Source organism: Talpa occidentalis, unplaced genomic scaffold (genome assembly GCF_014898055.3).
Source record: "Talpa occidentalis isolate TD23 unplaced genomic scaffold, MPIMG_talOcc4v2.1 talOcc4.8, whole genome shotgun sequence".
Lineage (NCBI taxonomy): Eukaryota > Metazoa > Chordata > Mammalia > Eulipotyphla > Talpidae > Talpa > Talpa occidentalis.
In genome coordinates this window covers 13,950,172-14,077,742 of record NW_023605194.1, presented here as the reverse complement: position 1 = coordinate 14,077,742, position 127,571 = coordinate 13,950,172, and the positions used below count along the sequence as shown (strand labels likewise).

Here is a 127,571-nt window from a genome sequence, read left to right as displayed (position 1 = left end):
ACTGCTGAGGGGAGCAGCGGGCGGCAGGAGAGGTCTGCGCGCCATGTGGGACCCTCCTCTGGTGGCCGGGGAGCAGCCAGGGATCAAACCTGCCGCTGCAGAGGCTGCGGGCAGCTTTGCAACCCAGCGCTCAACCACTGCACCACTGCGGGGGGGGGGGGGGGGGGGGGGCTAAGTTTTCTTATTAAGGTTGTCAGAGAAAATATAGGACGTCCAGTTAAAATCTGAATTTCAGATGGACAGTAAATAATTTTTAGCAAAAGTCTGTCCCAAATATTGTATGGGTAATACTGATACAAAAACATTACTCCTTGTTTATTTGAATTTCAAATTGAAGGGCATTTACTATATCTGGGGATCCTGGTGGTTCTAATGCAGAACCCCCTGTGATCAACAGTCCAGCAAATGCACTTACATGCTGCTCTTCATTTCACAATCGCTGGCTGGTGCAGTGAATATGTGTTTTCTTAAGGACTTTGTGGCGTGGTGTCAGTCCTCTATCTCGGCAGTGGGACTCATTATGTAAACTGGAGGACAAATATATGAGAAGTGAGCGTGAGCTCCAGTGGGGGATTGGTGATATCCTGATAAACAACACTGAAGGTGCTACCAATTCCCTGACTTGGTACCCTTCCTAGTAATGGAACAATGTGAATTGCGCTGTTATTCTACTAGGGCACAGGAGATGCCTTGGAAGCTCTGGAAGACCTCACAGACTAGGAAAGGAGAATCCAGGTGTCCTCAACTGGAGAAATGTTCAGTCTATAATCTGATGAAAATTTGGAGCAAGCACCCTTGTAATGGACATACACCCAGTTAGCAAGACTCATAAAGTCACACCTGACCCTGCTTTATGTGGCTGCACAAAAGTGGGTCCTAATCAGGAACAGGGAATGTCCTTCTGGATCCAGGGTGCACCCCAGCTCTGCCACTTGCTAGCTGTGCTGCATTTGGACATGATTCTTATGTTTCTTCAATCTCCATTCCTGTGAAATGAGGGTGATGATGATAACTCATCGAGTGACTATGAGGATGAAATAAAATCGTGCTTGGAGAACAAGGCCTGGAACAGGATTAGCGTTCTACGGATACAAGCTATTATACTTAGAGTATCTGCAAGGCAATATGGGACCACATTACACATATATATGATGCATGCAAACATGTTCAGATCCCAAAGAGGTAAAATTAAAACCAATAAGATGAGAAGACATTTTTCTTAACTTAAGTTCAGACTAAGATTTGCTAGAGCCCAGTTCTTCCAAGATTTTGAAGAGTGAACCAGCAAAGAGAGGTGAATTTCCCATTTAGAATCTGTGCTCAGGATTTCTCATCCAATTCTACTTTAACAATGATGCAATTAAATATCAAAAGTTTAAGGCACATGCTCTCAGCTGTATGCCAGGATGTCATTCTCATGTGCCTGCCTGTCTGGGATGGCTGCTTTTAGGGTATAGTTACAGGGGAATAGGCTCTGATTACCTTTCGGACTCTTTCAGGTAGGTTATAATTTCAGACAGTTGTTTTGACGTGACTCTTTGGCAGGCCACATCTATCTATGAGAGCTTCACAACTCTTGAATTAGAGTGGCATATGAATTTTTTTTTTTAAAATTCACTGTTCTGACATATTCTGCAATATGTCTCGCTACTGTGGAAACATGCAAAGGGTCAGTTGTAGGAAAACAAAAATTAATTTCCATGTAAGCAAGAGGAGAGAAAGGAAAACACAAAGGAAAAGCCCTCCCTACCTTTCTTTTTTTTTTTTTTTTAAGATTTATTTATTTATTTATTTATTTATTTATTTATTTATTTATTTATTTATACAAGCACTGGGTACAGTCAGAAGTGCGGGAGGGTGAGAGAATTCACCAGAGCCAGAGTGGGGAACAGAACAGACAGATTGACGAAATACACTGCTGAGGGGAGCAGCGGGCGGCAGGAGAGGTCTGTGCGCCATGTGGGACCCTCCTCTGGTGGCCGGGGAGCAGCCGGGGATCGAACTGAACAGGCGCTACAGAGGCTGCGGGCAGCTTCGCAACCCAGCGCTCAACCGCTGCGCCCCTACCTTTCTTTTATGGACTATTTCTATGACGTGTAAGAGGACTTCACAGGCCCTCCATATGAATCCTGATTACTCTGGCTCCAATTTGGAGTTTATATTTCATTTTCTGAAACTCAGAGGCATACAGAGGCCCACCTTTGTATGCACCTGTGTGTCTGTACTTGTCCCTCCAGTCTTATGCCTGTATGCATACCTGGGGAAGAGCTAAGCTCTGCGAAGGTGGGGGAGCTGGCCCTTTGCCACCGCTGTGTCCCTCTACCTAGAACAAACTTGACACATGGAAAAGCATGTTTTCTGATGGAATAAATAAATATATGAGTCAAGGATGTGTCTGTTATCCCTGATAAATGTACCCATGTCAGTGCTCATGAATCTTTTCACCATAAGACCTGAGCTCTGAGTCAGGAAAAGAGAGGGCAGCTTACAGGCCTCGAGCAGGGGAGATGGAATGAGGGTTAAGAGGGAACAGGCTGCAGCGAGGAGCACAGGGTGGTGGTAGCAGTAGCAGGGCAGTGCAGGATAGGAGCAGCCCCATTCATGTGCTGAATGGTTTTCAATCCCCCAGAGTGGAGGCTGCCTCCCAGATGACTGAGTCCAAAAGTTCACACAAGGGATTCCTGGACCCAAAGATATCCTTGAATCCAGCAGTGGGAGGTTCCCCCCCACCCCCCTTTCTTCCCCCTAAAATGAATCAATGGGAAATAGGAATTTCCCAGAAATAAAGCATTTCTTTATATGGGACTATTATCTGACCAGCTCGTTGTGGTCATGCTGGTTCTCCCAGCCGATGCTAAAATCCCAACGGACAGTGACATCCCAGGGCTTGATTTATGAACACGGGGGATGAGAATTGATGGTGCCCTTTGGAGTGGAGAAGAGAGGTGGCCTGTGAGCCATGGAATGCTCCCTTCACAAGTAAAGACACGGATGCTGCAGATGGCAAGATCATTGACCCAGAATTTCATAATGGCGAAGTGCAACAGGGTCCCCAAATGCTGGGCTTTTAACTCTTGTTCCCATTTGTTAGTCATTGCTTTTATTTTCCCAGAAAATCTTTCGGATTCTCCTAGCCTCATATATCCTGACATAGGCACACCACCAGACAGGCTCCCATGTCCCTCTCGGCATACCCCTTCAGCATGGCAAGCTTTGCTCTTCCCACTTTATAGATGAAAAAACTAAGAGTCCCAGAGATTAAGTGACTCACACAAGTTCAGCCACCAATAATCAGGAGGGAAGATCCTTTGCAACCTACATACTACCTTTCCCTTCCAATGCCTGACACCTTACCAGTAGAAACTCATTCCTTTAACTTAAAACACTGGCCCTCTTTAATTCCAAATGCTTCTGGGAAGGCTCATATTTAAGCTGGTGTCAATCCATGGTACCTTAACATATATGGATTTAGAATTTTTGCTGGATTCATTAAAAAAATATTGGAGATATGGAAAAAACTAGGGGTCTAAGGGATGCCCCCACACCCCAAGACATCCTAGAATGAGAAAATGTGAAGAGGAAGAAAAAATAAAACTCTGTGTGATTTCCAATTTGGTCTCAGGATGATGCCTTCATTGCCCGGTGATTTTTTAAAATTCTCCATCAGAGGCATCTTATTACACAGGAGACCCATCTTGTTACTAGATCTGCAGGCCAGTAAGGACAGGGGGAGGGACAGCTGAGTCTCTGCACTTTTTGGGAAGGGAACCTCAACCATCTGGCTCAATGGATTTCTGGCATCTCCACAGAGACAGCATTTCAATATTTAAACTTTAATGTGAGTGACTCAGGAATAGTTTTGCAGATAGTGTCAAATGCCTCTTCATGTCGTGCTGGAGTGAGAGAGTCATGAAGGGCCAGCGCCGAGGACCCAGCCAGATGGGAAAGGGTGTTTGTTCCTTCTCACCTCATGGCCTAAGGCCCTATTTTGTGCTATGCATGTGTTGCACTGGGTGGCAGGGGCTGGAGATGCCAGGAAGAGTGAGGTTTGCCCACAGTCTAAAGTTATGGGCGGTGCATAGGAGAAGCCCAGGAATTGGCTGAGACTGGAAGGACCTGCCAGCCTCAGGAGTGCAGGAGAAGTGGGGGCCAGAGTCCAGAGGAGCAGAGATAATGCCCCAGGAGCAGGTGACACCCGGGCGTGCTCCAGTGTAGGGTGGAGGCTATTTATCCTCTGCCCTTGTCTACACTCGCTGATGATTGTGTGGGTGGAGGAGGGGCATGGGGAGTGGCTGAAGGAGGCCTGGTCAGCACTTTCAACGCTGTGCCAGAAGCCAGTGGGAGAGGCAGATCCCACTGTTCTCCAGGTTCCTGCCATTCTGCTGGTGTCTTACAAGAATGTCCAAACCCTCTACCCCTGGCTCTTTTCTAATCGATGAAAGCTCCCCAAGAGAAGTAGCTCTGAGCCAGCTCTTCAGCTCATTGCTAGGTGATCTCTCTCCAAAGGGAAAGATGCCCAGGAACAGCTTGACTAGGGAAGTCTGGAGATTAGGGTTCAAGTGGCAAGGCAGGAGATCTCCTGGTGGTGTTTACCAAGCCTGGGTGCAAAGACCACAGGTCAAAAAGCAGGGAAGAACCTGACCCAGCTGTGCTGGCAAGGTCCAAGGAAAAGCTAGAAGCTGGACTTAAGCAGGAAGAGCTAGAGAGGGAAGAATGTGTAAGGAGAAGAGAGGGCTAAGGAAGGAGCACAGGAGAGTGGTGACAGCTCAGGACAGGGAAGGGCGCCCTATCTGAACACAGCGTGAAGAGGTCTGGGGGCAACACTCTCATCCCCTTCTCAGTAATTAACCAGCCTCTGTGTACCTGAAGACATAATTACAGGCAAAACAACTCCTTTGATCTAAGAGTATAGAATGTCTGAGGGAAGAGAGGGACAAATAAAAGAGAGAGTGATCTTGTTTTAATATGCAAACAAGATTGATGGAAAAATATCACCAAACAAACAAATAGGCCAAACAAAGAAACAGAAGGTTGGGAAAGTAAGACCCAGGCTGAGTGGGTACCCAAAGTATCTTGGGCCCTTGGAAGCATCACGGCTGCCTTCCTGGGCACGGTTTTCAAAGAGTTTATATGCTCTCATCAGGCCGGCTGCGTTCTCATTCCTTACCTGTTCTCTGCAGAATGTCTCAGCAAGTTTCCAGAGGTCTGTTTATTTATGGAGTTAAAACCCTGGACAAAGTGAGGTGCAAAAGCTCCTCCTGGGAAGCAAAGCTAATTGGGAATGGAACCGAGCTTGTAACTCAGTATCCTGGATGCCTGGCCCATGATACAAGGCTGAAACACCACTCTTTCTGATGGGGCCAACTTTACTAGAGAAATCTGTTAATTGGGGTATGGGGTGGAGGGGTCAGTGAGAGAGCACTATGATGTTCACATGTTTTAACACTTGATGGGGGTTGAACCTTAGCTTGGCACATCCATGGTTCCACATACATGTTACCAAAATGAATATATGCAAACTAGACTGTAAGTGGGCCTCGAGCACAATAGCACAGACGTTGTCGAACAAAATGGCAGTTCTCCTGTCTCCACTGTATCTCTTGTGGTGCCATAGTGTGATGCTAAGAACTCACATAATAACAAAAAACAATGCCCCTATGATGGGGGGGGAACTTGATTTGGCACCAACAGTGGTGTTTTCCATGGGAATAACGGTGGAGGCTGTGGTTCACTGTGGGAATAGTGCAAATCAGCACTTTTTGTAGATTTTCTTCAAGCCATTGTTTATTTTGGCTTTGGTCAGATCTGTGGCCCAGCTTGAAGATTCCCACTGGGCTTTCTGAAGCTCTCAGATCTATGAGAGATGAAATAGGGAAGGGCAAACAAATAATGACAAAGCACCCCACCACAGATCCAATACTCGTGTGCAGGTGTGTCTGTCCGGGTGGGTGTTTATGTACATACATGTAGGTTAGAGTACTGCATGTGTGTACATTTGGCCCATGTCCCCACCAGGGACCTCAATAGGCACCAAGGTTTCCTCTGGACTTAGGTGGGTCATCATCTCACTTGCTGTCATCTTTCATTGAGGGCCAGGGAGATCAGGGCTGTTTCACATAAATGCCAGTTTTTGCAAAATGGCATTGGATAAAACCTGTTGGAAACTTGGAAACTGTACTTTCCTAAAGGCTTTCCATGTTTATAGACTTTTAAATATTTAAAGCACCAACAACTCAGGTTGTGGTTGAGACAGGAACAGAAAGTCAGTGATTGTTCTGATAATAGAAGGTGAACTTATATCTCAAGGCTCTTAGAGGCCTCTACCCCAACCAAAGGATGCAGAGATCAGCCATGCAAACTCTGTCACAAGATGGAAAATGAACAGAGTATGTGTAGTCTGACTATATTATGGGCCCAGATGTGGCTACATTGGCTTTTAAGTGCCGATTACTGGCTGCTCCTTCGTATCAGTAGCAGGTTATTATATTCTAAGAGTGCATAGGACTTTCTTGAAGGTGCTCGAGTTCTACGCAGTGTTTTACAAAGAAATGTGCTTAACTTTTTTTTTTTTTTTAAAGGTTTCTATTTCCAGTAAGAGTCTTCCTGACTAATGTGCATGGAACCGCCTCTGAGCAGAGACTGGGCTGCACAAATATGGGGGGGGGGGCGCCTTTATCCTGTTATGTAAATAGTCCCCCTGGTAAAAACTCCAGGCAGCCTTGCAAGGTGACAATATTTAGATGGACTTGTTGCAAGGATGTATTCCAAGCGAGTGCAGAATCTTGTTTTCTGCAGCTGTTTCCCCCTTAGATGCAAGTAGAGGGGATCCAGGCTCTTGTCTGGATCTGTACTGGTAGAAAAAGATCTTAGGGGCCAGGCAGTGTGCTAAGTGCAGATATGATTTTATCAGCACAAAAATCTTATCAGAGTTTTCATGGATGGGAACATTTAGGCCAATGGAGGCTGGGCTCAAGCCCACAGTCTGTATACAGCAGAGCTGGGAGTTAACCCTTCTCCACCTCACTCCCCTGCTGCCCTCAACTATCCCACAACCATCTGCCTGGTTTGGAGCTCACCCACAGCTCCTGCGGGCCTGACTGGGTGTTAGCAGCATCGAGAACAATGTTAACTGGGGTAGGGATCTTAAAGGCCAAAAGGCGGAATTCAGCTGGGGTGGGGGTGGGGTTCCTGGGTTGTCACTTCTGTCTCTCTGTCAAATAAAAGGGAGCCAGGTGTGGAGGCACCCCAGTGTGAGCTTTGCACAGCTGGACTAAGGCTATGAAGAAGAGTATGGAGAGATGCTTACATCTCCTCCCCTTCCTGGAAAATAACTTTGCATTTGAAGGGAGAAAGAATGAGTGAGTAAATCTATAATGTGCCGACTGGTGGCCTGGGGATTTCTTTTAGTTGTGTGAAGGTACACACCAGTGCCTGTGTGTGTGTGCATATGCGTGCGTGTGTAGGAGTGTGTGTGTATGTGTGTGTGAGTGTGTGTGTGTTTGGGAGAACTTCCAGTTACATTCGATAGTTTTCCTGGATTGGGCTTTCATTAAAAAAAAGTGAAAGCAGCCACCTTTATGGGGGGAGGGGGGCTATACTACATACGTGCCAGACATTGGCGCCACTGGATGCTTGGCGAGGTTATTATTTTTAAGCGAAGAAAAAAAATAGCTCAGCAGTTTGTTTTCGTGCAGGTGCATTCAGAGGCACCGAGTGTTTTTTCCATTACGGTTCAACACCGTGCACCACACCGGTAAGGTTTGGGGAGCGGTGGGGGGGGGAGGGAGAGGCGGCGGGCAGGGGGCGGTCCCTGCCTGGTTTGTCTCCACCTTTTATTTTGACCGGTCCGATGGCGACAGGCTCGCGCTAGGACCCAGGCGCCAGAGCGCCTCCGTCTGTCCTGTAGGTTCATTCAATCTCCCACACACACAGACCGACACAGCGAGACCCACACACTCACACACACGCCAACACACAACTGCACGCAGCGAGGCTCGGGAAGTCAGGTCGCCTCCTCGCCCCGGCGCCGCCTCTGCTCCAGCCCAGCCGGTCTCCCCAGGGGCCCGGAGCTCGACCCGGCCTCGCGGCCCCAGCAGAGGACGAGCTCGGCGGACCCCGGCCGCTCCATGGGCAAACGCGGGCGGCCGCGCAAGGAGGCGCGCTGCGAGGGCGCGGGGCTGGCCCCCGCCGCGCCCCCGGCCGTGGCCGCGCCCCAGCCCCCGGCCCCGGCCGAGGAGCCCGCGGGGGCCAAGCTCAGGTGCCCCTTTTCGGACATTTTCAACACCAGCGAGAACTCGATGGAGAAGCACATCAACACTTTTCTGCAGAACGTGCAGATTCTGCTCGAGGCCGCCAGCTACCTGGAGCAGATCGAGAAAGAAAACAAAAGTAAGTTTGGGGGCCCGGCTCCTGCGCGGCGCCCTGCTCGCTCCTCCTCGCCCAGCGGGGCGATCCGGGGCGACGGCCCGGCCCGCGCCCCTTCCCCCAACACCCACATCCAGCCCTCGGCGGGGAAGCCGGTGACACCGAGGAAGGACACGCACGCACAAAGCTGCTAAAGATGTAACAAAGACGCGCGGGGGGAGCGGGGGCCTGGCGCGCGTCGGTCTGTCGGTCGCCCGAGGCTGGGGGAGCGCCCCGCGGAGGCGCAGGGCCGGGAGGGAGTGTTGTTGTTTGCTGACAACTGAGCCGAGAGCTCCTCTCTGGAGGTCGCCTTTCTTCCCTTTTTTTTTTTAATTTTTTTTTTTTTTTTCCGGAGCCTTCGCGGCCAGACAAGTGTTGTTTTTCTGTCGCTCGTTCTTGGGTGGGGTGGAGATGAGAAGCCGAAAGTTCGAAATCGTAGGCAGAGCTGAGCGGATTCAGAAGGAAAACACACACACACGCACACGCGCACACACACGCGCGCACACACGCGCGCGCACACACAACAATAACAACTACCCCCCAACAGCCCTCGGCGGCGTGGGCTCGCGCTGGCCGGGCTGGGCTGCTCCCTCCTGTCCGCTGCGCTTTTCTCTCGCCTTTCGTGGCAGGCTGGGCTCCTGCCAGCGCGCCCGCGGCCCCCTGCGCCCCGCGCCCCGCGCCCCGGGGTGCCCCGCCCCCCCAAAGCAGCAGGCCGGCTGGGCCGAGAGCGCCCGCAGCCCGCCCGGGACCGCCGTCCTGCGCCCGGGGAAACTTGGCGAGGGGACGCGGCTCGAAGGAAACTTTGGGATCTCGCAGGAAACAATAGTTGGGGAGAAGGTGTGGGCTGCTGCGTGCGGTTTCTTTATTTTCCGGGAAGCAGCTCCCGGGCGAGCGCGCAGGGCGAGGGAGGCGAGCGCCTGCCCGGCGGCTTTCTGCTGCCCCCCACCCGCCCCAGCCACCCCGCCCCCACCCCGCCTCCCGGGGTTCAGGTGGAGAGGGGTGCGAGGTGGGGAGGGGGTGCCGTGAGCCCCACCCCGTTCCGTCCTCTTTCTTGTATTTGTTTGTTTCATTTTTGTTCCTGCCAGCCGGGTCCCCCGAAGCCTCCCCGGCGGGCGGCGGGGCACCCCAACCCCCGGGGCACGCGGGTGCGGTGTCTCCAGCACGGTCCTCGCCAATAATAGCTGCGGGCAGAGAAAGGGGCCGCGGCGAATGGACCGACAGAGCAGAGCCAACCGCGCTGCTTAATCTGTCCGAACAAGTAGGAAGATCAACGAGACGAGAGGGAGAGAGAGAAAATAATAATGGTCCACTTGCAACGTGTCAGATCTTGCAACCCCCCCAAATAAAAAAACCCACCACCACAGCAGCCCTCAAAGACAAAAACACCTTCGCTGACCGACACCCCGGGCCTCCAGGGCCGGAGCCGCCGCGCGTCGGCTGCGCGATGGTGCAGAAGCCGCGGAGCAAAACCCGCGCCGGGGCCGGGGCCGGCGGCGCGTCCTTTCTCTCTCCCCGCCCGCCCCGAGCGCCGGGGCTGCGTGAACGGCGCATCGCGGGCCGCGCCGCCGACCGGGGCGCGATGATTCCCGGGGGCGGGGGGCGCTGGGGAGGGCAGTTTCTGAGCACCCGAGCTGGGGGGAGCCGGGTGCAGACGTGGTTTTGTTTGGTGTGTTTGCTTTTGTTGGAGGGGGAGGGGCGCGATTTCTTCCGCTCCCCCCGCCGGGGTCCCGGGTTCTCCGGAGTCCGTGCGCCCCGCGGCTCGGGCTCAAGCCGGGGGTGCACCCCAGAGGGCACCTTGGCACGGTGAGGCGCTTTGCCCCTTCGCCGAGGGAGGCAGCGGGAGCCTCCCCGCGTCCCGCCCCCCGCACCCGCAGACAATCGGGGCCCTCCGCGGCCCGGCCTCCCCCGCCCCCGGCCGCCGGGCCGCGCCACCTCCTTGTTTACCCCGCGCCGGCTCCGGCGTGGCCGCCAGTCACGTAAGCAGAGGGCCGGGCTGCGGCGGGCGGGCCCGCGGCGGGCGGCCGGGCTCCGGGCTGCGGGCGCCGGGGCTGCCTCCCGGCCCCGCTCCCGGGGCGCGCCGCGGGCCTGCCCGCCCCCTCGGGGGGCGCGGGCACCTCCGCGCCCCGGCAAAGTCAACTTCGCGCGCGTAACCGGCCCCGCGGCCGCGCGCCCCCCGCCCGGGCCGGCTCCCCGCGGGAGTATTTTTAGCTCTTGCCTCTTTGCACCGCCGCCGCCGGGCTCTGCATGACGTGATGCCAGCGCCCCCAGATTTCCCCGAGAGCGTGGGGCGCTGCGCCGGGCCCGCCGCGGGGACGCCGCTCCAGGCCCCCGCCCCGGAGCAGACGCCGGCGCGGGCGACCCCCAGCCAAGTCCCGGCGGCCCTCCGCGGGGCCCCCCATTCTTCCCGCGGCGGGGAGCAGAGGCCCCCGGGGGCCACTCTCCCCTCCCCCTGCACCCCCCGCCCCGGCTGGGTCTGCCATACGGAGAACGGCGGGCCCCACATCTGCCTGGGTTATTGGGGGGCTCCTCCGCGCCGGGCCCCCGGGGCGCCCCCGCGCCGCACACAATGCGCGCCGCGCCCCCGCGTGGGCTCCGCCGCGAGCCGGGGGGCCGGGGTGCGCCGGCTCCGGCACTGCGGGTCGCGCCGCGCGCGCGGGGCTTGTTTGCTCCCGAGCCCCGCTTTCCGAAACGCTGACATCATTCGGCGGCTGGGGGAGGGGGGGGACTCGGGGCGTTCCGATAGGATCCCAGCGTTTCCCAGGCCCCCGGCTTGCGCCCGGAGCAGAGACCCCGGCTGTCCGATGAGCAGCATCGTCCTCGTCCTGTGAAGTTTTGTTTTAACAAGTTTGGGGGGGTTGGGGGGTCACTACAGTAAAGGGCACCGCCGGGCAGCTCAGGTGCACGGCCCCCCCGCCTGCCTTCAGCCGGAGCCCCTGTAATCACTTGATCTCGGTCTCCCCGCCCCCTCGCCTCCCCCGCCCGCCGCAGACACATGGTTTCCACATGGAGACAAACTTCTTGCCTCTGACTGGACTTGACCTAGCTGCGTCGTTCAGCCAATCGGCAGCTTCGGCTTCCTCTGACGTCACGCGTTGCTGAGGGCCGAGCGCGGGGGCCGGGGGTGGGACCAGGAGGCCAGCCAGGAAATCTCTGGGAGCTGTAGGGCGGCCAGCTGGTCCCGTCCCCTCTTAAAGGGACGCTCTTCTCCCGTGGGACAGGCGCTGCACCGAGGCGCGCCTTTCGGGGCCCGGTGAGGTTGTCCCGAAAGGTACCGATGCAATCTGGTCACGCGTTCGCACGTTCCGTTTTTACTGTTGTTTGCAAAGTACTTGCTCGGCAGGCAGGCAGGAAGGCGCTTGCTTGCCTTTTTTCCATTGTCGCCCGAGTTGCTTTTCATTGCCTCGCTGAGGCTTCCTCACTCGGAGAGCTCACCAAGCTGTGGTCACAGTGCTGAATTATTCCCAGTAGGTGCTGTGAGTTTTCTTGGGGGTCAGGGTTTCCACATTAAGTGACCCACTATTGAGAGCTGGCTCTGTGCAAGACCAAGATTCCTAGGCTACGCAGGTACATTCTCCTGAAGTGAAACCCTAGCAGTCTCAAATTGAAGGCCTCTAGAAATATTCGTTATGGAGACTCTGACCCTATGAGCATAAATTCAGAAATTATAACAACCTCTGGGATTTCACCTCTGGCATACTGGAACCTTTGGGTTCCAATAGCAGGGTGTTGTTTCAGGACTGAGAATTCGAAAAATATTTCCTTCCTGTTTTGAAACTGAAAAGGAAAAAGTTTCCCGAAGGGTGTTATGTGTATAAAAGATGTTTGACAGGCCAAGTGGAGGCAGCCACCATCACAGGTGAGGTCTAGAGGACAGACATGGGCCTTCCAGTCTCAGGATGGTGAGGTGGGGAGCAATGCCTAGGATGGGAGAGAATGCTTAATGGCATAGGAGCCATGGGTTGCTCTCTGGATGGATTTCCTGGGCTTGAGTGTGAGATGCTTTCTCAGGGAATGGACAGGCCAAGGAGAAGCCTCTTCCTTCTGATGGAGGAAGCTGCTCCTGTGTGGTGTCATCTGGCCCCACCCTGCCTTCCTGACTCAATCTCCTCAGCTCCTGTCAAGCAGGTCCACCAGCAAGCAGGCTTACAGGCATGCCTCTGTGCTGCACTCAGACTCTCCCCTTTGTGTAGAATGCCCTCATTCTCTTATTCCCTTAAGGTTATCTGCATTCCCACCTCCTCCAGAAAGCCTTCCCTGACTATTTCTTAAGTCAGAGTAGTTGAGAGAATGAACACTTTAACAGTCACCAACAGTAGGCCCCAAATTCCTACTCCACTGCTTAATTTCTTTGTGACCTTATGCATAAGTTACCTAACCTGAGGTTTCCTTTCTTTTTTTGTAAAATGGGAATAATAATAGCACAAGCCTCATATCATTGCTGGATTAAATAAGGTGTTCCATTTAAAGTACCTGAAATACAGTAGGTGCTCAATAAAGTTAATTCTCTGAACTTCAATAATTAGTACCATGCAACTCTCTATTTGCTTCCTGTGCATTATTAACAATCCTCACAGAGAGATGATAAGCATGTTAAGGGAAAAAAATCACCTACTGTATTTCAGTATATGTCATTGTATACTGTTGGGTATAGTATACTACTGGGTATATGGTAGACGTTTAATATACATTCTTTGAATTGTCCACTAGTGGCTATGGCACAGTGATTGAGTTTGAAGGCCGGGAGACACATGACAGACTTTCTGAAGATTCGGCGGAAGAGTCAGAAGTATCGATCTATTCCAAGGAGGGAGGATGTTTTTTATAATCAACAGACTGACTTGGAGCTATAAGACCAGGACTGGAAGGAGAAGGTAGATGAGGCCCAGGAAGCTGAAGCTGTGTACTGTCATCAGCTGTAACCATGAACATGAAATGTTACTGGCTTAAAAAGCAGGGGACAAGAGCAACCTATGCTAAATTTGAGGGCTTTGCTGGTAGTGAATGTTCAAGCAGGTCACATTGCTGCACAGCAGGCATCTTATGATTCCATTCATTCCAAATATATGTATTGAACATCAAATATGTGCAATTGCTTTTTTTCTGAAAACTTTGTGAGTTGATTTATGGCGGGGTATTTGTTTTTGGTGGAGTTGTGTAAAGAGCATTCTTAAACCAGTCTCCTATTTCCTATGTGGCCTAAATTCAACTTTTCCAGTTTTAAATATGATCTCTGCCAGCAGAAGACTTCTGAGACATTGCTGTAGCTGTCAGAGAGGTCCTAGAGACCAAGTATCCTGCAGAGGAGACCAGGGAAAGTGGGCAGGGCCTTAGAAAGTTGGAGAAGATGACTTGAGCCATTCTCGGCTTGGGGGAGGAAAGGAGGCTCCATCAGCACCAGGACAAAACTGCAGCTGCTTCCTTGTTTTCCCTCCCTAACCAAAACACTACCCTGGGTGTACCCAGACCCGGGGATTTGTATCTGGGGATGGTTGGGCAAATGTCTTAAGCTAAATCTGAGGGAAATGAAGAGGGTGACAGCAGGCAGCAGCAGCAACTAGTTGCACTGCATACTATGACTACTGGCTACCATTTGTTGGGCGATGACTAATATACCAAGTAGGGGGCTAAACATGCATTGTCTCCTCCAGTCTTCACAACAAACCCATGTGGTAGGCAATTTTTTTACTCCTCTTTTACAGAGGGGGTAACTGAGGAGTAGGAAGTCTGGGTAATTGCTCAAAGGTCACATGGTTAGTAAATGGCAGAGCTGTTTTGAGCTGAGGCATCTGATTCCAGCATGAGCTTGCTGTCCTCACCATCTATGCATGTATGCATTTTCCAGCCAAGGCATGAAGTTCAGAGAGCTGAAATGACTCGCTCAAGGTCACCCAGCAACCTGAAGCAAAGCTGGTATTTAAAAAACCCTGTTGATCGTCCAAGGTCTTCCTGCACACACCCTGTCTAGAAAAGGTTTAGAAGTGAGACTGAAGACAGAATAGCCAATCAGAGAGTTTTTTTTGTTTTTGTTTTTCAGAGTTGTTCAACTCTCCTGGCCCTAACTCAAGTTTAGGCTCCTAGGAAACACCACCCCCCTCCTGCTGCCTTTCCCAAGTCTGTCCTCTGGGCATATTAGAGGACGTGGGGCTGTTGCTATGGTACTGAGGCCAACAGCAGGTTCATCAAAAGCCGGGTCTTTTGCCTTTTAAAAACAAAAAACAAAAAAACTCAGGCCCTGCAGAAACGAATTGGCCACAAAGATTTGCATCAGTCATTGTGGCTTGTTCTGTTTTAGATCCCCCCCTGCCTCCCCACCCCACCCCCTCTCCCTACCACCACCACTTTCTATAAATACAGTTGGATAAATATTGATTTAAACTGGGTTTCTGGAGGAGAAACACATGGTTACCCTGGCCTGGTCTTCACTTAGATACCACCAGTTTGCCAGACCTGACACACCTAACCCCTGACAGCTCTGGCTTCCAAATGACCCATTTTGGGGAGGTGAGTTGTGGTTTTGTGGCTTTTGAGTTAAAAAAAAAAAGAAGGGGGGAGGAGAAAGAAAGAGAAGTAAAAAAGCAGCACCATAGCAAGGAATGGGACTCTTCTTGCAGAATGAAGAAAGCAATTTTCCAGCAAGCAGAAATGGGGGGTTCATTGCTGAATGGCTTTGAATCATTCTTTTCCCTTTCCCATCCTTCCTTCCTTTGGACTTTGTTGTTTGTTTTTTTTTTAAGATTTAGGTTTTGTTTCTTTATGCATACAAGAAGTGGGGTGTAAACCACATGAACGTGGCTTTGTTTTCAAAGGAGGAAGGTGATAAGACAGCGTGAGGGCCAGAGGAACCTGGAGGTCACAGAGCATCCACCAGGCTCACTCTACAGATGGGGAGGCTGAGGCCCCAGAGAGACACAGAGGCTTGCCCAAGTTATCTCAGCAAAGGCAGAACCCCTCTGGGTCATAGGCAGAGCCCCAAATTGGGCTTTTGTTTTACAGGTCAGGTGCTCATAGTCAGCAATTCTCCAACCTGGTTTACTGATCTAGGGTGTGTCCAGTTACTGCAAAGGTCATTGCAACATTCTCAATAGTCTTTCAAAATGAAGCTAATTTGAATTTACCATTTAGGAAAAACATTTTCTTAGACCCAGGGTGGGGGTAGTGGGAGGAGCCTGAAGGCAGAGACAGTGACAATGGGATGACAGCCCAAGCCTTAACTGAGGAGGAGGAATTCAAATCTTCCTAGAGGGGCCTCCTTGTGGGGGTGGAGGGTGGAGCTTTGGGCTCATGATAGAAACAGAGAGACAGAGAGACAGACAGACTTACTTTAATTCCCCAGGGACAGACACCTGCTCTTTGGCTCTTCTGCTAAACTAAAGGGACCTAATTGTCTCTGGTATTACTGTCCCTGAGTGGCCTGGCTGGAGGTATTAAAGCTGTCAACAGCTTAACTTGATCTCTCTAGTCCAAAATAATGGGCACTTGCCACCATTCTCCTGAACTTGGGGCTCCTTTTTTGCTTCCTCATCTTGGTAGAATGTTGGGCTGGGCCCCTTGCTTGTGAAACATTTTGAAAGTTCAGGTGACCCTTGCTTTGAGCAATCAGCCTTGAGGAAATATATGTAAATAAGATCCTTTAAAAAATACATTAGAGAAACTCTCTTTAAAAGGCTATTGTAAAAGATACTTTTTTAAAATGTGAATTGTATGGCATGCCAAGAACTCGCCTTAGCTTTGTTCAGTGAATGTGTTCATGCATTTACTCATTAAACTGGTCTGTAAGGAAGCACATGCTGCTTTCTGTCAAGCTCTGCATTAGGTCCCTGTCCCTGCCCTCATGGGGCATAGGCTCTTCCAGTGCCAGGGTGCAGAACTTCAATTGTCTTCAAGTGAAACCCGACAGTATCGGATTGCCTCTGACGTGGGCTTCATGTTTTTGCTTGTAGCCATCATTACAGATGCAAAAGAAAACTTACCTTGGATGAGCACCCCTGCCATGTGTAAAATCCTTTTTGTCTCTAGTTTATTCTTGTCATTTTCACAGATTTGATGCTCTCTTAAAAAAACAAAAACAAAAACAAAAACAAAAAAACTGCCTGAGCTTAAGAAATCAAGTACCGTGTGAGCAGCCTGGGAAATAGACACATTCCAGTCTCAGTTCTTTATACATCAGGGCCCCTGTTCATGTAGGATCACCTATGCCAGTGTTCCTACCAAACCCGCTCTCCCGTGCAACCTGCCTTTGGCCACATACCTCTAATATCCAACTCCAGTGTCTGCTAAGGAAAATTTAAACACAGCAAAATTAGAAAGATAAACACCATGTCCTGAGGGAGAGAGAGATTGGGAAATTCAAACTAAAGCCAATAAAAGGGGATTTGGATTGCCTACTATTTTACGCTGTCTTTATTGCCATTAGCCAGGATACTTGAATAAAGATGATTTGGGTAGGTAAGCTGTTGTATTGAAATGGAGCGCATTTGCTCGATTCCTGGCCATGGGTGGTAAGTGGGAGCCTTGTGCAGCTTTTGCTTTCCTTTCCACAGGGTCCAGAACTATCTCCCCATACACCTGTCTTAGCTGCCTCTTACATGCCCCTTCACCCCCCACTATAGCCTGATCATCCCTACACCATACTTCACTCCCAGGGTTCTGAATCCCTTGCACATGACTTTCATGTTTTCCACCAGCTGTACAGTTTAGTTCAATCAATTTAAGAAATTATTTATGAAACCTGTCAGGAGCCAAGCACTGTGCTGGGTGCTTCCAAAGAGCAGTATATTTGGTCTCCAGTTCCAACTCTATATTCCAGTGTGAATCATAGACAAATGGGGACCAATAATGTTATTCTTGTCTGTATCCTGGGAAACTGATAACCCATCCCTAAGAGGGCTGCTGACAAGTGCGATGTTTTCTCTATTTTCCAAAGGAATATTGATAGTTTTTACTGAGCAGTTACTATGTGCCAGCACAATGCTTTATATTAAGTGCTCACTACCATCCAAAGAAGAAGGTGGCGTAATTTTCCTTATTTATAGATAAGGAAACCCTTAGCCTTTGCAAGACTGGCTAACTCTCTCAGGGCCACATGCTAAAAAAAAGAAGAGCATTGAGACTCAAACCCAGGTTTTTCTTTCTTCCTGGGGAGATGTTAGGGTTTTGGAAGAAGCCTCAGAGAGAAAGAGGCAGGAAGTGGAATGTGGAATGTTTAAGTGCAGGCTGAGGGTCCCCTTGGGGATGCCTCCCAGGAGCAGCTTCCTTTACTGCTCACTCAAACTAGCTCACAGAGAGGGCAGACAAAACCTTCCCGGGCTCTTTAGGTTGTTACTAAAGCCAGACGACAGGTCCTTTTTCTGGAGGGTGACGGTCTGGAGTGTTGCTGCTTGCATGTGCAGTCCCACCTTGTCCAGCCCCCCTGGGGAACTCACCCAACCAGTAGGCCTCCTGTGACTGTGTAGGCTAGAGTGTCAGGGCTGTGAATCCACACCCTGGCAGGCTGTACTAGGCTTCCCAAAGGCGCCCAAGCTTGTAGGGCAACTGTCGGTCCCTGCTTGGAGCCAAGGGTTTCTGCCAGAGAAGCCAGAGGCACGCGTGAGCTGTAGAGATGAGTTCTAGGCTCTGGCTGCAACGGAGACAGTGTGGGCCAGCTGCTTCCGGTCAAAGGCATGGGTCCAACCTCTTCTTCAACTTGATGGAGATCTAGGAAACAAGAGAGATCTTACATATAACTGGGTTCAGGTCACTTACTTGTTTAAAAGTTTTTCAATAGTTTCTTTCCTGTCTCAAAATAAAATCCAAATTCTTTGCATGGCCTTTACCCTTAGTGTTTAGAGTGAGTGTGATCAGAAGACGAACAGCCCTTTTGTGTCTGGAAGCTTTTCGGAGATGAGATGCCTGGCCGTACCCCAGACCTGCTGAATCCAAACCTGCATTTTATCACCATTCTCAGCTGATTATAGTTCAGTGAAGCTGACAGTCCTGGTGATCATCTCTGATCCCTCAACCCCCATGGAGCGCCCCCCATTTGTCTCCTATCCCTTACCCACCTTGTCACAACTCACAATGATATTCCGTGTTCCTCTTCAGTCTGTCAGGCTAGAATACAAGCACCTTGAGGACAGCAGTCTCTTCAACTGGTGCCAGCACATCAGAGATGCTGGAGGAGTATTTGTTGAATTTGAATTATGAGTTCTTGGCCTCTAACCGTCTGACCTAGTGTTTCAATACAAGAGAGCTATTGGTGGCAGTTCTTCTCAGGCAGATCAGAACCCTGCAAGAATTAACATCCTTGCTTCCCACTCTCTAAACATCAGGGAACCCCCTAATCATTGTGACACTCCTATACATTTCCAAAGCCTTCAAGGGAGGGTGTTATTACCTCTGATTGAGGTCATTGTCCTAACCAATTTTGTTTGACTTTGCCCTGCCTACCGAACATAATAATCCTGACGTATGCTGTGGGGTCCATGAGCTAGAAAATCCAGATTTGAATCCATTCACTACCTGTGTTACCTTAGGCAAGTTGCTCAATCTTTCTGGGCCTCATCTGTAAAACAGGAATCTCAGAGGTGTGCTTAGGACTAAGTGAACTATCTGTCTGAGCAGCATGGACATAGAGTTGGCTCTCACTAGTTGACACAGCAGCTAGTAGATAAAGGGGAATTTTGTTCCAGGACTTCTGGAGTATCCCAGAATCCTAGAATCAGAATGTTGGAGCTGGTTGAAACGTTGAGATCTCCAGTGTCTTTGAGCAGGAAAGGGTCTGGCGTTTTTATTCTAAATAGTGCACCTCAGGCTGAGAATTCAGCCGCAAGACAGCAGGGCTGGATGTATGATTTAGTGTGCAGGGCCTGGCAGGGACTAAGAATGACCTCCACAAGTTTTTGCCACTTGGAAAGGAGTGGTCACGCCAAGGAGTGGGGGTTGGGTAACTCTAGGCCAGCTCCTCACAGGGCAGGGAGGGTACACAAGATTGTGGCAAGAATGTGAATGTCCTCTTAGTAGCAAGGGAAAGTCTTTGGTGATCTTTTATATATTTTTTAAGGTTTTAAAATCAAATTACATCTAACTTTGAGAGACCAGGGCATTGTATCTAAAATCTGATCAATGCAACAGCAACAAAAACATGGAGTGTTGTTGCTTTTTGAATAATGATGCAAAAATTCAAAACAAAAATGAACTCATGGAATGAGTGACCACCTTATAGTCCAGGGAAGGCTGAAAGTCACTCAATCCACTGGTCGAAATGATTATAACCACAGATAAAAGGAGAATAATATGTGGCTGCAACAACAGATGATGAAATGTCATTTGAAAAAAGCATTCGGGAGGCATTCCCAATGAAGGAAACTGCTTCCATACAATAACTATGATTTACCTGTGGTGATCTTTTTAATTAAGGTGGTGTAGTGAGGTTGGCCCAGGTCTGTGGTCATCACCAACAACAGAGTTAATTCTGAGGCCAGCCTTTCCTTGGGGAAGAGTGAACCTTGAACAGAAAACAAAAGCTGTCTTTGGCTCTCTTAAGAATGTAACTTGATATTTAAATGACTGAGGCACGGCAAATTTAAAAGGCCAGAAAACTCACCCCTTTCAGTGTATTAAAAAAATTAAAACCACAAATCAACCAAAAAAAGAATTAAGGAGCTGGAGGGAGATGAACTAGAGTCTCTAGACCAGAGTTCTGAGTTCTAACCCTTGCTCCCTCAGTTTGATCCATAGCTGTGTGGCCTTGGGTAAGTTACTGTGCTTGTCTGAGCCTCAGTTTTCTATCTGAAAAATCGAGATTGGAGTGAGGAATAAGCTTAATGATATAATCTTCCATATGAAATGTTATTTGGGGAAACACTCACTTGACTGGGTCCTCTCAATCTCCCCAATACCTTACCAGTTGCCTCCTAAAATCCCCCCAAGTTGGCTGCACCAGAGTAAACAGGCCTCTTAGATATGCATGTTAATTGAGTCCTGCAATGCAGATTTCGTCTCCAATCCTTAGTGTGCAAAAAAGAAGGAAAAGGACTTTGGGGATATTAACACCCCCATTATAATCACCGAAATAGGCTGCTGCATCAAGGGCCATTTAATAAAATGTTAAGAAGCCCTTTTTTAAGGGGGAAGAGATAGGCCAGGATGGAAGTCAAGTGCAGCTGTTTGAGCCTCTGCCAGTGGCCTGATCTCACCAGAAAACTGAAGTTAAAAAAAAAAAAAAAAAACTTCCAGATTCAGCGATCTGAGATTAACATTGCCCCCCCCACCCCCCGCCCCCCGCCCCCGCCCCAGTTCCTCCCCCCAACTTGTCCTTTCGTCGCCTTTCTCCCTGCTTCTGGCACCTGGGTGCTTGGTGCTTTTCCGTGAGGTTGGGATGTTAGCCGGCAGCCCTGGCGACTGGAGCCCTGGGAGGCGCAGCTACCTCTCGGGTTTAGCATTACGTCATCCCTTCTAGACCCAAATTTATCTCGGCTGCACGCAGACCCGCAGCCCGGAGCCGCCGCCGACTTGAGGAGCGCTTACGCATGAAGTTAGCGAGGCTGACTCACTGGGCAGAGAGAAAGGTTTTCTGCTGTTCTTCACATTTCTGGGCTCTGAGGGGAGTCGTGGGGACGTAACTGCGGTTGTCACTTTGGGGTGGGGGATGGAAAGATGGAGCATCCTTAGAATTCTCACTCAGGAGCTCAGGACTCGTCCGCCCCTGTTCCCAACCTTGGTTATTTGAAAATCTCCATCTTTTAACACAATTGCAGAAAACCGCTCGCTGCCCAGCAAGATCTTTGCAGGGAAGTTGTCTTCAGTGCAGGTGTCACCCACACGGTGACCCTGGACTTGCAGTTAACCCTGTGATCCTGTCCCCTCTTTCCCTCCTTGCGGAAAAGACAACCCAGACCCGTCTCCTCCATGGCACTAACGTGAATCTGCAATAACGCGTTTGGAAATGAGTGCTTCGGAAGCTGGGGCTGGGGCTGGGGCTGGGGCTGGGGCTGGGGCTGGCGTGGGGAAAGAGAGACCCCTCGGCTTAAATTTAGCTCTTTGCTGGCTTCCCCCAGAAGGCAGCTTGTCCCCTTCAGGCTGTGTTTGTTACAGGCCTGCAAGACCCTGGGGGACTTTTTCCATCTTCCAGTGACACTCCCCTGAGAGAGATACATTAGGGACAGAACAGAGCCAGAGACTATGGTAAGACTATGGGTTCTTCTGTCAGTAGCCTTTGGAATCTTTGCTTTTCCTCAGTTTTCCCATCTGCATCTATCATGCAAACTGCATTCATCTCAGCAAAGGAAAGACTATGGCTGCTTCTGCATTCCTACAGGCTGGGACTGGGGCTGAGGGATCGCCTGTGGGTCACTCTCTTGAAGCTAGAACCCCTGGCTTTGTGCTTGAGAGGCCCTCTTGGGGACAATGCCTGGGAAAGAACTCTGGGAGCCAACCAGAGCAGGGAGAAGGAAGTGGCACCTTGAGTTGCTGTTAGAAAAGACTGGGTATTTCTGTACCTCAACCAGGCTTTACCACCCCTATCTGCCCACCATCACCGGTATGCTTCTCTTCTTCAACATATATAGGTGGGCTTTTGGTGACTCTTGCTCTCCTTTCCATCCTCATTTCCCTCCTGGCCATGGCTCTAAAGAAAGGGCTGGTTAATTCATCTGGCGGTCAACTGTGAAAGACCAGGCATGTGCATTAAGCCTGGAGCTTTTTCTTAACATGCTAGATCTTGTGATGTATGGATTTAAACCCACCTTGAATCCACTTATATTTTCAGTTTGTACTATTTTTCTTGATTGCTTGCCAGATGTGTTTACCTCCCATTAGATAAAGTGGGCTTTTCTTTGTCATAAAACTACCTCTTTTAAGGTCCAGGGGTAGCCTTCAACATTCTGGGATCTAAAGCTTAAAGGGGGTTCTGCAAGTGGTAGAAACTAACTTCCAGCCTTCTAATGCCCATCCTCAAATAACAGAGGTTCTAAGTGAACAGGTTTTTCCTTTAAACTATTTCCATTTTATTCCTACTTAACATGTCTCTTGTTGAAGGTAGAAGGTGGTTGTTACCAACACCCAGTGGGAAAACCCAGATCTGAAGCAACCTTGTCAACAGCTGAAAAAGCACACTTCCCTGCTTCAAAACCTTTGCAATCAATCAATCAATCAATCAATCAATCAGTTTTCCTGTGGTTGTGAACACCTCTCATTTTGGGTCTCTCTGCATTGATGGAATATCTATTTGGTCCTTAAATATGGTGCTAAGTGTAATATTTAAAAGACTGGCAGAATTTTGCAGCTTTTGACCTGATTGGAAATGTTGTTCCCTTTGAGAAAAAAAAAATATACAAGGGAGAGGGGATTAAGATGCAACATGAAGTTCACGACATTTATTCAAGTAAGATTTCCACCCTGAGGTGGTATTTACTGCAGTAGCCATTGAGATGACCACAGGGGAAAGGAAATTCTCCCCTCACCAAGAGCTTCCTGTTATTTTGGATGTCCAGTGCAGGTTAAAATAATCAGGGTGGGAAAAAGTTATGGCTGTTTACACAATTTCTAGCATGTTCCTAGAACATGCAAAAGTTATGACCCTCTTATCCTTCCTCTCTCTAGACTAGTAGTTCTCATCTTAAGAGGGTGAGGGGTTGGTGCCCCAGGAAATATTTGGCAATATCTGGAGACTTCTTTGGTTGTCACACCTCAGGGGTGGTAGCTGGCTCCTGGCATCTAGAGGATAGAGGCCTGGCATGCTGCTAGACATGCTAGAGTTCAGCAGAGTAGAGACAGTTCCCTATACCCCAGAAGGAATTATTTGGCCCCAAATGTCAATGCTATGATTGAGAAACTTTGGTCTAGACTGAGGTTTTGTCAGATCAAGGACTTGGAAAGAGAGTGGCAGTGAGGGCAGCTATTGGTAGTCTTTTAATGTGGTCCCTGCTCTCTTTAGTCATTGTTTTCAGTTCCTTCTCTATGCAGAACCTGTAAGGAAACGATCCTTATGGCTTCCTTTTACTGAGTGTCATGCGCTAACTGCTGGAACTGTTTCACTGAGTCTTCATAAGCCCGAGTGACCACAGGCTCCTTGAGAGGAGGATCCATGTGAAGTTCAGAGGCTAGACAACCTCTCTGGTACAGTGCCTGGCATATGGCAGACCCTCAATGTTAGGATTAATGGAATAATTTATATACAGTTTATACATGAAGAAAATGAGACCTTGTGTGACCCCAGCACCAAATCACTTACTTATTCACTGATTAATTATATCCTTTACCTGAGGTGGCAGAGAGGTTTTCTAGCCTCTAAAATCACTACGTCAGGCAGAAGAAAGTAGTTTTTAAACATAAGATTAAGAAACTACCTGTGTGGAAACAGGTGGGAGAAGGGATAATATGAACCTTTTCTGGCTCTGATGGGATGCAGCGATCATCCTTTGCTTTTGAAAGTGATTTTGGCTTTTCAAGTGTTTCTGTGCGTGCTGTCCCAGCACTGCATTTTACAGATGGGGAAACTGAGGCAACAGAAGTTACAGGAGAAAGCAGGACCAGAACCTGGCGCCTCAGATAAAGACTGCCTCAGCTCTTCGGCACCCGCCGCCTCTTAGAAAAGGGCTTCCGGGAGTAGACTCACAGTTAGCTCGAATTCTTCCTTCCCAGATGCTGTTAACATCTTAGTCTTTGCACCCGTCGAGCGGGACTACAACTCCCAGCGGCCGTTGCAGAATCGGGCAGCGCGCAGGCGCACTGAAGCGGCGGGAGTACTACGACTCCCGTCGGGCCGTGGGCGGGGGTGGGACTACATTTCCCAGGAGGCCGAGAAAGGGGCGGGAGGGGGCGGGGCGCGGCGCTGCTCCCGCCCCTCCCCGTGCTCGCGCCGAGAGGTAAACAAACCGCGCGCGGGCTGCGGGCGGCGCGGCGGGGGCGGCAGCGCGGCGGGGGCGGCCGTGAGCGCGCCGAGGCGCGGCGGGGCTGGCCCGGCGGCCGCCGCACATGTCCCGGGGCGGCGCCGGACTGTAGTCGCCGGTGGCGCCTCCTGTCGGCGGGGGAAGGCGGCGCCGAGAGGCCCCGGCCGGCGCCCGCCGTGCCCATGGAGCGGGTGCGGATGATCAACGTGCAGCGCCTGCTGGAGGCGGCCGAGTTTTTGGAGCGCCGGGACCGAGGTAACGGCCGGGCGCCGCGGGAGCCCCGCTCTCCTGCCCGCGCGGGGCGTGCGGGGCGCGCGGGGCGCGCGGGCGGTGCATGTGGGGGGCGCGCGCGGAGGGGAGATGCTCGCGGGCTGGGGGTGCGCGTGTGAGGACAGGTGCTCGCGGGACGAGGGGTGCGCGGGTTCGGGGGTGCGTGTGAGGGGAGGTGCTTGTGTGGGGAGGGGATGTGTGAGAGGAGGGGCGCGTGTGAGGGAGATGCGCGTGTGAGGGGAGGTGCTTGGGAGCCACACGTGAGTGAGGGGAGGGCGTCCGTGGCTCCTCGTGTGTGTGTGTGAGTGTGTGTGTGTGAGTGTGAGTGAGGTGTGTGTGTGTGCGCGCGCGCGCATGGAGAAGGGGCCGTGAGGACTGTGAGGGGAGCGGAGGAGAGAGAGGGTCAGGCTGGGGACAGGTGAAGTGGGGGGGCGCGGGGCGCGCGGGGTGTGGAGCGTGGAGGTGAATCTGAGGACTTGGGAGCAAAGAGGAAAGGGAGCTGCGGGGGGTGCGCGGGCCGCGACTGGGGAAAGGAGGCTGGAGAGCGGAAGGATGAGTACTTCTGGGGAAAAAGGGCTTTTTGTGAGTTTCCAGATCCCTTCAGGGGCAGAGGCACGAGAAGTGAAGAAATTGGGTGTGTAAAGTAGGAACTCTGGTGATTGTGGTGGCAGGAGAGAAAATGTTCTAGGATTGGGTGGTTGGATTAGTTGTAGTACGTGGAAATAGGGGCATTAGAGAGACTCCTAGAATGAGGAGAGTTCAAGGAAAATGGGAATTTTGAGGCAGGTGAAGTTAATTGAGTTGAATGGACACTGATCTCAGAAATTAGGGTGTTTGAGTCAAGAAGTCTTGGAGAAAAGGACTTGAGTGAGGAGGAAGAACTCACCTGGCTTAGGGAAGGTAATTGCCCAACTTCCAGGTGGTAGTTGTCATCTGTATATAATGTCACAGGAGTGATGTTGAGAGGAAGCGCAGGGATTTTTTGTTGCAACCAAAGAGAGTGGAAAATTTTTACCTCTTCCTTCTGTTTTCAGCAACTGTTACTGCAAAGACTTTCACATCTGTGGATCCATGGATTTGGGTAAACTTACTTTTTTCTTCTTGCTCTCTCTTTAGAGTGTGAACATGGCTACGCCTCAACCTTCCCCTCCATGCCGAGCCCCCGACTGCAGCATTCAAAATCCCCAAGAAGATTGAGCCGGGCACAGAAACACAGCAGCGGAAGCAGCAACACCAGCACTGCCAACAGGTAGTAAGCAGGAGGTTTAGAAATGGCAGCTGGAGGGAGGGAGAAGCACACACTGGCTCAGGCAGAGGTGCAGGCCCTACCAACCTTAGTTCTCAAGTAGCAAGTCAGGAATAGCATTGAACAGCCAAATGGATTCCTTTTACCACTACCCCTGGGGATTTGGCCCTTTTAGATAATGAAGTCAAAAGAATCATAATCAGACTTGTGTGCAAGGAAAGGAATAGAACCTGGAAAGACAACCAAATAACTCCTCACTGGGATTATTAAAATGGGGGGGTCTGCGACTGAGGGGACAGTGCATTGAGAGACTTGGCAATACGTGTCAATGCACATAGCGACATAGTAAAGGTAAGCTTGGGCCAACTTTAAACTTGAAGAGTCCAAGAATTTTTTTTTTTTTTTAAGTTTTTTTTTTATTTATTTATTTTTTTTTCTTTTAAGGATTTATTTATTTATTTATTTAAGCACTGGGTACAGTCAGAGACATGGGAGGGTGAGAGAATTCACAAGAGCCAGAGTGGAGAGTAGAATAGGCAGAGTGATGAAGTACACTGCTGAGGGGAGCAGCGGGTGGCAGGAAAGGTCTGCATGCCATGTGGGACCCTCACCCGGCGGCCGGGGATGGAACAGGTACTGCAGAGGCCGCGAGCAGCTTCGCAACCCAGCACTCAACCGCTGTGCCACCAGGGAGGCCCAAGTCCAAGAATTTGTAAAAATTAGAAATAGCTCAGGCAGGATGTAAAAAAAAAAAACAACAATAAAAAAACAGAACCAAGGATTTTGTTAAAGGGATAAAAATATTTAAGTAGAGTAGTACAAAGTTAGTAGACATTGTTTGTTTATAAGGATGAAGGACAGACCATGCTGCGAAATTTTTGACTGTTATTTCCAGATTTAATGTTAAGATTGAATTGATTGGGGATATTTTAAAGCAAAAGATGAAAAAGAAAGAAGATGCTTACTCTTCAGTCAGAACAGGTCTCTAGGGAATACTTGTCTGGATGTACTCAGACATAGTTTCTTCCATTTTTGAAGATTTTTGGTTGTGTCTAATTTCTTCAGTGTTTTTGTTCCAGGAAGGAAGTGAGAGGCCTTCTTAAAAGATCAACAGATGCTGCCTTTTCCATTGATAAGAGAAATTAGTGCTTTTTCCTGATTCCCAAAGGTTTGTCTAGAGAATATAAACATTCATTTTAGAGAGGCACAGAGCAATTTTCTGGTAACTAAGTTTGCCTGAAGACTTTGGGGAAGCCTTAGGACTTTGCGGAATTCCACACAGAGATAGCTGGGAAGTCACTTGGGGACCTGGGTTAGGGAGTAGGAATTGGGGCTTTCATTAACTGATGCAGAAAATCTTGTGGCTTCTGTAAGTAATAGCTCAAGAGCTGAGTTTTTCCACTGTGCGTATTTGACATCCCTAAAATAAAGTTTAATTCTTCCTTCAATTAATCATTGAAGTTGTATGTTTCCCTTTTTTTTGGCTTTGACTTTCTTCATTAAGACTATTCTGTATCTTTTAAACTTAATTTTTTAATTATAAAAATAACTAGCCATAAACTTACTATGCTATGTTTATGTTTAAGTGTAGATCTAGAGGTAGGGTAGGTTTGGGATGAAAATATGTAGCGTGACATATAGCATTTACAAGAATAAATAGAAATTTCTTTGTTCTTCACATTTCTCTGGTTAAGGCATCAGTAATTAAAACCTAGGTATATTATGTTAAAGCTAAACATTTAGAATTATTTCTCCTACCATTTACTTAAAATTTCTGCTTCTTGGGGTAGGGGGAGGCAAAGATAAAATTCTAATACTGGGGTACTTGAGAAATAGTGTTGTTAGTGCAATTACAAGGGGACGCTGTAGATTTCATATTGGCTTTAAACCAACTATTAGGTTTAATAGAGATTTCACTATCTGGCTACGTAAGGTAGAAAGAAAATAAAAAATTTTCATTTATTAGTCATCTAAAACAAGGGAAATACAGAGTTGATGAGTATATGTATCTTAATTTCCTGATCAAAAGGTTACCTATGTGGAAGTTGCTGTTCCTCTTATGCATCTGGTAATATCTTCTATGTCATAATGATATTTTATGTACTACTTGTATGTAAAATCCTTTAACATATATTATTATCTCACTTGAATTTCAGAAGAATTTTGTGAGGCAAAGTGAAATTATTTTCTCTATTTTTTTGATGGAGAAACTGGCTTGGTATGCACAGTAAATCCCACAGGTAGAATAGGAAAGGAGACAAATTCCTGGGATTTGCTTCTCTGGAATCAACAAACAGTCCTTAGTAATAATTTACTTAAAAACTAAGACTCAGTGACTGTAACTTGAAATTTATGTGTTAGTGCTCCACTTCTCTGCTCTGCCAAAGGCTTGAAATGTGTAGTCTGCACCTGCTGCTTTAATGCCTTCTGCCAGGGCTCTTTTTCCCTCTTTGCAATTTACTTTTTTTTTTTTTTGCTAGCTATTGAAACTGCTTTTTTGAAGGTAATTAATAACCAGATTTATTGAACTTACACTATTTATAGAGATCTATTGCTATACCTGCTTCCCTACCATAGGGAAGTTTATGGAATACTTGGAAAGATATGATACCTATATAATAAAGTGGTGAATAGTACAAATCAATAAGATGTTAGGAACAGGGCTATTTTTATTTGGTGACAGAGAGTAAATTGTCTAAATTTATAGGAAAGGATTATAGAAGTTTACTATAAAATACTATAGATTCATAGTGTTGCTTGAGGAGTAGTGTTATTCAAGGAGCTAAAGGGATTCCATAACTTAGTATTAGAGTAAACTTATTTATGTTTTAATTTAAGTAACTAATTCTTAATAAGAGACAATACTTGGTTTAGTAGATGAACAGACAATTCACCAAAGAGGATATCTAGAAGGCCAATAGATACATGAAAAAAATGTTCGTCATCACTTCCAGTAAAAGTGCTGCAGGTTAAAATTACAATGAGAAACCATCCCACACCTGTGGAATGGCACATACTGAAAAGGCTCCCAACAGCAAGTGCTGGAGAGGATGTGAAGAAGAGGAACCCTATCATAACACTCTTTTTTTTTTTTTTTTAAAGATTTATTTATTTATTTATAGAAGTACTGGGTACAGTCAGAAGCGCGGGAGGGTGAGGAATTCACCAGAGCCAGAGCGGGGAGCAGAACAGGCAGACTGGCGAAGTACACTGCGAGGGGAGCAGCGGGTGCTGCAGGAGAGGTCTGTCATACCATGTGGGACCGTCACTGGCAGCTGCAGCTGGGGATCTAACTGGCATTGCTGCAGAGGCTGTGGGCAGCTTCACAGCCCAGCTCTCAACCGCTGCGCCACCAGGGGAGGCCCTCATTACACTCTTGATGGGAATGTAAATTGCTGCAGCCATTATGGAAATGACCAGGATTTTCCTTAAAAACTAGAAATGGAAATACCATATGACCAAGCAGCCCTGCTCTTGATCATCTACCCAAAGAACATGAAACTATCAGTGTAAAAACTTACCTTCTATGCAGTATTTATTTACAAGAGCTGAGACAGAGAAGCAAACTAAATGCCCATTGATAGATCCACAAGATGTGATACATTTGTACTATGGAGTACTATTTAGTAATAAGGAAAGATGAAATCCTGCCATTTACTGCAAAATAAAGGGAGTTCAAGGGAATTATGTGTAGCAAAGCAAGTTAGAATGACAAAGACAAATACTAGACATTTACATAGTGAACAATTTGACAAAGTAAAATGTTTATAAAAACTAGTGGACATTAATAAATGAAGTGAGGGTGCTGAGGTTAAGAGAAAGGGAAGGAGAAAGAGACAAGTAGATACAAGGGGTGGTGGAGGAGAAAATGAAAATAAAAGTACAAAGTTTGACTTGAACTGTGGAAACCAATAATTCTGGTACAATTTTTTAAGAAAATAATGGCTGAAAACTTTGTGAGCATGATTTTGTAGATTTGCCGTTTTCAGTGTGAAAGTAACTTGGATGTTAATGGTAAGAGAGTAGCAAGTGTGAGTCACTGTCCTTTAAGGTGAAGCTCTCCTATTCTACATGTCTGCTGAGAATTTGAATGTGAACGGTTAGTTATAGCATAATTCAGAATAATCAGAAGCTGGAAACAATCAAATTGTGAGCTGGTGAAAATATAACAAAATGTAGTAATTCATACAATGGAATGCTACCCAGCACTAGAAAGAAAGAAACTACTCATGTATACATCAACATGTATAGGCCACAAAACAGTATGTAAGATTATATATTTTATGATTACAGTATATGAAATTCATAAAAAAAATAAAGCTATAGGGCCTCCCCGGTGGCGCAGTGGTTGAGCGCTGGGTTGGGAAGCTGCCCGCAGCCTCTGCAGCGCTGGTTGGATCCCTGGCTGCAATCTGGCCACCGGAGGAGGGTCCTGCATGGTGTGCAGACCTCTCCTGCAGCCCGCTGTTTCCCTCAGCAGTGTACTTCTGTCCTTCTGCCTGCTCTGCTCCCCGCTCTGGCTCTGGTGAATTCTCTCACCCTCCCACGCTTCTGACTATCCAGGGCTTGTATAAATAAATTAATTAAATTTAAAAAATAAATAAATAAAGCTATAGCAATAGATAGCAGTTTAGTGGTGATGTAGGGGTGGCAGTGCAGATTGACTGCAAATGGACCTGAGCGAACTTTTGGGGTTATGGAAGTGTTCTAAAACTAGATTGTGGTTACACAGCTGTATAAATTTACTGAAACTCATTGAAGCTCATTGAACTGTTAAAGTAGTTGAATTTTATAGAATGTAAATTATACCTCAGTAAGACTTAAAAGAATGATTCCCTGTTATTTATTGCAGTAACTTAAAGAAGAGTCTTGAACTTATGACAAAAGCTAAAAATAACTAAAGGTAGGGTAAAGGGATGAATATGCAGCAATGATTTCTTTAAAACTTGAAGTAAAGCTGTAAGAGGTGCAGAGTGGGGAGTGTAGCCACTTGGAAGAAGCAAGGCGAGTCAGCTATCCTGCCAACTTCTCCCCATTTCCTTTGAGAATCATTTTTCCATGTGTGGTGCTTCTCTTAGACAACATTCTTTGAAATAGATGTATAACATCAGTGTCTGCTTCTAGTGCTATAAGGAAGAATAGAATATATTAATAATAAAAATTAAGATCAATGTCCTAGTATTTATACATTTTTATTATAGGTAATGCAATTAATTATGGGGTACCAGTTGTTTTTCCCCCAACGAGTTATTTCATTCCTGATTCTTTCCTAAAATATTAAAGTACAATTTGGAAGTCAAGTGATTTAGAAAATCATTGATATTTTCTCCATTTTTTAAAATTTAAATTTAAAAAAATTTTTAAAATATTTTTTAGTTTTTTACATCAGTGTTCATTTTTAAACAATATTTGCTTCCCCCCAGCCCCTCAGGTGTAGTCCCCATAGAGTTTCCTTCACCAGTGTACCCGTGCACCATCTCCTCTTCTTTAATGAAATACCACTGATTTATAACACTATATAAGATTCAGAAATATAGGAAGAGCACACCTGTTTAGGTGTGTTATCATGTCACACTCACAATCAAGAATGTTGCTCTGTATTAGAATGTGTTCTCAATGAGTAGTCTAATTGGTTTATCTTCTTACATATCCCATTTTAACTATTGAAAATATGCTAAGAGCAATAATTTTAATCTTCAAAATTCTAGTTTCCAATCTTGTACTCTCACCTAAAAAATGATTGTTTCATAAATACCGTCTTCTCTTAGTGTCCACAATGCATTTTTTCCAGGACTCCCATGAATATGAAAATCCATGGGCCCTCAAGTCCCTTATATGAGCTGATGTAATTTGCATCCAACCTGTCCATATCCTCCTGTATAATTTAAGCCATCTTTAGGTTACTCATAATAATATAATGTAAATGCTATTTAAATAGTCATTATACTGTATTCTAAGAAATAATGACAAGAAATTTGTACACATTTAGCACAGACACAACCACTATTGGTCAAACTACATAGCACACATTTTCGATCTGAGGTTGATTGAATCTGCAGATGCAAATTATGAAGAGTATATGAAGGGCCTAATGTAATGTGTGACTTTTTTATATGCTTCTTAATTCTGGCCCTGCTAAGAATAGAAACTGACCTAGTTAACTTTTATTTCAAATTTATAACATTTTAAAAAAAAGTAATAGATTTATGTATATAGTTTTAAAAGTCAATACTGACTTGTAAAGTAAAATAAAATTTCTTTGCCCTATATAATAATTTCCTATATAATGTGTGTGTTACCTCATCCAATTTCTGCTGTTTGCTTGCATATTTCTAAATGAGTTTATCCTGTTTATTATATATTGACTTCTGTTGTAGAAGATGAACATTTAAATATCTATACTCTTGACTAACAGCAGATTAATCATATGCCAGAAATGAAAAGAATTTTTAAAGTATATAAAAGTATGAATGTTCCCCAAAGAAATGTTTTTAAATTACTCACTTTCTATTAATTTATATTATTAGTCTCCTACAATAATGAATGCTATTTTACTCTCATCCCTGAATGCTGTGGTAGATTGGGTTCTTACCTTATTTCAGGATTAGATTTATTACATTTTTACAGAGTGGGTTTTATTGTGCAATAATTTCCTTACAATAAAATTCCCAGATTTTGAGTATACAGTTCAGTGACTTGACATGTGTATAGTTATACAACCCCCGCCCCCAAATTAGAATATAGAACATCCTTGCCTCCAAACATTTCCTTTTGCCTCCTTACAGTTTCCTATCTCCATCTCAGGTCATGGTTAATTGTGATTTTTTTTTCTGTCACTTTAGTTTTGCCATTTCTAGAATTTCTTTTCAGTGGAATCATATAGCATATACTTTAACTTAGCATAATTTTTTTGAGAGTCATTCATGTTCTGTATCAGTCGTGTAATCCTTTATCTTGCTGCATATAGGCTCTAACAATTTATCTCTTAACCAGTTGGTAGACATTGAGGGTTGTGTGTATTTTTTAGTTATTAAGTAAGGATGCTATATACTTTATTTTTTTTTTTTGTTTTTTTTTTTAAAGATTTATTGATTGATTGATTGATACATACAAACACTGGGTACAGTCAGAAGAGCGGGAGGGTGATAGTATTCACCAGAGCCAGAGCGGGGAGCAGAGCAGGCAGAAGGACCGAAGTACACTGCTGAGGGGAGCAGCGGGCGGCAGGGGGGGTCTGCAAGCCATGCGGGACCCTCCTCCGGTGGCCGGGGAGCAGCCGGGGATCGAACCGGCACTGCAGAGGCCCAGCGCTCAACCGCTGCGCCACCTGGGAGGCCCGATGCTATATACTTTAATGAGCAGTTTTGTTTCTGGGCATTTGTTTTTGTCTTTCTTAGGTAAATACCCGGAAGTGGATTAGTATAATAAGTATATATTGAACTTTATAAAGAAACTGCCAAACTCTTCTCCAAAGTGCACCATTATACATTCCAACTTAGCAGTGGGTGAGACTTCTATGGCTCTGCATCCTGGATAGCACTTGATGTGGTCATAAGCACATGGTCAGTTTTTTTAGTCACTCTACTAACTAAAATTTTTTAATTTTAGTTTTGTGTTTTCATGGTCATTTTTCTTAAAACTAATGATCTTGAGCACCTGCTTATGTGCTGTTTGCCATTGCTGTATCTTCTTTGGTGAAGTCTCCGTATCTTTTGCTTTTTCTTTCTAATAAGTTGTTATCTTAGTAGGCTGTGAGAGTTCTTTGTAAATTCGGCTACAAGTTCTTTATTACATATGTGTTTTTTTACAAATGTTTTCCCTTGGTGGTAAGTGCTATTTCCTTAATAATGTCTTTTGAAGAATAAAAGTTGTATATTTTGATAAGGTTCAGCTTATCATATATTTTTCATGGTTCGTGCTTACGTCCTAAAAAATCTTTGCATAGTACAGGATCACAAAAATTTTTTCATATGTGTTCTAGCCATTTTATAGTATTAGGTTTTACATTTAGAGCTAACATTCATTTAGAATTAATTTTTGTAGAAGGTGTAAAGTAAGGATTGAGGTTCATTTTTTGGCAAATGGACATCTTTTCATTTATTGAAAAGATCTTGGCATCTTTGTAAAAAATCATTTGGCTCCATCTGAGTGATCCAGTTTCTGAACTCTGTTCTGTTCCATTGATCTAAGTATTTATACTTACTACAACACCACACTCTTAATTATTGTAGTTTGCCTGATAAGTCATGAAATCAGGTAGTAATATGTCTACTCAGTTCTTTTTCAAAAGTTCCTTTGACTGTCTAGGCCTTTGGCAATTTCACATATGTTATAGAATCTGCTTGTCACTTTCTACAGTAAAACTTACTAGAATTTTGATGGAGATTGCATTTAATTTATTGATTGAATTTTGGGGAACTTGACACTATCTGAAACATTGAACTTTTTGATTTATAAAATCTATTGTTTCCATCTATGTAGTTATATAGATGTCTTAAAAGTTCAGTATTTTTAGCATTTTAGAGTATAGGTCGAGCACATAATAAAGTATTAAAAATATTAAATTATTTAATATTTAATTATTTGGTGTTACTTTAAATGGCAGTTGAACCTGATCTATTGATCTTGTTAACTGGCTTTATTAAACTGACATGTTAGTTCTAGTAATATTTTTTGGATTGTCTAAATAGACAATAAATAATGTTTGCAATAAAGATTTTCTTTTCCATTCTGTCTGCACTTTTTTCTTGACTTCTTTCATTGGCTAGAACCTCTAGTACAGTGCTGAGTAGAAGTGGTGAGAGTGAACTTCTTTGCCTTATTCCTAACCTGGGGAAAACAGACATTCTTTCACTATTGAGCATGATAATGGTAGATATTTTATAGATGCCTTTTCACAGACTAAGGAAGCTCTTTTTTTTTAATCTCATTTACTCAGAGTCTTACGACTGGATATTGAATTTTGTCACATACTTTTTATACATCTATTGAGATAATACTGTGGTTTTTCTCTTTTTTGTTCTGCTAGCATGGTAGAGTACATTCATTTGTGTGTGTGTGTGTGTGTGTGTGTGTGTGTGCGCGCGCATGTGTGTCCACTCTGTCATCCTGGAATAAACCCTGTTTGGTGATGGTGTATTTTGCAGTTCTGATGCTAACCACTTGTTTCTAGCACAGACTCCACAAGTGTAAGGTTACCAGTCCCCAACAAGGCTCTCCTCATTACAGATGCCAGTTACAAGTGTAGGAATTCCCAGGACACCGGCACTAATTATAACTGACTACAAATTTGGGGGTTCCCATAATCTCCTCAGGTACTATCATCCATTAGAATTACTCACAGAATTCAGGAAAGTGTTACATTTATGATTAAAAGTTATACTATAAAGATCATAAATCAGGACCAACCAAATGAAGACACATATAGGGCAGGATTTGGGAGAATCCAGGACAGGAACTTCTGTGACCTCTCCCTGTGGACTTGGGATGCCTTACTCTCCCAGCATATGGATGTGGTCACCAACACATCCCCAGGAAGCTCACCTGAGCCTCAGATGCCAAGGTTTTTATTTCATTGTGTAGTCACAATTGAGTGAATCACTGTTCACATGTTTTAACTCAGTGTCTAGCAACTCTCCTGTCCCAGGAGGTTTGAGTTTGACTGATTATCATGGGCTCAGAGCCCCAGCCTTGAAAAGATATGGTTGGTCTTTCTGACACGCAGGTCCTTATGCCATAAATTAGCTTTGCCAGTTTTGAACTTCATATGAATGGAGTTATATTTTTTGTGTGTCTTCCTTTTTAAACTCAACATTGTATCTAAATTGTGAAGATTCATCCTTGTTATTGTATAATCATTCTGCATTTTCAGTGCTCGGTAGTATTACATTGTGTGAATATGTCACAATTTATTTATCCACTCTACTGCTGGATTTTTGAGTTGTTTCCCGCTTTTGGATAGTATGAAAAGGATGATCATTCTTTTGTATGTTCTTTGGCGAACATATCTATGTATATTATATAGTTTGGTATCTTCCTGTATCTTCATTCGGTATGCTTACATTTAGCTTTGATATGTAAATTTCAAGGAAAAAAATGTTGATTTTGTTGTTATGCATCTTTTTTAGACACCTGCATTTTGGTGGCCTTGGTTATGGTGGTTATGTTTTTGTCATTGTTAAGGGAGACATAGATTTGCTATGAGGCATTTTTTTCTGAACGTGCAGTATTCAAGTTTTACTATCTTTAATGGTTTTTTAATGTGCTTTTGATAGAAGCAAATGTGCAGCACTACTTTTCTGAAAGAATTACTTCATTGTCAGTTGATTATGGTGTATGTTAAACTTCATTGATACTTTATACCAGCAGCAGCAAAAAAATTCTGTCCCCATTGTATGTATTTATAATTGTATACATTTGTTACTGTGGTAATGTTTTATAGAGTAAAATATGATTGGAAGAATAATAAATATGAATAGAAGTTTTACTGTTTCACTAATTCTAGATTTTCTTTTTCATCCCCCTTCAAGTGTTTACTTTAGAGATCCCCGCTCTAATGTAGCTAAACTTTTCTGTTCTTATTACCCTTTAAATATGTGTATATGAGTATAAGCTTTAGGATGCACTTAGAATATAATTTAGCTTCATAGAATGTGTTCTATTCATTGTAATGAGGGCAACATCTATTAGGTACTTAAGAATTAGAAAGTAATTGAATGAAAATTTTAACAAATTGAGGGTTTTTTCATTAATTCAGCAAATTAGAGGTGTTTTCTTTTGCTTGAAGAGAATATTCTTGGAATGGGGGCTTTCATTTTTTTCTTCCATGGGGGCACAACACTTGAACCAAACTAACATTTTGTTTAGTTTCAATTCTATGCTTCATTTCATTGACTGCCACCAAACTATACCCTAAAGAATTAAAAGTTATGTATTAGAGCTGTGTTATAGTCAATGAAAAGTTACAGCTCTGGTTGAGATAATGAAGCCCATTCAAATACAAAATGCAGTATGTTGTCACTCGTAAAGGGATATTTGTGGAAAAGATTACCTGTGATTCAATGATAAAATGACAGAAATGTCTTTCTGTCCTTGGAGGTTGTTAAAGTGTTTAGATTAAGGGTGTCTGAAAAGAAGATAGTTCATTTGTGTTGGCTGTCAGAGGTGCATTTTATTTGGAGGAGAAAAATGAGCTAACCATATGGATTATTCAGAACATCTCAAACTTAGAGGGAATTTATCATAATTGACTATTTCAGTGACATGTTATTGGAAGGGCTTGGGTTGATCACATAGGCTCAGAGAAGCAAAGCAGTTATTTTTGGGTGTGCTGGTATATGATATGTCCAATTACTCATTTAATGCTTGTGCTGTTTGGATCATTATTTTCTCTGTGTACATGTAATTAGCGTCTTTCTCTCTGCCATACCCTAAACCTGTACTGTCCTCATAGCTGAGTAATTGATCAAAATAGCTATCTTTCATTTTCTCTTTTCATCATTATGGTTGTTTACTTCCAGACTAATTTCAGGTGTTACTGAGAACCTATCAATTTATTGTCCCATGTAATATATTTAACATTGTTTTGGGTTGGGTATTTTTATCTTGTTAATATTTTCAGTGACAAAACATGCGTGTAACAACATTTATTGAATACTTGTTACACGCAAGATGCTTTTGCATATGTTTCTCTAATCCTCACATTAAGCTAGGCAAGATATTATTCTAATTTTACAAATGAGTAAACTGAATCAGAGAGGTTACATAATTTGTCGAAAGTTACACAGCTAGTGTGAGTGACAGAGTTAATATTTAAATGTAGGACTTTTTCAGTGGGTCCTTTTGACCTGTTCATTATTTGTCTCTGGTTTTGTTTAGGACTTCACAACTCTACTTGTATCTTTATGTTATCCTTTCCACATGGAATGGCCTCTCCCTACCATAACCAGCTGCTACAAGTAGCAAATATACTCGTTATTTAAACCCTACGCCACCTGTCACCTTTGAAAAAAGTTTTCTCTGATAACCCCATTTGGAAGTCAACATCCCCCTATAAACTCCCATTATCTTTTGTACCTTTCTCTATATATTTATTTTGCTTTGCGTTATAATTATTTCTGTATGTGTTTTAATTTACCAATCAGAGACTGTCTTTGATTTCCCACAGCCTAAGATAGTCTTGAACGTTGAAGATGCTATTTGTGACTTGATATTATAGGCAAAATAAACTATGGAAATAGGAGTAAACACTACTGATGCATTTTGTTTTAATGGAGGAACATGGTGATAGGGTAAAGACTGATACATATATAATCATTTTTGCTTCTTGGTATTTGGAAATCTGATTAAATTTTACTGGCATTATACCTAGATATGGCATGCACTTTCTTGTTTGGTGAGAAATTCATAATTTTAGCTAACATTTTTAAATACATATTTTAAATAGAAGATAAATAATACAGAAAAGTTTGAAAGAGATGGAAAGAACCTGCTGTTTTAATTTTGTCCACAGCAGTAGGTCAGACTATTCTTTTGGTGCTAGCTTTGATAATAGGCTCAGTATGATATTTGAATTCAACAATTGGTTATCTTTGGGTATATTATGTTTTATATTTACCGCTATAGGTGGGATTGTCAGGCTGTTTAGATTGAGTTAATGGTAAATAACTTACTTCCCTCTAAATGGTTTATTCCAGTCATCACTTACTCTAGTATTTCATTGCCTTTGTTTTACTTGTTCTAAATTTACTTCTTAGAAAAAGGCAAATTAAACCAACACGTGCTCTCTGAAAGGAGATGGGAGATTTCACTGATTACCTATTGAAAATTTGAACAATATATATATATTTTTAAACCTCTCAAAATAGGCCTTTTCCATATTTTGACATATTGATTTTCTTTGGTGTTTCATTGAAACACAAAGAACTTAATCAAAACTTTAAATTTTCATTTTATTTGGGTTTTGAGCTCTGAGTGTCTATGAGACTAAAAGTTTTATGTTTTTATTGTTTCTTCTATCTGAGGTGTACACATGCCATTACTTTGCCTGAACTCTTGAAGCAGTTTAGAACTTTTTTTAAAACTTCCTATGAGGGATAAGTCCTTTTCTTAAGATAATATCTTGAAAAGGAACATCACTGTCACTTGGACCTTATGAAACTGCTAAGAAAACAAAAAGTGAGCAGAAGACAGTAACCTTTTCTTGTTCATGTTTCACATAAAAGGCAGAAGACTTTGACTGTGTATCACTTTATTAGTAAGGCAAACCTGTATATAGTTTCTATGCTAGGCACAATTTTCTTCTTCCTGTGCTTAGGAGTAGGTAAATAAAATGGAGAAGGACATAGAAGTACATCCGCCTTTTAAATAATTTGTGAACAAATGGAATTATGTTTGAATTAAAATTTGATATATCTATGGTCCCCAAAATGTAGAATTCTGGCAACAGAACATGTGCCTATATTAATTTTATTAAAATAAAAATGAAATATTGGTATCAGAATATCTAAAACTATTAACTGAAAACACTATCTGAATGAACAGTGCTAATGAATGGACTATTTCTTGAGGAGTGAGATTGTAGAAATCTAATCATCCACTGCATTGTCAAATAAATTCTGGGTATGTTATAGCAGTAACTAAACGATTCCCTTTTCTGTAGCGTTAGCAACAAACATGACTAATACTCTCTTTCCCCCCTTTTAGGTCTACACACAATGAGCTGGAAAAGAATCGGTAAGTCTTTGATGAGGTATAGCTTCATTTATGTTAAAAAACAAATAACATTTTACCTGTGAAAATTATAGTGCTTATGTAGTTATAATCTTAACTTTTAAATGTATCATGATTCTGACATGTGTGTTTTCACTCCAAAATATAAGTTACATATTCAGCTTATCCTAGTAAAGGAGAAGATGCAAATACATTTTAAAGCTCATTTGATTTTTGAGTCTATGGGATAGTCTTCTTTATTTCTGTCTCTATAAAAGCAGGTTATTTGTGATGTCTCATGACTTAAATATGATCTTGCTAAAGGATGAGGCTTCTGTAGTATGGGTAGTAAATATGACAAGTTGTAGAACATTAAATTTCTTTGCAGTTTGTTCATTCATTCACTTATGCTTTCAACAAATGGTTATCAAACGTGAATTTTGTATAATGATCTACATAGGAAATCCAAGAAGGTATAAAATAATTTCTGTCCTTAAAAAACTTAACAGTATCCTGGGATTTATAGACGGGCAATGAAAACACTGTGTATGGTTAACTATGGTAATGAAGCAGAGGATGCTGGATGATCAGTTGGAGGATTACCTGATTCTCCTTCGAGAAAGTGTTGGAAGACTCTATAGCAAATAAGCACTATAGATTGAGGAAACAGCAAGAAGTTCAATATGAATTTAAAAGATTGTTGTAAATGAGATAAATTGGTTGATTGGGATAAGGGATTTGAGACAGGAAGAATTTTGGAGGCTAATGAAACCTTCAAGGGAGGAAATGATGGTAGCCACGGAACTAGAAGTAGATGGAGTAAAGAGATAGTATGGAGTAGAATCAACAGAAATTCGTGAGTCATTGGTTAAGGAAAGTTCATTTTTATATGTTATTACCATTTACCAGCAAAAGGAATATAGGTAGAGGATAAGTATGAGAGAAGAAAAAGGATTTTGATACAGAGATTAGATTTTTTTGATACAGAGATTAAATTAATAACCAACAGACTGGAATTGCTGGCACCAGGCCTATTGACAAAAAAAGATCTTCATAAGGTTTCCACCTTCAGCTTTTCGCCCTGCCTTACTTTTAACAGAAGAGACCTTACAAATTGACTGGCCCAACTGTTTGGTTACAAATGAATTTAATGGTCAAATCCTCTTGAACAGATTGAGCATAGTCCTCAGAAATGACAGTGACTTTTATGCTTTGCACAGTGCGTTCATATATCCTGTTGTAAGACTTAATCAGGTAGCATTGTGATTATCTGCTCATATGTCTCTTTCAAATGACTCTGACTGCCTCAAAGGCAGGGGTTCAATTTTGTATCTTTAGTGCCTAACATTTGTTGCTTGTCTGGTAGATGATGATTTTCATGTTGAATGAAGATACAACTTGAACAGAGTTCAGTGGTCTAGTCAAAGTTGTTTGCTAGTTTTTGGCAAAGCAGTTTGGCAGGCTAACTTTCATTTTAAAGAATTTTTCATGCTTTATATTTCTAGTATAGTAAAGAAAGTATCTGCATAGTTTAAAAGTGGCAAAAAGATGAAGAAATACAGTTCTGATGATTGTAAAAAGAAAACCTTATATTGAGTTTTCAATGACAGCAAAGAATGTATTTTGTTCCTCTTGTTTTAAATACTGATAAACATATGGCTCTTATAATTATTTCACCCACCTGAATGTTGTCCTTGGGAGAACTCCATTGAAAATCTGGTAAAAACCTTTGTTTTATACTGGTGTAAAGGGATTACTAAGCTGTTTTGAATGGAGCTTTTTAAATATTTGAGTGAACTGTATTTGATACATTCTGCCTATCAATTCTGACTTAACGATAAATTAAAAAAAACTTCAAAGAAAATGTTTAATACTGACAATATTACTATTACTTAGCTATACCCTATAAGATATTTAATGCATCAATAGTATCCGTGACGTGCATGGCTTTTACCATCTAAACTCTATGTCATTTCCAGTGAAGGCTTTTTGTTCCTATTTTGCACATTTAGGTCTAAAACTTTATTGCGGATTTCCTACGCTACCCACTTGAGGCATGGTTCCCTAATCCTGTGTGTCTTCTGATAGTCCTAAGTAGTCTTTATTTCCCAGATTATTTCTTCCCAAAGGTAGGGTAAGTAAATGATATCAGGCTTTTTTGCCCTCCCGCCATTAGGATTGATGATGGATCCTTGCGGTTCTAAATGCATGCCTGATGGTGGCACCTGGAGTAGGGTGTGGGCATATGTTGATGGGATTCACCTGGGCCAGGGCCAGGCTTATAAGGGCGGCGTCACGGAGATGCCAGCAGAGAAGGAGAACCACGAGAGGAGCAGAGAGCAGAGAGAATGAGAGAGAAGGCCGGTAGAGCCCAGAAAGTGTGAAGACATGCTGGGGGTTGGGAGGCCTGCCAGCCTCCCGGCACACCTACCCCCACCCCCTAGCACCTCTGCCTGCCGTATACCTGGTAAATCCCAATAAAAGCCTGCTGTAGAGGGCAGGACTGGACACGGTGCAGGTTTTCTGATCCCATGCAGACCAGGTAAAGGAGGAGTCAGAGTCCTCAGTAGTTTTGCAGGTTTTTTTATTTGGGGTTCACCAGGCATATGGCAGGCAGGGATGCTGGCTGGGGGGCTGGGAGGCTGGCAGACCTCCCAGCCCCCAGCAAGTCTTCACTCTATCTGGGCTCTCTGGCGTTCTCTGCTTCTGCTTCGGCTTCTCCTTCAGGTTCTGCTGCTGCTGCTGGCGTCCCCGTGACGCCGCCCTTAAAAGCACAGTCTTAACTCAGCTGAATCCCATCTACCTATGCCCACACCCTACTCCAGGTGCCCGCCATCAGGCATGCATTCAGGACAAGGATCCATCATCTATCCTGATGGCGGAAGGGCAGAAAAGCCTGATATTTTCTTTACCCTACACCTGCAAAAGCCACCGAGGGCTCCAGGACTCTCTCCTTCACCTGTCTGCTTGGATCATAGAGATCCTGCTCAGTGTCCTGTCCTGCCGTTACATCCAACCTCTTCCCTGTTCTTTCTTCATTCCCTCTCTTCCTTGAGATTTAGTTGAAAGGTAATATAGAATTAGCCTTTTCTTTTCTTTTTTTTTTTTTTAAAGATTTATTTATTTAGCACACAAGAGCTGGGTACAGACCGGAGATGCGGAGGGTGAGAGGATTCACCAGAGACAAAGTGGGGAACAGAACAGGCAGACTGACTGAAATACACTGATGAGGGGAGCAGTGGGCAAGACAGGAGAGGTCTGCTGTGCCATGTGGGTTGCTCTCTGGCCGGCCGGGGATCGAACTCATGGTGCAGAAACTGTGGATTACTTCATAGTGCGGTGCTTAACCCCTTGTGCCACCAGGGAGGTCCCTAGAATTAACCTTTTCAATGCTTGTTTTTAGAATTGTTTTATCAATGTGAATAAATTCTTATTTATTTATTACATCACTGTTCATTTTTAAACAATATTTGCTTCCCTCCCCTCAGGTGTAGTTCCCATAGAATTTCCTTCACCAGTGCACCTGTGCACCATCACTTCAGTCCCATGTGCTCCTCCCTCCCTTCCTCCGATCCCTCTTCCTCCTCCTCCCCTGCAGGATGTCTCTGATTTATAATTGTCTGTTTTTGTTTTGTTGTGTTTTGTACTGTTATTATTTTTTTACACTGATGTCTTATTTAGTTCCCCTATATTCCTCCTGTAAGTGAAACCATCCAGTATTTTTCTTTTTCCTTCTGACTTGTTTTACTGAGCGTAATTCCTTCTAGCTCCATCCACGTTGCTGTGAATGGCACGAGTTTTACCTTTTTTGATTGCTGAATAGTATTCCATTGTGTATATGTACCACATCTTCTTGATCCAGTCATCTATTTTTGGGCATTTGGGTTGTTTACAGGTTTTACCTATTGTGAATAGTGCTGCAATAAACATAGAGGTACAGGTGGTCTTTTGAATCAATGTTTTTGTGTCCTTTGAGTAATAAATTCTAATTTAGTGAAATGTGTCAGAGGGTGAGTACCAGAGGAGGGTCAAACTTTTTTTTTTTTTTTTTTTTTTAATTTTCTAGAGGCATGTCTTATTTATCTATTTGTTTGTTTGTTTGGTTTATACATGCACTGGGTACAGTCAGAAGCCGGGAGGGCGAGAGAATTCACCAGAGCCAGAGTGGGGAGCAGAGCAGGCAGAAGGACCGAAGTACACTGCTGAGGGGAGCAGCGGGCGGCAGGAGAGGTCTGCGCGCCATGTGGGACCCTCCTCAGGTGGCCGGGGAGCAGCCGGGGATCGAACCGGCGCCGCAGAGGCCGCGGGCAGCTTCGCAACCCAGCGCTCAACCGCTGCGCCACCTGGGAGGCCCAGAGGAGGGTCAAATTTAATAACCTGTATTCCACTTCTGAAGTTATTGGCTTGTGATACAGGAAAACACTTTGGTAGACATAGGAGGATTTAAAAGGAGAGAGGTGCCTCAAAGAGCAAGAAGAAAGCATGGGGATATTTTAAAAATTTAAACCTGTATTGTTATTACATTTTTAAGCCCCCACCTAGTTCTATTTAACAGTCATTTTTTTTAAATTCAGTATTTTTATTTGAATTGTTAAAGAAAATAGTTATCTTTGTCATCTTTTCAAAGTAACGAAATTTTGGCTTTACCCCTTATATGCTTTCGAGTATGAACTTAAAAGAGGAAAGTAATTCACTTTCTAAAGGTTAATTTGATTTTGTCTTCATTCTGAAAAGATATTCCTGTAGTAATTCATATGCTTGAACATTTGCCCCTTTACATATAATATATTCATGTCAGAAGCTGTTTCTTGAGCCTGGTGCTAAAAATCTTGCTTATAAGATTGCTCAGAGTTGGTGTTTTTTTACTGGGGTGGGTGGAGTAGATGATTTTAAATTGTTCGTGAATTATAGCAATTCTAGATGGCTGTATTAAACAAAGCTGTGGGACTGGTGAGGCCCTAGGTCTGGCATTGAGGAGACAATACCCAACAAAATGTTGAGTTTCATACTCTCAGATCTCAGAGGGAAGCCTAATGGTGGAGATTAGGGGCCTGGCAGGCACAGAGTTGTTTGCTGAGATCCATAATTACCCCAGGATTCCTGCAACCCATTAGGAAATTTAAGATAGTTATAGAACTAGTAAAGAAATTCAGATTCTTTTTTGCATAGGTCCTGGGGGCTTATTTCTGCCTCAACCACTGATTTCTGCCTTACCCTGAGCATGGTATAAATGGTTCAGAACATTTGTTACTTGTGTACTCAACCCAACCCCCTAGACCCATGACAGGTCATAACAGGTTCAGGAGGTAAAGGGGAATCAGGATACCTTCAGATGTGCTGCATTCCTCAGGAACCTGTGTAAATCCTCTCATGGTAAAATTAACAAGTCTTGGAGATTTAAGAATTTACATTGCCCTTTGGCTCATCTTACGAATCAGCTCCTTTGCCAAAGAAGAAACCATTCAGTACAGATTTTAGATTGCTTCATTGCTTTTTTCATTTTCTTAATTCAAATTACTGATGGTGTTTTCTAAAGAGTCAACAACTTTAACAGGACTTTAATGGTCAAGAACCTAAGTGCTGGTGGCAGGAGAGGCCATTCAACCTTAATAGTTGTCATTCCATTGAAACAAAAGGCTTACCCTTATTACAACTTTGGCAAAGCTAAAAGGGCCAGATGAGGACACTGGATTAATAATGCCTTCCTAGGCAGAACAGAAGTGTCTGAGTATTTGTGATTAAAAAAAAAAGTATGTCTGATGAATGTTAATAGGTGCCCTCCATATGGAGACTTTCTCAAACTTCTGAGGGGTAGTTGAAAATAAACATTGGAGTACTTAGTTTCTTTATGATGCAGTACTATTATGTAATCCTGTAAGGTAGAAAGGCAGAAAGTGCAGGCCAAAGTGTTACTGAAAATTATCTATCTTGGGCATTTTAACTAAAGTATAAAACAAGACAATGAACACAAAACAATGCTCATCATGATCCTGTCTGCTCACATATATGATAGCTGTGTTTGATAGCATTCTTTCTCTTTAGTAATGATTAAGAAATACTATGCTTGGCAGCATGGTAGATAAAAATAAAGTCCTGTCCTTAAGCTTTCATCTTTTGAGGCCAGAATCTAGTTACTAGTGAAGGTCTAGAAAAAGGCACTGAATATGTTTTTCAGGCTGGAGTTTGAAACCCGTTAGTGGTCTGCGCAGTCAGTTTATAGTGAGTCATTTTGAAAAAGAAACTGAATAGAAAACAAAGTGCATTGCTTGAAGTACAGTAGAACGTATGTATACTGGGGGATGATATAAAATACTGTGGGTCATTGTCAGAGAGCCACTGCTCTGGGTATTCAGGGAGAATGTATTTTGACTCATGAAGAGACAGAGTTTAACTCTAAGAAAGGAGTAAGTACACGGGTCAGTGTGAGTAGAGCCGTGGGAAGAAGAAAGTGACATTGTAAGCCCTGTTCAGAAAGAGTGAGTAGGCCATACTGAGTGGAAGAGCAGAGTCTACCAGATTAATTATAGGAAATGAGGTCAGAGAGGTGGTTTTGGGATTAGATTGTGGAATGTTACTGAATCTCAACGAATTTTGATTTTATTTGTTGGCAGTAGGGTGAATTGTTGAAGCTTTCAGAAGCCTGATCAAAGCATTGAAAAAATGTATAGTTCAGCTATAGAAGCAGAGACTATCTTTGATGTTTTTGAAGTAGCCCATGTAGAAGAGGATATAAGAAGCAGTGCTCAGGTGATGGGATTAGAAACAGAAGAAAGAGGACTAAGAAGCACCATAAAGAAACTATTTAATTTTCTGTTAACTGCTACTGTTCATTTCTCTGTACATTTCATTCCCCATATAGCAGCAGGAGTGATCTTCTCAAAGGATATATCAGGTCATGTAATTTCTCTTTAAATTCTCCATGAGCTTCCCATTGGAGTTAGGTAAAATCTATGGACAAGTGAGTCTTACCATTGTAGCCCTGGTCTCCTAGAGTCTAGCCGTCTCTACTCTCTGGCTTTTCCTCAAACACACTGTGTTCATTTCCCTCAAGGACTTTTGCACTTGTTTGGAAAGCCCTGGCTCTAGCTCTTCATCATTATTTAGTTCCTTGTTTTCAGGTCATCCCTTAGAGAACAGAAATTACCCCCCTCTCACTCTCTATTCCACTGCCTTTTGTGTCACTGTAACATGAATCTCCATCTAAATTACTTGCTTGTTTGAATGATTTGATGTCTTTCTTTTTACTATGTAAGTTTCAGGAGGGAAGGGAGTTTGTCATACTTACCCTTAGCACATAGCAGTCATTCAGTAATCAGTGAATGAAAGAATGATTATATGTTTTATTGAGTACATCTATAAACAAAATGTTATTGAATTATGACTCAAATGAAAACTGACAAATACATGAAATAATCTTGAACTCAACAGACATAATAATAAAATAATTTAATAGGGGGGTAAATGGAAAATGTAATGAAGCTTAAAAATCTAAGTGAAAATTATATGAAAAAAACTTGGTAAGTGGGACCATCTCAAAGGATTTTTACCATGTAGGATTTTATCCTGCTTATAGGAAGAGAATTGATAACTTTTTTTAAGTTGTGTTTCTATATACCAACAGTGATCCATCCAAAAATGAATATAAGTAAACAGTTCCATTTACTGTAACATCCAAAATACATAGAAATAGATCTAACCCAGGAGGTGAAAGATTTGTAAACCGGAACTGTAAAACATTGTTGAAAAAATTATTAAAGACCTATTGATGAAAAACCCAGTTCTAAAATCATACTTAATGGTGACAGACTGAATGCTTAACAGCAAGATCAGGAATAAAAACAAGGATATTTGCTCTTGTGACTGCTATTCAACATTGTATTAGAGGTTCTAGGCAGGGCTGTTGGGCTAGAGACAGAAATAAAAGGCATCCAGATTGGAAAGGAAGAAGTAAAAACATTTCTGTTTGCAGATATAGTCTTATGTAAAGAAAATCCCAAGGAGTTCACAAAAAAGTTATTAAACCCCATCAACAAACTTAGCACAGTTGCGGGGTACAGGGTTGACATAGAAAACCAGTTGTGCTATCAGAAATGGATATAGTAAACAGAAAATATACATTTAATGTGAACATGAAAGTTAGAGACAATGTTTCAAAATGTGCAGGAATTCCTATTGATAATAGCTTAAAGTTAACCACTTTGAGAGTGTTTAATTAAAATATGTGCTTTTTTAAATTAAACTTTTTTTAAGATTTATTTTTATTTATTCATGCATTCAAGAACTGGGGTGTAGGCCAGAGGTGCCAGGGGGTGGATGAGAGGATTCACCAGACACAGTGAGGCAGAACAGGCAGATCTACTGAAATACACTGCTGAGGGGAGCAGTGAGGAGGGGAGATAGGGGAGGTCTGCTGGGCAATGTGGGTTAGCTCCCTGGCTGGGAGATCGAACTTATGTTGTAGTGGCTGGTGATAGCTTGATAGCACTGAGACCTTAACCTCTGTACCAACAGGGAGATCCAAAATAAGTGCTGGTTTAAAAAAAAAAAAAAAAAAAAAGAGTTGTGTTTCTATATACCAACAGTGAACCATCCAAAAATGAATATAAGTAAACAGTTCCATTTACTATAACATCCAAAATACATAGAAATAAATCTAACCCAGGAGGTGAAAGATTTGTAAACCGGAACTATAAAACATTATTGAAAAAATTATTAAAGACCTAAATAGATGGAAAGACATTCTGTGTTTATGGTTTGGAAGACTTGATATTGTTAAGATTGCAGCACTCCCCATATTGATCTATTAGAGCTTGTATAGATATAATGCAAGACCTGTCAAAACCCATCTTCCTTTATAGCAGAATTAACTATTATCTTAAAGTTTATCTGGAAATAACAAATTGCCAGACTAGCCAAAAGATCTTGAAAAGAACAAAGTTGAACATTCATACTTCCCAATTTCCAAACTTACTATAAAACTAAGATTAGACTTAGTATTTTGGCCTAAGAATGGAGTTATGGATGGATGGAATAGATTTGAAAGATAGTCTCTCACACTTATGGTCAATTAATTTTTTTTATTTTATACATTTTTTACATCAGTCTTCATTTTTTTTTTTTTTTTACTTTACTATGTATGCTTTCTCATCTCGGTTATAGTCCCCGTGAAATTCCCACCACTATTTCACCCATGTACCATCACCATAGTCCCTTGTGCTCTTCCCACCCCGGTTTTGATCCTACCCCCTTCTCCCCTGCTGCAGAATGTCTCTGGTGTATAGTTGCTTGTTGATTTTGATTTTCACTTTATTATAATTACTTTCATTTTTCTTCCTGATCCCTTATTTGGATCTGCTACATTCTTCCTATAAGTGAAACCATCTGGTATTTTTCTTTTTCTTTCTGGCTTATTTCACTGAGTATGATCCCTTCCAGCTCCATCCATTTTGCTGCAAATGGCGTGAGTTTGCCTTTTTTGATGGCTGAGTAATATCCCATTGTAATATACCACATCTTCTTGATCCAGCCATCTATTTTTGGGCATTTGGGTAGTTTCCACAACTTACCTATTGTAAATAGTGCTCCAGTAAACATAGGGATGTAGGTGTCCTTTTGAATTAATGTTTTTGTGTCCTTTGGGTAGATCCCTAGGAGTGGAATTGCTGGATCATATGGAAGCTCCATTTTTAGCAGTTTGAGGAACCTCCACACAACTTTCCATAGTAGTTGGACCAGTTTGCATTTGCACCAGTAGTGTAGGAGATCTCTTTCCTTTTTCTCCACATCCTTGCCAGCGTCTGTTGTTGCTAGTTTTTTTGACATGTGCCATTCTTACAGGTATAAGATGGTATCTTATTGTGGTTTTGATTTGCATTTCCCTGATTACAAGTGATGTTGAACAATTTTTCAGATGCCTGTTGGCCATTTGCATTTCCTCTTTGGAGAAGTGTCTTTTTAGCGCTTCTGCCCATTTTTTGACTGGGTTCTTTGACTTTGTTTTTGTTGAGTTTTGTCAGCTCTTTGTAGCTCTTTGTGATCAGTGCCTTATCATTAGTATTGTGTGCAAAAAATTTTTCCCAAAGGTCAATTAATTTTTGACAGCAATGCCAAGCAAGTTGTTTTTTCAACAAAAGTTGCTGGCATAACTGGATATGTACATGCAAAATAATGAAGTTGGATTTCTACCTCACATCATGCATAAAAATTAATTCCAAATGGAAAACAGGCCTAAAATTAATAGTTAACAATTCTTAAAAAAAATAGGAAAATAAATTTTCATGAATTTGGAGTAGGTAATAACTTCTTATTTATATGACACCAGAAGCACAAACAACAAAAGAAAAAAATAGATACATTGAACTTTATTAAAATTAAAAACTTTGTGCTTTAAATGATGCCATCTAAGAAAGTAAAAAGACAAATTACAAAATGGAAGCAAATACTTGCAAAGTATATGTCTGTATACTTGTATACAGAATATATCATGAACTCACTATTTTTTGACTGTTATTATAGTTCATTGTTATAATTGCTAATTAAGTATTATTGTTTTCTCTTACTGTGCCTATTTATAAATTATTTCTTTAAAAAATTTCAAATGTAGTATTTTTATTTTTTTATTTAAATATTTTATTTTATATAATTCTTACACCTTTTTTCATCTTTGCACAATGTATGCATTTTCATTTTGGTTATATTCCCCATACAATTGCCCCCCCCCCCCTTATTTTGACTCTAGTCCTTCTGTTAGGGAAAAGAATGTTCTAGCTAATCCCATACAGGCTTTGTGGACTCCACCCCCACTCCAGACCAAAGCCATCAGGACATTGGGAAAGACAAATCCCGTCACCACCAAAGGGAAGGTGGCAGGGACCTGAGGGTGGAGTTAAGCAGCCAGGGTGGTATAAAAACCAAACACTTGGGCCTTGGGGTCTCTCACTCGCCTCCTGGCTTCACGGCTCCTGGCTTGCGGCCAGCTCTCAGAGTGCCAATTGGGATTCCAGATCGGCGATCGGGTAGGATGCATTTAAAACTTTGTCTCCCACTTTTCTCCCTGAGTTGTACATTTCCTCATTTGCCCTTCCCCTGTAAATAAACCTTTTGTTAACCTTTCCGTGTTCCTGCAGTAGAGCATTGATAAGTCCTTTTAAGCGCGCGGGTGAGGACCCACAGTTAGGCACCCCTTTTTGTATCGGGGCTGCCCTATAACATTTCCTTTCCCCACCCCTTCTTCTCTCCTCCTCCCCCCCTCCCCCATAGTGTGTCTCTGGTTTATAGTTGCTTGTTGATTTTGATTTTTACTTTGTATTGATCAGTCTTTTTCCTGGTCTCTTATTTAGGTTTTCTAAATTACTATTAAATAACAAAAAGACAACCCAAAATAAAAACAAAGGATTTGAATAGATATTTCTCCAAAGCAAATAAATAAACAAGTGGCCAATAAGCACATTAAAAGATACTCAACATCAGTAGTCATTAGGGAAATGCAAATCAAAACTAGGAGATACCACTTCTCCCTCAATAGAATGACCATCTAGTCTTGCTTACCAACTTTGTGGTCATGCATTCATCATACCAGTCATCATTGATTGAGAGAAATGCCCTGAAAAGTCCACTAACCTTGCAGTTTGGCACTTAAAAAGTGCTGATGTCATCATTGTCTGATGGCACTGTACAAATTATTCAACATATTGCAGTTACTTAAGACATGCAGTTAACCACAGATAAGTTTCCAATATGTTATATTGAAACCACATACTACCCAGTGTGGTTTGAGTACTTGGTAATGAAGAAAGATGGAGCTCTGTATAAGCATATAAAAAAGATATATATAAAGTTTTCTGAGAACCTCTAGTTAGTAAATTTAATAACATTAAAGCCAAATATTGAGCAAGTGTTCAACGTTTTATGTTTCATTTAAGGTATAGTAAGGTATGGCTTGATTTTAACAAATTTTAGAAGTAGAACTGTGGAGGACAGGAGAAACAGCGTTGTTCACTGACCAGGGAATAACTGTTGATCTAGTTTTCTGATTAGGCAAATAAAAATGATGGCTATTTCTTCTTCTTGTTCTAAAGATGGAAAATTGACATCCTTATTTTTAATACATGTAAAAGTCCTGAAGAAGATATTATGTTCTTTGTACCCTTTTTAGACATTAGGAGTCCAGTTACAGTTAACTATGGCACACTAAAAGAGCAGCTTTGTGCCGGAAGTAGAGGACACTTATTTAATAGAATATGGCTTTATGAAGCTACAGAATCAGATAAATATAGAAGCTGATATTATCAAACAGTATGAAGAGTAACATTATTTGTGAGGCATGTAGTTGATGTGCTTGTTTTTCTATGCAAGTAAATGAATATTTTGGCTGTATTTTAAAGGGATAGGAATGCTGAAAACTGTAGACAAACTAAAAATAGCTGCCAGAGTGCAGAGATAGGCACCTGTTAGAGTTAGAATTGAATGTTATATGAGATAGGGATGAAGTAATGGGTGGGTTTTGGAGATAAAATTTATGGTTAATAGAGGAAGCACAGCCAGGATAAAATTACACATCTAAAATGCAGTCTATGCAATGAAGTCATTGCAGTCGTGTCTAGATAGGTTCACAGTTTCTACATTGACCTTTGTCAGAAATAGCTCATTAAGGCTATGCTTTCTACTCCCTGACCAGGCTGCAAGGTGACAGAGGCTGGCTTAGACAAGGATAGCACTCTAGAAACCAAATGATCTCAGAACTTGAGCTATCTAACTCCTGAAGTTCAAATCAGTTTTACAGCTGATACATGGGGAGATGTGAGATCATCAGATCTTAAAAATATGCCAGAAATATTATAATTTGAAATTCAGAGTCTAAAATTGTATCTAAAACAAATAATAAGGCTTTAAATAATTAACATAGTGAACATTATAGTGAAGTATAGTAATTTTTTATCCAAGGTAGCTATAACTTGTTCAAGGAAACTCCTGATCTCAAATGATGAATTTGTATTTTAAAGAAAGGGAATCAGGCTTCCCTTGGTGGCGCAGCGGTTGAGCGCTGGGCTGTGAAGCTGCCCGCAGCTTCTGCAGCGCTGGTTCGATTCCCGACTGGCTGGCGAGGGTCCCACATGGCATGCAGACCTATCCTGCTGCGCTCGCTGCTCCCGTCAGCAGTGTGTTTCGTCGATCTGCCTGTTCTGTTCCCCGCTCTGGCTCTGATGAATTCTCTCACCCTCCCGCGCTTCTGACTGTACCCAGTGCTTGTATAAATAAATAAATAAATCTTAAAAGGGAATCATTTAATAGAGTCTCTTGATATATTTTGAATGATGTTATATGCACAAATTTATATTATATGCAACTTTGAGGAATGCATTTGCTCCATAAAACTGACTATACCTTTTATACTAAGGCTGATAATAATTATAGAGTAGCAGAATTTTACTAGGCTTTAATGCAGCATGTTGTTCTGCTAAATTATTTTGCTGCCTGTACAACTAGTACAGTGTAAATGCTCTGATAATTCAATTTAATAATAATAAATGTGGTTCACATACATTTTTTCTTAAACTAGCATAAACTTCATTTAAAGAAATTTTTAATTTGGTACAAATTTTAGCAATTAAAGCATGCCCAAGAGTTATATCTGTAAGAAATCTTTCTATTACCTGAGAGATTTCTTTAATATCTTGACATTTATCTCTTAAAAATGAAGATTTAAATTATTTTGATATATTTCAACTATTGCAGAGAAAAGCATAGTTATTCTGTGCTTACCTTTTTAAAAAAATATTCTAGTTAGGGCCTCCTTGGTGGCACAGGGGTTAAAGACAGTGCTATTGCCAGCCACTGCAGCATGAGTTCCATCCTCGGTCTGCCAGAAAGAAACCCACATGGCGCAGCAGACCTCTCCTGCCTCGCCTGCTGCTCCCCTCAGCAGTGTATTTCAGTAGATCTGCCTTTTCTTCTCCCCATTTTCTCTGGTGAATCCTCTCACCGCCCCACACCTCTGGCTTACACCCCAGTTCTTGTATGCATAAATAGATAAATCTTTAAAAAAATTATTCTAGTTAAATAATGCTAATTGAAAGTCCCATGGGTATTACCAGTGGGAAAAAACTACAAGTCTAAGGGAAGATTTATTAATGAAAATGAATGTCCTAACGTGGTTACTTGTTAACCAATTCTTGAAGACAGATTTTCTTGGAAAGCAATTAATTTAGCTCTGGAACAAACAGAAATACGGCTTATATGCATATCTTCTAAATCAAGAAAAGTTAAAACTTAATGAACTCATAAGTGGATGTTTTCATTGTTTTGTTGTTATTTTGAGGAAAGCCAGTGGAGAAAGGTAGATTTTAATACTATGCATGGTTTAGGAGCTAAGTTGACAGAAAGGATAACTGGAATCCAACACACATGACTTCTTTGGGAGTATGTAATGAATGCATTGATGTGAGAATTGTACCAGAAGATAATTTTTCCTTTCATATCTACTACTTATTGGTAAGTAGATAAAGTTATCTCGCTTCTTGAGGTTTTGCTTTCCTTGTTTGCACGTAGAGGATACCTAGATGATTTTTGAATTCCTTCCCTATATAAAAGTTCTATACTTATATGAATTTTAAGATTGGTAATTATAGACATATTAGGAAAAAAAAAACTATTCTGTCTCCAAAGCATTTTTCTTGGCACATATAGATATGTGTGTATGTGTATATATATATGAAGATAATGTATGTAACCCTGCCCCCCCCCAACACACAAAACAGAAAAGATCAGCTGGAGAAATTAGTTTTGAATCTCACCTCATTAATACTTTTCAAACTTTGTAAAATAGCTACAGATTATTTTAACACATGGTGTTTATCACTATAGGATATAGATCATATTTTACAATGAGTAAGTACTTATAATGACTAGTGGTAAATGTATCTATAAAACTAGAATTTGCATAATTATAAGCATATGTGTATGTGTTTAAATAATATAAACACACGTGTACACATAGACACAGATATGAATTCTGAGATTTAAATACTTGTGAATATTTAGAAACTTGTTGCTCTTGGAAAAATATTTGCCATTGACTTCTAAGGAAATGTAACAAGTTAGTCTGTGGACAGTATTGCACTAAATCCTTGTCACATTTTTTTTTTTTTTTTGGTATTCTCTAAAAACTTTATATTTACTCAGGATCCAGAAATCTGGTTTTGTGTTTGTAACTATGTTGTTTGCTGTTTTGATTCAGTCATTAAGCCTCAGTGATCTCTAGATGAAGTGTGCAATAACAGGAAGAAAAAAATCACCCTACTGCCATACAAAACTTGAAAGAAAGATGGTTTTAGCTTATTTAAAAATTTGTCCTGAAACAATCTGAAGTGAAAGTAGTCCTAGTTTAGTATATTAAAATCTATCTTTCTTACAATTTGAATCAATTAAACTAGCTTTTCTACATAAAATGTTCTTACTGCTTTGATAGTCCACCAAGCCCATTCCTAAGTTTGATATAATTTCACTGTTTATTTTTTTTCCCCTTCAGAGTTGCTAAGGGCAACTGGAAATCAGAGCTGTGCCATTTGGGCCCACTAGAAATTTATGCTGTCTGTCTTTAACTCCGTACAGATTGGCCAATCTCACTTCTTACTGTCTCTCTGAGGCATTTATCACAGTGACTATTCAAACCCTTTTTATAAAATCCCTCCAACAGAGTGGAGGGCAAAAGCACAAAGTTAGGGGGTCATTAAAATTACTTTGTAGTTTATGAATGGGCTTTAGCTTCTCTAAATTGGGTGTTAGAATTGAATGATCTGTAAAAGTTCTTCCAGTACTAAAAAATTCTGAGATTTCAAAGACCTAATCCCTCTTTTTACTCTCAAGTTTAATTTTTCTACCAAGAACTAGGATTCGTATCTCCTTACTCCTAATCTAAAGGTATATTATTGTGACTGCCATTTTCTCCTTTGCTGAAATTGTGGTTCAGAATTTTTCATATTCCCTTATATTTTCCACCTTAGGCTCAAATTCCTTGACTTCTCCTACTCCTCATTTGAATTTATATTAATGAATAGAAAGGCAAGCACAAGAATAACAAAATTGTTTATAATAATCACCGAAATAATGTGAATTCCTGACAATAGGAGAATGGCTAAATAAATAATACATCCATACCTTGCAGCAAGTAACAAAAGAATGATACAGACAGCTAGTGTATAAGGAGGGATTTACAGGACATATTAAGTGAAAAAAGAAAATACTGTTGCAAATTACTATATCTAATATCTCATTTATGTTAAAAAGTAACATAATCATATGTAATTATTTTGGAAAAGTTCTGGAAAGATACATGTCAAAAGGATACATTTGCTACCTTTGGGGAAGAGAATTAAAGCTTAGGAGAAACTATCATGTTGATTTTATTGTTAGAGTTTTTGTAGGAGTATATTGTGAATTTTAAAAAGATTTTTTAAAAAACAGTAAATGTAATCTTATCCATACATTTGCATAGATAATAAAAGCAGAAGAGATCTTAGATAATCATATTGTCCAACCCTTGTTTGTATGGATAAGGAAACCTAAGTCCCTCCAAGTTGTATGCTTCACCTCAAACTGACTAATGACAAAAGGTCAGGATGAGAACCTAGATTTTCTGATTCCCTAACCAGAACTTTTTCACACTACCTTCAAGGTACATTTGAAATAACACATTTTTTGCTAAGTCTTTCCTGATTGTCCAAATATCAGGAAATAATAATTGCCTTTAAATGCCTATGTTCTCATTGTGTGTCACTTATATGAAACTTTTACCCACAGAATATAATACTGTCATGTCCTCCCTTTCTAGAGCGTGTACGTTCCATGACAGGAGGGACTCTGACTTGCTAATCTTTTCATCTGACACAGTGCTTTGCACATAGTACGTGCTCAGTGAGTTAGTAATGTGCATTCTTTGTTTGATTTTTATAGCAGACTATGCTCCTTACCTTAGATTAAGAGGAAAAAAGTTAAATGCCAAGTCAAATAAATAATGTGCTTTTTTTTTTTTTTCTTTTGTGAAACCTACTACTTCAAGATAGGAAATATTTTAGGAAGGCACATAGTGAGATATTTGCTACTCTGCAAATATCTTCCTTTCCAAGGAAAATAGTTTTGTTCTCCACTCCTGCTTCAGAGAGAACGGTTTGTCCCCATAGGATATTCTAGGTAATATGACCCACTTAGAAAATATGTGGTGATTGTACCTCATAACAGGACAACTGCAAAGTTGTTGTACCATGGGAAAATGCCTCTTGAATGTGATGATTTTACAGATAAAAGTACATTTCTGTATTTGAGTTGGTACAGCAGACCAGAAACTCAATTGTGACTTTTAAAGTTTTACTATAAATAGCATTGGCGCTCTGACAGATCTTTTTTGTTGTTGTTGTGAAAACATTTCCTCAAAATGTTTGGAATTTATACAAGTATCTTGCCCTTGATGTATTGTCACCCTGTTCTGTCTACATAACTCTCTAACTTGATATTAGCATCTTATTAAATTTCAGCTTGCTTTATTGATAGCCTTTTCCCTATGATTTTTATCTGCAACTGTGTTAATCCTGTTTTGCTTCTTTTTTTAATTAGTAATTTGGCTTATTCTGATGGCCATTTTAATTTGATATCATCAAAAGCCCATAGAATTATTTAAACAGAGTCTTTCACGGAAGTTTCCATGAGCAGCTAGAATAGTGTTTTTGGGTGGAGCCTTGGGGAAACTTACTTTTTTGTGGAAGACTAGTGTGTCTCTTAGTTTAGAATTAATAACTTTAGGAAAACATCGTAGAATGCTGTGAATTTCCATAATGCTTCCAAAGAGATTATTATTGAAATGGCCAGTTGGTATATATGTATGTGAATATGTGTATATAGCTTTATTAAAAATTTAAAAAAATGAGTTTGGCTCATTTGATGGCTGTTAAATAAATAAAATAGAGATAACATGAGTTTATTAAATAGGAAGTTATCAGTAACTAATTTGGTGAATTCCAGTTATGGTATATTGAAACTTGTCCTTGCCCTGTTTTAACAATTAATTAGAAATTTAAAAAATAACTACGTTTAACGTATTCTGATCTGTTGTCCTTAAAATAAACGATCCTAGTTTTTCATTATTCTTGAGATCAAATATTTTTAATTTTCATATAGATTGATACATAATTTACTACTAATAATGTTAATGGCATTTACCTGTCATTTTCTAAATTTTTAATTGGTCTTAGAATTTGTTACATTTCCTTTTACTTTAAAATTTATTACTTTAGTAATATTTGAATGAACTAAACAAATGGGTTTTTCAACATTGAGGTCATTTTCTGGTTATTACCTTAATATTAAAGTACTTTTTTTTCACATGGTGGTCCTCTATGGAGAAAACTTTTTGGAAATGATATAAAGAACTATATTCTTCTTCTATTGGGTTTAGACAGCAAAACTGGAGTTTAAACGTATGTTTGGGCTTGGCAGCTTCAGTTTGCAAAATGGCTCCACCTTTCTTGGCAAGTGAAAGTTAATAAGAGGTTTTGCCACATTTTTGACAGAGCTTTGAGTCGTTCAGTACAGAAGGGTTGGATGCTTGCACAGGTCCAGCAGTCAGTGATTAGCAATAAACAACAGTTAATAATCATCCATCATTTAGCAGCAGTATTAGTTTCCACCAAAGTACAATTTGACCTCTGTCTAAATTTCTCTCCTCCACCTCATCCTTCACATTTTTAGTTAACTGAGAAATATGTTGAACATTTAGGTTTCGAATTTGTTCAAGCTTCCCTTGACCTTGAAAATTTAGGATTTGTTTTGAACTTCCTTTGAATGTCAATCTAAGGTGACTGATAAGTAATGGATAATGGTCAGAAGCTAACATCTCTTAACAATCTTACTTGCCATCACCCCAAGATTGTGTTTGATTTATAATCTTCTGAAGAAAATGAGAGTTCATTTGAAGTGGCTTAGTTCTTGCACGGACAAAGGACTCCTAAAGATAATTACAAATCAGCTGACAAGCACTTATTAGGCATTGACTCTGTGCTAGGTAGTGGGGATAGAATAAAAGAAGTAGAAGTGCTGGGCCCTGCTTGTGAGGATTAACAGTATAACCAAGTAGAAAACAAAGGATAGTATTATAAAGCCCCTATAAGCAACAAGTAATTAAATTTTAAGTTGTGTGTTTCCCCATATGGGAGTTGAGGTAAACTCACAGCGGAGGATTATCATGGGCTGCAGTCAATATGAACAACTTAGTTATGAGTGATTATTCCTGTGACGTGTATGGTTCTCCCAAGGGATTTGCCAAATTGGTTTTATCGCATTTTCAGTAAGTTTGAAAGGGCTTTCAGGATAAATGCTATATCAGAAGCTTTTCTGTTTTGTCTTTTAATCATTAAGGTATAGTTTGTCACTTATTCTGGTGTGAAAGTGAACTTTCAGCTATTTAGTGTGGATAAGATAGATATGGGCCTGGGACTACATTTAGAGAATGTGATAAAGCCTTCTTATTCTCTCTCTGTGTCTCTGTCTCTGTCTCTGTCTCTCTTTAAAGATTTACCTATTTATGCATACAAGAACTAGGGTGTAAGCCAGAGGCGCAGGGGTGAGAGGATTCACCAGAGAATGGGGACCAGCACAGGCAGACTGACTGAAATACACTGCTGAGGGGAGCAGCGGGCCAGGCAGGAGAGGAATGCTGCACCATTTGGGTTGCTCCCTGGCTGGGGATTGAACTTGTGTTGCAGTGGCTGGCAATAGCTTGATAGCACTGTGTCTTTAACCCCTGCACCACCAGGGAGGCCCCCTTCTTATTCTCTTAATCTTTGGTTGCTTTCCTGGTATGTCCCTTAATGACAGCTAAAATACAGTGTTTTTAATGGCTGTGTTTTCCCTACAAAGGGGTATCTACTACAGTTCTCCCACTTCTGTGGTGGCAATATTGGTGAATGCTCTAGTAATAGGTAAATAAGGATAACTGAATGCCCATTTCCGGAGCTCTCCAGAATCTTTAGATGTCATTTTTGTTTTGGAGTACTATTGAAGATTCTTATTTTATTCCAGTAAGCCCTATATGATAAAGAGCCTGGTAACTTTTACAATTTTGTATTTCCTTTTTACTTTATATTTCATTTGAGTACTTCTCAATTTATCCTTTAAGAAAGAATTCCAAACAAGATCTTTCTCTGAAAAAATCCTGTGCCTTTTAAAACTTTCTGTCTGCTCTAGTACATCAACCTTAGGTTATTGACTTAAATTTTTTAATACATGCTGTGTATCTTTTAAGCTTGCCTAAAATCTGAGGTTTATTCAGGATTTTATACCATTACTAAAAAATCTGTTTTTCAAAAAATCTTTATCTCTCAGCACTTTTATTCCAAAGTAAATAGGACAAAACTGATCCTTTAATCTAAAATTAAATGATAAAAATATATGAACTGCATGATCTCCAGATTTATATATATATATATATATATATATATATATATAAAATACAATAGCTAAATTATAGTATGGGAGAAATCTGGAAATTGAAAGGATACAGTGTGATTTTTTTCCCCCACCAAAATCATGTCTAGAATTAGGGAGTAGTCTCCCTTGAAGCTTAAAGGAGGACATTTTAGATTTTTTTTTAAAAGACAGTCCTACTTTACACAGTGAGTGCTAATTATAGTGGGACTTATTTCCCAAAGAAAAAATGAAAATAATGTTAAGCAAAATTTAAACGAATTCTTTAATAAACTATTGCTCTTAGACTTCAGTAGAATATTAGAGGTGTTTCTGTAATGTATATCTGTTGTCATGAAAGACAACCCTCATAGTTACTCCCAGACATCCACTAGTGTTACTGATAAAAATGTACTTTTTGGCATTTGGCTTATTGGTGTGACCAATTATGGCATTTTTCTCTAGGGTGGTAACAACTATGGCTTTTCTAACTTGATTCACTTTATTCCAGCCTGATTCCCAATCACTCCTTTACAGAACAGCTTGTATTTGGTGTAGTTATAAAAAAAAAATCCAGACTCTTCTAAATAAGGTTCTTTTTCAATTGGAAATTCCATCTTTGCAGTTAAAACATTTGTAAACATAACACAATTTAGATAGAACTGAACAACTTTACATGATGCTATTTTTGTAAAGGAGGAGACTTCTTAAAGAGCAATTTGGTGATACTAGGTTCTTAGAACTCCCTTGAAAGTGGTTGGAAGTAACTGCTGCATGTATTGGGCCAAATGAAAGGGGAAATGGGTTTGCCAGTTTGAAATGTTTAGGAAACACTAGTGTGCTTGGAAGAAAGTAGTGAGTAAATTTGATGTCTTATTTTTCATAATTTCAATGGATCCTTCATATGTCTTGTTCCCTGAGTTTAGCTATGTAGGTAATCCTAAAAGATGTCTTAGGACTTTCATCCTGTAATATCTAAAAGAAAATGTAACCAAACTGAATGAACTTTTCTTCCAAACTCTTACCATCTTCCTTGATTAGAGCAATGACTCTAATTGTTTTATGCCACACAGTCTGCCCTGATGAATAGCCAGGGTTTTGATAGCAGTTGGTGACAAATAGAACTTGTTCTCTTAGCCTGGCTTTTCTTTCTTCTCAAGTCCACATAACTGTATAGATTTTGAAGCACTGTTCTTCTGGAATCAAAAGTGTAATGGCATTTGTGTAGTCCTCTTAGAAAATACTATTATGGTATTGAGATGAGGCTGGAATCATATGAAATAAATATCAGCTGTCTGATTCTCTTCTCATTTAATTTTTCCTGGGCCTGCCCAGAGGACAGTCAATCTAAGATTTAGACAAGTAGAAATAAATCAAAGATGTGATGTTGCACCCCAGTCATAATTTAAGTCTAGTTGTTGTTGGGTTTTTTCCTAATGAAAGTTTGCTTTTTAGGAGACTTAGAACTGTTAATCCATTGAATAACTTTTCCTTTCCAGAAAGGTTTCAAACGGTAGTTCTTAAAGCATGTTCACTTTCTACCTCCCTAAAAATGACCATCTGTCAGTGCCCTAATAAAACACTGAAAAAAATACTGCTTTATCAGAAAGCGCATGTTCATGCGAGACTGCCTCTTAAAGCAGCTCAAAAAAAAAACTCCTCTTCAGTTGGGCCCTTTGTGGTCAGCAAAAAAACGTGATGCAGTATAGTAAAAGAGAACAATCATAAGAGTTAAGTAACTTAGAAATAAAAGGACAGAGCAAAACATACATTTTCTGTCATTGCAGGACTATGGCATATTTAAAATTCTGTGAATCTTATTTTTTTAGGAGTTCCAAATGCCCTACAAATACCTAAGAATTTGTTTTTAATTACACATGGGCAACAATTGCTTTTTGTTACTCTCTTTGCCAAAATTTGTACCCCACTCCAGCCCCCAGAAACAAAACAAATCAAAACAAAGAACAAGTAAAAGCCCCCTGCATTTTGAGTTTGGTGAAATTGTACTAAAATGGAGCTATAAAAATAATCCCTGGCTGGTTTGACTGAGTTGGCAGATGTCCAGCAGTGCCAAGCCATTTGCTGTCTGCCAGTAGGAAGCATGGTCACTACATGTTAATTATTTGACTCCCTATTTCGGGTTACTCATATTCAATCCAAATTGTGAGTATTTATCTTCCAGGGGCACATCAATTCTTAGACCAGAGTGTTCTACTTAATAAGTGTTTAAATAAATGCACCCCTTTAAAATGAACTATTAATCACATCATATTATTGGGGCCATTTTTTTAGACATTGTGCTGTTTTCACTTTATGCTCCTAAATGAACACATACCTTACAGAGCATTTCTTCAGTGTGCTGTTTGTGCTGTGTAGCATCACCATTTTATTGGAGATCAGTAACTGTAATTCTTCATTTCCCTCTGCCATCCTGGACTATAATTTGATATAATAAAACAATTGTCCTGGACTGCAGGTAGGAGTGAGGCTGTGAGCATTAGGCTTAAACTTTTATTGAAGAGTAGACTCATGCTTGTATGTATTTTGTATAAAACTAGGGCATCACTTTACAGAACGTTATCACTGTGTCTCAAATCTGACTTGCCAGCACGTAGGAAGTTTGTTTTGGTTTCAAAATGTACTTTACCCCATGGTGGCTGGCAGGGTACAATACTATTGACATCACTGTGTTTCAAATAGAAAATTAACAAGTAGCTACTGTTGTGATTGCAGATTGCCTTCCCAGTCCCTGTGAGAGAATGCTTTTTCTTTTGGACAGCAACCCTTCTCAGCCCCTTGGTACCATTAAATCAGCCAGTGGGGGCTGCCAGAATAGGGATGAACATTAACAAAAGAGTAGAAAAACTGTTAATAATGCAAAAATCTTTTAATCAGTTTCCAAATTGATGTGAAAGATAAATAATTAAAAAAAATTCTATCCCACCCACAGCTAAGTTTTGACAGTAGGCCAGGTTCAGAGCCTGATCTCTCCAGAGAGGAGTATCCTTTCCCTTCACTGAAACCTCTGGAGAGTTGCCAAAAGAAAATAAGCTATTTTGTATTTAGAACAAATTGCCACTGTTTTCTCCAGTGATGTAGCCCGATTTCCCAGACTTTGAAACTTGGAATACAGAAAGTTCTTGTGTGACCAGAGAAGAAATATGGTGAATGAATGATTAAGTTTTTTTTTTGTGTGTGTTTTTTTTAAAGCAAATCCTCATAAACAGATAAAAAAGGGGATGAAATGTATGCATGGAATCTAAATTTAGCGCAGAATGGACGTCAAGTGAGCAATTTCCATTAAATCACTTTGGAGATTGGGTTCCTTCTGGGAGTCTCGGTGAAGAACATATGCTTCTGGAACCAGATTTTAATTACTTTTTTTTGAATGAGCCCGTCAAAAGTCAAGTCTTCCTTAGAGATAAATACAGAACAATAAAAAAAAAAATTGTTTGTATGTTCTACACTATAGGTTTCAGCCAATCAGCAGTCCTGGTGTCTTGTAAAACTATGCAGGTGGTGGGATAAAAACGGTTTAGTTGTTTTTTTGTGGTTTTTTTTTTTTTTTTTTTTGACCCTTGCATTGTGAAGTATTTCTTTTTCTTGGCTTTCCTTTTCTGTTTTCTCCTTTGTAATAATCTTCTTGCCATTATCCTTGTTATTGTCACTATTTCTTGAACACCAGGTAGAACAGAGAACAAAACTTAAATCAGTCAGATTTTCCACTTGCTGGGAAGCCTATTAATAAGTTCAGAAAGTCGAAATGGGTGACAAAAAGATGTGTCTAATATAATTATCTATGAATTTCATTTGGCGTTGTTTTTCTTGGCCCTTCATCACTGTAAGTACTTTGATAAGTTATTCTGTTATGATGGTTCTAACTCTCAGCCCTCTGCTCTATTGTTGAAAGAGATATCAAAGTCTTAGTTGGGGAGTGTCTGTTACTCTACATGTAGTCATCTTTCCTTGTGACCTCAGCGGCACATAAAAAGCAGCACAGGGTTCTGGCATCCATAGGCTGGTCACTCATGAGCATTGGCATCTGATCGTACTGTTTGGAGACCCTGGTATTATAACCTCAACTTTGGTGAGTTAGAGAGAGTCTCAGAAACATCTGCTGGAAATAGTTGTATCCCTCCTGTCCACTGTGTGCCAATCATTCTGTTTGGTATTGTAAGAACTGAAATGACTTAAAAGTATGGATTCAATTTTATCTAAAAGATAATGAACATACAGTGTTCAGGATTGTGAAAGTCAAGTATTAATTATCTATGGAAGGGGTATGGCAGAGATGGCCTCTTGGAAGAAACAGTAATGGGGCTGTGGGCACACAACTGAGTTAGATGCCCACAGTGGAGAGAAGGGCATTCCTGGCTGAGAAATCAATAGAAGCACATTTGGCTCCTGGAGATTTGTAAAGGTGTGAGTACTGGGAAGTGGGGCTGGAAAAGTCGTAGGCAGAGGCCAATTAAGAGTGTCTTTAAACAGGTAAAGTTTACTCCTGTGTTTTTAAGAAGTCTTTACAGCATCTGGTTGAGTGGCATAAGAGGCTACAGTGCATTGCCTACTGGTAGTCATTGTTATTGACTGCTGGCACTTCATCCTTTTCATATCTTTGAGATGTAAAGATTAAAATTACATGGACTCTGTGTGGTTTTTGTGAAAGAATGTTACTACTTTGTTTTTATTATCAAGCATACACATCTCTTCCCCTCTTTCCTCTCTCACTTCACCTCCCCCATTCCAGTTTTCACTCCCTCTCTAAACCTTTGGAAGATGTAATCCCAGCCCATGATATAGAAATAATGTTTTGAAGTCCAGAACTGATCGAGATCTGTGGTGATTTTCTCTAGCTGTTTGAACACAGATTCCTGGAGGTCCTGCAATGTAGTGTGGAATAATATGAAATTTATACAAAGTCTTATTTTATCTTAAAAGTACACTTTGCATTACCTGTGCTTGTTTTTATATAAAATGGTGTTTTCCTTTCAAATCTTTGAGGAAAATTATGACTTCAGGAAGGCATGCTATATTTAACTTCTGGTTTTAAACACTCTCTGGCTCCCCCCTAAGAACTACATAGATTTTATGGGGAGACAGGGATTTTAAAAAGGCTCCCAAGGGTGAGTAACATATCTCAACTTTACTGACTTTATTTCTTATTTGTACATAGACGGACCCTTTGGTGCTGAGGTGAACAGTGTGACTAAAATAGTTACTATTATAATTATATATATAGTATATATATAATTTGCAGCTTGATATTCCCATCTGGTTATTTTATAGATTACTTACTGAATTAAGAGGAGTATTAGTGGAAGCAACTCTCTTGCCAAGTGAAGGAAAGGTCCCAGCTATCCTCCTAAGTTTTTATTTTGTTTTTATTGAGCCGAATCTGTTTTATTTTGTGAAGTAGATAACATGTAAGTTGTAAGTGAAACATATAATTATTTGCCATTTTGAGGAAAAGCTTGCCTAAGCTTTCTTATTTTACACACAGAATAAGCTGAACATCAGATATGGTCATATTTATTTTTGACAAATACGTGAGCAGCATGAAGGTGCTTGATCTCTCTGGATCCATTTTTAATGTTATTTTTCATAAGAGGCAGGCAGATTATTTTTGGTAATTTTGAAGATTTTAGAAGATTCTCGGCACATTAAATTTTAGAGAAATGTTGAAATATCAGATGTGTAGGACAAGCAGTTAGCTGCTGCCACGTGCAGAGGTGTTGAATAGGGAGTCCGGAAGCCTGGCCACAAGCCTCTGCAGCTTTTAAGAATGTGCAGCTCAGGACTCAGTCCATTGCATAACATTCAGCAGAGAGGAAAATACAAGTACTGTCCCAATCAGTTGTTTTCATTTTGATTTAGTAACTTGGCAAAGTCTTGATGTCCTGTAGTGGAGGAATGAACACAAGCGGGTCCCAAATGAAGGGCCATGCCTCCAAGGGCGTCCACTGGTGGACAGTTTGTGAGACCAGACAAGGAATTACAGTTTTTAGAAAACATTTGAAAAACATTGTATGATACTTAGTTGTTGTTTTTTTCCTCTGAAAGGAAATTCTTTTCTCTCTCCTCCCTCAATATTTTGTGCTGCTTGTGGTTGCTATACCTGTGCTTTAAAGTGTCACAGCTACTCTGAGTGACCATTTTATAGCAAAATGACTTCCCCTCATGTTCCGTGGTAGTTCATTTTGGCAGCAGAGCTCACAAGGTTTGAAATCAGAAGCACCATTGGTTCCTTCCGAGAAAAATGATCCTAATCTACCAAAATAAAAGCCAGAGACTTGAATTGTTCCATTTCCCACAAGGGGCTTGCCCTTTCTAAAGGTATAGGCAATTTTGATAGGACCTTCTCTCTAAGAGGGTTAGCCACTGATAATGGCCTATTCCCCTGGTTAAAATACATTTTTAAATTTCATTTAAAACAGCCCTCAAAGCATCTTTGAAAATAAAAGTTCTTTGGTAACACCCCATTCTCGTGGCCTCTTCCTCTCAGCAAGGAGACTCCAGTTTTCTCATAGGACCCTCTGGCTGCAGTGTCTAACCCTACCTCTGCTTTATTGTCACTCGTGGTAATTAGGAAAGACTTCAGTTTCATAGTTTTTATTGAGCCATCCACATTGTAAAAAGTTCAGTAAATGCTCACCGGGGCGGGTTCAGTTTTCTCTCATATTCCATCAAGTCCAGGTCTATACATTTTACGTCAGGCTTTTTCTATTGGTTGTTGGGCTAGTGTTCATCAGAATAAAAGTGGCAGGACCAGGCCTTTTTACAAATCCTTGTTTTCTATTAGCTCTTTCATTTCTTGGGGCCCTGGAAAACATCGTCTTATGATACTTGCAGTGTTTTTCTCCATGCATAAAGATTGTCAAAATCAAACCATGCTTTTTTCCTTCTGTCTCGTACCTCCCCTAATGTATTATAGCCCATGATTTGGCAAAGCTGTACAGGAGGACTCCTGAGCCACTAGTCTCATGAGAATTAAGGCAAGAAAAGAAAGGACCAGATGGCATCAAAAGATAGGCCTTTCTAGGTCGTTGGTGGTTAAGCTCACAATCTGGTTACCAGCAGGGAGACTAGGGGAAAGGGTAGAGCGCTCATAGCACCATTGTGAGGAAGGGAGAATGCTGCCATACAGTTTGTTTTAGTAATTTGCTAGAGAGAGAAAAAAAAGTACATGTTGAGGAGAATGGACTTTCTGATTTAACTTCCCACTGTGCACTTAGAAGGTCTATCTGTTGCTCTGGGAAGGTTGCTTTTACGTACGCGACAGATAAGAACATGGGGAAGACCGCAGCATTTGGACGGCCACTCTGACCTGTGTCTCCTCCATTCACATACGGGTATAAAACTAGAGGCATTAACGTGTAGTTCCTACAGATGCACCTTCCCCACCAGGAGAGCAGAGGACATCATACTGCCACTTTTTCTTGAAGGTTTTATTTATAAAACATGGGAAATGGCAGTCCTGGCCTTTGGGAGACATGAGTGCTCAGGGTATGTCTTTTGGCGCAAGCTGTGTCTTTGGACATATTTGTAATTACTTGATTAAAAAATGTTGAATATTCATGAGTGAAAATTATTTGAGAGGGTTGTCTGCCTTTCCCTCTTCCTTTAGGCATTTCTTACACCTGATCCCTTGGCCCGGGCAGCTCCGGACTTGACAGGCCCTCACAGATCACCAGACCTCTGAACATGGCTGATATTTCCTTATAGAATTCCAACTCAGTTGTTTTTCCTTGAATAAAAAAAACTAAGGTATTCTTCATTTTAGGTTTAAGCTTAACTCCCAATCCATGAATTTGAGTCCCTTACTCTTCTTTCAATTACCTTGAAAATCCTTGCTTTTTCATAAACAAATTTAATAATCCTCCAGTCCAAAGTCAAGTTTCAGCCTCTTTTAAAAGTCGGCCTCCTCCAGTTACAATCTTTCCTTTATTCAGATTCTCTTGCTCTTGATATCTGTATGACTCAGTTTCATTAGGAACCAAATGAAACAAAACAATACGTTTTGTTCTGTCGTCTAGATTATAAACTCTTAAAGTTGACTTTTTTTTAACTTTTGTCACTCAGGCAAGTATCTGTAACATCACCAATACACTAGTTATTAATAAACATACAGTTTGAGGGCCTCCCTGGTGCGCAAGGGGTTAAGATGCAACCTATGAAGCTATCCACACCCACTGCAGCATGAGTTAGATCCCAGGCCAGGGAGATACCCTCATGGCATAGCAGACCTCTCCTGTCTCACCCTCTGCTCCCCTCAGCAGTGTATTTCAGTCGACCTGCCTGTTCTGTTCCTCACTCTGTCTCTGGTGAATCCTTTCATATACCACACCTGTGGCCTGTGCCCCAGCTCTTGTATGCATAAATAAATAAATCTTTTAAAAAATAATCATACAGTTGAATGATTTTTAAAAAGAGAGTAAAAAGACATTTTTAGTACCCAGTTAGTTGATTTCTGCTTAGGTTTTAGTATGACTTTCACATAAACCTCAAAGGACAGAAAATTGACCCACCTGTTTTTGTCTTTGACGTGAAACTACATTAAGGAGTCATTCAGAAGTTTCTTAAGCTACAAGTTATTCCTATATACCCACTTAATTTCTGGGGTTAAGTAATCTAAAGAAAACAGGCAAGTTATTTTTGGGTACCATACTTGTCAGTTTTATTAGTTGCTTTGTTAACCTTTTTAGATGACTGAATTCACTATTAGCAAGAGAACCAGGAGCCTCTTTTTCTACATTTGGTCCTATGTGAGTGCAGTTGTTAGGCATGCTGTAACAATTCTGATGCAAAATGTAAAGGCACTTTTTACTGTGGATTTTTGTTATTATTTGCTCACCAAGGGCACTCTGATTATGTGAGAGCACTCACCTAGAAGTTTTTCCAGTTAAAAATGAAAATTATGCTGATGGTTCTGTAATTCTGGTTAGCACAGCAGGGGGTGAGAGTGGCACTAAAATTGTTAAATCTCATTAAAGGGAATACATTAATAAATCTTTAATTTAGAGAAAAATTGTTTTAAAAGTCCTATGTCCGTGTCAGGTGTAGTAGGTTTCAGCCTGGTGCCAATTATTAGAATTGAGTTGTTGAATTCAGTAGAGATTTGGAATAGAAATACTAATGGACCGAGTATTTATGTCCATTAAATGGACCTAGCAGACTGGACTAGTGGGTACTGGAAGAATCTTAAAAATTCATCAACCAAACCTCTGACCTCACTATCCTTAATAACCCTTCCTTGTTGATAATATAATTGACTACTTATCACCTACTGCTTCTTGTTAAAACTGCTAGCACTTCAAAATTTCACTTGATGTTATTTCTCTGTGTATGAATTAGTTTGGTGGGTGAGCTAGTAAAATCATTTTGGCCCTCTTTGAGGGGAAATTGGAGGCTGTGTTTCCTTCTTGGTGCCGTTGAAACAGTTCCTAATTGTTCAGTTATAGCTCTTTAAGGAGTAGGAGTCAACTACGAACAAATTTTTAGATTTTTTTTCACATATACTAAGTGTTGAGTTATGCTGTGTCTTATGAAGCACAGGACCAAAGATGTGGACTAGTATTACTGTAGGAGGAACTTAAGTACCCAGAATGCTCACCATAATGGGTCTAGGTTCAGGGTAGGTAAATCCATGAGGCTCTCTGCTGGCATTTCCATGACCACTTCCCCTGACTGACCCACTGGATGGGTAGACTAGCGACTACAATGAGTGAGTAAGGAGTTATGTCACCTGGCTTTTTTTTTCCATGTGTGGAAAATTAGAGGTGGGTAATTAAAGAGCGAGGAGAAGCGGGAAAGAAATAGTTCTTCAGCCCCTTGGGCTTCCCCAGCTGAAAGCCCCTACTCCAGCCTATGGTTTTGGGTTTTCAACATCAAACACAATAGCCATAGTCTGCTTTCCTACTTCCACATTAGTACAGTTGAAACAGTTTATAGGGCAGGTTAAAAATTATCATCCCTGATGGAGATTACCCCTGGGCACGATGATCTGAAGTGGTGGCATCTGCAGAGTACAACAGAAACTACGGACTCCGGCCATCAGCAGGCACGTCGGCACTTGCAGATATTTTAAAGCTGAAGAATTAGAAGTGTAACATGGTTGTAAAGACTGAAATAATGTGCAAATTACTATTTGTCTTAAAATAGACTTTAGGATGTTTTTAGTAGAATATTCAGACTGTGCTGCTTTTATTTCGTTTTAGACGAGCTCATCTGCGCCTGTGTTTAGAACGCTTAAAAGTTCTGATTCCGCTAGGGCCAGACTGCACCAGGCACACAACACTTGGTTTGCTCAACAAAGCCAAAGCACATATCAAGGTAAGAATTTTTACTTTCATATTTGCACGTGATACTCGCAGTCCTGGTTTAATTATAATCAATGATTCCTATTCACATATGTCAGCTAGCTCACCATGCCCTCCTTAACTGAGCTCAAGTAATCTTTCTAAAATAACGTATCAGCTAATCTGATGGGAGCAACATAACCTGATTAAACTAAATTGACAGCGTGGCCATTTGAAGAACTGGAAATACTAGGAAAATAACAATTCTTTGCTGAAAGGAAGAAGGCAGTTGTGCCCTCTGGTGGAGCTGAGTTCACTTGGCTATGTCCCTCAGTATTTTTCCATCGCCCTACACTGCAGAGCGAGTTTCTTTTTCATGGGGATAACTTTACAGACTTGGAGAATTCTGTCCTTTTCTAGTAATGTAGCGTTTATTACACACAAAAGTGAAGGCAATTTTTTTTGCTGTTTAAAAGTCTGTATGCACATATGTTTTTATATAAGCACATATATACTTGCCTATATTCAGTCATCTTTTCTCAGTCAAAGAAGTCTTTTGAGATGGTAGGTAGAATTCAGTTTTATTGTTTGTATTGGACTATACGCAAACTTAAATATTATTTTATCATTTTAGAAACTTGAAGAAGCTGAAAGGAAGAGCCAACACCAGCTAGAGAACTTGGAACGAGAACAAAGATTTTTAAAGCGGCGACTAGAACAGCTGCAGGGTCCTCAGGAGATGGAACGAATACGAATGGACAGCATTGGATCAACTATTTCTTCAGATCGTTCTGATTCAGAGCGAGGTAGGTTAGGAGGCACTGTATATACGTTCTTCTGTTTAGACAACACTGTAACATTCTAGATTTTTATGCCATCACAGCATTGTCTGGCAATGTTTATATGAAGTATAGAACACTTTTCTTCTTGAATATATGCATATGATTTTAACTCTACCTTGAAACAGTTTTAGATTTACAGAAAAGTTTAAAGTTTCCTGCAGAAAATAACAGTTTTCAGGTTGCTTTCACCCAGATTCCCATAATGTTAACATCTTATGTAACCATAATACAGTAATGAAAATCAGGAATTTTCAGTTTTATTAAATAAGCTATATTATTCAAATGTCACCAGTTTTCCAACCAATGTCATTTGTGTGATCTGGGATCCAGTGCAGGATCCCACTGCATTCAATAATTTCTCAGTCTTTCTTTCATAACCAAGACACTTGGAGAATACTGGCTGGTTAATTTACATAATGTCCCTCCATTTGGCTTTGTCTGATGTTTTCTCATGTTAGATTGAGATTATAGATTTGGGGGAAAGTATCACAGAAGTGAAACTGTCCCCTTACTTTGTTATATTAGGGAGATACATGATGTTATGTTTTATTGAAGTACCAACCCTTACCAATGTAAGGTAAAAAAATAATGTAAAAAACTCAGTAAAAAAATAATGTAAATGAATAAATATATAAATTAATTTCTACACCCTTCATTTGTCTTTCAATTTGTCTTCAGCAGAAATAAAAATCTACCCAGAAAGAAATTGTTTGAATTTTACAGATCTGTTCATCTATAGCTTCTACCAGATTAGGCTTCCCACAACAATAAAAGGTCTCAGAGATGAACTCCAGTAATTTTAAGCTTTACATTTTGGAAAACAGAATTCATAAGACCTTGAGAATTCTAAAATAAAAAATTAAAACAGGGAGTCCCTGGTGGCGCAGGCGGTTGAACGCAGTGCTGTGAAGCTGTGTGCAGCCTCTGCAGTGCGGGTTTGATCCCGGCCAGCTGCAGAGATACCCACATGGAGCAGCAGACCTCTCCTGTCTCGCCCGCTGCTCCCCTCAGCAGTGTATTTCAGTCAGTCTGCCTGTTCTGCTCCCCACTCTGTCTCTGGTGAATACTCTCACCCTCCCGCACATCTGGCCTGTACCTCGTTTTTTTTTTTTTTTTTTTTAAGATTTATTTATTTATTTATTTATACAAGAACTGATGCTATTTATTCGTTATAGGAACTGGGAAACTGGGTCACTTTTCTTAGAGAAATTCCCACATTCTAGATTTGACTGAGTGATGCACATGGTCACCATTTAACATGTTCTTCTGTCCCTCATAATCCCTGAAATCTGGTTGATAGATCTATTGTATTCAATTTAGATTCTGTTTTATTAAACAAGAATATATCACATGTGGTTCTTTGTACTTCTGGTTCCATCAGTATCGTGTCTGGTTGTCCCACTCTAGTGATAAGATTGGTCAGTGGGTTCTTGGGGTGTCCTCTTGATATATTTCTGTAAGTGTATCAACTTTTCACTTAGTAGTTTTTGCAATCACTGATGATGGTTGTCCTGACAGTTCATTTTCATCATCACAAAATAGTGATTTTTAAATTGTCATTCTTCTTGCATTTGTCACTTTTTCTTTTATATAAAGAAAAACATTTCATCAACTTTTTGGCTACCCAGAAATAAAGTCCATAAAGGGAAGGTGGAGTAAATGTTTGTTGTTGTTTGTCAGTTTTCTGAATAATGACTTTGGTGCCTCAGCAACCTCCAGGGATGACAGGACTTTTTTTGTTTGCTTTTTATGAACTTACAAGTGTTTTCAATGTATTGAATGCACTGTAGTCATTCTATTTCTTTTAATGCCCAGATTTCCCACATTGGTTCTGTAGGAGTGTTTCATACTGGTCTTTGACCCCTTTTAACACAACCCTAGGAGTTCTTGCATTTCTTGTTTTGCTAGTAAAATTTTTATTTTTATGTGGTTCAATTTTGAAGAACAAAGGTCCATGAGGCAGCAAGAATCTCAACGATATGCCGTATCAGAAGGCAGTCCTCAGTCTTAGTCTTCCTAACACTCCTTACAAGTTGTGTGGCCCGGGCAGGTCTCTAGGTTTTAACTGCCCTCCCTTCATCCCTGAGTTCTCAGGTTTTTGGTAGTCCCAGTGTATTAAGAGCACTCAGTGTGTCAGTACCTTTGGAGTACCAGACTTGTTCTCAACCTACCTTCTCAGTGTTACAGGGGACTTGTAGTAACATCTCCAGTCCACGCACGCAGCTAAAGCAGCCTCTTACTTTGTTTTGATTGTGTTCGGCATGCTTTGTTGGATAGGGTGTCTTGATTTTATTATCTAGTTGTAGGCTGAATAAGTGTTCTGTGATACTGGGAAATACTAGAGAGCCTGTGAAGCATTATAGATACGAAACAAATAGTTATGAAATAACAGTATTATTTGTACAGCTTGTTTGGACAGCTGCCTGCCTGCATGTTAAAAACAGGTCACTAAAACTTTTGAAGCTGTTAGCCCTTTTGAAAATTGCTCCATTTGAAATAGTTTTGTCTTTTTGGGGCTCAGAAAGAATTCACTTTTTCTAAAGCAGTTGTGATCATCGTGAACCCCTCAAGCCAATGGCAAATATAAAACATCAGATTTTGAGTTTACTTTAAGAGAACTAACAAATTTTAAATGAATTCCAGTTCTTATGGGGGGAAAACAGTTTTTCAACTGTCTTTTATTTTTTATGTATTATTGGTGATTGTGTATGTAATATTTGATATCTATCAATAACTGGGTCATATATGGATTTAGGATGGTTTTTAAATCATATTTCTTTTTTGAAATTAAATACCATTACTGAAATGCCTTTATTATAATCTTAACTATAGTTTTTGCTTTAGTCCATAAAATTTTAAGCCTCAGACCCTCATTTCCAGCTGTATTTGATGTAAAAAACCTTCAGTGAGTTGAAGACAAACCCTCCAGGGTCCACATTACAATGCCTGACTTACTTTGGCTGCTTAGCAGTCAAAAATCTTTTAAGATGAATCCTAGGAGTGTGTAGTCCTATCTGTAGAATACCACTATACGGTACCTCTAAAGGCCTGAATGAATTAACTCTTCTAGTTGTCTATATTAAATGTATGCTTTTTCCCCCTGTAAGGCAAGTCTGATTAATAAACAGCATTGAGAATTAGTTTCTAGTTTAATGCAAAACAGATGTTGTTAAACCACTTGGGGTTGGGATCTTTTAATATTGAGCACTAATTCCTAAACAGGCTGAGTACATTTGGTGGGAGGTCCAGACGGACTGGCGTCAAAGGCTTTAGCAAACTTACTGCCTACATTGAGACCACCACTGTACACCAGACGTTCCCCTTTGCAGAATACATCTCATCTGTTCACCTTCGTGAAGTTCCTTATGTTCTCCAGAGATAATGATAATCTTGTATAGCAATCATTTAATACTATAAAAAAAAGTAGTCACTTTTCCTTACAGTCTTACTGCATTTTGAAAGTTTACAAATGCTAGAGGTTGCTAATGTTCTTTTTTTTTCCTTTGGCAGAGGAGATTGAAGTGGATGTTGAAAGCACAGAGTTCTCCCATGGAGAAGTGGACAATATCAGTACCACCAGCATCAGTGACATTGATGACCACAGCAGCCTGCAGAGTATTGGGAGTGACGAGGGTTACTCCAGTGCCAGTGTCAAACTTTCATTCACTTCCTAGAACCCAGCATGACATAACAGTGCAGGGCAAAATGTTCACTGGGCCAATTCAATCCAAACAATCTCTTAAATTGGGTTCATGATGCAGTCTCCTCTTTAAAACTAAATACAACACAAAATATACTTGAACAAAGGGTCAGAGGACCTCTATTTAAAAGCAAATACTTTGCAAAAAGTTTGGCAGAGCCTCCCTAGCAGAACAACGTATTTGAAAATAGTAATTTCTAATGGCAGCAGAGAACTTGTGTGAAATCTTGATTTGATTTAGTTGATTGGAAAGATGACATTAGAGATCCATCCTCCTTTTCTAGTTTGCTCATACTCCACTGAGTATACACATTTAAGGATGGGATTATGACCCTTTCCTGAGTTTTATGGTCCTAAAAACAAACAAAATCAAACCTTATAGTAATGACAAGATAATCAGGCATTAATCTTAGATAGCTAAAGAGCTATTAAAACTCAGCCTGGGACAGCTTATCATGAAGCCTGTGGATGATCAGTTCTTTAAAAAAAAATCATTTCATGCTCTGCAAAAGGAGAGACTCCCATGAAGCCTTTTGAAAGGGATCATCATGCAGCTCAGCTTTCTTTTGGATTCCATGCTAAGCAAGCTAACCTTATCCTGCATTGTTAGCATTAGGGCACCCAACTGCTAGCTCAACGGTCAGCTGCCCTTAGGCCGGTGGGCAGTTTGGGGGCAGTCCATGCTTGACAGCCTCTGTCACACAGGGCCTATGAGTATGGATTGAGGGGCCAGACAGAAAAAGCCCCACGTGCCTCTGTGTGGGACAGAAGAGTTATGCACGCAGATTGGCAGGCCAAGGTCTGAGCCACGGCAGCATTTTTATTTCAGATTTTGATAACTGTTTGTATGTGTTGAAAACCAAAATGACATCTTTTTAAAATAAGCTTGTCCATAAAAAACATAGATGTCTTTTATAGTGGAAAAACACATGGAGAAAAAATCATCTATTTTGATGCAGCATTTGATAATGATAAAACACCTCACACCTCACTCTTTATAGTGCACAAAATGAATGAGGTCTGGGCTAGGTAGAAAAAAGGTCAATGCTGTTTTTGTTTTCTTTTAGAATCATTACCTTTTACCAGCTTTTAACCATCTGATATTTATAGTAGACACTATTATAGTTAACATAGTTAATTAAGTTCAGCACTTGTCTCATTTTAATGTAAAGATTTGCTTCCGTTTTCCTACAGTCTCTCTCCTTCCTCACAGTCCCACTGTGCAGGTGCTATTGTTGCTCTTACCAATATTTTCAGAAATGTTATTTTCTTTTAAGTGAAATTTCTAGCCTGCACTTTGATGTCATGTGTTCCCTGTGTCTCTCATACTCCATGGTCCCTCCACCCAGGCCCTCTCCCTTACCCCAGGAAGCCTTCTTGGAGACCTTACCCCTGGCTGTTTGGACTTTGTATACTTTAAATAATTTAACTACCCTTAATTACTTAAAAAAAAAAAAAAAAGCTTTATGATTTTCATAACTTATTGCTGATTTTAATGGGTTGTTAATTTCAGTCCTGTAGTTTTATTTTGTTTAGATAGGGCTGGGCAAGGAAAAAGAAAATAAAGACAACCATATTTAGCAGTGCAGTTGTGTGTGTAATGTTAGACTATCCTTGTAAGTAGCACTTTAACAGCTTTCACTGCTTCTATATATGAAGTTTACCATCTTGGTCATACACAAGGCCTCGGCATATACTTACTTGTTCTTGTGCTCTTTCTGTGCCTCCAAAAATATTTTATACTTGATTGTGCTATGTTTGAGTGGAAGAACTTCTTTGAAGTAGATGTGTGTGAAAAATGCATGCTTTTAGAAGCCCATTATTAGAACTTGCTACTTCAGGTGCTGGGGACTTAAACATAAAACAAATTTATTTCAGTGGCCCAGGTAAATTATTTGTTTCCATTTATTACTCTTGGCCTTGTCAAAATGTTGCTCTATATGTTTGCTTACTTTTGAATTTCCCAAATGAGACAGTTTGAAAACTTTGCTAACTGCCCTGGAGAGTAAACAGTAGCCAGTGCCTAAGCTTCCATTTTGTTGTTTTCCATAGCATTCACTTGCATTCACTTGCCTAGGGCTGGAATTTGGGACTTCATTTGGTGAATTTGAGGTGCTGCCACTTTGCATATGTATACAAGATGGTGGGCTGGGAAGCCTTTGTCACAAACTTATACATATTTCACCTGCCCCCTAAATTACTCCTTCCCTGGGTTTGTTTCCCTTGGGGGAAGGGGATGGAGTGTATGATAAGAAGTATTAATTTTTTTTAAAAGACAAATCGACTTTGAAGATACAAAAGTTAATTGCAAGTAATAAAAATTGTGAATGAAGAATGCCCGATTGCTTTTTGTACCACCCTTCTCTATGAAGGAATAGGGAAGAGTATTTACACCTTGAGAGGCACCTATTTCCTAAATGTCTATGTTGCAACTACATCAGTAGTCCAGAATTAATGGTCATTTGAATCACTGCTGTTTTCTGTTTTACAATTTAACAGGTCTTAACTGCACATTGTTTAATAATCTCAACTGCTTCAGGTAGTACACATTTTGTGTTCCAAAAAACTTTTTAAGATACTCCTTTTAAGATACTCCTATATTATTCCTCAAGTTGAAAACAAGGTTGGAAGTTCCAATTTAGTTATCATTAACCTGTTAAGTTACCCTGTATGCAAAATGCCTGAGTGATACAGAAATAGGCACAGGTAAGTTTGATTTCAGTGCATTACCAAAGATTCTGATGAAGTCATTGTGACTGTAATATCTGACTTAATAGAACTCTGGTACAAATGCCTTTTCTAGTCCACATGGCAGTAACAACTTTTAGTATTATGAGGGGATTTTAAAAGGCAGTGAAGTTTATTGAAGCAGAGCTCCCAACCTAAGTCCCCATGGTCTCCTGGGTCATTTTTTTTTTTTTAAAGATTTATTTTTATTTATTTATACAAGCACCGGGTACAGTCAGAAGCGCGGGAGGGTGAGAGAATTCACCAGAGCCAGAGTGGGAAGCAGAGCAGGCAGAAGTACACTGCTGAGGGGAGCAGCGGGTGGCAAAAGGGGTCTGCGCGCCATGTGGGACCCTCCCCCGGTGGCCAGGGAGCAGCCGGGGATCGAACCTGCGCTGCAGAAGCTGCGGGCAGCTTCGCAACCCAGCGCTCAACCGCTGCGCCACTGGGGAGGCCCTCCTGGGTCATTTCTCATGAGAAAATTGTGTATCATCTTGGAGGATTTTTTTCTGTTGGTTTTCTTCCACTGGAAGCAGCAGCTGCCTTTCCCCTTTATTACCATCCCACCTAAAAAAATTCCATATTGCTTAACAAACCAGCATATAAAAACATGGGTTTTGATCACATTTAAATCCCAGTTCTCAAATTCTCTAAGAACCCTGAGCAAGTATTTAATTTCTTCAAGGAGCAGGTTTCCACCTCGAGAAGTTGTTATACTACCTCTATCTTGAAAGGAGTAAGGATTAAAACTGACATATGTAAGTAACTGCCCTCTTCCTCCCGCCCCCCCCCATCTTAAATTTAGGAGCTTGTGGCAAGGAAAGGAAACTAAGAGGTACGTACTTCTATACTCTCTTTGATGAACGCAACCTTCTAATCGCTTCATCTTTAATCGTGAATTTTATTCTGACTGTCGGTCTTGCAGAAAAAGAACTATTTCTATTAAATGGTTCATTTTCACAAAGTTCCATGGCAGGTTATACTTTGTAAGAATTTAATTTTGATGTCCTATAGAACGTTTGAAATAAATGCTTTATAAGACTGATGTATCATTGGTATTAGCGATTACCTGGCCTTCCTAAAAAAAAAAAAAATACAACTAACCTGAACTTGAGTCATACAAATAGTAATCATTGCATTAATAATTAAGCACCCTAGTTAATATTTAATGTTGGGCTTGCCAAGAAGAAAATCTTGGCCAGTGTACTAAATCTAATAATAAAGTATATTTATGAGATACATCAGATTCTTTAAATAATCAGTGTAGTTCAAAATGTACATACTTGGCTGTCTTCATTTCTTGGTGGTTTTAGCTGTCTATAGTTATGAATTATTAAGGAAAGGGCATAAATGAATCTCTTCAATTACTACCAACTAATTATCTTTAATTTTGTGATTACCACCACCCACTTCCACCAAGTTCTTAGCTGTTTGCTATGGTGGAATGCTAACTTTTTATTGGTAAGGCAATAATTGGGCATTTAAGATTTTCACATCAGAGCACAGGACACTGTAAAAATGTAAGTCATGAAATCTCTAAAATGTATATGAAGAGCCCCAAGTTTAAGAGGTAATTTGTTTCTAAATTAGCAACTTCATCACTTGAAAGCTAGGTCAACTAAACCTGACAGCACTGTTGCCAGGGAAAACTAGGCGAAAGAATCGAAGGGATACTTACTCCTCCTTTCCTGAGCAATGAGTAACTGGACAATTACCATCTATTTAACACTAGCCTAGCTTGCAGGTCTCAGACTTCAACTCTACTTTTCCCAGGATATAGTCAAGGTTTCCTCCATGCCTGATTCTTTCTCTGGTCAGAAATTCACTGCATCTTGCTAGAGTGAATACAAGGCTTGAAAGGGGAAAAAACAAAAGCACTTCAGTTTCACCAAGAAAAGGAAATCATGTGCGAGCAAAATAATACCCATGAATTTGGGCCTTAAGTTGAAAAAGTATCTTTTCTCTTCATGAGTTTGTAGAACTGTGGTTTCTTTAGCTGTGCTTTCTTTAAAAAAAAAAAAAAAAAAAAATTAACTGGGGGGAAATTAACCACAATTTTAATAATTCCAGTTAGTAAATCTGAACTGATTTTGTAAAAATGAATGGTGAGAGGGGCTTGGTGAACGTGAATTACCTACCAGTTTTTATTTCCTGGGAACTAGGAAATTCAAAATTTGACACTATAAACTAGCACAAGCCCAGTGGGTGGTCTTCTCAGATCTGCTTTATCCCACTCAAGGCCAGAAAAAGGCCACCTTTATCAACATAAGTTGAAAGGCAGAAAAGACAGTAAGAACCTCATGGAAATCTAAAACCTTCATCTTACTTTTTCTTTTACTATTTAGGCTAAGCCAAAACAAATTCATAGAATGTCAATACTGTGAGAAAAGACATTCTGAGCCATCTAACAGACAAGATGTCTATATACTTTTTTAACAAATCAGTTTTGAAAGGTCACAGGATAAAGGGATTCAATTACTTGGATTTTTGTTAAACTACATTATTACCTGTTATTTTGCCTGCTCTGCTCTTCCTCTCCACTGCAGTAAAAATTCAGTTTAACTTGCAACTCAAAAACCCTAGATATAAAAAATGTTTACATTTACCGTTGAACTTGTAAATTACCATTAATACTAGCTGGTTGCTCCATAATATAATCCAAATAATACAATTCAGCATATATTTATTGAACCCATTTTAACAACTATAAAACCTTGTTGGTTTTAATTTTCTTCCTTTCATAGTTCAGTTAATAGCCAAGTACCAAAACAAAGCTTTAAAAATATCTTTAGATGAATTTGCAAATAGCATTTTTTTCATTTTTTATAATTACAATCTGCAGATACACAAAACTCAATTACGATTTTCCTTTGTTATCTGATGCTTTTCCCTTGCTATTTAAAGGCAGACTTACCTCAGCATTAAAACTACATTTTAATGGAAACACGTATCCTTTTGTTGTGACAACAAGCATTAAAAAAAATGATTTACAGTAAGAAAATGTATTTCACTTTGGTATGATGCCTAGTCTTTATAACTTAAGGAAACTGCAGCTTGCAGAAGTACTTTTCATTTTAAAAATTAGACTGCTATCAGGCATGAACACTGGGATCACATGTTCGTCAAAAAGCAGATGTTCACCTGGACAGGTAGGTCTAGGATAGACCCAGATCCAGGACTCCCTCTCAATTTTAAGTATTAGGGGTGACTTTTATTGCAATCTTTATCCCCCCCCCCATTAAGAAACATGCCTTAAGATACTCTCATGTAAAAATTAAACCTTTACTTAAAATGTAATATATCATTAACTTTGGTAATTTGATAACACTTCAGTAATACATTTATAATTGGGGACATCAAATCATAAACAATGAGCATCATTATCCATTATAGTGTGAACTGTTACCATTTAAGTATCAGGTAGTAACCATGACCATGTGCTGCAAAATAGCAAGTACTTCCACACTTCCACAGAGCTTATCATATGCCAGGAACTCTACTACTAAGCACTTTACATATGCGTACTCATTCTTAACCACCTATTTTCATTCTACAGCTGAGAAAACAAGCATAGAGGAGCGATGCACATAGATTAATTGAAGGAGCCAGGATTTACAGCAGTCTGGCTCCAGAGTTCTTGCTCTTCTAATATAACCTTTCTACGCATTATAAAATAGCGTTCATTATCTGTCGTTACTATTGAAATTGAAAATTCTGTTTACTTATTTTTGGAATGTTAGGATTGTTCTGTCCTTGAAATGACCAATAACAAGCAGCAGCTATAAATCATTTAATGGTTCAATTATTTTCAGGACTTAAGTTTCCTTTCCTGACAGAGGAAACTACATTAAATTTTATAACAAAGCTTCATATGAGCAAGTGTCAGTATTTGCTTTTAGAATAGTGAAAGCTTGATCACCATTTGTGAAATACCACTGATAACTATGTTTCTCATTAAGCATCTTCTCAAATTTAGCATCACACTGTGACAGGTACTCTAGATGCCAGAAGGTCCTACTTTTTAGTTAGTCCAGAGACACTATCATCCTGGCACTAGGACTTTTCAAAGGACCATTATCTAGGCCTTTGACAGAAGGACTAATAATCTTATATTAAAACCTATTTAAAAGGTTTTATATAACATGGTCACCTTTATTCCTTATCTCCCTCCTACTTCAAACCTTCCAGCAAAATGAACATGCAGAAAAGAAGACCCATAGGGTCAAAAGAGTCACAATTCTCAGTACAAGTTTTGCCTACACAAACACCAAATGACTACTAGTCCGACATACCACGGTCATCTCGCCAAAAACCTTTTGTGGTTACACAATTAAGCAAAATTCCTACCGGTTTTGAATTCAAAGGATTCCACTGCAGTTTTCCATGGCTAGTACAGTTTAAGAATGTTAGCGTATATTTTCCAGACTGAGCTTTTTTTCAATTGTAACTTGTGCTCTGTGTTTAACAAATTCTTCAGTTTTTCGTTCTATCCTACATGCCCTCCTAACCTGTGGTCATAAATTATAGGAAGAAAAACTAATCTCCTGGGTTGGGAGTGAGGAGGGGCAAGATGAAAAAGTGTACCTCATTACTATCCTCCGAGAACTTCCAGTTTATCAAAAATCAAAATTCATAAAAAGTTTGTTTTCGCCTTCATCAAAAATTTACAAACACTTCTATACACAATACAAGTCCTTAATATGGAACAAACTTTCTGTTTTAGGATCCAATTTCTTATGTCTAATGGAAGATATACAAAAGGAATGTATTGAAACCTTTAACATATTCAATATTCTCTTTTATGTGCAAGTACATTGTGGCTTAATCATTCAATGCTAACAGCTAAAGATTTTACCCTTCTGTTAACACACCCTGGAGATTTTAAAAACATTTTATTTAATAAAAGTTAAACATACAAAAACTGAAATTAATGCACACCCTAAAAATTACCATCTTCCATTAATAGGAAGATCCTTTTCTATGCATATGTTTAGCTTACACTCAACTCGGGATAACTGTGATGTTCACTTATACCAACAAATGCTGACAACTTGATCTAGTTAACAAAAATTACAAACTCAGCTACACGAACATAATATACAGGGAAAGTATGGTCAGATTAATGCACAAGAAATACAGTTAAGTTTAATGATGAAACATTCAGTACTCTTGTTCATTAATTTAGACTTGGTTTTTTACAAAAATAGTATCTACATTGTATACAGGGCTATACATCAGCTTTTTGTTTTCTCATATAAACATTACACATCCAAAAACTTGTACCACTACCGTAAGTGAAAGATCAACATAGGAAAAATCAAATATATAAAAACCAAAAACCCTTAGAAAAGGTAGCTGGTCCTAAACATGGTTTCTTACATAAAACTAAAACTCAGTGAAATGAAAAAAAGAGCTGGATCAGTTTTAGAGATGGCTTAATAGGCTTAGGAGACAAGTTATTGAAAGAAAACCTCAAAACAAACTTTTCCATTTACAAATTAACCTACTTTAGGCTTCCTTGTTCAACAGAGGTTTAAATTGAAGATTTAAAAAAAAGAAAAGATCTTTTTAGCAGGTTGGTGTTTTACCTTGGTGTTCTCCAGTGAATTGCTAGAATATGTGGCAAGCTCAAAGCATCTGGGAATTCCAAGTTAGGACTTTAAAAAGGTATATAACAGCCATTATGTGGGGCCTGATATTAGGAAGGTCAACACTTCATCTAAGTGCTGTGTTTATGCACATCGATCTAGAAAAGTTGCTTAATCCAACAAACTTTGAGGAAACTGGTAGTAGTGATGAAAAAAGTTAAATGAATAAGCAGTTATCAAATGCAGTTTCTTCAAGTTTCATTCTATTGAAGTCAAACATTGACAACAACGATATCTTCCTTACTCATCTAACAAATAATTTACCTTTAGAAAAATATAAGGATAAAAAGGTAAATGTAAAGCCCTGCAGAGATGAAATCCAACAGTTTTTCTGATTATTGAGGCATCAAATGCCTGACATTGTATTTAGAGGTATCTTGATACTGTGTCATAGGTTTATCAGCAATTCCACAAGTTCCTACTCCAACTTTGCCAGTTACACTCTCAGGTGAAGCAAAAATACTCCTCTTTACCTAGGGGAAATGAAAACAGAAACAACTCCTGATTAGTTTTGGAAACAAACTCCAAAATAGATTTAGAAAGAAAAATGCATCAATGGAACTCAAATGGTTTTTAAATAAAACCTAGCAGTGGTGCCCAGCATAAGGCACACTAAGAAAGCAGGTTCAACACTGCCTCTCGTGGTATATAAGGCAGCAACTAATTTTTCAAGTTTTAGTTCACAGAACTTCAATCTTTTTTAAATTCCTGACGCAAACTCATAGTGTTTTTAGTTCAGAAACAGTGACTACTGGAGATATATTTCAATAAAACCAAAAAGAAAATTGAAGAGGATTCTGAATTCATGATCCATTTACGTATTTTAAAGATCTTTCTCAAAGGTAGCTGCACTTTTCAAAGTACAAAGTATAATGAAAGAATTTACTAACCTGGCCTTTTTTGTTTTTAGAATAGGCTCTGTTGTTGAACTGTTGCCATTTCACTTTCTGGTCCTCTCTTTCCTGCTCAAGTTCTTTTATTCTCTGTGCTTTTTTCAAAGCTTTCTTTTTTTTATATTCACGCTGCTGAGCAATCATTTCTTTTCTGTGTGAATATAACAGTAAAATGTCAACTCAAGATTTAAGATGACTTCTTTAAGAGATATTTGGGGGGGGGCCTAATAAACATACACACTGTTTACTCAATGGATAAAAGCACTAACATCAATACTAATCACCCGCAACTCCTACCTTTCAAGCATAACTACTACCCATTTAAATCAAACATGTATGTAACTTTTTATTTATGGCATATATACATTTTTCCCAGTTGTGTTTTGGGTGTAGGATTTCAACATTTATAACTGCGTAAATATTAATTTCCAAATAGACACCAATATTCTGAACTTGGGGAAAAAATGTATGGATAGAGTCATGCAAATTCAACTAGATTGAAAGAGCACAGCAGCTCAAAAGGAAATCAGTGAACAATTCTTAAAACAAAAATCAGGGTTTACTCTAAACACTAAGCAGGATCAAGAGCCTAAAGCTATCTCAATTTCTGCTTAATCTGACTTCTCAGCAAAAGGATGCAGAAAGGTCTTTATAAGAGGCAGTAAGAATTACTCCTCTATCACATAATCACCACCACACGAAGCTAAAATAAAATGTTTTGTTCTGCAATGTGATTTTTTTATTAGGGTACTCAAATGTTATTTTAATAGATGTAATTTTCCCAAATTCAAATTTATTTATGTAGCAGCTTAAATTCTTGACACATCCAAAAGGAAGCAATCTGTAGCATGTATGAAACAAAACATTACTAATCATACACATGAAATACCTGTTAAGCCACGCAATTCTCCACCCTCAGTGCTATTCTGTCACTATCATCTTATATCTGGATCACAGCAGTACCTGCCTTCTCTGCTGCCAGGGACCATTCTACAGCTCAAATGATTATCTATCTCTCCTCTACTCTAAATGCACCGGTGGCTTTCAAGCTCTATGATCTCTATCTTTCTAACCTCTTCTCCTGTCAAACCAACCATGCTTGAGTCCAAAATTTATACCACAGGGATTTCTACTATAGCTTTACATTCCCCCTTTGTTTTCTTTTTTGAAAGCAAACACTGAGGTCTTACAATATGTTAAGAACTGCACTATGTGCATTATTAATGCTACAATTTAATCCTACTATCCAGTAGCACAGATACTATCATCCCTTGTTTCACAGACAAGGAAGCAAAAGTCAAGCCACTTAACCAAGGTCAAACCTCTGGTGTGTTGCCTGGCTAAGTTTTACTTTTGAAATTTCAGTTTCAATGTCATATTCTCAAAAATATCTGCCCTGATGACTACCATGAAATTTAGGTACCTTTCCTTCGTCCCTTCGAGTACCCATTATATTCCGTTCATATCTTCCATAGTTTATTATTAAAGTTCTCTGATTATGTGCATGTTCTCTAGTCTATAAAATCAGTCAGGACAGATCCAAGTAGATCTTCCTTACTGTGGAGGAGCTTCAGCACCTGGCTTAGTGTGAAGTGCAGTGTCCTCTTATAAACAAACACAGGATGCCTGGGTGGAACCCAAGTGTCTCACCTTCCTAGGAGTACATCTAACAGTGCTGAGCAGGTGCTGCCAACCTTCAAAAGACTGCTGAGAAATAGTAATTTTCCTACCCTGACCCCAACCCAGCTGGCGTAACTCTGCGACTGCATGAACACCTGAATGGGAGACTGCATCTCCAACACCATGTAAGGACACTTACTTGGACATGGGCTTGCTGCCGCTGTCCTCCTTGGCCTTCCTGCCCTCCTCCACGGGCCTGAGGTTCAACAGTGGGGTCACCTCGGCGTTGCCATAGCCGGCAAAGGTGATGGCGGCCGTGCCGTTGTCCTCGTCGATCTCCTCGATCTCCGCTTCGTAACACCTGCAGAGATATCATGGCTGTAAGCAGGTGAGTAGAGGTCCAGTACTCCGCTGCCAAGATCTTACAGTGTAGTGACTCAGCTAGGACATGGTCTACAACACAACACTAATTAAATGGCCCTTTCAGCAAAGACAGTAAAAAACAGTGGCTGCAGTCGGCCACCTACTACCACAGAAGGAAGCCGTCAAAGTGCCGCCAGGAGGGCCTCATGTCCCCTAACTGTGTTCTAGTCCATTTCTCTGAGAACAGGTATTTCTTACAAAAATAATTTCAGTGTATGCGCTTAACAAGAGTCTAAAACACCAACCAGCCCATTTTCAAATCAAATTCAAAACAGAGAGATCTCTCCTCTAGGATCCACGCTGTTCTTCTACCCCAAACCTAATCGACAGCTAGAAACTATGCTATCTTGGTGGCGACCACCCAAGAATCAAATTGGTTGGATAAATCATGTAGGTTATAAAGATTAAAATAGGGTAGTTCAAACTGAATAAAAACATCTTACCATTGTATTTTATCATTTCATGTTATAGTTAGAGTTTTTTCTACACTTACTGTCCGTCTTCACTCCAGATTGCCATACACTTGTCTCCTACTTTCCATGAATGAGTAGGCTGAGTAGAAGCAAAACTGTCTGAACTTGCAAGAGTTTCAGAAGGTTGAGTTGACAGAAGATCTTTTGTCAATTCTATGACTTCCTAAAAAATGGAAAACAAAAACCGTAACTTTATTTTAATCATATTTTCACCAACTCTTCAGCAAGTAAATTGTTTTTGAAGATGACAGCTTTCACACCATACAGCACTTAGTAAGTACTTTACACATATTTACTTGTAGTTCACAGCAACAGTATGAAGTATTAGATATTATGAAGTTATTATCTCCAAGTAGAAACAGGTATGTCTTACACAGTAGTAGAACGAAAGTTTAAACCCGGACAGTTGCTTTTCAACTTAAGCATAAAAACTATAAAATTAGGGTAGGCTTGCATTTATACCATGAATTGTTTCTCAGCACCTATTTTAGCTGACTAGCTCCCTCTGAAGATGAAAAACAGTCAATTATGAGGGACTGAACTAGATTTAAGATCACTTTTACCTCTTACCATTATCATACATATATCATGCAACCGTACTGTTTTATAGGGCATTATTTGGTAACACTAACTGCCTGGCCAGTAAGCCTACCCCCCCACCCCAAATACTCAAAGCGGATGTATTAGTAACTAAGTGTTCTTATCACATACTCTACTAAAACACTATAGGCATAAAAAAGCAGTTGACTCCTACTTACTATAAAACTTACCCCACCTGGGTAAAGAGATTACCAATGCTTTCTGTGTAGTAAATATATATACACATACATATATATATATATATAATCTAATTCAAACTTACACTTTTTTACTTCATTAAAAGGTAACTTTGTAGGCCTGGCTAGAAAGTAGTACAAGTAGATTCTACTACCTGTCTGCCATATATTTACTTTAATGAAGATCCATTTATTCGTGAAAATCTATTTACTATAACAACTTGTTTACCTATTCCCCCACTATTGCACATAAAGAGAAAAATTAGCAAAGTTAAACTCTGTATCAGTTTCTTCTAGTTCCCACTGAAGAGTTGTAATAGTTTGGGTTCAGCAGCTAAGAAAGTTAAATACTACCTCTCTCCTAAAGATTCCTGTTCCTGGTTATTTCTGAAAAACTAGTATTTGAGCCTAAAAAAAGGGAGGGGACATATTAAATACCTGGAGAAAGGTTAGTTTTGTGAACCAAAAAAAGACCTGGAAGACTCAGATTTGAACTAAATAGTCAGTAGAATGGTATCTTTAATGAAGTTTAATTAGGTGCCAAGTAGCCATTTAATTATCTTTTACTTAGATAATGCTTTGCAAATAAAGCAAAAAACTAAATAAACAGATCACATACTACACAAGGCAGAGTAAATTATCTTGTTTTTAATTAACCAACTTTAGGGTCAGGAATATATAGGCATATATAATATACAGGCATATAATAATATGATCCAGTAAGCCTGACTCAAGAACCCATAGAATCCCTATCATTAAATAATGCTACTTAACTTGGGATCATTTAACTACTCGAGCATGAATATAAATTCTGCATTTGTAGGTCTCAGATTCAGAGCTCTACTTTTCTTAAGATAGAACATTTTCCCATTATATTTTCATAAAGAAAAACATTTTCACCAAAGAAAAGGGTCCTGAAAAGTTGTGCATGATATAAAGAATCCTCATAAGCCTGTACTGACATTTTAAAAATCCAGAGCATTTATTCCTAGTGCTCTTTCACTTTGCTATACTTTACATACCCCTCCCAACAAACCATGAAGAATGTTGTAAACTTTTTTTCTTCACATGTGCATATGGCCCAAAGTATTAAGAGAAACTATTTCATGTATGAGGGGGTTCTTAAAGGTACATACCATTAATTACTTTTCCTCCCCCAAGTCTGAGTTCTGAAACTGCTCCTTCATTGACAGATGGGCAGCAGTTATAGTAATCGGCAATTCCAGGAAGCATCAGATGTTGTGATCTACATATCAGCAGGTCAAAGGGGGTGCACTCAAACACTCTGCTTACTGAAGGAAGGCGTTTCGGGGATGCAGAGAGCCACTGTAATATATGAGACAAGTGACTTGACCCCTGCCTCCTTTAGAACCAGTTTATTCAGCAAAACAGCCTAATAAATTGACTATTTTTGTGCTTATCATATATTGCCCGGGGAGCTAGTCAGTTAGCTAGCCTGTATTTTAGTATACTCACTTTTTCAAGTGTACAAAAAAGGCAATTAGGACTTCAGTAGATGAATTTGCAACCTGCTGAGTAACTTTACATCTTGTATGAAAGACAGTACATAAAGAGAAAAACAAGGAAGCCTTACTGGCAAAATGGAAGTTGACTGAAAAGATGCAGAAAGAGTACAGAGTATTTTGTCATATGTGAAATGGCAAACAAATTTATAACCGGGGTAATAATGTTCTATAAGAGGAACACATGAAATTAGATGCCATAAGATGATCCAAATTATAACAATAAGGAGGCCACAAACTCAGTCATCAATCTAAACAGATTTTTTAGCAAATATGAAAAGCAGAATGTAGTATCAATGGCACAAGGTGTATCACAGAAAGCAAAGAGAAAAAATTTTAAAAGCCCACAAGATAGTAGCCATATCTATACTCAATGGAAACAACAATTATTAGGTAGAAGCAGATAGCTAACACTGTTCACTATTTTATCTAATATTAAATTATGGCTTCCATTTTTGAATTTTCAGTGCCAACAGACCTATAGCCAATAGCAAAAATGGAAAAAAAAAGTTTTTGTTTGTTTTATGATAGAATTAAAGAAACCATGATCAAGATTGATCAGAAAAAACATTCTACATTAACTATCTGAAATGTTAGTACTTAAGTTTTTTAATCTGTGCCAGCCAATGCGGTAGTCACATGTGACTTTAATTAAAAATTCAGTTCTTCAACTGAAGACATATTGTAAATATTCAGGCCAGTGGTATGGTATCACACAGCAGATACAGAACATGGACATCACAGAAAGTTGGACAGTGCTGTTCTAAATGGTTGTAGAAGAGGAATTTTACAGAGGATTTTACAGATAAGTGATCCCGACGTGATTATTAATTAAATCCTAAGTAATCATTTGTATGTTTACTACAATGCTTGCCACAATGATCTTCCTACAGTACTTTCTATTATAAATCATGTCATAGGTAAGGCAATACTGCCAAGACTCCAATGACAATTTATCTTAGAAATACAAAAAATAACTAATGATGCAATTTCAATCTTTACTCCCAATTCCTCCTCCTCCAGTTCCACATGTACTTCTCCACTGCCCAGGAAGCAATACACATAACACTGACACATACAATGTTTTCACTTCTTCAAAGGAAAAAAGGACTCCTTTTAAGTTGGTAAAAGATGGGGAATGTCAGGATCCCTTTTTGAGGCAAGCAGAAAGTTGGCCTAGGAATGGAAGAAAATGCTCCTAAAACATCTTTTTCTTATTGACTGGTACCCTGAAATCCACTGGCCTAAGTTCTACATAATGTAGAAGGGTCCTGTTTTCTGTGTTTAGAAAGTAACATACTATTGCAAACTTACCCTAAATCCAGAAATTTGAACCTGAAAATATTAAACTCTTCTTAATTATGCCCAGATAATGGATCCCATTTCAAATAAATTTCATTTGCTTACAATCTCTAAGTATTAGTAATTTTAATGGGCAAGATGATGATAAAGGTAAAGATTACTTAGGCTGAAGAGTCAAGTTTTATATTGAATCAGTAGAGAGACCACCTAATCAAAGACCTTTGGAAACTCAAAATATCAGGTTCAAAATTTCAAGTTCTTAAATTTGTTAGGATTTGAAGTCAGATATATTCATTAATATTATACATGGTCTATTTATTAATCAACCTGGTGTTCTGAGAAACAATAATTATTTACTGTTAGTTTTATCTTTACCTTGAAACTCAGCACAGCAAGATTTAAAAATCCGATTTCACACCACTAAACTCTAGCATGACAAAACAAATTAAGATCTCCTTTTTACCTGGAGTTATTAAATTTAACTTCAACAAGTGTCAACAACCACACTGTAAAACCTAGCCTAAGTTCAAACACTGTGATTCTAAAGCAGAAAGCAAGTAACTTTTTAGACCTTTTTATGTCTTTTCAATACAAGGTGTTACAGGCTAGCTTTGAAATGGACACACTTCATTTTCAAAGAATCCTGTGGTATTAAAAAGAATCTCAATCAGGTTCTATTCTCCTTTAAGTTTATTTATCTCCTGAAATAATTTTCTTGGCCAGATCTTTAAAAAATACTTTCCATTATGAAGTTATATGTAACTCTTCCCTAGACAGTTTGACAGACTTAACCAACTCTTATTTTTAAAAATTCTACCAGCATATAAGATTTACATAACAAAGAATAATGCTTCACTCATTCTGATGTATACAAAGTGAGGAAGCAACTCTATTACAAATCAGAAGGCCCATGTGCAGATACATGTGTACAAATGCAAAGGAGTTCCATAGGAGAAACACCCTCTTCCAAAGGATCCTTTGGATCCATCCATGTTTGGGTATCCTTTGGGTACCTATAGATTCTAAGCAATAAATCATTTGAAAGACAGAAATGCTCTTTTCAAGCAATTTAACTATAAGTGTCCCTCATACTTACTTGTAAATCTTTCTTTAATTTTAGCAAATCTTCATTTTCTCCATTTCCAGACAATGCAGCTTCAACTTGCTGGAGTTGAGCTTTGTAGCTTGCCAGCTGCTTTGCTAGATCCTCCGACATCTGGGGAAAACAAAAAGGTTAAGACCGTGAAAACTGAACCAAATTTAGCCAACCAGAAAAAGTAACTTCCCTGTCAGCCTGAATTAATCCTTACCAGTTTTGTTCCAAACTCACTGTAGTATACTGTAACTTAATGTAGCGTCATCCTCATCATTACCTTTACTTATAGTTCAGAGAAAAGCTGTGAGCCAAACCATAAATTTCAAATTAGTAGATTCTGAAGATTATAAACATTTTAGATAAATTTCATAAGTAGTAATGGAATAGAAGAGTGACAAGAAGAAGAAATATTTTTAAGCACTGAAGAATAGTTTTGGATTAACTGCACAAATAACTCTAGTAGAGCTAGTCGGGTAAGAGAGTGTGTTTAGAAGCTCTTCTACCGGGCAAAAAGCTTCCATCCAGTTACCTGGATAAAAAAACATCACAAATACTCTCCCATCTGGCATCCTAAGAAATGTGCCATTCACCAAATGTGGCTCACTCCCTCTTCCTCTCCTGGAAATAAAATAGACTCCTTTCTTGATTTACAACCAAGCCTCCAGCGCTCCCGAGGACCCCCCTCCCAGAACTTCCAGTCCAACGACAGCCTAGAACCTGGAAAGGCTCCAAAGGAGTCGGGGCGAGCCCGGCTGCCCTCCGCCCGGCCGCCCAGCCCCTCCACACCCGCCACAACTTGGCCTTTTTTTTTTTAAGACCCCGAAATTCAAGCATCAGCTTCCAGGGAAATCAAAGACACGAGCCGAGCGGGTCCCTGCGGGGCGGGAGCCCCACACCCTGAAGGCTCCTGCCGAGGGGCCGAGGGTGCTCCTCAGAGGCCCCCCGGGTCCCAGCCCCGCCGACAGGCCCCCCGGGTCAGCCGGCAAGTCGCGCCAGCCCCGTCCGAGGCGGCTCCAGGCCCCGCGCCGGGAGGCGGCGGCCGCGATTCCTCCAGCCGGCGCCAGGCCTCTCCGGCGCCGCCGGCTCCTCGGCCTCGGGCCTCCACTCCAAGTCGGGGGAGGCCGAGGCCCAGTGAGGCCTTGCTCGCCCCTCCGGGCTTGTTACCTTGTGCGGGGGCGGGAGCGGGGCGACGGGAGGGGGCCGGGGCAACAGGCGGCGGCGGCAACAGCGGCAGCAGCAGGAAAAATCCCCGCAGCGACAGGGATACACGATCTGAAGAGGGAGAACTCGGCCGGCGGCGAGGGGGAGGGGAAGAAAGCCCGGCACTGTGAAGGAGGAAAAGACGGAGGCCGGTGAAGTCTCGCGAGAACGAAAAGCCCTAAAAATCCTCGCGAGATGTCGTTCGACTCACGTGATTCTTAGCGCTCTTTGGGCCGCCCGCCCTGAAGCGCGTTGGGGACACGGGGTGGGCGGGGCTTAGCAACGAGGAAGTGGCGTGTTTGGGCTGCGCGAGGCGCCGGATGTAGGTCAGTCTCGTCTCAGTTCCGGTTCGTAGTCGCGAGGTGTGGGGTTGTTTGGGTGTGGGAGCTTCCTCCGGAGTGGGGGGGTAACCTCTTGTTCCTTTTCGGGCCTCATGTGTCGGGAGGCGGGAGGGACGGCATTAAACGCAGCCTTCTCCGGGGGCTTCTCGGAAGTGCGGTCCCCACGGTGTCCTCATCGCCTGGTAATCTATTACGCATTCTTGACACCCACCCAGACCTCCTGAATCAGATACTCTAGACGTGGCTCAGCATCCTGTTTTAACATGCCCTGCGCAGATGCCGACGTCCGCCCAAGTGTGAGAACCGCTGCTTCATAGAAATAGGAAAGTGTATATGTGCCACATCTTCTTGAGCCAATCATCTATTATTGGTGGGTTCTTTCCAGGTTTTCCCTATTGTAAATAGTGCTGCAATAAACATAGACACACAATGGACTATTACTCAGCAATCAAAAAAGAGCAATCAAAAACTTAAACGCCATTCGCAACAACATGGATGGAGCTAGAGGGCATTATGCTCAGTGAATAAGCCAGAAGGAAAAAGAAAAATATCGGATGGTTTCACTTACAGCAGGAATATAGGGGAACCCAATAAGACATCAGTGTAAAAAAATAACAGTACAAAACACAACAAAGCAAAAACGGACAATTAGAAATCAGAGACATCCTGCAGGGGAGGAGGAGGAGGGAGAGGGATCAGAGGGAGGCAGGGAGGAGCACGGGGGACTGACGTGATGGTGCCCGGGTGCATTGGTGAAGGAAACTCTGGGGACTACACCTGAGGGGGTGGGGGGAAGCAAATATTGTTTAAAAATGAACAATGATGTTAAAAAATTTAAAAAATATTTTAAAAAAGAAGTAGAAAAGTGGTAGCAACAGAAACTAAACTGTGGCAAAGCTTTTGGAAAGGAGATTTATTTATAACTCATTATTAGAACGTATTTAGTTTTAATTACATAGGTTAATCTCCCCTGATAGGAGACTATCTCCAAATTACAGTTTTGAATGATAAGCAGAGCAGGATCAATACTTACACTTTCTTTAAGAAGAAATGTGCATTAAGCATGTATGTTTGTAATCATATCCTATTTGTGAATGGGTACACAAACATAGAGATGTGGAGTGGAAGCCAGTGGAATCAGTTTCCAATGATGATTCTTTTTCAGTTTACTCTTTTTCATACATGTACACTAATCTCAAAAAAAAAAAAAAAAAAAAAAGGTAAAGGCCTGACACACAAAGACTCTATATATAATGCATGCTGGGAAAGAACATTCCCTGAAGGATTGAGGTACTCTTATTGACCCTTAAGAAGGCCCTGTTCTCAGTTGGACTAACTCTTGGACAGTAACAACATCATGCTTTAACGCCTTCGAGCCTTTCTTTTTTATTTTTGTGTTTGGGGCTTTCCCTTTTCTCGACATACACTAACTTATCCCTCATATAGAGTCATATAACCTATAGAGCTAAACTAGAGCCCGGTGAGTGCGGCTGGGATAGCAATCAACCTGCGAGAATCGAAAATGCTGTAGGGGGCAGCAGTGTATAGCTAGAGATAAGAGGGAAGGCAAATCTGAATGGAACTGCGGATACTTTACTGGGGGTAGAAATTTGTTTAAAATATAGTGTAGTTTATAACTGCTCTTATTCTAATTGTGTATTTTAAGAACTAATGCTCAGAGCATCTTCCTTAAGTATAAACTTTGCACTTGTGTAAAAATCTCTCAAATGGGAACTCTTCTTGAGCCCCCAGATCAAAAAATAGGCAAATATTTATTATTGTATGTCCCATTGTATATCATTGTGATAGCTTGTTTTCAGGATTGTTTTGAATCTCTCCTATGCAAAATAGATTACTTTTTAGAAAGAAAAACTGTTGAATTAAAAGAGAACAATTGTACCACTTTACTTACATAATCATTTAATTTTCGCGATGATTCTATGTGGTATTAAAGACAAAATTAGAGCCAAATATAAGATTTGATTAAGTGTTATTTCAAGTAGGAATTCTGAAATACCACCTCCAATGAAGTGTCAAAATCTACTTTCACTGCAATTTTTCTTAAAACATTCACATTTAATTGTGTTTATTCTTCAAAAAGCAGTATCTAAAACCCTTAGTTCTTTTAACTGGGAATTTATTTTGTTGAAACCTGTAAGAAAATAGAACATAAAGATTTCACCTTATCAGAATATACAGCTATTTCCTTTAACTCAAAAAGTAAATGCATTGCCAAAGGTAGCTCCACATGAATATGTAATTAACTAATGTGTTGAGTTAAATGAGAGATTGCATTCTTTGGCTTAGCATTTATTGTATCCTTTCCTTGCTAATAGTAACCCCAGATCTGCTCACTTTTTTGTGCTCTCTTGACAGATGCTTTAAGTGATGAATTAGAGATGTGAACATAGTCATAGTAACTGCTTATGCCCTTTGCCCACTTTAGGCATAAAAGGTGTTCTGAATGTTTGCATGTAGTTTTGCAGGGCCATCTACGGACTTTTTGCTCTTATTGAGTGTTTTTGGATTAGTTTTGGATATAGTTTTAGAAAACATATCTCAGGATGACTCTTAGGTGGCATTGTCTATTTAAGGTTGATGGAAAAACAACTTTCAATGGAAGCTGGTCAATGTAGGAGGTCATCAGTTACAGCAATCTTGGTTTGTCCACTTAAATTTGTATTGTCTTACTAGTCTTAGGATGTACATTTTCAGCTATTCTGTTTTTCAGGTGTATTACTAAATAACAGAAATGTGCCACTGTACCACTGAAGAATTGAAAATACACTACAAAAACAGAAAGTAAGGATTCCTTCAGTTTGACAAAGATTGTAACCTAAAACTTTATAGGGACCAGAAATAGCAGAGTCAAGGTTACTTAGAACTATTCAAAAGTGGATGTAATAGTACTTTTGTATGCATTCTTTTTTTTTTTTTTTAAAGATTTATTTATTTATTTATATAAACACTGGGTACAATCAGAAGTGCTGGGTGAGAGAATTCACCAGAGCCAGAGCGGGGAGCAGAACAGGCAGAAGGGGAGCAGCGGGCAGCAGGAGAGGTCTGAGCGCCATGTGGGACCCTCCTCCGGTGGCCGGGGAGCAGCTGGGAATCGAACCGGTGCTGTGGAGGCTGCGGGCAGCTTTGCAACCCAGCGCTCAACTGCTGTGCCACCGGGGAGGCCCTCTTGTATGCATTCTTAATGGAATATGTTTCAAGAGCAAAAGGTAAAAACGCCAAATGTCAAATATCACAGATTGATTGCAGTGGTACTATTGGTAATATAATTTTGAAACATCTATGTCTACTGTAAAGTGAATAATATATTTATGTTAGTTAAAAGTCAAGGAGAAAGAAATAAAAGTATGAAATAAGCTATGGGGCCTTTGCTGTGAAATTTGAATTAGAATTAGAATTGTTTATATGTATATTTCTTAGAAGTAATGTTACCCCCTGTGAAAGATACCCATATTTTGATATCTAAATACCATTACCCAATAAAAGGCAACAGCATTTCTTAAAGAAGTGTTTGATTTGGGGTCTCAGGCCCAGAAAGTACAAAAATATAAAGATGTGCCTGCAACATTTTGCCAGAAATCAAGAGCATGCTCCCACACTAAAGGTATCAATCAAAAGCTCATAAAAACCAGTTTGAGGGGTCTCTGTTGACAATCTGTGAGTCAATTTGGGCACTAAGAATTGTGACTGGGTTGGATTATAAAAGAATTTAATACTTTTTTTTAAATTCATAAATCCAGAGTGATACAATCAAAGGTGGGAGATAGGATTTTTTTTTCTTTTTAGAAGAATGTCAGCAAATTAATGTATCAATAGATGGAATGGTAGAACTGGAAAAAATCACTATATACAGTCATCAACAGAAGCTAAAACCCATTTTGTAAAAGGAGACACAGAAAAAGATGTTCGCAATGTCAGAGTATCACCCACAGATTACTTATTACAAAGATGAAAATATATGTTATAATGAAGAATTCAGCAGTCATCAACTTAAGCTAGTGACCATATTTAGCACCACTAATGGTGATAAACAACTTGACTTATAATCTTCTTGGTTTGATACAGCATGAAGTAACAGCATCATCTATTAAACTTTGCCCAAAATGCCTAACCTAAATGTAATCAAGCCTTTTATTCAACTTCCAGTTTATAGTAAATATGGGGCTAGGGGAACAAATAAAAAGAAATTGAGGGAAGATCCAGAATGTGGGACATGCTATAAAAATCCTGCTTGAGTCCTTCAAAAGGTCAATGTTAATAAAAAGGTTAGGGGACTGGTCTAGATTAAGCGACAAAAGGCATAACAAGTGGAATGGGCAAATCTTGATTGGTACTTGGCTTGAAAAAATGAAAGTATGAAAGAAATATTGAGGCCACTTTGGGAAATATGCATATGGACTGGATATTGGCTGATATTGAACTATTGTTTGGTTTATTAGGTGTGAAACTACTCAGGTTACTTAGGAAAATATCCTATTCTGGTAGTTAGGGAATGAAGTGCCATAACACCTGTTATTTACCTTCAAGTGGCTCAACCAAAACATTGTATAAAATTTTACAAAACTCGTGTGTGTATGACTATATGTATGTATGTATATATATATATATATATATATATATATATATACATACACACACACACAATGGAGAAATAGATTTATATAGAGATTATATATATGAAAGTATTAAAATGTGACAATGTTAACAGTCATGGTGGTGGAGGATATATATGTTCTTTGTTATTCTTTTCAACTGTTCTATGTTTCAAAATAAAAAGAAGGGGGAAAGTGTTCATAGGTGACTGGAACACCTTTTAAAACAGATTTTTTTTTTTTTTTCCAGGGAGAGGGTTGACAGGGCTTGTTATAGATGTGATTGAGGATTGGTGGGGAAAAGGAACAGATAGGGCCTCCCTGGTGGTGCAGGGGGTTGAGTGCAGTGCTGAGAGGCTGTCCGCAGCCTCTGCAGCCCGAGTTAGATCCCCAGCCAGGGAGCTGCCCACATTACACTACAGACCTCTCCTGTCTCGCCTGCTGCTCCCCTCAGCAGTGTACTTCACTCTATCTGGCTGTTCTGTTCCCTGTTCTGTCTGTGGTGAATCCTCCCATCTCCCACACCTCTGGCCTGTACCCCAGTTCTTGTAATCATAAATAAATAAATCTTAAAAATAAAAAAGAAAAGGAACAGATAGTGGAGGGGAACTCTGGGAACTTGCAATAGCTACGCCAGGTCAGAAGCAACATGGGAAATTACACAGGCCCGTGTGGTTGTCAGAAACAAAGGGCCAGAGAAAGCCGGATGGATGGGTCAAGGCTTTAGCAGGAAAGATGTGGGCACTGGAAACCAAAGCAGTCACAGGAGCTCTTTGAAGGCCAGGAAGGAAAGCATGAGAAAGAATTCCTTTGACGTCTCCACATGCAGGATAGAATCTAATGGGCCTTGCTCTCTGATGTGGCAACAGGAACTTTTTTCATTTTTCAGCCCTGTTTTGTTTTTCTCATATAACAACAACTAGCAGTAGTTTTAAGGTGGACTTTTAAGCCTGGAGCTAATTGGATTCATCTGCAGCACAGTCCCTGCAAGTACTTTCCTTATTTGAATATTTTCTATTCCTATGTTCAAGTTGCCTGTTTATCTTAGTAAAAGCGTATTTATCACACACACAAAAAAAAAAAAAAAAGCAGAAAAGACCTGGAATATTCTGCATCACTTTTATTACATAGTGGACAATAGAATAATTTTTTTAAAAAAAGATATATTATATATACCAAAGAACCACAGGTGATAGAGGGTGTACATCCCTACATCTGAAGAAGAAAAAGGAGACGGGTAATTTCACTTCTTTCAGAAGTCAAAATGAGCCCCAGAGTTTTGCCCAATTAAAACTAGTACCGGTGGCCTGTAATTTGAAATGGTCACATTTAGCCGTTTTATTGATATAGTGTCAGCAGTTTAAAAAAAATGCACACAAAACAGAGGTCTTAATGCTCAAAGAACCCTTAAGGTGGCAGTGAGGACACAGGCATCTTTTGGTGTTCCCTTTTTTTCCACACCCCCCACCCCCATTCCGCTGTGTCCCCTCTCCCTCCTGCCCACTCAGTGAGGAGAGTCTTCATGAAGGAACATTGCCAAGCAGCCTTGCAGCAGAGGAGGTAGGGACAAAAACAACCAGCCGAAATAACTATGGCTTGTTGTATCTGAATTATGCAGAACTGGAAGTTATCGGCACTCGACTCTTGTTCTTGACTTTAATATACACATTTCTCTGTGTTCTTGCTGTGCCTCTTTTAATAAGTCCACAATCCTTTAGATAACATGGGTACTGTCTATAACATCCCTGTGTTCCCAGTTTTAGAACTTGAGATAGTGTGATTCATCTTGTTCCAAGACCCAGTACATTTAATATGTACTTTTATGGTGACATCCTCATTCTCTGTAATTAGTGTTCATGAAAGGTCTTTGGGGTCCTGGTAGGTTTCGTAGTTGGGTTTCTTGGGAAAATGACTGAGGGTTGTTGGGGTGTGCCCTTGGGAATGTCACCCTGGAGAGGTGACAGGAGCAGGACTAGACAGAGAAAGAGGAAGCTGCCATGCAGTTGCAACACAGACCTCAGCTAATCCTACAGGAGTTCTGCAGCTTGGGAAACCCCTTCAGAGATGCTCCCACATAAGTCAACAGCAGCAGGAATTTACGTCCAACCAGTGCCAAACAAACAATAGATGTGGCTGCCCCTGTCAAGGGGGCTAAAAGCAGTTCCTCTGAGAATTGTCAGCAGCCACCAGTGCTCCCTACCTCTAGGAGAATGGGCACTCAGTCCTGAAGGGGGAATCTGGGCAGCGCACCACAGCATCCATGGCAGGGAAGAAGGCATACTTTCCCTACATCACCCCTATTTTTGGCACCCCTAATGCTGCCTGATTTGCGGAGGCTACCTCTATTAGAAACGTGAAACATCACCTCGGCTTGTTTTCCTTGCCTTAAAAGCTAATGGAAAGTTGCCATCACACTTCCTGCAGATGATATCATATTTATTTTCAATTGATTTTTCTAATGTATATATAAAATGCTGTAGGAAAACTTGTTTGCTTATGCAGCAGCATCTCAGGTACAGAGATTAAGCACTTCCTCTGCTGAAGAATGCTCCAGAAGATTTTGGCAAAACCAGTGATTATTTACTCCAGCACATCAAAAGCTATTAGAGTGAATTTTATAAGAAGACAAGCCATTAGGTTGAATTTTATTTATTTTTTAACAGTGAGGAATCAATGATATTTTCTGAAAATGAAACAATGCATGATTGACTATATAGAAGCTTTAAATTTATGTTTTCACCTTACTTTGACTTCTTTTGTATTCTGTGACACTGATGCTCATCCTAATTTCTCCCCCAGTTTTAGCTAAAGGAGTCACTTTTCTTCCTTATAGTCATTTAACTAATTCTACCCCTTAAATGTTGTTCTCCATCCCAGTGCTATAGACCAAGTTGTCATCACTTCTCCCCTAACGTGATGAAATAACCAAAGAATGAGCTGTGTCTTCCACACTTGGCTGCCAGATTGATCATCTGGAAACATCAACCTAAGCATGGCCACTCCTACCTGTTAAAACTCCAACTAGTAATCCACCATATAATATTGATGCTGTGACCACAACCTGCTTCTTGCCCGGAGCACTGACCACTCACCCTTACACATGGACCATGTGCCCTGCCCTGCTGGCTCATGCCTTACTGCTTTGCCTACTGTGTGCTCCATGCCACATGCCTTTCCCTGCTTCTCTGCCTGGAGGCCTATCTTTAAAGACCCAGTTCTGATGGGACATGGGTGATTTCATCAGCTTTCATGGGCAGAGCTCCTTGCTTCCCATTTCTGCTTAGTATTTTCACATCTAGTAAGACCACCCTGGACTATTGGTTTAGAATATTGTTCTAAACACCTCTAGGCACCATATTCAAGGGGCAGTGATTACATCTTGTTCTTCTCTGAATCTTCAACTCTTGGCAAGGTGTCACTAGCGCTAGTAGAATTCTGTCTCCTTGGGAAGGTGGAGGAAGCTAACTTCCAATACCAGTGAGCATTATATTTGACCTTGGGGAATATTCTAAAGATATCTTGTAATTAGCCTTATGGTATTTCTCTAAAACTTGGGCACATGGTGCCAGTTTCTTCATGAGGTTATTGCCATAGTAAGACATAAGGAGTTCATGTTTTGAAGCATTTTCCTGGAAAGAATTTTGATTGCTCCTAATTAATAGTCTTTTTGTAGGCAGTTGAAAATGGGTCTTACCCTGGTGTGTGCTGCTAAGGATATAGGTATAGGACTGTAGCAGCAGCTTGATTATAAGCAACTTAATCAATGTAACTGGTTTATTTTTTCAGTGTTACTGTTAGCTGCCTAATTGGGTGCTTTCTCCACAGGCAGAGTAAAGTAGAACCAATTAACCTGACAGTCAATGGAAGAACAAAACTCACATAACTGAGACAAGAAAGTGAGTACAATTTATAGATACATGGTCATTTGCTGTGTGGTTTATGAGAGAGAAGTGGTGAACCTGGAGCTGACTCTCTTGCTGTGACTTGTAAAGTGCCCTGAGTTAAATCACTTTATTTTCTGCCTCCTATCTGAAGAAGAAAACACACACACACACACACACACACACACACACACACACACATACATACACACAGAGGAGGATAATAGATTTCTCTGTATCCTCATAAGGCAAGTAAATTGTTGCCAGTCATTTGTGAACCCAGATTAAATGGTCACGGACTTTCTTTTTTTTGGTTGTGATTGCTGTTCTTCTTTGTTATTTGGGTTCTTTTTTCTTTTGCATTTCTCCCAAATCTTTATTTTATGGTCAAAAGAAGACACGGCACCATTCTTGGCTGGCACACTAGCCAGGGAATTTGTGGTTCTAATGTGGATTCTGCCTTTCAGCAGCTATGAGGCCTTCAGCAGAGAGACTACAACCCCAGTGGGTCTCCATTTCCTTACCTATGTTTCCTTTGAACCCTGAGACCTTGCAATTCTTGAATTTATAGGCCATCAAGAAAGTTGGCATATAGTTTTCTCTGATTAATTCAGTCCATACGTAATTACTTGTTCCTGCCCCCATCTCTCCTTCTGAGTTTGTGTTGAAGTATATCAAGGCTGCACAGATTAGCCTCTGACAATAAGTGCTATTAAGGGGGTTCCTTGTATGAAACCACATCTCACCCCCTCCACCCCAGCCACACTCTGAGACCGAGGCATTTTCTGTAGACTCAGTGAGTACATGCTGGCTAAAAGAGGATGCTTGGAAACTCTACAGCTATCAAACTTCTATTTTTACTTTACAGAGAAAAGAAAGGTCACTTGACAAGAATTTCCTTTGATAACTTCCCCCTCTAGCACATGCACCTAAAATATTTTTGTGTTGATTCATCCTTGAAAAGATGAAAAAATATGACTATATTCACATTTAAATCATGTGTACAACCAAAATCAACATTAAAAAGTTAAAGATAAGCCACAGGCCGTGAGAAGGTATTTGCCATAAAGCACTAGTAACCAGAACTATATTTTATAATCTGACATATCATTAACAAAACAAGTAACCCCATGGAAAAGTGAAAAGGAGGAGGAGGCAATATGAATCAACAATTCACAAAAGAAAGAACTCCAAGTGGCTAATGAACACTGAAAAATACTTAACGCTAATGAATAATTAGGGACATGCCAACAAAAACTATTATATCAAATAGGAGAAAATGTAAAAGTCTAAAAAAACCAAGAAAATATTTCATACTTGACTAATGTGAGCACACATCATTATTTCCAAGTTGGCATTAGCTAGTAAATTGAAGGATACCCCTTGCAAACCAGCATTTCCATTCTAAGAGATGCTCTTGTATATGTATTGAGGCATAAAATTTATTGTAGATTTGTTCATAAAAACAAAACCTTACAGACAACATCCTGACTGCCCATCAACAAGAAAGTGGAGAAAAGTGCATGGTGCATTTATTCAATGGGTGAATTAAAGAAGACATACCGATGGCCAGCGAGCACATGAAAAAATGTTCATTATCACCTGTCATCAGGAGAAGGCAAATAAAAACCACAAATCTCATTCCTATGAGACTGACCCTTGTCAAAAAGACCAGTGACAACAAGTATTGGAGGTATGAGAAAGGGAACCTTGAATACTGTTCGTGGAAATGTAGACTGGACTAGATATTATGGAAAACAATTTGGAAGTTTCTCAAAATATTGAAAATAGATCTACCTTATGACCCAAGAATCCCACTTTAAGTGTCTACACTAATGAAGCAAAAACACTAAAGTGTTTACAGTGCTATAAGAGCCTGTTTCTTTGCAGCACTATAATAGCCAAGTTGTGGAAACAACCTAAGTGCCCAACAACAGATGAGTGAATTAAGAAGATGCCATTTGTGCCTCCATGGATGGAGCTTATATGCTGAGCAAAATAAGCCAGAAGGAGAAAGACAAATACCTGATGGTTTTGTTTACATGTGAAATACAGAGAAACAAAGAGTCAGACAAAACAAACCAACAACAAACCCTAGATATCTGACTGTAGAATGGAGGTTACCAAAGTGGGAAGCGGAGGCCTCCCTGGTGGTGTAAGGGGTTAAGACACAGCAGTATGAAGCTATCAACAGCCACTGCAGCACCAGTTTGATTCCCGGCCAGGGAGCTACCCACATGGTGCAGCAGACCTCTCCTGACTCGCCTGCTTTCCCCCTCAGCAGTGTATTTCAGTCAATCTGCCTGTTCTGTTCCCCACTCTGTCTCTGGTGAATCCTCTCACCCCCACACCTGAAGCCTGTACCCCAGTTCTTATATGCATAAATAAATAAATCTTTAAAAATATATAAAAAGGGGGGTAAGAGTAGGAAGAAGAACATAGTTGGGAGGGGACCCAATGGACTATGGGAGAGGACTGTGGGTACCTTGGTAGTGGGTGAGGCGTGGTAACATCCATCTGAAGGGTGTAATCCTGTACCTCCAAATCACAGTATTCTAACCAGTCTTAACTCAATAAAAAATAATTTTAAAAAGATGTGGCATATATTTACACCATAAAATACTACTTTGCTACACAGAAAAATGAAATCTTGCATTTTGTGGCAATATAGATGGAACTGGAGGGGGTTATGTTAAGTGAAATAAGTCAGGGAGAATGACAAATACTGTATGATTTCACTTATGTGGGATATAGAGAAAGTGAACAAAGGAACAGAAAATCAAAACCAAAACAAACCCTAGAAGTCTGACTGTAGTGTTGAAGTTGGGGTGGGGGGAGGTAGGGAGGGGAAAACAGAAGGGAAAGGATTTTAGGTGTTTTGGTGGTAGGTGTGGAGTTTTAACATGCAGCTAAGAGATGTGAACTTGTACCCCCAAATCATATACAGTGTTTTAAATGACTGTTACTTCATTAAAAATAATACAATTTTAAAAAATAAATAATACAATTTTATGGAATTTTTTCCAACAAATGATGCCACCTTCCATGTTCTCCTGCAAGAGGGAAACCTGGAGGGAAGTGAATACCATTATGTAGCTCAAACTATTTTGCCCCTCATAACTGCTGTCTTATCATTCATAGCCTGGAAGCTTCCTACACTGTCATCCTGCTCTCTCTTTTTTCAGTTGTCCAAATCATTATTTTAAGCCTTAGTTCTTAACATGACAACTTTAAATCTTCTAGTGGTTTTCTATCCCTTTGGAAATAGTTTCTGCACCTTAGCATAGCCTCGAAGCTCCTTCAAGATCTGCGTCTCACTGACATCTCCCACCTTAGTCATGCCAAATCACTTCAGGCCTCTGAATGAGCCCTGGTATCACAGCTCTGTAGCTTTGCCAATGTTGATCTTTTTGTTTGTGGGAAGTTCTTTCCTTTCGTTGGCTCATCTGTACTCATCCTGCAATCTTCAACTCAAGGATCAACTCCTCTTGGAAAATATCACAGATGAGGTTAGATGTCCCCTTTTTTGATGTTATGGCATTTGTGCTTACTTACCTCTGTTATATCTGGTTTTCCATTATACTCTCGTCATTAATTTTCCTTTTAGATCAGGTCTTAATCATCATCTGTAGATCTCCAAAAAGTGGCCCAATGTAGATGCCCAGTGTTTGTTAAACAAATGAATGCCTGGGCCTCCCTGGTAGCGCAAGGGGTTAAGCACCACACTATGAAGCAATCTGCAGCTTCTGCAGCATGAGTTCTATCCCTGGCCAGCCAGGGAGTAACCCACATGGTGCAGCAGACTCTCTTGTTTGGCCCACTGCTCCCCTCAGCAGTGTATTTCAGTCAGTCTGCCTGTTCTACTCCCCACAGTGTCTCTGGTAAATCCTCTAACCCCCACACCTCTGGCCTGTACCCCCGCTCTTGTATGCATAAATAAATCTTAAAAACAAAACAAATGAATGCCTGAGTGGAAGAGAGTTTGAATTGATAACCTATTTTGTCCCTCACAACTGCTATCTTAGTTCAATCTCTTATCATTTATAGCCTGGAAGTTTCCTACACTGTCATCCTGCTCTCTCTTTTTTCAGCTGTTGGAATCATTATTTTAAGCTTAGCCACTATATCTTTGTCTTGATAAACCTTCCCAAGAAGGCCTGAGTATAGTGAAGCATACTATGCTTATTTTCCCACTGAGAGTATGACTTGGGCTAAATGATTCACCTTCTTAATCTTGTATGATCAGTAGCACATGGGTTGAGCAGCTGATTTAAACAAGCAACCCTATCTTTTTCTTTTTTTAAAAGATTTATTTATTTATGCATACAAGAACTGGGGTAGAGGCCAGAGGTGTGGAGGGTGAAAGGATTCACCAGAGATAGAGTGAGGAACAGAACAGATGGACTGACTGAAATTCACTACTGAGAGAGCAGTGGGTGAGACACGAGTGGTCTGCTGTGCCATGTGGGTCACCTCCCTGGCCAGGCATCGAACTGGCGCTGCAATGGCTGTTGATAGCTTCATGGTGCTGCGACTTAACCCCTTGCACCACCAGGGAGGCCCCCCTCTCTATCTTTTCCAGCGAAACTTTTTTGTATTCCTCCCAGATAGAAGTGATAGACTATCCTTATTTTGCTCTTATGCCACTTTTTGTCGAAAGGTGCTTGTGGCCGGGCCTCCCCGGTGGCGCAGCGGTTGAGCGCTGGGTTGTGAAGCTGCCCGCAGCCTCTCCACTGCTGGTTCGATCCCCGGCTGCTCTCTGGCCACCGGAGGAGGGTCCCACATGGCTCACAGACCTCTCCTGCCGCCCGCTGCTCCCCTTAGCAGTGTACTTCGGTCCTTCTGCCTGCTCTGCTCCCCGCTCTGGCTCTGGTGAATTCTGACTGTACCCAGTGCTTATATGTATAAATAAATATAAAGGTGCTTCTGACTGTACCCAGTGCTTGTATGTATAAATAAATAAATAAACCTTAAAAAAAAAAAGTCTATTGAATGTGGATTGGTAACATAGATACATAGATGTGTATCATGGGCCTCCTGGTGGCCTAGGGGTTATATCTCAGCACTATTCCTGCTACCACCTGAGTTCAATACTAGGCCAGGGAGCTAATCCACATATGGTGCAGCAGACCTCTCCTGTCTCTCCTGCTGTTCCCCACAGCAGTGTATTTCAGTAAATTTGCCTGTTCTGCCCCTGCCCCCACTGTGACTCTGGTGAATTCTTTCACCCTCTGCACCTCTGGTCTACACCCCAACTCTTCTACACACACACAAAAGAGGTGTATTATATACAATGTTGTAAACCAGTGTTACCCCAATGGAAAAAAAAAAAAAAGGTGCTTGTGGCCATCATTCATATTCCTGGGGTACTTGTGTCTAACCTTGACTTAGTAGGCCCCTTTATGAGTCTGTCCAGAATGGGTGTAAGTAATTCGTTTGCCAAAACAAGGCCTGCATTTCTCCAAATGGTGACCTTTTGTTTACCATCATTTTCAGCTCATGATTATTGATTTAAGACTCATCATGGAGAAGACTAAAGAGTAAGAAAATGAAACTCTCTGAACTTAGAGACCAGCTCAAACCATGGAGAGATGGAGTCTGCAGAAAGGTTTGGCTCTTCCATCAAAACACGTGTGAGTCATCTTTAATTTGGTAGGGAGGCCTCTGCTACCTCGACACCCCCACATCAGCTGCCCTCTTGCCTATTTCTGCTCTTGCTTCTGCTCCATCTCCCAAAGGTGGTTGGGTACAGAACTTGGAACAAGGTGAACCAGCTCTTTCCTCTGCCCTTGCTGCCTTAAGCCAGTCCCCTCCTCTGTGGGGAGCTGACCTTTCTAGGAGATGACTGTTCTCTTATAACCTTTATAGTATGACCCATATGTGAAGGTATGCATGTATTTCATGTTTTGCTTTCTTTACCTCTTATCTCTGGACCTCGTCAGAGTTCTGGTCCTGAAACCACATTATAGGTAACTTAGGGAGAAAACTGAGAGAATAATATTCCTCCAGAGAGTCCTGCCCAAGACACACATGGCAAGTCTGCTGCCAATTCTCTTCCTACCGCTAAGAAACTCCACTAGCATGAGGGAGGCCCATTTAGAGTTCTCTCAAAAGCAATTCAGATGCAGCAGAAGTAGCAACAACAAAGCTAAACTAAAGAAGGAAAACAAATTGTCAAGAACAGTGAGTAATGGTAGAATTTAAAAAAATCGATATGTGTCCGTGTATTTCTATGCATGGGGGTGCTTCCATCTGAGTGAGTGGGTGACATTTGTCCCAGCCCAACTGAGCAAGCCAGCAATGCATGAGTCACCTTCTGTGTATCAATCAGCCTCTGCCTGGTAGTTAACAGACTCACTAAAGGAAACTCTATTCCCAATCTGTCCCTAATTGAATCTTTAAATGTAATCCAATTGTCAGTCAGTTTACAAACTTCCTCCATATTCTTCAAGGTTGCTGTTAACTTTGCCCCATCACTTTTACAGCCTGGCTGGAATTCGATCAGGTTTATCTTTGTTTGGTTTGAGGAGGAGTTGAAATGCCTCCTTCTTTGAGAAGACCATTGTGTATCCACCCCCGATCCCTGACCCCACACAAGTTGGGTAGAACAGAGAGGTGATCTCATAGGGTTTTTCCACCCAAAGATTCTGATTTTATAAGCATAAATATGTAAAAGTCCCAATCATTGCCTTTTAAAATCCCCTTTGTGCTTAAAGAGGAAGCTTGGTGAATTGTTTCAGCAAAGTGTCAGGAATAGCAGATAGCGCTGATTCACCAAGTTCTGTAAACACACCTCAGTTTCTCCAATCATTGATTCAAGATGAGAAAACTCCAGAGGATGAGAAAACTTCCCTTTCTTGCATACTAATATGGCAGCAAACCAGAGATCAGCCTGTCCCCTGACAGTCGTGACACATGAATTTGACAAGTGTTCCATCTTTTCCACCCCAGCTCATGCTGCGCCCTTCTGGCTACATCGCTCCCCCAGGCTCTTGATTCAAGTCTTATTCATCTTTGAAGGCCCGTCTCTCCTCAGTAACCTTCCCCAACCTGACTTAGAGGGAGTTTTTCCTCCCCTGAACTCCTCTGGCACACATGTCAAAATCTCTTCATTGACATTTAGTCTAGGTTTTCCAAGGCAGAGGCTGTGCTAAATTCTTATTTGCACCCCCATGGGGATGGCGGTGCTTGGCTTACCGTACCGGTGTGCAATGCAGGCTGTACATCAGAATCACCTGTGAAGCTTCTGAGACCTACAGATGCTCAGGTCCCAGAACAGACATTCTGGATATGAATCACTGCACAGGTGACTCTGATTTGCCCCTGGGCTGAGAACCACCACTTTGCTTTCTTTGTAAGGATTGCATGAGTGAATATGTAGACAGGTACTTTTCAAAACTATAGGCTTTCATTGTAAATGCTCTTTATGGCTAATAGTGAATGCTATGGCTCCCCCCAACACTACCTTCAACCCCCTGGCTCCTACTCTCTTTCTTACAGAACCTCTGTTCCTAGGACTGCCAACCCCCAACCCAGGCCCCTTGCTTCAGAGGAAGCCCATCCCATCCTCAGTGTGAGTCTGAGGCGAAGATTATGATTTGGGAATGGGTGTATAACCCAATTCTGGTCTTTGAGAAGCAAGGGGATTGCTAGAAGGTCTTCCTCCTTTAGGAAGTTTTTTTCTTTCACCTGCTGTTCCGCTGGTTGTTATTGGCACCCACCCTGTGATCTTTATGTCTTCCTCCCCTATCCCCCTTCTCCAGAAGGAATAAGGATTAAGATGAAACTGCAAGAAACCTGGATCCTTTTTTAGTGGGCCAAGCAAACCTGAGCTGATCTAAATGCAGATTTCCACTTAAGTGCACTGATGAAACAATTCCTAATTGTTGAAGAGAGTTGTGCTACTTATAGCTGAAATATCTTCCCAGGCACACTTGGCTTTATTCCTTCAACCCCAAGAATCACTTGCCCTCTGTAGACAGTGCTGAATAAACATTTGTAGAAGGAATAAATGAATGATTGAATCAGTGAGAATGATTGAATGAGTGGGAATGAGTGAATGATTGCATGAGAATGAATGCGTAATTGAATGAATGGAAATGAATTCATAATCATTGAGTGCCTACCTATGCCTGCCTATGGAGATGAACTAGTCTCTGTTAGCATGAATTTTTCATTCTGGTTGGAATAAAACTGTACTTGTGGGCCAGGCTAGCAGCTTCTGTAGAGAAATAAGCCTTATATTCTGCTTGTACATGTAGGGTTCAACCAATATGAGCGGTTAGAATGAGAACATTTATACCAAAAGATCAGTGCTTTGGAACTCACCTGACCACGAAGTAATCTTCTGGATTTTTTAAGGAAAAAAAAAAAAAGGAGGAAATGCCCAGAAGGATCAGAAAGAGTATTTTGTGCCCGAGTTTACAACTCAGAGGGAAAATTACAGTGCTCTTATTACTCGATCTCAGCCCCAGAGCATAAGACAGAGCATAAGGCATAATTGCAGAGGAATGACTGGGGAGGAACAGTCTGAAAGAGTTACAAAAACCTGATTTTAAGAAATAGATAAAACTTGGAGAATACCAGAGACTTATTGAATGTCATGTTGTGTGTATGAGAAAGGTAAAACACAGGACGTAGCAATCAGCTCATCTCCATGTCTTCCTTCTGCATGAAAGCAGACAAAGGGAGATGTATCTTCCCCTCAAAGACTGCCCGGGGTCAGCTTAAATTGGAGAATGGCCTTCCTGAGATATTTAAGTATACAAGTTATTTCAAAGCAGCCTTCTAAGACTATTTAGATGTATTCTTTGTGGTTCATGGGATGACCTGGTTACTTTTCTGGGGATGTGAACACAGTGAAGGTGAGTGCTCCCCTCCATGGAGATCAAGGAATCCTTTGGTGAGAGACATGACTGGATAAGGCAGGTTTTGGGTAGTAACAGGCCTAGTGAAGGTTGGGCTGATCAGAAAGCAAATACAGAGGGGTAGGGTAAGAGAATGAGGTGATGGACAAAACCAGGAAGACTAATGGTGATGCAAGGCAAGGCAGACACTGTAGACCTGGGGAGACGAGGGCTTCCTGGGGCAGGGCTCAGGAACTGTAAAGCCTGGACACCAGAGAAACAAGAGTCAAGAGTTTTGACCCTAAATTCCTGGGGTCATGCCTTCATGATAAAACTCCACACCAGCTTATAGGAGATGCCGAAGGATGACCTCTTTGAGGGTAGCAGGTGCCATAGAGGCCTTATGAGATAAAGTCTGTTTAGTCCATACTATGTAATGTTCAGTGGGTGAATGAGCTCATCAGGCTGCCCTGAGAGATGGCAGCAAACAGTTCTTCATCCTTAAACTCTAAATTATAGGCTCTTCTCAAACTGGCTCACATTTCAGTTCCTTGAAACAAAAGACAAGTGTGAAGGGCATCTTTTTCCTTGCATTGGAGTTTTCTATAGGAGACCACTCCTCTCCCCCAAACCATGTGCCTCAGGGGATGCCAACTCCCTACCACACTGTCCCATCTAGGAGTAGGCCAGAGACTTAGATTGTCTTGTTAGCATAGTTCACCCCTCTAGACACAGTGATAGCTCAAAGATGGGTACAGAATCCAAGCTGATAAAAGGAAAGTCAATTATAAGATTGACAGTTCTAACTACAGGGAATGGGGAGGTTCTCTTTCTACCGGGGCTGCTGAGTTATAGCTGTACCTGTAGAATGTGAACACAGTTGGCAAGAACCACTGTGTGGAGAGGGCTGACCAACAAATGGAGCCAATTCAGAGGTAAGAAGAGGTAAGGGAGGAGGGAGTTGGAGTGGGGCAAGTAGGTCAAAAGACAATAATAATTCTGACCCTATTCAGGGTCTTCTCTCTTACTGTTGCTTAAGGCAGCCTGTTACTGTTACTTGCAGCTTGGAATCCTGAAATGCTAAATAATTGAGACTATATTATAATAATTTTGCTTTCCTATCTTCCCAGGATAGATGGGATCTGGCTAGTCAACTTATATTTATGCAGTGCTTCTATTGTCATGAATAAAATAGAATCCTTGCCTTCAAGGAACTTATGTTCTAGCAGGAGGAGAGAGTCATAAAACAAGTTACTTAAGAAAAGTTTGGGTATAGATAAAGGATCCTGGGCAGGAGAGGCTATTTTCAGTGAGGATAACCAGGGAAGATCTCCTGAAGGAGGTGGTATTTAAGTTAAGATCATAATAAAAGAAAAAGAGGCAGCTGTTCAAGTGGACAGAGAAGTCTCAACAGGTGAACTGGGACAGACCCTTATGAGCCTGGGTTTTATTCTGAATCTGGTAGACATTCACTGGAATGTTAACAGGACCCATCTCACCTTTTAAAATCATTTTCCCTTTGGTTGAGTGAAAGTTGAACTAAAGGAAGACAAAAAGGAAGAAAGACCTAGTAGGAGGCAGTCTGGACACAAGATGATGAAGGGACTCTGGGCCAGGACTGGAGGAGCAGAGGTGGAAGTAGAGAAAGGTGGTTGGATGTAGACACATTATGGAGGTAGAAGCAGTAGAATATATAGATGGGTTAGAAGTGAGGTATAAGGAAAATGGATGATTTGGGCAGGATGACTAAGTTTTCACTTATGCAGCTAGGTGGATGATGGTGCCATTTACAGAAATGAGAAAACAGGTCAGGGAGTAGACTTAGAGTGTAGGGAAAGAATCCACATTTCTGCCTCAGCTCTGGGAGATGTCAAGTGGGGAGTTGGTTAGACTCGGCTGGGGTTCAGCAGAGATGTGCATGCTGGAGATACTTATTTGCAAGTCATAGATGGATGGATGGACTGGATGAGGTCATCCAGTTAAAGAAGAAGGGGGATGATCAAAAACAGTCCTGAGCACCATTCAGAGAAGGGGAAAACAGCAAAGGAGAATGAGGAATGACCAGTGAGGTAAGAAAAAAGCCAGACAAATACGATGTCCCAGAATCCCAGACGAGTGTTTCAAGAATAGAGAGCTGTTGTATAGATTGAATACTGCCCAGCGTTGAGTAACATGAGCACAGAAAACTGACCGTGGCTTTCACAAGATGACCCTGCTAGGGGACTGTCCGTGCGGGGTAAGGACCAAGTCACGTGGCAATGCAATGAGAAGAGAGCTGGAAGAGACACCCTGGACTCTTATTAGGGATAGACTGGGTTGATTTTTTTTTGAGTCAAACATTTTTAGTTTAAACTTACATACAATGAAATGTAAAAACTATTAATCATTTTTAATTGAGATGAAATTCACATAACAAAATTAATCATTTAAAAGCAAACATTTAGTAGCATCTAGTATATCACAATGGTGTGCCGTCATCACATCTTATCTAATTCCCAAATATTCCCAAACTCCCCAATAGAGACCCCACAGTCCTTACTGAATGTGGGGTTCCTTTGGGGGCTATGCCTTCTTAATATACTATTTTATGCATTTCAAAAAAACAGAGGATGCATTCTTTAGGTCCAAATAGCTAAACTCCATACAAAACAGGCCTTTATTGAAAGACTATGGGCCAAACTGAAGTAATCTAGGGTGCCAGAAGTCAGAGTCCAGGTTACCTTTGAAATAGTTTGCAGTGCATGGAAGGGCTACATCAGGGGTGCTTCTGGGGTGCTGGAGATAGTCTATTTCTTGAGCTGGGTGGTGGTTGCATGAATGTTTCCACTGAAAGATAATCATTCAAGCTGTGCACTTGCTTTTTTTCTGTGTGTATGCTATAATTGTTTTTAAAAACTTATTTAAATAGTTAAAGAGCCTGGACAACTGGAATTCAGTTTTAGCTCTAGAGGTGACTAGCTGTATGATCTTAGGTGGACCCCTTAACCTCTCTGAACCTTGAGTTCCCTCATCTAGAAATGAGACTATTGAGCCAGATTCCCTCCTAGGCCCTTCCACCCACTGTGGTTGCACTTGCAGTTCTGTCCATTTGAAGTCAGGTACTTGCTCAGATGAAATCAGCTGAAGCCCTCACTGACCTTGGCCGAGTTGGAGCCAGGCCTTTTTCATGCTTCCCTTTCAGAAACGAACAGTTGCAGCTGATGTCTCTATGGTGCCACTTGTCACCAGCAAGGCAGCTGTGAAGTTAATGATAGTGCAAATAAAAAGCTGCTGGTAATTAGGCGGCTGGATGTTCAAGCATTATTGTTATTTAAAAAAATCAATTAGCTGAATAAGAAAATGTCATTGAGACAAACATTCATTTTTCTCCCTAGCATGGTTCCAGCTGGGTAGGAGGAAAATGTGGTCAATTCCAGAAGGAGAAAATACGTTTTGGATATACTGGGACTTAATATATATTTTTAAAACTGCACAGGGAAAGATGAAGGTTTTTTAAAAAATTATTTTAGGTTTCTGTAAGAGAGGAAGCTTGACATAATTACCTGTGCTCTGTGCCTGCTGTGGCCTTATTAACAAGCCTCTAGCTCTGGCCACAACCGCTTCCCCGTTTCATCCTTCAGGAGGAGTCTGGCAACAAAGAAAGCTTCTAGGAAGCCTGTGCTATGGGTCAGCACTCACATCTCTGGGCTAAGACCTCAGTCCATGAAACAGATAAATGAAACAACTGAACTCCACTCCCCTACTTCTCTTGTTCGTTGTTTAAACAACTGCATGTAATGGAGCAGGTAATAGAACATAACTCGGGCCGTTCTGAGCTTGTTCTGAGCCGTCCTCTGCAGAGTGCTGGGGTCTGTGTCCAGCTGGAGCCAGGGAAAGAGCTCTGGGAGTTATGGAAATTTCCTGAGCCTTCGATTCCTTATCTGTGAAAGGAGATACTGCTAGCCCCTCTCTGCCCCCAGGGTGTACGTGTGTGTTTGTGTGCGCGTGTGTGTACATGACAATTGGTTTACATAAGCTGAGGAAAATGCTTTGCTCAGTGTCTGGCGTGTAATAGGCACTCAGTAAATTTTAGCTATTTTTACTCTGGGGAAGAAAAGGAGGTTCTGACGCCTGTGGGAAAGGGGTAGGGCAGCGTCAGCAGCAGTAAGTGGTCCCTCTGTCTTCCTCTTGTGTGGCCTTGGGGACTCCTGACCAGGGTCTCTTCACCACCGTCACTCTCCCAAGACCCCAAGCAGAGTTTTTATGTTTCTCTGTGCTTCTCGGTCCCTGCTTGTTGTGCTTTCAGAACCACAAATAGCCGGGAGAGAGGGAGTGAGAAATTGTGACTGTTCCCTGTCAGGGGTGGTGGCCACGCCCCCTGCCGCCACAGCTGGTGACACAGGCCTTGAGCATAATGGAAGGCATTCGGGGATCTATTTTTCTCTCAGCACACAGAGCATTACTCACCTCACTCCTCTGTGTCACAAGGAAGGCGAAGGGGAAAACAATAAACCGCCAAGGATGAGTCAAGTTTCAGTAGCGTCTTTGCTCAGGAGGCAGCCTCTGCATCTTCTTAGGCATTCCTGAGATTCAAACTGCAAGTCCCCAAGTCTGACCCTTTCTTCTTTGTTTATAGGGAAGGGCAACCAGAGCTGTGTTTTGATTGTGTTCTTTCTAGGTTAGAGTAAGGAGGGACGTGATCTCTAGCGCCCCAGTGATTCTTTTTTTTTTTTTTCCCCCAGTGATTCTTGACCCTGAATAAGGCTGGTTTCAGCGCGCACCTTCTCCTAAGAAATCAGACTCTAGAAGCAGCCTTTTGGATTCCTAGTGCTACAGGTGTGACCTAAAGTGGGCATGTTTTTATGTGTCCTTGCCACATACATCCCTCTGATGGGCACATCTGCAGGCATACATACCCTCAGCATATATACATACTTAACACACTCAATGCACATACACACTCAACACCCAAATATTTAATACACATCCTCAATACCCACATTCTCAGCATATATAACATATAAACACATGTAACACATGCTCAGTATATGCACATGCCCTCAACACCCTGTTCAACTGATACACATAGGCAACACATACACATTCAACACACACACACACACACACACACACACACACACACACACACTAAGCCAGCACCAATATGTTCAACACTCATACAAGCACTCCTTTCTTTGCCTCTACTGGAAGCTGAATGGTGTGGAAAATTGAAATCAGGAAAGATTCACCACTTTAAGTTGTAATTTCATGCAGCTTACCAGCCCAGATCAGTCTGGTGGAAGGAGATCAAGAAAAACAAACAAGTAATTGTTACACTTGAAGAAATGAGCTCCACAAAAAGTGATTGTGCACCATCACTTTTTACAAGCCTGTTTGAAATGGGCCACCCTGAGTTTACTCCCACAAAGCTTAAAATTTAGAGGCTACTCTAAATACCATCTGGGTAAATTCATTGACATGGGTTAATATGAAACCAAAAGTTAACTGGAATACCAAAAACAGGTGGAATCGTTAATCTTGCCGTATCTAAAATTAATTGCTTTCATTTCCAAACTCTGACGCTAACAGAGTTCTTCCTCAAAATGACAAACCCATAGAACTTTCTGGGTAGTGGCATATAAATGAGTAAGATCACTGTGTTCCCTGTTTTTGATTCTGGTAGACCATTCATATGGCAAGAAATATGCTAGAGAAGAATATATTCCATTCTTAATTGAGTTGTTTTCATATTTTCTGCCTGAGGACAATTTGTCATTATACTCGTTTTCTAGTGGTCTTCTTTTTCATGTGTGGTAGCTTGATTTGCTTTTCCATCATGATCTACTTTCAGCATTGATATCTTTATTTTCTTCATTTTGGATTCTAAAGCATGCATTGGGCATCTAAATGTGTCTGACTCAATACAGGTACTTCACTTGAAGAAAACTTAATAGGATTTGCAAGTCAAAGTCACAGAGAAGGACTCAGCAAGATTCCCTTGACAAAAACAACCAAAGACTGGCCCATTACGCATACATGGTTTGTGAAGCAATGAAGTGGACATTAAAATTCTATTTGTGAAAAGACACACAAAGGATTTAAAAAAAAAAAAGCCACAGAATGAGAGGGCGGGGAGATATTTGTAGCACATTAGTTATTAAAGGAGTTATATGGATCAATTCCAATAAAAATGGGCAAAAAACATGAACAGGCACTTTACATGAGAAGCCCTAACGCCTGATGAACACACGAGGAGCGCCCAAGCCCGGGGGCACCAGGGAAGAGACCATAGAACCAGAAGCAAGCCACAGACCTGCCAAGCAACAGAAGCTCAGAGGTCTCCTCATTCCTCGTGTTGGTGACATGCTGAGTGGCAGGAACTCTCTGCACGCTGGTAGGGAGCACATCTGTCTAAGCCACTGGGATGCTCTTTGGCACCATCCACCAGAGCCGAACCCAAAATGCCCAACCCAGGAACAGCCATCCCAGGACAAGCCTCGTCCTAGGAGCCAAGGACGACGACTGGATGAAGCCCTCAGAGCAGCATGATTTGTGATGGCTGCAAAGGGAAAGCGAGCCAGTGTCCCCCACAGTGGTCAGGATAAATCCATAGGGTGTTGCCCACCCGCTGGCAGAGAGAATGTCAGCCAAGGCGTCAAGGCACAGCTTTCCACAAGGACATTCACAGAGCTTGCAGGCTGCAGGGCATTTCGGAGTCAGACCCTCTTGGAAATTCAGTAACACCATAGTACTATGGAGTTACTTCTGTCTGCAGAGCCTGAACCTGCTTGAAGCAGCCCAAGACACTGGAGGGATGAGAGAGGCTCCCTGATGGGTTCTGGTGTAGGGAGAGTCCCTGGAGTCACCAGCTTCCCAGGTGATGGCCATGGTTGTTGCTGATGCTGCTGTTAGGAACATTTGGCCTCTTGGCTCCTGAAGCACGTACACTTGTTCAGGTTGGGTCTTATATTTCCTGCCAGGCTTGTAACCTGTCCTCAGATGTTTCCCAGGCTACTGCTGTGGATCCTGAATCCCACACACTTATTTTGTCCAAAATAAGTCCCCCAGAAATATTAGAGAGTGAAGCAGTCCTGGCCCTGGTTTCTGCAGACATAGCCCACATAGATGACTGAGTAGGAGACACAAAGAGGATGTTACGACATTGGGTGACTGCGCAGAGCACCCAGATCTATCGTTTCCTTCAGAAAATAACCAGCAGCTTCTCTTCCTTCCCAGCTGTAAGCCCCTGTGGCCCACTCCTTAATCCTAGCTTTCAGGGCTTGACAAAGATTTCATTTAAATTTGCCCTAACTGCTCCAGTAGCCCTTCTAGCTTTTTCCTTCTATCAGTCCTCCCAATTGATTCCCAGTCTATCCCTCACCTCCCAAGGTCAACATCCAGGTAGAAGAAGTCCCAGCTTCTGGAAGGAGCCAAGTCATAGACCAACTCTGGTTAAAAGCCCAGAGACTCTTCAGGTCTTCTGGGTGGCTTCACATTGCAATAGGTTTTTTTTTTTTTTGTAGTTGTTCATCATTGTATTTCATTTTCTCTTAATTAGTCAACCTAATTAAAATATAAAATAGATAAAACATTATACAAAATACAAAAGGTAACAAAAAGGGGGGGTACTCTCACCCCCTTCCCTGCCTCCAGCTTCCAAAAATATGTCACCATTTTTGCCTGAGACAGTCTGCACACTTGCATGATTATGTGTAGATAAAGCTCTGCTCTTTAAAAAAAAAACAACCTCAAAACAATAGCATACGACACACAGTGTTTACCTTTTCTTGGTAACTGGACATTTAGCTCTACTTGTTAAAGGCTTCATACCACTCTACTGGATAGAGGCCCCAGTGATTGGATGCATGGGATTCCCCCCAGTTTTTGGCTCTTACAAACACGGCTGCAGTGAAGGTGAATCTCTTAGTTTCAACTGCCCTTCTCCAGACCGAGTTTCCTTGAGTAGTCATTTAAATGTTTAACTTTTTCTTTCAAGAAAAGAGGATGTGGGAAGGGAGTGGTTTTTCACCAGCCTGCTGGGAAATTGTGCTCTTCTGTGTAGGTGTCACGTGGGAGAGGTGCTCATCGGTGGAGTTCGTGGGAAAGCCGCCAAAGGGTGGTCTGGATGACATGAGGTTGCCTGTCACTGCAAGGTCAGGATGCTTTAAGAAGTTGAAAATGTCATACAGACACGATGAAGTGTGCCTGGAAGGTAATTGGAACAGATTCCATTGGAATCATATCCCAAAACCAGCCACTTTTCTTTGTGTTTGAATAGAGGATACCCAGGACTTCGGGACACCTCATTCAGATTGACCTGGGGAAATGGAGAACTTACTGCCTTGCGGAGACAGGCGGGGCTGACTTGAGGCTCCTCTGGATTCAAAAGTTCAATGATGCCAGTGAGACTCAGTTTCTCTACAAGTCTCCATTCTTATAGGTCCCCTTTCTGGGGATAAGATGGCCAGAGCAGCCCAAGCCTCCTGTTCCTCAGGCTTCCATACTGCAGGAAAGAGAGTCCTTTCCCCTGGTAGCTGAAACCAGCGTCCCAGTTGAGTCTCTTTTTCTCCAATGGGCCGGTCTTGGTTAGTTGGCTATCCCTGAACCAGTCCAAGAATGATTCTGTAGTTGTCCTACTCCAGAGGGAGCACCCTCATGGGACTCAAGGCCAAGTTCACTCCATTGGAATCCATGCAACCAGAAAAGTGGCACCCTGAACACACACCCATGCCATTGTGGCTCTTCTGCTGTTACGTAAAATAGACATTGGGCTGTCAAGACGCCAGGCATTCCCGCCGCATTTGCAGACTCGCTGCTCATGAGCCAGTCCTTTCAAAATTTTAAGTCAGACAACTGAGTTCCCTTCAAGGAATAACTCCACATTCTGTTTTAAGGGGTGGCAGAAACGAGCAATGAGATGCATGTATGCGGCAAAAGACACATTCAGGTATTAAAATGACTTTTTAAAATGTTTCTTCCCACATGAGACAGAAGAAAATGCTCCCTCCTGTCAAGAAGCTTGCCCTGCAAAGGACTAGCAAAATGAATTTAGTGCTTAATCTGAGTTGCAGGGTGGCTACCCAGAAGAGACCAGGTTGCAGGAAACAACACAGATTTAAATCAAAGGAAAGAGGAAAAATGCAAGAATTGGTTTTTGATCCAATATGTGATTGCGTTTTTTATCATTTATTTGCACATATATATTTTATATCATTGTTCATTTTCGTGCAATGTTTTCTTTCTTTTCTCAGGTGTAGTCCCAATAGAATTCCCACCACCAATTCACCACCACCACTCCCCACCATTACCATAGTCCCTTGTGCTATTCCCTCCCCGCCCCCCCTTTTGATCCCTCTCCCTCCTCTCCCCCTCTCCCCCCACCCCGCAGAATGTGTCTGATTTATAGTTACCTGTTAATTTTGTTTTTGTTTTTAATTATTATTGGTTTTTTTCCCCTGATCCCTTGTTTGGTTCCCCTATATTCCTCCTATAAGTGAAACCATCTGATATTTTTCTTTTTCCTTCATGCTTTTAAGATAAACTCAGCCATGCTTTTATCATCACAAAGGGAAAGTGAGGGAGATCTTCCCCAAAAAGCCTCCCACCTTCGAGCCTGAGCGAGGTGGCTTCCCATCTCGCCTTCACACACATCAGCAGTTACCATGCGGCCCTCAACTCTGCTTTTGGGCAGGGGTGACTCTGGGGACAGGTGAAGCAAGCTGGAGTGGGCCACAGGATCTGGATGGAGATCAGACTGCCTGACAAGGAAGAAATAGGCTCTTTTTCAGGGTCTGTGGCCACGCAGTTCCAAGCTCCCTCCTCCACATTCTTTGTTTCTAGGCAACTGGTTCCCCCTATGATCCAGAGTTAAAACTGTATAGACCCTCATGTTTTGCTTTGTTTGGCTAGTTACAGGTTTTAACATATTTTAAATGTAAGTGCCTTTGGATCCTGCCTGCCTGGCTATCTTTCAGTTAACTGTTCACTGATGCCTGCTTCCTCCCCACCCCCAACACCACTGTCTCCCAAACAAATGAGCTCAGTGAGGGCAGTTATTTTATTTTGTTCATGGTTGTCTCTCCAGCTCCTGCATCATTCGAAGCTCATCACATATTGGTGGTGAGTGAGTGAGTGAGTGAGTGAGTGAGTGAGTGAGTGAGTGAAAGCTTGGTAGTGTGTCATCATTCTGAGAAGGCAGGAGGACAGAGCATTTCAGGAGAAAGGCAGCATGAACAAAGGTAGTACAGCAGGGTGGTATTACAGGAAAGTACCAGGTGGAGGCTGGTTCATTCATAAATTCCAGCCTCTGTGAATGAACTGGACTTGGCGAGGAGGCGTCATTTCCTCACTGCTGTCCCCAAGGGCCCATCACCCATAGGCCCAAGGCTTCCCAGAATCCATGGGCCCCTTTCTAAGTCCCCAGTAAGTGCCTGACTGCACTCCTCTGGCAAGCTTTCCTCCCTTTCTCCACTCAGTGTAACCTCCTTATTTGAAATAAAGGCCCTTTGCTGAGAGATCTTCCTGCTTTCTCAACTCTGGCCCTTGGCAGTAGTTGCATTCACTTGTGAGGAGAAAGCATCTTCTCAGGACAGAATTTTTTAGCCATTTGTGGTCTCCTGATATGTTTTTGCTTGCAGTTTAAATGGATCCATTGATTTTTCTGAGCCATTCAGGAGCTTGCTATTTTTAAATAAAAGAGGGATGTGTCGAATATTAGCAAGCAAAGCCACCTCCAATGGTGAAAGCCATCTTCAAGGACAGACCACCTTTCAGAGGCCTGTGAAGCAGTGGAGGGGCTCCCCGCTGGGCGTAGATCTGGGATCAAGCCTGAGCTGACTCCCTTACCTGGGGCCCTTCACATCTCTGGCCTCTCTGCTCCAGGGTGGTTTAGGGCTCCTGAGCCTCTCCCTTACACCTGGGTCTCCAAGCTCAGGGTCAGTGCATGTCACTCTCTCCCCTGCTCTGAAGCCCAGGACGTGGGTCCTGATGTGCCTTGGTGGCCTGGCTTGTGTCCCGAGGCACCCCTCGTGCCCACCTGAGCGGGGGTGCATTGTGAACACAGCAATGGAAGGAGATTAGAGAAATGGCTCTTTCTGTGTTGTGAAAACTCGAAAGAAGCCAAGCGCTCATCTCCACCCACTGGACCTGTGACTCAGAGGTGGGCCTCACAGTTGGTGTAATGGATAGAATGTTTGTGTCCACCCCGCTCCCCAGATTCATACACTGAAATCCTAATCACCGATGTGATGGTTTTAGGAGGTAGGGGCTTTTGTAAGATAATTAGCTCATGAGAGTGGCACCCTCGTGAATGGGCTTCATGCCCTTAAAATGACACTTCAGAGAGCCAGCTTGCCCTTCCCACCCCTGTAGAATCAAGGAGAAGGTGGCCACTTGTACCAGGAAGAGGGTAGAACCCTCTTTCCCACCAGAACCAGAACCAGAACCCACACACACTGCACCAGAACCCACATACACTGCCCCCTGATCTCTGACTTCCAGCCTGCAGAAACGTGAGAAATAGGGGTGTCTCTCCAGCATCTCGGGCTATGGTGAGTTGTGATAAGACAAGAGCAAAGATAGTTTGGTTGGAAGAGAGGCTGTCTGCATTCATGGGGTCTCCCCATAGTCCCTTCAGGGTCCTCCACTTTCTTTTCCCTCCTTCAGCTCTTGCTGCCACTGGCTGGAATATGCTGATGTGGTCGGACAGCAAAGGAGGAGGAGGCCTACTCCTCCGCACCTCTACCCTGATTGGAGAGGCCCATTAGTCACCAAAGGGGACTCAGAGCTGGTCAATCATCGGGTGTTTACCCTCCCCTGAGAAACACATCACAGTGAAACAGAAATTCCTGAAACAGTCACTAATTTGGGGATACGGATGGCCTCGATATATAATAATAAAACATCAGGTTAATGCATCTTGAACCAGAGCAGTCGGATCTGTTCACCCGAGGGCTCCAGGAAAAAATGTCAACCACTCAAAGAAGGTTGGAGCTTGCTGAGGGTTCAGTGTTAGGCATCAAGAGGAGATGGTGGGTGGAGGAGGGCATGGACAGGGCTCACAGCTCCATGTGCCAACTAGTGTAAGGCCTGCTGCCAAACCATGCTACTGTGTCTTGCATGTGGCTGCTTTATAGCTCCAAGCATGGCTGGCCTTCAAGCTCCAGGCTGGACTCATCAGTCCCTTCCATTCTTTTTAGATCTTTCACTGGTCTCTACCTGCTCAAAAAATTTTGGCCCTTTGGTTTTCAAAATCAAAACAAATATGACTTCCCCTGCCAGGCCAGTGGTCCAAAAACCATCTTTGTCTTCCATGATGGAGCCTGCCCAGTCCTGTCCCATTTCTACTCCCTCTTCCCCCATAAAACATCTGGGATCAGTCAGGCACAAGTCCCCATGCCCACCCACTCCTTTCCTCTAGTCATTGCCCCTTTTTGAAGTCCCGTTTCCAGATCCTCTTCCTTCCTCAAACCTCTCCTGGTTACCTGGCCCCCATGAGTCTCTACCCTCTCTAGATCCTTCCATAGGAATGAAGTAATGCAGCCCAGTTTTGATCCACTGCATTGTAAATTATATGAGGTAAGAACTGTTCCTATAATGTTTATCAATGTATAATACCTGTCATCTAGCACTGTAGGTGCTCAATAAACATTTGTTGATTTAAGGAATCCCATTTTCTACCATTTGTCTTACTTCATATATCCAATGAGCTACTTGGTTGCCCCCAATAGACCACAGGCTCTTCAAAGCTTAACCCTGGTTCCACACAGGTGGTTGTAAGAATCTCATTTATTGACTGAGGCAGCAGTTACTCTATAGAATTGGTTGAGGTTAAATGTCTTTGCTGATACATTTTCTGGAATACAATTTAACAATACAAATCAAGAGCCTTAAAACTGCCTACATCAGAGGAGAGGTAAGAACAAAGTAGGAAGGAAGCACAATGCACTGTGGTAAGGGATGATGGTGGGGGACTGGGGATGATTTGGTGGTGGCTGCACTGCGGTCGCAATACCTGGTGGAGATATCCAAATATCACCTCAATTAAAAATAAATAAAATTTAGAATGATAATTAAAAAAAAACTACATCCCTTGGCTTGAAAATAGTACTTGTATGAATCTATCCTGAGGAAATTAATTGAGATGTCATCAATATTAATAGAACAAGAGTGGCTACAAATTGCTAAGCACTTACATGCACTAAATGCCCTGCCGCTGGTACTATTCTTTTATCTGATCCTCTGAGTCATCCTGTGAGATAAGTATTATGATGCTCATTTTACACATGAGAACACTGAGGCTCAGAAAAGGTTATGAAACTTGACTACGGTCACATCTCTGGTAAGTGGAAGAGTCAGCCTGGAAATATCTACTTCAGAGTCCGTGTGTTGCATCCATATTACAATGGGAGAAAATTGTGAGTGATCTAAATATTAAGAGGAAACGAATTGAGTTAATTATAGTATATCCACAGTATGGATCAACAGCAAACAAATGCTTTTTGGTAAACTTCAATGATAAACATTTTAGATTAAAAAGTTAAATCAAAATAATAAAATACTATCGTGAGTTGAAGGGGGGCCCCTGAAAGCTGACGCTCATGTCTAACTCTTTAGAGCCAGTGACTGTGACCTTATGTGGATATAGTGTCTTTGCATGTGTAATTAAGTTAAGGATCTTGAGATAAATCACCCTGGATTATTCAGGTAGGTCCTAAATCAAATGACAAGTGTCCTTAGAAAAGAAGACCAGAAGTACAGTAGGCGACGTGAAGACAGAGGGGCTGGAGCAACGTGACATCGAGCCAAGGAATACCAGCAAGCACGAGAAACTGGAAGAGGCAAGAAGCAGGTTCTTCCCTGTAACCTTTGTAGGGAGCGCAACCCTGCTGATACCCACATTTCAGACTTCAAGCCTTCAGAACTGTGAGAGAGTAAGTGCCTTGCTTTAAGCCACCAGACTGTGGTGATTTGTTGCATCAGTCCCAGGGAATAACTAGATTTCTAGCCATAGACAGCTTTAGAAGCCTTACCTGTCCTGGCAACCCAGACTTGCTGCATTCTGACCCCAACCTACAGAATCTCAAGTCAAAAAGTTTCTGCCCCAGGAGACACTGTCCTTTCTCTCCTGGGTCTGAGTCCCGCAAGTTCTCCATCTGGTCCATCCACGCGATCAATAAACACACAGACACATACGTGTCTAAAATCCACACTTAATACCACAGTGGGGTTCAGTGCAAACAACACAGGCCAAGAGCCTAGCTCTATGTGGGGCCCCAGGGGCCCTCTTCCACCTCTTCCACTGTGCTAATTTTTTGAGTGGGCAACACACATGCACATGCATTTGTCTGTCTGATCATCACACCACCCTTAAGTAAGTAAGGACATGATTTTATACCTGTTTTGCAGTTGCGTACATTGTGACTCCAGAGATGTAAAGTGCTTTGCTCAAAGTTGTATAGCAGGAAAGAGCTTAAATCCAGATTTCCTCTTGCTTGTTCTTTCTGTGATACTAAGCTCCCTCCAAAACCAATGTTTTGAAAGCCCAGGGAAGGGAAAGTGAAATCTCAAAGCAGGGATCTGGGCAGTTTTCTTAGAAGACGTAGAATTTGAGTGGAGTTTTATGAAATGAAAGACTCCCAGTAGGTTGGGGGTTGAGAGGTATAGCTTACAGGCTAAATCTGTCCTTTCTGCTTTTGTAAATAAAGCTTTATTAGAACACAGCCTTGCTCATTTATTTACATCTTATCTATGACTGTTTTCCTGGACAAGAGCAGCATTGAGTAATTGCAACAGAACCTGTGTGACCTGTAAAAGCTCTAGATATTTACTTTCGAACCCTGACAGAAGAAGCTTGCTGGTCCCTGCAGTAGATGACTCCATGTGTGGGAGACGCTTGTGGGGGCGGAGGGTGAAGGCCGACAAGGTAAGGAAATCCACATTTTCTGGTTAAAAGTAGTATTCAATTCCTTGGAGTAACTATCTTTCTAGTCTTAATAATAGCAAATACCCAGTCCTTCTTATGTGCCAGGCTGTATTTTAATGACCGCACATATCCCCATTACTACTATAACCCTATTATTTATTGTTACTACTACTATCATTGTTGCCATCCCTGTTTTGTTGGTGAGGAAACAGAGACAGAGAGGTCAAGTAACATGCCCAAGCTAGCACAGCTCATGAGTGGGAGAGCCAAGGTTTCAAAGCTGGGCAATGCCCACCACAGGCCATGTGAGGAATGACCTCTGCATTGCTTCTCACACCCCTGGGGATCCTGGGCATTCATTCCTTCATTTGGCAGGAATTTCCAGATCCTGCTGTGATACAGGCCCCATGCTAGATGCTGTAACAAGAGCCAACTGTTTTTTTCTGCTCAGGCATTTCCTACCATTTTCCTGACAGCTCCCCACACCCTGCTGCTCACCTGGAAACAGAAACACTGTTCTCGGGAGGTGACTGTTTTGATGCACTGGCCTTGGGAGGTCAGTGCAGTGATGACTGAGCAAAGGCTTTTCCGGAACAGAGACAGTGCTGAAGCCACGTTGTGGTGATCAAAGACAGAGTCACCAGCTGAGTAAGGAAGGGAGGAAGCTGTGGGGCCGCTGTGACGCTCGGAGACTAGTCACTCTGGTCTTGAGGACCTGATACATCCACGGAGGCTGCAAAGCCTCACTGAGAGCCACGCCATGGTTAACTGAGGGTAAGGATGGTGGGCAAGTTAGCCAGCTCCACTATTGCAGGCACGCGAATGCATGTGTGCACACACACACACACACACACACACATCAGCACCAATCAGCTTTGCTCAGCTGCCTCAATATCCTATTGTGCCTTATCTCTCATTGCCCTCCCCACCTGCCTGCGAGCAAAGGTGACTGGTGCAAGAAAAATTAAGTACCTGGCTTCTTGTCAGGAGACACGGGTTTCACACTGATGATTTCATCCCAGGTCAGGGGAAGGAAGGGGTATGCTTAAGAGGAAGCAAGGGGCGCGCTGGAGCCAGCACCCACCCGCAGAGATGAATTCACCTGTCCCTGGCCTCCTGCCACTCATCACAGCTGCTGGGGAGAGGGGAGGGCGGGGAGAAGCTGTCTGTCTCAGCCCTCTCCACCCACACCCCTGCTCCTCAGGCACTGAGCTAGGAGGAGAAAAACTGGTTGTACCTCCTGAGTTTCTGTGCCACATAAATCTTCCCCTTCCCCAACGACAAGCCCACCACGGAGAAGCAAAAGGAAGAATTGATCAAGGCGCCCTGCCCTCGAGAGGTATGGCACACACGCTTCTGTTTCAGGGTCACAGCTGTCAAGTTGAAAAGCATACACTCCTCCCAGATGAAATGCAATGAAAGAAAATACACCTGGGTGTAAACAGCAGGCTGCCCACTCAGGATGGTCCACTGCCTGGAGGCCAGGTGTGCCTCAAAGGCAGAAGGAGTGGTTTCTGCGTTTCCTGATCATGCCTGGAGGGCTGCAGATCTTGGGACGTCCGCCTCAGCATCTGCCCTGGACCCCAGATGACAGCGCAGTAGTTGCTCAGCTGGCCAGCTGGGGTAGGGTAGGAAGTTGGGGCAGCCTCACAGCTCAAAGAGCTGGGCTCCTAAGAAGAGCACAGAGCACCCAAAACCCACTTTAAAGGCACCACAGCACCTGGCTTGTACCTCAGCCTCTCCCTCCCTGCATGGCTGGCACCTCAGCCAGAGGGGCTGGATACCATTCATGGCACTAGCAACCTGCTGGCATCCCCTCTGGGCCTACAGCTGAAGCCTTAAGCTAGAGGTATAAGCGCTGCAGGGAGGCCTGGTCAGGATTTTAGGAAGGAGCTGGCCAACAAGCGTTTGTTCCAGGTGCCCCTTTCCAAACAGCAGATGCCACCATTTGCTGAAGGTGACTCGTGATCTCAGAAGGCCTCCCCGGGCAGCCTGGGGCCCAGAGGTGCCTGCGCCAAGTTCACTCACATGGAGCTTAGTGGCTACTTGGGGGACATAGGGTTCAAACAAGTAAATACAGAACCATAAGCCACGCCAGGGGCTCTGAAAAAGAATTAGGTGTCAAAAGAGGAGTTACCAGGAGACAGAAATGTTGGGGTTCAGAGGCGGTATGGAGGCAGCTGTGCAGTTTTGGGGTGGGCGGGCCCCATGCCCAGGGGAGAGGGAAACTGCAGGCAGAAGAAATCGCACAGCTTATGACACATCCGCCTCCCAGAGTGGACACCAGTGCAGCCTGAGAACAAGACAGGGCCTCAGGCAGGGCCCACTCAGATGTGGTTTTTGCTGGGATTTCCCCAGGGCTCAGGTCTCCAAGTACCAAACAGAGCAGCCCCAAGTTCTTCCTCAGGAGATTTGCATGTTGTTTACTTACTGTTTCTCTCACTCCACTTTATATTTGTCGTTGCATTTAAACCCAGAACCTGTAGCCTCTTATATTCCCGCCTGTCGGAGTTTCAGTACCATCATT

General features: G+C 41.4%; 2 protein-coding genes and 2 long non-coding RNA genes across 10 annotated transcripts; 2 read left to right on the top strand and 2 right to left on the bottom strand.

Annotated features, from left to right (window-relative positions):
* The first annotated feature begins 7,915 nt into the window (after positions 1 to 7,915).
* On the top strand, positions 7,916 to 76,367 carry MXI1 (MAX interactor 1, dimerization protein). Of its 3 annotated transcripts, none has more exons than XM_037498005.2 (6): positions 7,916 to 8,388; positions 25,656 to 25,788; positions 39,490 to 39,519; positions 70,161 to 70,275; positions 70,876 to 71,047; positions 74,594 to 76,367. In XM_037498005.2, the coding sequence occupies exons 1-6, from the start codon at positions 8,127 to 8,129 to the stop codon at positions 74,755 to 74,757; spliced, it is 876 nt and encodes a 291-aa protein (XP_037353902.1). In that variant the 5' UTR covers positions 7,916 to 8,126; the 3' UTR covers positions 74,758 to 76,367. The 3 variants fall into 3 exon arrangements, with proteins under 3 accessions (XP_037353902.1, XP_054546639.1, XP_037353903.1); XM_037498006.2 differs by lacking the exon at positions 7,916 to 8,388 and adding an exon at positions 24,427 to 24,524; XM_054690664.1 differs by lacking the exon at positions 39,490 to 39,519 and having other exon boundaries at positions 8,127 to 8,388.
* Positions 30,899 to 35,294, bottom strand: LOC129145065 (uncharacterized). Its single transcript, XR_008550106.1, has 3 exons — positions 35,194 to 35,294; positions 31,515 to 31,660; positions 30,899 to 30,911 (listed from the first exon to the last, which is right to left on the bottom strand). It is a non-coding gene; the product is annotated as an uncharacterized LOC129145065 (long non-coding RNA).
* Positions 76,368 to 82,383: 6,016 nt separating the features above from the next.
* SMNDC1 (survival motor neuron domain containing 1) lies at positions 82,384 to 92,608 on the bottom strand. 2 transcript variants are annotated; one of them, XM_037496231.2, is made up of 6 exons: positions 92,429 to 92,608; positions 91,265 to 91,384; positions 86,588 to 86,730; positions 85,871 to 86,032; positions 84,049 to 84,202; positions 82,384 to 83,631 (listed from the first exon to the last, which is right to left on the bottom strand). In XM_037496231.2, exons 2-6 carry the CDS (start codon positions 91,382 to 91,384, stop codon positions 83,494 to 83,496), a joined length of 717 nt encoding a protein of 238 aa, XP_037352128.1. In that variant the 5' UTR covers positions 92,429 to 92,608; the 3' UTR covers positions 82,384 to 83,493. The 2 variants fall into 2 exon arrangements, with proteins under 2 accessions (XP_037352128.1, XP_054546640.1); XM_054690665.1 differs by lacking the exon at positions 92,429 to 92,608 and adding an exon at positions 88,480 to 88,669 and having other exon boundaries at positions 91,265 to 91,304.
* A 142-nt stretch (positions 92,609 to 92,750) lies between these two features.
* On the top strand, positions 92,751 to 116,942 carry LOC119234314 (uncharacterized). Of its 4 annotated transcripts, none has more exons than XR_008549978.1 (5): positions 92,751 to 92,790; positions 101,241 to 101,311; positions 106,793 to 106,929; positions 114,864 to 114,957; positions 116,049 to 116,942. It is a non-coding gene; the product is annotated as an uncharacterized LOC119234314 (long non-coding RNA). The 4 variants fall into 4 exon arrangements; XR_008549977.1 differs by lacking the exon at positions 92,751 to 92,790 and adding an exon at positions 95,482 to 95,607; XR_008549979.1 differs by lacking the exons at positions 92,751 to 92,790; positions 114,864 to 114,957 and adding an exon at positions 95,482 to 95,607.
* Positions 116,943 to 127,571: the final 10,629 nt, after the last annotated feature.

Coding starts and splice junctions, on each gene's coding strand:
- MXI1 (XM_037498005.2), top strand. CDS start 8,127: ATGGGCAAACGCGGGCGGCCGCGCAAGGAGGCGCGCTGCGAGGGCGCG. Junction 39,520..70,160: donor AATGAGCTGGAAAAGAATCG/GTAAGTCTTTGA, acceptor ATTTCGTTTTAG/ACGAGCTCATCTGCGCCTGT. Junction 71,048..74,593: donor TCGTTCTGATTCAGAGCGAG/GTAGGTTAGGAG, acceptor TTCCTTTGGCAG/AGGAGATTGAAGTGGATGTT.
- SMNDC1 (XM_037496231.2), bottom strand. CDS start 91,384: ATGTCGGAGGATCTAGCAAAGCAGCTGGCAAGCTACAAAGCTCAACTC. Junction 86,731..91,264: donor AATTAAAGAAAGATTTACAA/GTAAGTATGAGG, acceptor TCCATTTTTTAG/GAAGTCATAGAATTGACAAA. Junction 86,033..86,587: donor ATCTGGAGTGAAGACGGACA/GTAAGTGTAGAA, acceptor ATATCTCTGCAG/GTGTTACGAAGCGGAGATCG.